We start from the raw sequence: 136,952 nt of genomic DNA, 5'->3' as shown, positions 1-136,952 counted from the left end.
TCTGTCATTTTGAGCTAAATCAACTTGGATTCAGTTAAATTTGTCAGAGCCAACTGTTCTCTTCACAGACGTTTAATGAGGGCTTCTGTTTGTTCTGCTTTTAGTCTGGAAACAAGCCCACAGAGCTCCAGCCCTTCAGAATAAAAGCCTAGCCTTAGAAGACTTCCATCATTCTGCTCTCAAAGGAATATTTAGGATTTTTCAGGAATCCACTTTTCCTCTTTAGTTGGATTAAACCTTAAATCAATACATTTCCTAAACCCTGGTGTCCTCTGGGAGGAAATGATGAGTTTCTCCTGTTGTTTGGGGATCTGATGGTGTTAATCCACCTCAGATTGTAGACTATAATCCACATGGGGCTCACCTGAAACCAGTTCAGGGTTTTCTGGGTTCAGCTGCACATTCCACCCCGATGACCAGCAGGATGTGTTCACAGCGCTGCGAGGGAAATGGCCTCAGCATCGATCGTTTTCGTCTCTCGCTGCCTGTGAGCGCTGAGCGAATCGGGACAGCTGGGATCAGTCACTCTGCTCCAGAGTCTGAACCTCTCAGGATGTTGGAGAGCAGCCGGTAGGACCCGAGTCCGCAGCAACGAGGTTTCATTTCCAAGTGGAGGATGAAAGGTGAGTTGGATATGCTTCACTTATATTCATCTAAGGAGAGAGTCAAAGGTTGTGTTAGGACAGCGGTCCACCTGCCTGCAGGGATGAACGCTGCTTTTGGATGTTTTACATGAATGAGGTTTTAACCAGCAGCTCAAACACATTTATGAACTCGACTGGGAATAAAATATGAAAATAAAACTATTTAACCTCATATGTTAATAATAGAATGACTTAAGTTTCATCATTATTGTGGTTTGGCCCCATCAGAATAAAATCAATCCTTTTTGTTTGAAAACTAAAGAGTTGAAGAAATAAAATTTTTGCTTCAATCGTGCTATGAAGTGAGCATTAACCCTTTACACTGAAATATTAGAAAAACTTACATCAACCCTTTTAACCATATAAGGAGCTTAAACCACGCCCACCTCCTTCCGGACCACGGGTCCCTAACTGCCCAAAAAATGATTAGGAATCTGAGTTTTAACTGTCAAAGCGGATTAGACAATAATAAAAATTATTTATAGCCTCGTTCTGGGACCCATGACCCGACTGGAAAGGGGAGGAGCTTGGGCTCCTGGAACCAAAGTTTAGCCAAAAAGAGAGTTAATAGGAAAACGCAACAAATTTTTATGAATATTTTAGAATAAAAACTGCAGTTTTAATGTGAATAAAATTTTAATCTGGTTTTATTTATAATCTCACCCAATAAAGGTTTCATCTCAGTTAGATGCGACTTGATTCATGTACTTTTTCTGAGTTTGATCTTGTTCAGAGGATTTTAGCGGCTTCTTCATCTTTAATTCTGCTCTGATTTTATATGAAATAAAATCGACACAAACTGTATTGAGTTTGTGCTCCATGTTGTATTATCGAACCAGCGTCTGAACAAACGGGCCTAAAAGTCCCGCTGACTCGCATCAGCATTTGAACAGCAAGGTACATCTAAGGGGCGGGACTTAAAGGTGTGGTTGACTGAAAAAACATTTTCTAATTATGAATGTAGTTGGTCACTGTGAGGTTTTCATGCAGGCTGAACATGACAACAGTCATGCCGTTTCCTACGTTAGATTATGATAGAAAAAAGATAGTGGAATGCTAGGATTTGAAAATAGTCACACTGTGATGTCACACTGATGAATTAGCATTCATAGCCTCGCCCATCTTGGCTCATGCCTGCCCACAGGAAGGCTTTTCTAATTGTTTTTGCAGCGAGGAGAGAGAGCGGAGAATTTCTTGGTGGTAGCGACTTTGCAACATGGCTGAATGCGTTCTGTTAGCCAATCAGAAGTGTGGTGTGTGCATATCATTAATAGTAATGAGCAATCCTGCTGTTTTCAGCCCACCTCTACACCAGCAAACTTCTGCATCTCCAAACAGGAGCATCGTGGCCTTTTTTTATGACTCCCACGGCATTGATTTACAGTAGAATGAGTAAACCACACCTTTAAATATCATGGAGCCGCCGTTAGGAGGACAGTAGAAGGCCCATGGCCTCTCTGACCTCGCACATATCTGTTTTCAGGAGCAGACGGTGATTTGAACTGAACCACATGACTCACCAACAGTAACTGTGCTGATTTATTGGTGTTAACTTTGGGACTTTGTTTCTGATTCTTCGGACTTCAGCACCTTCACAGTGAAAAATGGGAGACTGGAATTTCCTCGGAGGGATCTTGGAGGAGGTGCACATCCACTCCACCATGGTCGGCAAGATCTGGCTGACCATACTGTTCATATTCCGGATGTTGGTGCTGGGCGTCGCTGCGGAGGACGTCTGGAACGATGAGCAGTCCGACTTTGTCTGCAACACCGAGCAACCTGGCTGCCGCAATGTTTGCTACGACCAGGCCTTCCCCATCTCCCTGATCCGCTACTGGGTGCTTCAGGTGATTTTTGTGTCCTCGCCCTCCTTAGTGTACATGGGTCATGCCATCTACCAGCTGCGTGCTTTGGAGAAGGAGCGCCACTGCAAGAAGGTGGCTCTCCGACGGGAGCTGGAGGCAGTGGATGCAGAGATGGTGGAGGTGAAGAGAAGGATCGAGAAGGAGATGAGGCAGCTGGAGCAGGGGAAGCTCAACAAAGCACCGCTTAGGGGCTCGCTGCTGTGCACCTACATGGCTCACATCGTCACTCGCTCCGTGGTGGAGGTTAGCTTCATGATGGGTCAGTACATCCTCTACGGACACCGTCTAAACACTCTGTACAAGTGCGAACGGGAGCCGTGTCCCAATATGGTGGACTGCTTTGTCTCCAGGCCAACAGAGAAAACTGTCTTCATGATGTTCATGCAAGTCATCGCCTGCATCTCCCTGTTCCTCAGCCTGCTGGAGATCATGCACCTGGGCTTCAAGAAGATAAAGAGGGCCATACTGAACTTCTACCCCCACCTCAAGGACGACCTTGATGATTATTACGTCAACAAGTCTAAAAAGAACTCGGTTGTCCATCAGGTGTGTGTGGGGACGTCAGTGGGACGTAAGACCACCATTCCCACAGCTCCCAGTGGATACACACTGCTGCTGGAGAAGCAGGGCAACGGACCAAACTACCCCCTCCTCAGTGCCTCCTCCGCCTTTGTCCCAATACAGGGAGACCCCGGGGCCGTCCCAGACAGCCGCAAAGACGTCAAAGAGGGGGTTCCGAGCCCGACGGAGCAGAACAGCAACTCCAACAACACCAGCAGTGAGACACGTTCACCTCCTGTGGACAAGCAGGACGAGCCTGAGGAGCACTCTTCCTCCCACCACGAAGATCTGGAGTGTGGGAGCTCGGAGTACCCCACCCTCTCTGTGGCAGACACCTCCACCTGCACCACGCTGTCAGCCGTCGCCAGGAAGTCCCGGAAGCCCAGCCCGTCGTGGAACTGCTCCACGGTGATGGAGGGGAACTGCTCAGACAGCGGAGACTCCTACCACGGAAACAGCAGCATGAAGCTCCGCAGCGGCTGCGCCGGGCCAAGAGCCAGGGTGCTCTCCAAGTCGGACTCAAAGAGGCCGAGTGGATCCCAGAGCCCGGACTCCGTGGGGGAGCTGAGCTCCATGTCTCGACACAGCCGGGAGAGCAACAGCCCCACCACCTCCTCCCCAAACCGAAGAGCGTCGGCGGCGAGCAGCGGCAGCAGCAGACGAGCCCCGACGGACTTACAGATCTGAACCCGTTAAGTCCTGATCCGGTTCTGGTGTCGTGTTTCCAAACGCAGCCAGACTTGGATCAGTGGCTCTCCAGACTTCCTGAGGAGTCTCTCTTTGAACTCTGGCTGATTTTTCTCTTAGTGTCAGTTTTTATCGGAGAATCTTTTTAACCTCTGATGAAAAGTGTTCCTGATGAGGTCTGGATCAAGACTTTTGCACAGCTCTGTACATGTAAACACAAAAACCACAGGCTGCAGTAGAAAAGATGCTTTATGTAGTTTTCTGTCATGTTTCAAAAGCTTTGAGAGAAACTGGTCTCTGCGTTTCCAGGTCAGCCTCAGACATCCAGATCGACATTTAACGATTCAGCAGGATGGAGACGCGGAGGGATGGAAAAGCGAATCATCGATCGCTCGTGTTCCAGTCAGCTGTTGTTATGTAAACACTTTTAGTTCAGCAGTGAGTTAATCCACCTAAACAGTTTTAGAGGCTGATGGCCTTTTGTGTTTTGGTGTTTTTATATGGAAACTATTTTTCTACTTGATGCAGAAGATTTCAGTTTGAAAGACTGAAAAATTTAAATGGAATTTTTAAAAAAAGTGAAAAAATATGAATTTCTGATCAAATGTTTTGTTATTTAAAAAACGAACAGTGATTTTGTCTTCGTTGATTATGTGATGATAAAACATTTACATTCTGCACAAAACAAAAGCCAGTGATGAATGATTTTATTTCCCGGGACCCCCAAAAGCAGCACCGCAGCCGTCCTACACTCCAGCTCTCTCCTCAGGCGACGTCTCGTACTGCATCAGCTGTGAGACAAACAAACCGTCAGACGTTCCCGACGGAGAATCCGGGGTGAACTCTGACCTGTGGATGCTTACTCTGTTCTTCAGCTCCTTGTTCTCCTCCATGAGCAGGCTGCACTTCTGCTGCAGATCAGCCAGCTCCATTCGAAGCGCCTCTGAGTCTCTGGGTTCTGGACCCGATGTCCCGAGGTGGAGTTTTATAAAGCTGAGTCTCTGGTTAAGGTCCAGATCCTCGTCAGTCAGAGCTATAAGATGCAGTTTAGTCAGTCTGCTGCTCCGGAGCATACAGGTGTGTGTAAGGAGAAAGAGGAAAACCCTCAGCAGCAACTTTAGAGAAGCAACTGTTGCTGCCAATCAATCTGGGAAGGGTCAAATGTCATTTTAGCTATTTAGAGACAAAAATGGAGAACATACAAGATTTTGTTTAAAATAATTATTTTAGGACAACAACTGAATCAGTTTCAGCTGAAAATGATAACTGGCAATAGCGAGTTAACATGATTAATCTGGAATGTTCAAATCTTCTGAAGTCTGGAATAAAAAGTGCTTCAGATCTTCTATAATTAGAACGAAGGATACTCGAGGGCGTTGTTGGGTTTATCTGGTTCTTCATAAAGAGCCACCAAGACTACAAAACAGAAACACACATGAATCCCCGCCACCTGAACAAATGAGCGCGTGTGTGTGACGGTAACAGGAAGAAGGGGGCGTTAGGATGTCCCACCGCTCGTTAAAGTGTCCAGAACTCCAGATCGTTCGAGGTATCTCCTGAACTGTTCTCGCTTTGACTCGGACGCCTGTAACCCAACAAATAGTCACATTAACAATTTTTAACTAAAATATGAACGTTTATTGTTTGAAAAATCACCATTAAACAGAACACGAGAAGCATCTGAGCCTATGGTGCGTTCACTGTCCGGATGCTAACTAGTTAGCACACGCTACGTGAGTTTAACCTCAAATACGAACAAAATGTAAAACATTTCTGATAAACACGATATTTATCTCTTTATTACTCACTCTATAGTTGGCCATGGAGACGGTTAAAACCTATAATTTGGTGATAGATGAATAGATAGGTTCCAGACCCAAACACACAGCAGCTTGTTTTGTACGCACTTCCGTCCACAAACAGGTGGTCTGTTGCCATGACAGCACGTAAAGCGGAAATGATGCCGCTGGTAGTTCTCTAAACAAATGTTTCTAACTCTTTAAAAAAATAAATGTTTCCTGGTTACGTCATGTGACACAAGGGGAAAAAACAGATTGGCCGAATTTTTATTTCTACATCCAGGTAACAAAAAACTGATATATCGGTAACATTTAAAATAAATTGTTTAAATGGAAGAAATCCAAAAGCGCGATAGTTTGCTAGCGTAGTCCGGACGTGTTTTTTTTTACTTTACAGTAGATTTATCGTACATTTGATTAACGTACAGCCATGAATAACGCGAATTGCACTAAATTAAAAAAATGTTCCTTCAGTCTTCGTGGGTTCAGAGTTCAGGAATGTCCGGCGCTTTAACCCATAGATATCATATATATTAGCTAGATCCCTCACCCGCGCTGTTCGTCAATGGACCCTGACGTCCGTTCGCGGCGGCCATCTTACTTCGGACAGCGGCCCTCCTCTAACAGTGGTGTTTAGTGGTGCGTGCACTATTTAAACAACTCTTAACTTTCTCAGTTTTCAACCGATTTTCATACGGTTTGATTTTTTAGAAACATTAGAGACGTGGCTATGAAATATGTCAGTATTGGCAGGAAACTCCCCTTATTTCACTCCACTTTCCAGCCGTTTTCCCCTATCCTGTAAATTTCCCATACTTACCATTTTATTGTCAACAAGATCTGCTTCTGATGAACTAGCTGTAGTTTGTAAACTCTGCCTGCCACCACTCACATTAAAGGTCACACCCTGGATTTAATCTGCTGCTCCGGCCTGACCCCCTCCAACTGTACAGCTGACCCGCTCCCTTTCACGGACCACTTCCTCATCTCCTTTTCTGTTCCCCTCCGTCTCTCCGTCATCAAGTCACCCCGTATCATTTCATTTCGTAATATTAAGGACATTGATCTAGCCTCCCATTCCTCCAGCTTTGCCACCCTGACCCCAGATTTATCCTCTACTCCCGATGATCTTGTCATTCAGTACAATAACGGTCTGGTTTCAACCCTTAATCCATTTGCTATCATCAAATCCCGCTCTGTATATTTCACTCGGTCTGCTCCATGGTTCACCCCTGCCCCACGCTCATTGAAAGCCAACCGGAGGCTTGAAAGACTCTACAGGAAAACCGGTCTCACCATCCATAAAGACTTATATTCTGCTCAGATTTCTCTCTACAAGGACTCCATCTCCTACGCCAAATCACAGTATTACTCCGGTCTCATCTCGTCCAACTCCAGCAACACTAAGACATTATTTTCCATCATGAACAGCATTTTTCAGCCTCCCGACTCCTTACCCATCCATCTTTACTCTTCAGAAACCTGTAACTCTCTCCTTCAGTTTTTAATGAGAAGGTCAATAGAATCCATCTCTCTTTACCTCATTCCTCCCCTCCCTCTCCTGATTTATTTGAACCCTCCATTCAGTTCTCCTCCTTTGAACTTCCCCATCCCTCAGAACTATTAGATTACACCACCAAGTCCAAACCTTCCACCCGTCAGCTAGACCCTATTCCAACAGAGTTAAATCCTGCCTTTCCTCCCTGCTCCCCTTTATAACAGCTGTTATTCATTCCTCACTATCCTCTGGTATGGTCCCCTCCCTATTCAAATCCGCTTCAGTCAGCCCTATTCTAAAAAAACCTGGTTCAGATCCCAATGATTTCAATAATCTCCGTCCCATTTCCCACCTTCCCTTCATTTCCAAAGTTCTAGAGAAAACCGTTGCATCTCAGTATTTTTCTTTGAGCCGTGCACTCAGCCTCAGCTAGAGAACTGTACGAAGTAAGATGGCCGCCGTGTAAGGACGCTGTCGACTCCCGGTTAGGGGATCTAGTTAGTATGATATCTATGCTTTAGCTCAGCGCCGTCCAGGAGTAGAGGAGGAAGAACCAATCACGTGCCTCGACGTCACAATGTGACCACTGACTTATAAACCATATGCGCTGCATTAACTGGTAGGCGAAGACAGTGGAGTCTTTAGTAGATCTGTTCTTTAGTACTTGCCGCTGCTCATGTGACTTTTCTTTCTCTTGAATTTCGGATCAACAGCAGCAGCCTCGGTGTTCCACCGGTTTCAGGTTCACGTATCCACACAACCGGAGGACGGTTTCAGGTACTTTAATCGTTAAACAGGTGGGTTTTGTTAAACCGGGAAGTGACATGTTGCCTACAATGCAGCTTTTAGGGGTGACAGACTCATTTCTGCCTCAAAAGCGAACATTTTGTTGTTTTTGTCACATGGCAGCCATGCTTTGTGATTTAAGTTTCAATAATCAAAATAATGATTATTTTTCAAATTAAACAAGCTGATAGTTAATTATTTAACGCATAAGCTTGATTACCAAGAAGCTACAGACATCATCATTATTATTATTACGTAATGATATGACAGTGTATTAAATCTGTTTTCTGTCACTAACAAAGAAACGTTGCGTTCTTAATAACTGTATTAACATCTGGCTGTAGGGAGCACTGACAGGACCCTGTTGGACCTTTAAACACTAATCACGTGATCATATTCAGTTCCTCTTACTAAATGTCATTGCAGAAAAAATATTCTTTTATAATCAGCATGTTGAAGACATGGGAACGTTCTTCCTCTTTGTAAGTTTTGTGTTCTCAGGAACAGAAACAAGCAGTTCGATGATCAGTGATTGTCTTCAGATGGTTTCTGGAAATCTCATGAGGCATCGCTCTCATGCTCGCAGAGTGTTGCTTGTGTCACGTGGAGAAGATACGTTAAATATGGTCAACCTTCTCAGATGTACTGTGTGATGTTTATGATGATTTTGGCTGAAATCAGAAGCATCCAGAAGCTCGCGAGGAGTTCAAACATCTGTTTTCTCCTAAATCAGAAAAGCAGCTGTTTGTCAGACAGAAGCCGAGTGACAGGAAGAGTGTGACTGACATGGAAAACCTCATGATCAGGAATCGGAACACGGGCTTTCCCACTGAACCGGTTTAACTCCCTCTAACTGAACACAGGTTTTACTTCTCATCAGTCTGAAAGCTGATGAAGTGGGAATATAAACCTTCACGCTGGTTTGTTTCTGCCTCTGAGCTTCTGTAAACTCGGGTTAGTGAAACAGGAAGTGTCGTCTGACTCGAACGTTTCGGACGAAGCTGCAGGTCGTGTTGATCTCACGCCTTGTTGTGTTATTGTTTTGATGACTCATCAGATTTGCTGAACATCATGACTCGCTGACGCCTGAAGCCGCCTCGGACGACCGTCATGCCGCCGCCCGGTGGCTGCTCCATCAACGCGGACTCGTCAGACGAGAGCGAGGACACCAAGTCGCTCATCCAGAATGACCCGGGTGGGTTCGAGCAGACCAAAGGAACCCATTCAACCCTGATATGACAGGAAATGAGGGTTTATCAGCAATAACCATGTAATAAGTCATGTAATAACAACATCATCGTCTTGTCTCGGAGCAGCTCCTCCTCAGTGCTGCTCGGCGCGGCTCAACCTCGCTGTCCTCATGTTCCTCGGCTTCTCCGTGGTCTACGGTCTGCGTGTCAACCTCAGCGTTGCCATGGTAGCCATGGTGAACGCCACCAACCCGTCTGTAGACAGGAACACGTCGGTGGCCCCCGCCTGCCCGCTGCCACCCGGGACGGAGAACACCAGTGACACCCTGCAGCAGCCAGACGGGGTAAAGGCGTCCCCACTGATGTGAGACGTGGTTTGATGGCGTCAGCATCTTGTTTACGCCTCCTCCTCCCTCTCTCCCTCCCCCTCAGACTCCCGAGTACACCTGGAACCCGGAGACCCAGGGCTGGCTCCTGGGAGCTTTCTTCTTTGGGTACCTGTGCACCCAGATCCCAGGGGGGTACCTGGCCGGTCACTACGGCGGCAGCAAGTTCCTGGGCCTGGGGGTGCTGGGCACGGCTCTCCTCACCCTCCTCACCCCTGTGGCAGCGTCATGGGGGGTGCACTGGCTGTTCGCCCTGCGAGCGCTGGAGGGCTTCGGAGAGGCAGGTTATTCAACAGATTCTGAACTGTGCACCTGTGGATCCAGAACCGTCTGTGTGTTTCCTCTCAGGGCGTGACGTTCCCGGCCATGATGGCGATGTGGGCCCGCTGGGCCCCTCCTCTGGAGCGCTCCCGCCTGATGACCCTGTCGGGCTCCGGCGGTGCCTTCGGGGCCTTCGTGGCCCTCTCGATCACCGGTTTCATCTGTGAAAAGCTGGGCTGGCCCGCTGTTTTCTACCTCTGCGGTGAGGGACAGAAACTCCGGACGAGTCGCTCTGGCACGAGGGAGGTCTAAATGTTGTGTTCGCGATCCTCCTGCAGGGGGCGCCGGCTGCTTCTGGGCTCTCTTCTGGTTTTTCCTCGTGGCTGATGACCCTCGAACTCACCCTCGGATCAGCGAAGAGGAGAGAGAGTACATCGTCAGCTCCGTCGGGGCTCAGGTGACTCGAGTGTCTCAGATCCTCGTGTTTGACCGTTTAAAAACGACTCGTTTTATTACGACCTCTGAAGTCTTTCTGTTATTTAGTCATCAGGTGTTTTTACACCCAAACACAGAAACGTTTGTCTTTATTTACAGTGAAAGCTCCACTTTGTTTCCTTTAACCCTTTTTTTGTAGGAATTGATTAGTTTGACGTTTTTAATGCAGGGGACGGGTCACGGCTGGTCGGTGCCGCTCCTCTCCATGGTTCTGTCCGTCCCGCTGTGGGCCGTCATCATCACACAGATGTGCTTCAACTGGACCTTCTACACGCTGCTCACCTCCCTCCCCACCTACATGAACAGCATCCTGCACTTCGACCTCCAGTCGGTGAGACTTCAGGGTCGCGTCTCTTTAAACTCATTTAGTTGTTTTTTACCTTCTCGGCAACTAAAATGTGTGAATATGACTCGTTCAGACTCGTGTTTATTCAGCGGGATTCAAATCCAGCTGAAGCTAAAAACATGGATTTATAAAACTAAAGCAGGTGCGGCCCACCAGCAGGCTGCTGGAGGGCCCGAAAGGGCCCACGGGCCGCGCTTTGGACAGCCCGAGTGTTTGTTTCCACTGGAGAACCCGCAGCGTTTACCAGCAGTAAGGAAGGTGTCTGTGTGCATCAGAACGGCTTCCTGTCGGCTCTGCCGTACCTCGGGAACCTGCTGGTCTCGCTCCTGTCGGGCGTCGCCGCGGACGCGCTCATCGAGAGGAAAGTCTTCAGCATCACCGTCGTACGGAAAATCTTCACCTTCTTCGGTAAGAGCTTCTCTCGTGGTTTCTGGGTTTTAGAATAAAAACTAGCTCAGATGAGTGTTTGGATGGATTCTGGTGTCGGGAGAGTTCAGGAAAACCGGGAAGAACCTTGAAATCTCCCTGAAGCATCGGGATGAAAGAGCATCAGAGGTAGCAGGAAAAGGAAGAGCTAGCAGCAGGTGAAGCAGAACGGATGAGGAAGTCTTCAGGTCAGATTATTGACAGGACTGGGTTTGTGCTGCACTCTCTCAGGCTTGCTGCTGCCGGCGGTTTTCCTTGTTCCCGTCGGTTACGTCGGATGCAGCCACATCCTCACTGTCACCTTCCTCACGCTCTCCACGAGTTTAGGAGGCACCAGCTCCCCCGGAGTCTTCATCAACCAGATCGACATCGCTCCTCGGTGAGTCTGCGGAGACGCGGTGGATCATCTTGTTTGTTTTTCACATCGTGGCTGATGCACGAGGAGGAGACCCGTTGCCTAGGTTACATCGTTTTCTGTTCAGCCATCCAGCTGAAGTCCCACCCTCTGGGTTTCTGCCCCGGAAACAGAAACTACATCTTATTCTGGCTTTGTTTGGACACTCGGGCTTCCGTAGAGCAGGGGTAACCAATCCTGGTCCTGGAAGGCCGGTATTCACTTCAATTCAGTTCAAAGATACGTTATTAATCCCAGAGGGAAATTAGAGTTTCAGTACACACAATTCTGAGATCAGACATACTTACATAGACACATGACAAGAATTGGTGACTGTGGTCATTCGCAACCCGAGTCGCGCTACCTTAATAGAGATCAGAGGGTTTATATGAGGATTGGTTCAGGTGGAGGGAAAAAGGCACTTTAGAGTTACCCTCCACAGGGAGGGCAGCTTTGCTCTGCAAACAAACACCTCAGACAGAAATGCAACAGACTTCAGACATCACACAACATAAGTGTCCACTAGGTGGGGAGGTAGGTTGGGACTCCACACATCAGTGCATGCAGCCATGATAAGCAGCGCTCGTCACCTCTGTTTGGACAGGGGAAGGAGATAATGGGTTAGAGAGCACAGTGACTCCTGGAAACGATTCAACGGCCTTCACGGGTCACAGTCCCACCCAGGCTGGGATAGGGAGACAGAGTTGTCATGGCGACGGCAGCATTCCACATTTCTTCTGAGGGAAGATTTCACTTCAGCCTCACAGGCTCAAGGGCACCAGATTCAGATAAGAACCTGTTTTGGGGCCAGACAGAGATAATTTCCTCTGTCTTAGTGTTCTGTTGGTCTCCAACCCCTCCAGGTCCAATAATGGCGTAAATTAATCTATCCCAACCGTGCTGTCCCGTCAACTCGCTCCTTGATGGAATCCACCTTCTGTGCCAGAGTCTGAATCTCAGCCAAAGTTACAAGCTTACGACTCATCTCGACAATTATGAGTTTGTGCGTTCACAGCGCGGTATAATCCATCCCTGAGCTCCGGGATTGGGCCAATATTCCTCGACAGCTCATTAATTTTCTGGTAAGCCAGGTAACCGCTCAGGCCAAACAGCAGGAATCCCGACCCCAACACCACGAATATCCAGACGTCTTCAGAATCCTCTACAGACAGTTGAGAGAGGCAGATCAGGTTCCGCTGTTTCCAGGAGTCCATGACATACCCAGCTGGCTCTGTCCCAGAGGGGCATCCGGGAGCCCCTTCTCCCATTCTCATCGTTGAAAAAATTTTGTCAGTCGCGTTGAGAGACCAACTGACCAGATCCATTTTTAATAATTTCCAGTTTCCAGAAAAAATGCTGAAGCGCCGCCCACACAAGGACAGACAAAGAGCCTTGGGATAAGATAGGAAGGAGAGGTGGAAAAAAGCATCTGTACTCTCCAAGAGCCGGAAGAAGAAGAAGAAAAATAAATGCATGTTTTAGTTTTAACTCTGCTTCAACACACCTGATTTCAATCAGCAGGGGATTAGCTGGCTTCTGCAGTGCCTGATGAGCTGCTGAACAGGTGATTCAACTACTGAATCAAGTGTGTTGGAAGAGGAACAACCACAAAACCTGCTGCATACCGGCCCTCCAGGACCAGGATTGGGCACCCCTGTCGTGGAGGCTTTTTTCTTTATTTACATCAGAACAAAAATATTCCACGTTTTGTTTATTTGTGTCTTTTTATTTCTGCTCCAAAGGACCATTTTAAACAATAAGTTGCCTGAAACTAAAAGTATTCATAAATATGAATAATACAAACAAATGGCTAGAGATTTAACTGCTGAGAACAAGAGGTCTAAATAAAAATTTGAACATGAAATTCGTCACAGGGGGTTTTATTTTACGAACTATTTCTATAATAAACTTAAAGGTACAGTGTGTATTTTTCCTGGCGATAGGGGGCAGTAGATACCTAAATCGTTGCAAGCAAGCAGTGTTTTTGTGTTGGAGTAAGACTTTACCAACGGATGCCCATTAGGGTCAAAAAGCCCTGAGGAGTGCAAACTTTAGCAAAATAACGAGCACGTCAGACTCGCTTTCATCACTGGTGACAAGTAAAGAGGTGAATATGTAAAAAAACAACATTTAAGAAAAACGAAAGGTTTTTAACCATTTGGTACAGATCAGTAAATACATTTTGTCCTCATGGGCTCCCGTAGAAGGAAACATGGCATCTAATATGGCGTCGCCCAGAGACTTAGACCCGCTCCCATGTATTTTAGACCTTATTTATATGGTTATATGTTACAAAGCCACCAATATTTTTCAACAGCTGGAAATCATTTCATTCATTTTCAACAACACTTTGATGGATATTTCCATAAGTTAATGGTCAAAAATACACACTATCTCTTTAAACTAAGTGCCGAAACTCTGCCCCCTGCTGGTGCACGACGGTCTAGCGACGATCGGGGTTTTTGTGGTGCTAAACATCTTTATTTATTAATATTCCACTTTGTTAGGTAGCTCCATGTGAAGACCAACTTGGAAAATCATGTGTGTGTTTTCCTGTTTTGACAAATTCCCAAACTAATGAGAAAAATTAAAACATTAAAACCAGAATGAAAGAAATTAAATTCATTTTAGGGGTCTGGTTTAGGTTTTCTTCTTCCTGAACTTCTCCGCTCCTCCATGCAGGTATGCAGGATTCCTGCTGGGAATCACCAACACGTGCGGGACGATCCCGGGAGTCATGGCTCCGATTGTAACCGGATACTTTACCGAAGACGTGAGTCTTCAGTTAAATTCTGTTTTCAGTTAAAAGTGTTGTTTGTGTTTTAGAATCAAACTCGGATTAGAGATTATCAGAAATAAATGTTTAAAATTTAACGTTTTTGAGTTTATTTCTTAAAGCTAGAATCTTATTTTGAAAATCTAAAATGTAAACATAAAAATAGTCTCTTAAACTTTGTTTTCCAGGGTCACACACCACTTACACACCTCACAGATTAATTAAAATCTTGGGTTTTAATCCCGGGAAGCTCTGAGACCAGCTGGTAATCCTCGTTTATGATGTCTGCTTGGTAGCACTCGATGGACGGATGGAGGAAGGTGTTCTGGGTCGCCGCTGGGATCAATGTAGGCGGCGCCATCTTCTTCACAATCTTCGGCAGTGGCAAGATCCAGAAGTGGGCCGAGACGGAGGAGGAGAGGGCAGAACCGGAGAGGACCAGGAACGGGTCCGCCGGACAGTAGAGGGTCAGCCCAGTGACGCTTTAACAGCTCTTCCTCTGATGGGGTTTCTGTTGGTAATCTCACACAGATTATATCGTTAATCCCTCAGGTTTCCTCCTGGTTAGAAGATTCCTTCCATGTTTTACCTCCAGGATCTGAGATGAGAACTCCGACGCCTCATTCACACGATCCGGAAAACGCACGACCTCCGCAAAGCCCAAAAAATCATTGAGTCTGATCAGAGCATTCACACCAGCTGGATCCGGAAGGAGCTCCGTAACGTTTCCGTAACGAGTCTGCTTTTACCGGACGCTGCGCGCGGAAGTGAAAGAAACTACATGAGCCTGACAGGAAGTGAGCTGTAAATTTCCAGAGACGTTCTGCACACAATCCGCACTTGTTAAGTCATTTGCTGCCAGCGTTTCTCACCGTTTTTACTGGTTTTTTAAGTCACAGAACGTTGCGCGCTAGCATGATGTCGACGCCAAAACAACCAAAACAAAGCGGAGACTCACCTCTTACATCAGGAAGAGTCCGCGTGTTTCGAGCGTTATCCGTTCTTTCATAATCCGTTGTTGAATTGTGATCGGCAGAAGCTTTTCCGGTTCGCGTCTCACTTTTTTTTTTACAGCAGCGGCCCAAAACGATCTCCTAACACATGGATGTTCTGCTTCCTGATCACGTGACGTGTGACGTACGCGGATGAAGATCTGAGATGTTTGTTCTCACGGAGCGGGGGCTCGTCCGACGCCCACACAGTAAAAACATGCATTGGCAGTGAACGAGTTAATGGAAGTCCGTCTGGAAGCCGTAGAGAAACCAGACCTTCAGAAGGTCTGATCCAGATTAGGTCCACTTTCACAGATTATAGGAAAGTTCTGGAAGGACTGGGTCGGCAGTTTTAACATTTAAATATATAAATCATTTTACAGGTGAATCCTAGATTCTCCTGCCGCTGTATTTATTCTTACCTCCGAAACATCTGTTGCATCCATTTACTGGGATTCTGTCCCAGATTCCCGTCACCGTTGGAGGTTTATTTGTTTCCTGTTTTCTGCAGCGCCCAACTCCTCCCAGGTCGGGAGTCTTTGCTCTAAAGCACTTAAAACCAAAGATAACAAATACATCACCAGATGTCATTTCTGCTGACTCATCCCTCGCACCAACACACACCGCTCCTTTAAAGTTGTAAAGGTGTTTCTGACTAAGAGAAGAAGGTTTGGATTAGGCAAAAGGCCCACTTTCTCAGTACAGGTCAGGGCCGCGTTCCACTCCTGTGGCTAGCAAGCACAACTTCTTCTAAATGGAAAGGAATGCAGCCCTGACTCGACTGATTCAGACTCATAATAACATGAAAATTATGAATCAGATTTTATATGTTAGTTATTAAAAGTGTTTCCTGTTTAGTTTTGGTTCAAACTTCAGCCTGAGTGCGTTAGAATAACGTCAGGAATACATAATCTTATTTTTATTAGTAATTTAATCCAAATTTCTTCTGACTGCTTGGTGTAACACTTCACAGGTTCGGAGCTTTACATTCGACCTAAACTTCCTGTTTTATTGTTTTTTATACAGAAGAGGTACAAGCGGATCCGTAGCTCCGCCTCCAAACACCAAGAGCCTTAAACTTAACGTGTGCCACTTTAGCTTTTTGTACGGTGATCGTTTTAGGAGATCAGGGCACGTCGGATGGTTTTTGTTGTTTCAGGGGTACGTTTAGTGTCTAAGTCTGATCCTTCCTACAAACTATGCAGTCTATTAAATTGCACTTTGATTGTATAAATATGCCGATGTACAGAACTGAAACATTTGTTTAGAACATTTATAAAATAAAAATTTGTAATTAAAAGATCTGGGAACAAAAAATAAATCAGCCCACTTTTCCTAAACTGTGTTTGTATTTATTATAAAAATGTATCTCCTTATTAGCCTGGCAAGCTGTCCTATAAATGTTGTTTTTGTTTTTTATTGATGAAAGAAGCATTTACAAAACATCAGGAACTTTACCATTTTTTGATAGTTTCAGATGCAAATAGATGTTATATAATTTTGTAAAGAAGGGAAAATTAAAAGAAAGAACAAAAAGAAACAGAAAAAAGGATGATGTGGCGTATAACAGATACATTTAAAACAACAAGGATTTTGTCATTTTTTCGTCCTCTAAATGTGAATAAATAACTTCTGGTCTGGTTCCTAAACCATCAGACTGAAGGTCTTCTCTTCAGCCACTAGATGGCAGAAGAAACTAAATTTAGCATCCAGAAGTTCCTGAAGAGGGAACCAGGACCCGCAGAGCTGAAGCTTTTGCAATGGTTGCTCTAGATTTATAGCCTAGAAATGTCCTACTAATGGGGAAAATGTGTCGTGTCTTTGATTCTGGGTCTGAAACTATATACGATACATATAAAACATTCTTCATTTCAGAAATAAAAACTGTTTATTTCTTGGCTTTTGTGGACTTATTTGTCTAATAATAACAGAAAAGAACTTTTTTTCTCAACTTATCTTTATTGATAAAATTGTAACATCAAAAAAATTGTATAAAACAGTGAGTGATATTTAAGCACAATGCAAAATAAAATGGTCATTGAAACACATCAAGTGAAAAATAAGTGAACAAAAATAAAAGAGAACAGAAGAATAACATGAACATCACACACCAGGGGGAAAGTTAACAGACCAAATAGCTCAAACAGAAAACCCATACCACTGCTTTAGGTAACATTTTACCATGAATGACTCATAAATTAAATGTAGAGCACTCAGCCAACGGTTTTAAGGCTTTTTTATTAGAAGAATCTCTGATGGAGGAAACATTGTCTGAGCTCCTCTTGAAAGTCAATAAAAATGGGCTTTCTACTTGTAACCTTACACTTGTGAATATGGAATTTAGCTAGCAATATTATAAGATTAATAATGCACTTTTTTAGAATTCTCAATATTTTTGTTAGTTTCGAAGAGCCCAAACAATACACCTCTCCAATATAATTTGAATCCAATATAATTAAAATCAGTGATCTTCAGCCCAAATTGTTTGATAGCCTGACAATTCCAAAACAAATGTACAATAGTTTCTGAATAGTTGTTACAAAAACAGCAATTCACTTCGATGTCCTTAGGTCTAACCTTTGTGCGGGGGTGTTTAGTCTGTTTCAGTACACGGCAGGAACTTGCATCAGATGTGTGAGGAAAGACCCGGATGTTGACGTGAAACCCGGATGCACCGTTAAACTGAACGGTTGCTAGCATTAGCTAGTAGCTGTTTTCATATCTACCTAATTAATGTTCAGCCTTTGTAGCTCGTTTTTACATCGTTGCACTTTAGAAAATCTGTGTGATCATTTTAATCTAACCTAAATTATGAAATATGTCATAAAGCAAAGCGTTGTTGTTTTGTAGCCGTTTATTAGCATCTTTATTTAAGTTAATAACCAAGAACAGAAGTTTAACATTTTTATCGTTTATTTTGCCTAAACGGAACAAAATGCTTAACTTTACTTTTGACTGGAGGAGTTACTCATTTTTTAGATTTCTGTTCAATTTCACATTAAAACTTGAACCTTTAATCACTAAATTAAGCCAATTTTAAGTCTCAAATAAGAGTTGCAGCATTTTAAAGTCAAATTACGATTAAAAATAACAGCAACATAAGATCAGTGAGGGTTTTTTTACAACTGAAATATCTGAGACTAAAGTCCTCTGGCCTTTTATTGTCAGCTACCCAGAATCAGCTGGAAACTGATCAGGCCTTCAATCTGAATAAAGCCGCAACAGTGACTCATCTGTCTCAGGTGTTTCATGCATGTGACTGACACCCCACCCTCGCAACATTTAGGATGTGACACAAATGCTGATTTTTATCCCTGACATTAACGCGATTTGTCTGCAGGCAGCCGGAGTTCTGACCCCAACAGTGTGGTGTAAATGTGCTTTATTTGCATTAACGGTTTCCCCTCCAGCTGACAGGATTTTCATGCAGCATGCTGACATTGCACATTCAGATTGTGTTACCTTCGACTCGTTCGTGTGCTCATGAATGCCAATGATGTGGGTTTTTCTGAGAGCTGGCAGTGATTAGTCTGTGTGTCTTCTCCCTGCACCCACTCACACTTGTGTTTCTGAAAACAGGCAGAACAGGATCTCAGTGTACCGACTGCAGCTAAACCTCCAAACTAAATCTGCCCCACTGATCGTGCATAAGAATGTGTTCGACCTCCACTCAGGAGGTAAAGTTACTCAGTTTCCACGTGAAATGAGTTATAGTGAGAATTGTGTCTTTTTTATTGTTAAAACTGAGAAACATGCTTGTCTTTAAAGCTGTTTGATCCAGAACAGAGACAAAACCTACTTACAGTTTACAGGCAGAGAGTTTATGGATATAAGAATTATATTTATTTCTAATCTCATGGTTCATAAATGCATCAGCAGTAAGTTTGGATTCAGAAAGTTGTTTATATCATCAATGATGAGGGAATTTATTAATAACCACTGTGTGTAGTGAGTATCTATCTATCTATCTATCTATCTATCTATCTATCTATCTATCTATCTATCTATCTATCTATCTATCTATCTATCTATCTATCTATCTATCTATCTATCTATCTATCTATCTATCTATCTATCATCTATCTATCTATCTATCTATCTCAGCTGTGCAGCTCCCTGTTGCCATGACTACCGCTTAAACACGATGACTCATTGCTGGCAAACTGAGACCGGCTGCTGGTCAGCCTGTTCAATCACATTCTTCATTTCTCACTCTCACTTCACTGGTGTACCCGCCCCACACACACACACACACACACACACAAAACACACACACGCACGCGAACCTCCAGACACTGGGTTCATCCATAGACCTGCTGACGTCTTTACCTTTAAATGCTCAGACAGGAGGATAACAGGTGATCTTATTTAAGTTAAATTGGTCGGAGATCATTCTCTACTTCAGAACCAAGTAACTCCACATAGAATTATTGTTTTGTTCAAGCATCAGAGAACTCAAAAGCAAGAGCTTTCTGACTTATTATTTGCTTAATTTGTCTAAAAAGACAAAGAACAAGAATCTAAGTTAAAGAAAAGAAAATCATGAAGTCTTTTTACTGTGTGAAAACAGCCTAAAGTCACCTCTAACGTCAGTCCCAGAGTTTTATTCCACCCAAATGCACCACAAGGAGGCATCGCCTGGTTGACAGAGGAGGTGGAGCTGTGGCAGTGAGTGAAAGACAAAGACAGATGTCATAACCTGGGCGTACACTGTGCGACTTTTTCACTTTTTTGAGCCGATTTTCCACTCGTGCGAGAATCCACGAGATCGGGGCGAGTTTAGCGCCGAGCGTCGTGTAGTGTACAGGGGGTTACGAGAGGCGATTAACACCACGTGACCAGCTACCGATCAGCAATCGCGAGCTCGCACAAACTTCTGGCGTGTTTAATATTTTGCTCGTCCCTCGTGAGGCGTGAAGCGGCGCTGCGTGCGGCTGCGACCCAAAAAGTATCAGAACTGCTCACGGCGCATGCGCAATCCTGCATCAACACCGCTCGCTCGCTATTTCCCTAATAACACACGTTGTTCGTTTTTATTTCTACACGTTTTTTTACTCACAAAGATTGTCAACAAAGCGTGTTTGTCGTGTTCATGTCAAATTAAACTGATCACAAAACACAGATTTACTTCCTTTATTTCGTTTTCCTCCTCCAACCCCCATAAATCCCTGTGTGTCCTCCTGCAACTTTCCCGAAGGACAACAGGCAAAACAAGACAAAAAAGTCTGACGTGTTGAGTAAAAACTGCTATTTTTAACATATTTTTAGGTCCGACGTGTTGCTACCACACGTACAGCGTGAGCAGTCAGGTCGCATTCAAGAACTGGGTCGTGCAGTGTGAGCGCATGACTCGTGAGATCTGCCCTGCGAGGAAGTCGTACAGTTTGAGCCGAAACTGAGTGCTACGAGTGAAAAAGTCGCACAGTGTACGCCCGGCTTAAGGCAGCGCTGTCATTGATGTCATTTAGGTTGGGCAGCCATATTGAGCATAAACAACTGAAATCATAGATAGATCATCAGCTGAATATTAGGCATTATTTTTGTTAAAGTTTCCTGTGGAACACGTGAAATTAGAAGTTCATTCATTTTAGCAGATGCTTTTGTTCTAATTAGTTAACAGCAAACCCAGCATGAAGACATTTGGACTGTGTGAGCTCTGTAACTGTGAAGATGACTGAATTGGAGACATTTTTTGTGTTTTCTGAGATCACAGAGCAGTGGCGGCCATCTTGAATTGGGTTGCCTCCAACTCTTAATCATTTGTAGATCTTCATTCAGTGGGATATCCATTAAAATTCATTAAAAGCCAATCATCTCTTGAGATCGATGATGTCACCATAACTCAAACGCAGCACACCAGAGCTCCAGGGTTATCTGAGATGAGGGACAAAGTTCGTTTGACGTTGATATGTGGAGATACATGTTGGCCAAGAAAAATGAACGTTCCTCTGCTGGGAGACTGGATCAGGTGTTTGTGTCACCCTGAGTCCATTCTAACGCCCTGGTCTACTTCCCCACTTCACCTTTCGGAGGCGTTGACATCACTTCCTGTCTGGCCCCTCACCTTTAACACCCAGCAGAACTGATCCATTCCAAAACAGGAAGTGTTTTATCCGTATGTATAATACTGGTTTTATATGAGCGTTTGATAATGGTAGACCCATTAGTGAGTTAAAATAATAATCTACTTATTTAGTTTGATCTTTATGAACATAAATTATGTATAGTACCGAATTCCTGGTTAAATTGATGAAATATGTATAAAAGTCGTGTTTACCTGCTTTCCAGGGTGTTCATTTCCAACATGTCTACTGAAAAACTCCTCCCACCTAAACATGTGTTTTTAGGAGTTTTCAGACACAAACTTTCCACTAATCTGAAGTCAGCCTGAAGGCTGGAATCAAATCTACATTTTTACGTTTACACAAGTTTCTCCCCGACGGTCAAACAGAAAGTCATATGTTGAATAAAAGTTTGAGTTTTAAGTTTGAGACTTGATTTGATTGATTTGTCTCACTTGTTCAAAGCTAATTCTGATGATTCATTAGAAAAAAATACTTTACTTTAAAAAATCTCCAGCTAAAAAAGACGTTTGACCAGTGCACATCATATAATCCTAACCCTGTCATGGAATAAATTAGATTGTGTTTGTCTGGATTAAAATGGAACCTTTTTATTTTCTGTAGAACTTTTAGAAATCCCTGAAAGCAGCTTTTTACAAAAGTACCAGCATCAGATCCGTAGCTTAGCCCCACATATGAAGATGTCAACACAAACAAGACCACCATTCTTTTTTTGTCAGATGGGGACCCATGGTCTCGAATCATATGGGCGTGACCAAGGCTCACCAAATGATACAATGATAAACAATACGATATCAAATACGACACGATACCAAACAGTACAACATGATACCAAACAATACGATATGATGTGATACAATACGATACGGTACCAAACAATATGATATGATACCAAACAATGCAATACAAAATGATACGATATGATACTATACGATAAGATGTGATACGGTACGATACCAAACAATGCAATACAAAATGATACGATGCGATACGTTACGGTACGGTACAATACATTACGGTACGATACAATACCATTTGATACGATGCAATGCACAGATGGGATGTAATTAAATATGTATAATTTCTCAACAATGAATCTATTTGAAACTTTAATAATGCAATGTATAAAATAATGTTAATTTGAACCTAAAGCTGGGACTGGACGGGACCTGAAACACCAAACGGGGTCTAGAGAGGGACTCCAGAACTACTATTTTGGTTTAATGTGTTCTTTAGCTGTGTTTCAGAATCACACCTATGACGGTTTGGGTCACAACACTCCCCAGCTGCTGTTCTGTTCAACAGAACCTGAAAAACATGAGAACGACCGTTATAATCTCTTAGCAATCTGCCAAATTACATTTGAGCCTTGTTTAGCACATAAACTCCAACTACGTTACTTTAAATAAAATCCTAAATGCTAATTTGTTGTGGAAATGATCTCTTTGTTAGAGTGACTCTGGTAACCCCAATCCTATAATGTTGGATGTGAACGGAGCTGAGTCAGTCTGAACCAGAGCCGGAGAAACCTGTTGATGACCTCAGCTCCTAGAGATGTCTCCATGGCGGCGACCTATGAGAAGACCTACGTCCAGCTTTGTGTGTTCATAAAACCACAACACCAGACGAGTCTGACAGGTTTGATGGACTTAAACCAGAACCTGTTCGTTCACCACGTTCAGCTCTTATTTTTACAAAACAACGGCGCCTGCCTGTGTGCTTTTTACTTCCTTGGCTGTTGTAGAGCTACACATGTCCTTTGCCCAGCTCCCTCCCTCTTCACCGTTCTGTCCCGGGTTGACTGCAGCAGCAGCTGCTGGTACCTGAACAACGACAAAGTCCAGCCAGCAGAGGGATGTCAGCTGCTTCGTGTGATGGAGGAAGAGGAAGAGTCTCACCTCCTGACCCTCAGACAGCATCCTGATAACAGACAAGACACATCTCTCAGACTCATCACATGTTTGAATCAACCTAATATAATTAATTATATATACACTTTATTGTATGTGAGCTAAATGAGTCCCAGTCATCACACCCTGCTTGTTCAGCGGAGCCAGAATCGTTCTAAAAATACAGCTTTTTAGCTTTGAAGCCCTTTATACTTGTGTTTGTTCCCCCGTGAACCAGTTGCAGCATAAGAATTGACTTTCATTCAATCAAATATCCAACTATGCATCTGCTGGGCAGCTATGCAAATGCCTGCTGATAAGATGGTGCCTTAAGACCAGCAGGGGCTCTGGGTTTACGTTCAGCTTCTATTTGAATGCAGATCTCTCCTGGACTAAAGTAATCAGACAAACCAGTCGTCCCTCTGATACCAGCAGGTGGGAGGCAGTGCGTCTTGCAGGGGCGGTGGTCAGTTCAGAACCTGTGAAATAGAAAAGATTTTTTTAATCTAAATTTTTATACAAAGGATTTCCTTCTAATGCACTCAAAACCCCTTTTACCACTCAGACTGGTAAAGGACAGCAGGCGGTGTCTGTGTCACAACTGGACATGGAGCAGAAATGAGTAGCTTTGTGGTCATACATCATGATTCTCCGCTGGCTGGCTGGTCTGTGAGGAACCATGATGGTGTGTTTTTGTGTGTTTGGAGGCTGACATGAACCCGTCCAGATCAGACACCACGCATGTTTCACACGCTCCATCCGGCGGCTGCGTGATGACGTTTTTACAGGAATGCGTGTGATTTGCAGGCTTTGCTGACGGGACGTCAGGCTGCCTCCCATCCTCTATAAAACCCCCCAGTCCGACTGCAGGCTTCCTCTTTCTGTTACCTGGCTAGGGGTAGCTGCTTTGGCCGTGAGAACCCTGAAACACCGGTAAGTTCTGCTGTGATTCATCACTTGGATAAGACGGTGGAGCTCGGTACCGGCTACGTTACAAGGAGCGGTTCTTGTGCTCATATTTTAGCTCTGACTAATTTAAGCAGATTTTCGGTTACGTAACCCAACGCGGACCTGTGGAGGTTTCTGTAATAAAGCGTATGCTGTGTTTAGTTGTGACCACACTCGGTCGCTTGGCTAATTTTGGTGCTAGTCGCGGTGTTTTAGTGATGTCTACTTAAGCTTTTTAACAGTAGCGATGACGTGAGGAACGAGAAACCGGGAAAAGGAACAAAGGAAGCTGGAAAAGGGAACACTCGAGGATGCTCTTAATGGCATTTCTTCCCTCTCCTCTTCTGAACAACTGGACATGATTCCCAGTAACAGGTGTTGGTAGTCTGGACGAGTTAGACTCTAGGTATTCGGAGGTCTTTGTAACTTTATCCGACGTGGCCGAGAGAACACGTGTCTCGGCGGGCTGGCCTGTGGCCGAGTGCGGCCTACCAGCCTCCGCCTGCTAGCGGCTAAAGCTCAGAACTAATGAGGCCGAAAAGTGATTAAGACGCACCTTAATACAATCTATACAGGACCTCTTCATTAAATTACCGCTCGTTTGATTATTAAAATGATAATCCTCTCAGGGGCGGTCGGAGTTGATGCTCGCGTCCGCTAGGCTAACGTCATTTAGTGTTAATGTGGCTAACGTCATTTAGTGTTAATGTGATTAATTTAGACGTTTGGTGTTGTTAAATCATAGAACTGAAAAGGTTTTGTTTATATTGCCTGTTTTACAGTAACTAACAAAATGGGAAAGGAAAAGACCCACATCAACATCGTGGTCATTGGCCATGTCGACTCCGGCAAGTCCACCTCCACCGGTCACCTGATCTACAAGTGCGGTGGCATCGACAAGAGAACCATCGAGAAGTTCGAGAAGGAAGCCGCCGAGGTAAGCGGTTAATTGTTATTTCTCAAATGTTTAAAGCCTACTGAAACGTATCCAAGATGGCGGCACCAGCGTGCCCGACTGGCCGGCACGAGGGTGTAGCACGCGCCGTGAGCGCGCACGCGGGGTGGGGCTTCATGGCGGGAGCAGCTAATCGTGATTGTGCACTTCTTACAGTTTAGGCTGAAAGACATTATAAACTTAAGTTTGTTTAAATGTTGTAAATGAATTTCAGTTGACCTAATTGTTTTTAAACGGGGTTACATCAGTTTGACATTTACTAAATTCTGTAATTCAGGTATTAATGGTTTTAAAACGTGGTTTATTCAAGTACTTTTGTGTTTGCAGATGGGCAAGGGCTCCTTCAAGTACGCCTGGGTGTTGGACAAACTGAAGGCCGAGCGTGAGCGTGGTATCACCATCGACATCGCTCTGTGGAAGTTTGAGACCAGCAAGTACTACGTGACCATCATTGATGCTCCTGGACACAGGGATTTCATCAAGAACATGATCACTGGTACCTCCCAGGTAAAGATGGAAGATCTGAGCCACGTCCTGAAGTGGGTTTGGAGGATTTCTCTCCAACATCTTGTGTTTTCCAGGCTGACTGCGCCGTGCTGATTGTTGCTGCTGGTGTTGGTGAGTTCGAGGCTGGTATCTCAAAGAACGGTCAGACCCGCGAGCACGCCCTGCTTGCTTTCACTCTGGGCGTGAAGCAGCTCATCGTCGGTGTGAACAAGATGGACTCTACCGAGCCCCCTTACAGCCAGGCCCGTTTTGAGGAAATCCAAAAGGAAGTGAGCACCTACATCAAGAAGATCGGCTACAACCCTGCTGCTGTTGCCTTCGTCCCCATCTCCGGATGGCACGGAGACAACATGCTGGAGGCCAGCGACAAGGTAAGGATACCAATGTGTGTCCAGGTGTGTAAATGGCAGTACCTCGAAACTAAACTGTTGAAATTTTCCATAGATGAACTGGTTCAAGGGGTGGAAGATTGAACGCAAGGATGGAAACGCCAGTGGAACCACTCTGTTGGAGGCTCTGGATGCCATCCTGCCACCTTCTCGTCCCACCGACAAGCCCCTCCGTCTGCCCCTGCAGGACGTCTACAAGATTGGCGGTACGACGCTAACCGTAACACGTTTTTAAAGAAGGAATTCAATGTGGAGCTCACTGATTCTCTATTTTAGGTATTGGAACTGTACCCGTCGGTCGTGTTGAGACTGGTGTCCTGAAGCCCGGTATGGTCGTCACCTTCGCTCCCCCCAACCTGACCACTGAGGTCAAGTCTGTGGAGATGCACCACGAGTCTCTGCCCGAGGCCGTGCCTGGTGACAATGTTGGCTTCAACGTCAAGAACGTCTCCGTTAAGGAAATTCGTCGTGGGTACGTTGCTGGTGACAGCAAGAACGACCCACCCAAGGCTGCTGACAGCTTCAACGCCCAGGTCAGTAGTGTTTGAGCAGTGTTTCGTCCAAAAGTTGTTTAAATGTTTCTAAACCATGAACATTTGCAGGTCATCATCCTGAACCACCCAGGTCAGATCAATGAGGGTTACGCCCCCGTGCTCGACTGCCACACAGCTCACATTGCTTGCAAGTTCAAGGAGCTGATTGAGAAGATCGACCGTCGTTCTGGCAAGAAGCTGGAGGACAACCCCAAGTTTGTCAAGTCTGGAGATGCTGCCATCGTCAAGTTGATCCCACAGAAGCCCATGGTTGTGGAGCCCTTCTCGAACTACCCTCCCCTTGGTAAGTTTCTGTTCTGGGATCCTGAACCGTGAGCTGTTAGTGTAAGGCTTGTCTAACACCTGCTCACCTGTGTTCTACCTGCAGGTCGTTTCGCTGTTCGTGACATGAGGCAGACTGTGGCTGTTGGTGTCATAAAGGCTGTGGACACCAAGGAGGTCTCCGGAAAGACGACCAAGGCTGCAGAGAAGGCCCAGAAGAAGAAATGAATGGTCGTGCAGGACGTCCAGCAAGGCGTGGTGTGCCGGCAGCTGCGGGCCACCTCCTCCCCCATTTCCTCTCACCACCCTGGGTCATCTCTGAGGCACAGCTCTCTACTCAAGGACTGGCTTATGCTGATTAAAACCCATCGCAAAAGTTTTCGCAGGAAAAAAAACTCTGGCATTGTCGTTTAGATCACGGGATGGTGCCTCTTTAGGTTGACTTGTTTAAAATTGTATCAATCTTTAAAAATGCCACAAATTAATTGGGAAGAAAGCTGCTGGTAACTAATAAAATAAATGTCTCTGAAAAAATCGCAATTGGCTTGTCTGTGTCCTTAAGTGTTGCAGTTGGCGCGAGGTTGTATCTGACTGGCGAGCCTGGCTTGCAGCTGTTGACCAGCTACCCGGGTGCGGTTGGTCATCCAATCCCCTCCACAGGAGTACCCCCCTGGCCAATGGCACCCCTTCACCAGAGCCTGGGCTGCCCTCCCTCTCTAGCTGCAGTATAAAAGCTGTGCTCAGATCCGGTTCTGTCCTTTTGCCCCTTCAAATTTAGGATTTCTTTGTAGCTGCTGGGAACAGGTTGGTGTGTTTCTAATTTTAGAAATCTAAACGTTTAACTTAAAGGTATGAATGAGGACAAAGCTAATTTAATCACCTGATGCCTGAGATTGTACTTTACAGTTAGGGTTTCCTGAAAAGATTGCCATTGAACTGCTGAATCGAGCTGTTGAGTCTTTTATGGGATTTGAAAACGTGGAAAGGCTGCAGATTTCTGATTCTCAGTCATGCTCGTTCATATGGTCGGGGGCGCGCTCAGTGAAACGAAGGATAGGCTGCATGCGCGCTCCCGTCAGAAGACAACATGGCGGCTGTGTGTAACATGGAGGCTGGTTGCCGGTGGTCGAGCGTGACTCAGCGCCGCTTTCGGGTGTCACGAATGAGCGATTACAAAATGTTTAAAATGAACTTTGGGTTGGGCTCTACTGTTGTACGAGCTTGTTCTGCAGGCATGACTCGGCCAAAATCTGGAAGGTTTAAAAATAAATGAAGGGGATAATCAAATTGGATCGTATTTGGTGCATTTTCCCATGTAAAAGTTTTAAAAACAAGTCATTACACCGTGGCGGATTGTTTTAAGGAAAAATTGGAATTTTAAAAAACTTCCCGTTTGTTTGTAGCCGGTGAACCGAAATGGGAAAAGAGAAGACCCACATTAACATCGTGGTCATCGGCCACGTCGACTCCGGCAAGTCCACCACCACCGGTCACCTGATCTACAAGTGCGGTGGCATCGACAAGAGAACCATCGAGAAGTTTGAGAAGGAAGCCGCCGAGGTTTGTATTCTATCACAGGTTCTGGTTCACTGTTATAATCACGATGCATCAGCGCCCTCTGCTGGTGGGATAGTGTTTCACAGGACGAACACAACCCCTCGTTTATGACAGGATAACAGCGCCCCCTGCTGGTGGGTACTGGCTTTTGCTGCAGGAGGTTTTCTGGATTAAAAGAAAAATCTTTACATATTTGGCTTTTAGAAGCTCTTATTGATTTCACCGGATTAAAAAGTCTTATTTTTGTAAATATGCATGTCAATTCATTTAAATGGAAATGGACTGACCACTTTTTGGATTTGTTTTTTTAAACTCCAACAACACCAAATATTTGTTTTTAATATCTGAAGCCAAAAAGTCATAACCAGAAAATATAACCAGTGACAAAAATCATTAATGTATAACATTAAGTAAATTAGTCTGGTAGGAATCAGTGGTAGATGTTCCTATTTAAATTGCTGTCTACATTTATATCTAATGTGTTTGCAGATGGGCAAGGGCTCCTTCAAGTACGCCTGGGTGTTGGACAAACTGAAGGCCGAGCGTGAGCGTGGTATCACCATCGACATCGCTCTGTGGAAGTTTGAGACCAGCAAGTACTACGTGACCATCATTGATGCTCCTGGACACAGGGATTTCATCAAGAACATGATCACTGGTACCTCCCAGGTAAAGATGGAAGATCTGAGCCACGTCCTGAAGTGGGTTTGGAGGATTTCTCTCCAACATCTTGTGTTTTCCAGGCTGACTGCGCCGTGCTGATTGTTGCTGCTGGTGTTGGTGAGTTCGAGGCTGGTATCTCCAAGAACGGCCAGACCCGCGAGCACGCCCTGCTGGCCTACACGCTGGGCGTGAAGCAGCTCATCGTCGGTGTGAACAAGATGGACTCCACCGAACCGCCTTACAGCCAGAAACGCTACGAGGAGATCACCAAGGAGGTGAGCGCCTACATCAAGAAGATCGGCTACAACCCCGCCACCGTGGCCTTCGTCCCCATCTCCGGTTGGCATGGAGACAACATGCTGGAGGCCAGTGACAAGGTGAGAGACCGAACCGCCTCCATGGTGTCTTCTTTTGACCTTCTTCTTGGACTTCACAGCAAACCAACTTTTACTCACATCCTTTACAGATGGGCTGGTTTAAGGGGTGGAAGATTGAGCGCAAGGAGGGCGGAGCTACGGGCGTGACCCTGCTGGAGGCCCTGGACTCCATCATGCCGCCCAGCCGTCCCACTGACAAGCCCCTCCGTCTCCCTCTGCAGGACGTCTACAAGATCGGCGGTAAGAGCAGCAGGCTTGATTTACTAGATCCTGACCCTAAACCCAACCTTCAGCCACAACGACTGGCTTCTCCTCCTCCTCCAGGCATCGGAACCGTTCCCGTCGGCCGCGTGGAGACCGGCATCCTGAAACCCGGTATGGTCGTCACCTTTGCCCCGCCCAACCTGACCACTGAGGTCAAGTCTGTGGAGATGCACCACGAGTCTCTGCCTGAGGCTCTGCCCGGCGACAACGTTGGCTTCAACGTGAAGAACGTCTCCGTGAAGGAGGTCCGGCGTGGGAACGTGGCCGGAGACAGCAAGAACGACCCCCCACTGGCCGCCGAGAACTTCAGCGCCCAGGTGAGCCGCATAGACGCATTCCATTAGATGATCATTGGCTAACTCTTCCTCCTCCTCCTCCTCAGGTCATCATCCTGAACCACCCGGGTCAGATCGCTCAGGGTTACGCCCCCGTGCTCGACTGCCACACCGCTCACATCGCCTGCAAATTCAGTGAGCTCAAGGAGAAGATTGACCGTCGTTCCGGTAAGAAGCTGGAGGATAATCCCAAAGCTCTGAAGTCTGGAGATGCTGCCATCGTCACCATGGTGCCTGGAAAACCCATGTGTGTGGAGAGCTTCTCCCAGTATCCTCCGCTGGGTGAGTCCAGGAATAATCCGCTGAGCAGAAAAGACTCGATCTGAAAACATGACTTCATTCTGACTTGTTCTTAGAGGACCCAGGGTTATTTTCTGGTTTTCTTCCTCCTCTCAGGTCGTTTTGCCGTCCGCGACATGAGGCAGACGGTGGCCGTCGGCGTGATCAAATCCGTGGAGAAGAAGGCGCCTTCCGGAGGGAAAGTCACAAAATCTGCACAGAAGGCCGAGAAGAAGAAATGAAGGATCGTGCGGGAGGTCCCGCAGCAGGTCCCGTCTCCTCCTGTCCACCCAGCGCCGTCTTCCCGGAGACACAGCTCTCCTCTCAAGGACTGGCTCACGCTGATTAAAGCTCATCGCAAAAGCTTCCGCAGGAAAGGAACCTGGTTTTCCTGCTTCAGCGGGAAGCGCTGGTGTTCAGTAATCAAATAAACATCCCAAACACGTTCCTGCTGACTCCGTGTGCTTCCGTCAGACCCAAACACACCCATAATCTCTCAGATTTAATCCTGTGTTTAAGTCTTTTTATTCTGGAGAAGTTCACAGATTTTAGGATTTATTTGAGATCCTGAAGCTGCTTTATTCCTTTTTTATTCTGATTATATTTAAATAATTCTGCCAAACAGAACTGACTCAATCTGGGACCCGTTCAGCTTGGGATTAATCAGATCAGTGGATTATAATGATAAACAAGTCAAATCCTTTTAGGGATGAAATTAATGATTATTTATTTCAGTTTGAACTCAGGAAATTATTTAAAATAAATCCTACATTCTGGATTTTAACCTTCGTGTTTCATCTGGAGACCTCCATCGTCTCCACCGGCTTCTTCACTGGTGGATTTATCTTAATGCAGTAAATTAGAATGAAAAATCACACAAACTTTAATATATAATAATTCATAAGTATGAGAAATATACTTTTATTTTGTTATAAATAAAAGCAAATATAAAATGTCATACATTATAATAAAAATGACTAAAATCACATAAACGTCTTTTAATTGAATGAATTTATTTTTATCTTCATACTTGCTTTCAGACCAAATTCGCTGTTTGTTTGTTTTTTTTGTGCCAAAACTTAAATGTTTTCAGGTAGAAATTTAGCTCTTTTATTCTGAGATGCTGAGTCAAATATATTTTAACCAAAGTCCACCTTAAAGGAAAAGAAAAATCCTAAAGTGGTGGAGGGAAAGTCTGACATAAATATTTATTTATTTATTTATTGGAGGGAAAATCTGACATAAATATTTATTTATTTATTGGAGGGAAAGTCTGACATAAATATTTATTTATTTATTTATTGGAGGGAAAGTCTGACATAAATATTTATTTATTATTTATTTATTGGAGGGAAAATCTGACATAAATATTTATTTATTATTTATTTATTGGAGGAAAAATCTGACATAAATCTTTATTTATTTATTGGAGGGGAAAATCTGACATAAATATTTATTTATTTATTTATTTGTTAATTTATTGGAGGGAAAATCTGACATAAATATTTATTTATTTATTGGAGGAAAAATCTGACATAAATATTTATTTATTATTTATTTATTGGAGGGAAAAGCTGACATAAATATTTATTTATTATTTATCTATTGGAGGGAAAATCTGACATAAATATTTATTTATTATTTATTTATTGGAGGGAAAATCTGACATAAATATTTATTTATTTGTTTATTTATTGGAGGGAAAATCTGACATAAATATTTATTTATTTATTGGAGGAAAAATCTGACATAAATATTTATTTATTATTTATTTATTGGAGGGAAAAGCTGACATAAATATTTATTATTTATTTATTGGAGGGAAAATCTGACATAAATATTTATTATTTATTTATTGGAGGAAAAATCTGACATAAATCTTTATTTATTTATTTATTGGAGGGAAAATCTGACATAAATATTTATTTATTGTGACAAAAGGAAAAAAAAGATTAAATTAATTAAACTTGCGCAGCTTAATTGAAAAGTCAAGGTAATAAATCAGTCATGTGTGAGAATAAAGTAAAATTCATGCTAATATATTTAGGATTAAAACCTTCCTAGACAGGAAGTTGGTTTCACCTGAACTGAAAGTGAAACCCGGAACACCTGGATCCGATCCACCTGCCGCAGGTGAGCGCTGCTCTTTAACGCGTTCATTTACATCAAAACAATAAAAACAGGATTATTTCAGGAGGTAGTTGGAGGTTCTGCATGGGAAAGTCCCGGATGTTTCCTGAAAAAGGTCAAGTGAGAATGGATCCAAGAGCTGTCATCTAAAATCAGCTGATTCATTCATTCATTCATTCATTCACACAGGCCAGCCTGAAGTTCAGCAGCTCACCTGCGCCTCCGTGAAGCTGACCCCCACCTACTTGAAAAGTACGAGCCAATAGGCTTCGTTTGTGCTGCTGCGGTTTATGACGCATGACAAGTTATTAGGGGGCGATGACGTCACCGTCCCCCAGGTAGCTCCCAAATAAACCGGATCGGTCTCATTTATTAGTGCTGCGTTTGTGCTGCTGCGGTTTCTGACGTATTAAAGCTTTATTTACAAGCTACACCATGACAACGACAGCTCCTGCTCCACCAGCTGCTTTACGCTCCGCTGTAGAATCCACTTCCTGTTGCTAGTTTTAGTTTTTATGAACGTTTCGTGTGTTTCAGCACATCAACTGATGCAGTCAACAACAAGGTGGATACTTCTGATCAAACCAGAGCACCAGGCAGGCTAAAGGTGTTTGTTTCAGGTGAAAACTGACGTCACAGGTGAAGGGATACTGTCACAGAGGTCAGTTTGTTTGTCTGATTTACTTTAATTAGACCTGTAACGTGTCTGACCTGGGACTTGGTCATGAGATCATCACGGCCTTCAAGAGGACGCGGGGGAAGCTGAGTGGGTATGGAAAGCAAAAAGACGTGAAAAACTGAACCTACTGATGACACAAGTTAGCCACGGTGAACACATGAAAATGAAATAAACGAAGAACAAAAAAAGAAATGTGGTTAAAAGTTAAAATAGATGATTGTACAAGTTTAAATAACTCTGAACATTTAATAACAAGGAGGCGTTCTTCATTTATTTTATTTTATTCTATTTTTGCAGAACTTTATTGAAGATTTACACACAAAAGGCACGGTCACGTGTTTTCTCCGACACCGCAGCACGTCGTAAAGGATGCGAGTGAAGATCACGCTCAGGAGGTGGAGGAGAGCTCGGGACGCTTCAGCACGACTCAGACTCATCATATTCATGTTTTCACTTCCGGCGGCTTTTATTCTCTTAAAGTTTTCCTGAAAAACAACTTTTTGAGATTTTTGAAAAACTTTATTTCAGTTCCGGTGTCAGAAACACGTAAAATGCGATGATCCTGCATGTTGAAGCTGATTTAAACAGTTTTTTTTAATGTAAAAACAACCAAAAAAATCATTTTTCAGTAAATAAAACAATTAATCAATCTAACTTTATTTATAAAGTGAGTCAAAACAATCAGAACCTCAAATTGTTGCTTCATAGTAAATAAAATCATAAAGTTTTACAAATCATAAAATGGGAGAAAAGGTTATTTCAGGTCACCAGAACCAGAACCCGTCCTTACTGGATCTGCTGATGAGGTTCCTGAAGGCCTGATTCAGCTCTAGAAGCAGCTGGTCCTTCCGTCTGATCTTGCTGATGTAGGAGGAGTTATGGACGGAGAGGACAGCGGGTCTCCGAGACTCCCACCTGTGAGACAAAGACAGGAAGTCCAGCAGCAGCCCTGAGGTGAACCTGCAGGTTCTTCAGAAAGTTCCTCATCTCACCATCTGAGTCTCGTTGCAGTTAGGAGCTCCTCAGTGGTGGAGCAACCCGTCTCTGTCCCCTCGGACCTGGCAGACTGGATCAAACTCAACGCCAGGGACCTGAAGATCTCTCAGAGGGACCGCCGCTGGGCTGCAGAGATGGTCAACGGCTTCCGGGAACACCTGCTGAAGTTCCTGAAGAAGGAGTCGCTGTTCCAGTCTGTTGAGTTCCTCAACACAGGAAGTTACTTTGAGAAGGTCAAGGTGAGGTCACCATAACCACCTTCTCCAGACCTTCACCCCTCCCTTCTGCCTCTGCCGTGTTTCAGATCTACAGCCCTGACGAGTTTGACATGATGCTGAAGTTTCCGGTTCTCACCACCACGGAGCTCGACGGTGGCCTGTTCCACCGGATCGACCTGGTCCACGCCCCTCAGGGACCCATACGGGACTACCTCCTGGAGAACCAGCTCACCTTGTCGTCCACTAAGCTCCTGACTGAGATGTTCCAGCTGGTCCGCAAGTTCCTGAAGACCTACAGAGGTTCTCCTCTTCACCTCCACATGTTCTTTGTGTGTTTTTACTCGGTTCTGGCTGAAAGAACCCTCAGATGATGTCAGTAAGGCATCAAATCCGTCCCCTCCAGCGGAGGAACATCTGGGAACCTGGTTCTGATTGGTTCTGTTTAAGGTGTTTTAACTGAAGCTTTTCTTGAGTCCAGTCCCTGACGACCAGCTCAGCTGTCACTGGGAGGTGAACAGGAAGACGCCCAACTCTCCGGCAGACCTGAGACCAGAGGAGAGGAGCTGATCTCTGTGGACGTGGTCCTGGCTCTCGAGGTAATTCCCTCATCTGGAACGCGTTGATCTTCAGAACCAGCGGCATCACATCGGCTGTAAAGGTCAGGGCTTCTCTTTATTCTCCAACTCAAACAGAGGAAACGTCCGTAAGCTTTAATGTAAAGGTTGAAGACTTCTTATCCTACAAAATAAAGGTCTAAGTAGGTTTCAGAGTCCATGGCCTGTATTTGCAGCGCCTGCTGAGGGTTCTACAGCCCCCCAAGGCGCTTCACAACACACTGATGATGGCCTGGGGCGCACTGACAGGTGAAGCCTGCTGAGCACCGGCGCCAGCCGTCCCTCCGACCACCAGCAGGCCCGGCAGGTTTAGATTCTTGCCAAAGGACACAACAGCAGCATTTTCTGGTTGGAACCGGGATCTAACCTGCAACCTTCTGATTACTGGACAACCCGCCCTTCCTCCTTAGCTACTGCTTTATTTATTTATTTATTTATTTATTTATTTATTTATTTATTTATTTATTTATTTATTTATTTATTTATTTATTTATTCATGTGTCTGAAGAGTCAGAGCTGGCCACCCGCGACCCGTACCGGTCCAGATGTGGACTGGGAAAGAAGAGTCGCCGAGAAATCAGGAATCAGCCGTGTTACTTTGTCCCGAAAAGGCTGAAAGGGGCGACACCAGAGCAAAGACGCAAAAGGTGGGAAGAAGTTCCGTCTAATTTAATTACTATCTGGTTCTAACGGGTCACTCTGAGTGTTTCATGCAGGCTGAACATGAGAATAGTCTCCTACACCGATCTCCCGCATCAGCTTCTGATAGGAAACAGACGGTGAAACTCTAGGATTAGAAAAACCTGACAGATCTACGTCACCCTGTCACTAACAATCATGCACTCACCCATCTCAGCTAGTAGAAGCTAACCGTCAGCATTAGCAACTCCACCACACAGCAGAACTCCTCCAGGCTTGTGTTATTAGTGGAGATAAAACATCAGCGTTGCAGAGCAGACAGAGTCGGTGGTAGAGTCGTGTTGCTGTTAGCCAATCGGAGGAGAGACGTCCACATATCAGGAAGTAAGACTCCAGATCCTGCCGTCTGGAGTTCCTTTCTCCTCTGACTGAATTCTCCATGCTGAAACGGGAGCACCGGAGCTTTTTTTCCCCCCAGAGCAAGACTTAAATGACACTCATTCTTAACAGAGACCACTGCATCGTGGATCAGGAACCAGAGCAAGGTTTAGGACCAGAGGTCAAACATTCAACCAGAAACACAGAAAACTAAAGTCTCACAAACCAGCGTCAGTCAGGAACGACCAAATTAGGTGTTGTAGACTGCTTCCTGAGCAGCCTCTGTTCACAGAAATAGAGTTTTCTTCCTTCAGGACTGACAAGCTAACAGCTAGTCTGAGTGTGTTCTTAAAGTGGCTCAAATCTACAAAATCTGCCCGACGTTATTTAACCAGCTTCCCATTTGTGTGGAAATTTACGCGGAATTCTGTCTGAATTTAACTTGGAATTTTGTGTGTTTTGCACTTTTTGTTCAATTTCGAGTGAAAATGAAACGAACTTCAAAATGAGCCTAAATTAATATTTTTATTTGTTTTATTTCAGCAGTTTCTCAGCTTAATGAAGAGACACAGGCTCTTATTTTGACAGGAAGTAGGAAGTATGTTGTTTGTTACGTGAAGCTGTTGGTCTGCCTGTTTTGTTAGCACGCGGTTTTTGGTTCTTCTGCAGAGAGTTGAAGATCATCACATCTCACGGTAACAAGAAAACCTGCTGTGAGGGTCACGGCACCAAGTGCTGCCGGTGAGTCCGTCAAATCCGTCCCTCGTTATGTTTTTGGTGCGTTAGAGGACAGACAGGACTTCAGAGGATGTGATTATTATTTTTTTTACCATCACAACTCCTAAACGGTTCTTTTTACTCGTGTAAACCTGTAGATTAATGCGAGCCACAGGTTTTTACTGTTTAAACCCAATTTCCTGTTCTTCTCTCAGAAAGCTGTGCTTGATGCTGCTGAAATCTCCGATTGAGGGTCTGAAACAACGGTTTCCCAAAGAGCTGGATGAGCTCTGCTCCTACCACGGACAGACCGTCTTCCTCCACGCTTTGGCCTGCAGGTGTTCCTCAGAAACATACGTTTGAATTGACATAACAGAAAAAATCTGCAGAACGTCTAGAAAACGGGACTACAGTTGTTAGAAAAGATTTCTGTTCCTTGTTTAATTTTTGCATCATCCTGGCCAGATGTGATGACTCCCAGTGGGTCTGTCAGCAGCTTCCTGTACCTGGTCGATGCCCTGCAGGACCACGCTCGCAGAGGGGACCTCCCTCACTTCTTTGTGCCTGAATGCAACCTCTTCTCCCCGACCATCTTCCATCGCAGAGCTCTTGCTTTTCTCGTCAGGGCTCTGGATGAGCAGAAGAGGGAAGGTCTGCCTCTGCTGAAACCCCCAGCTCTGGTTTCTCTTCTGAAACCATCCACCGCTGCAGCTCACATCATCCTGGAGAAACCCACTGAGAAATCCTCCCTGCCCACTGCTTCCTGTCTGAAACTCACCCTGCTGTTTTTTCTGGTTGTTCTATTTGCCTTTTGCTGTTTTTGGGATTAAACGATAAAAACAAGATTAATAGATGTAAAGATTTAAACATAAATAAAAGATAAACTGGGTGACAATTCATCTTCTGTAAATCCAAGAAAAGGGCTGAAGTGAAGCAGGAAGTGCTTATTTAAAAACTTTGATTCACACTGATCGTCACCGACGTCTAATATTCAAACTATGTTTTATTTTATTGTGTCAAACTTTTCTTTAAATGAAAAATCATTTGAAGTCCGTAGTGATGTTTAGCTACGTTTTTTATTTTGAAAGTAGAGGAAAGGAGTTATTTTACTACTTGCATTTATTTGGGTTTGTTTCACTAATTTTCTTTCTTTGAATTAAAAACATTTTGGCATACTGTAGCAAATTTGTTCTTAGCGTAGAAACTATGATTAAATTTACATTTGTACAAGTTTTCTTTGTTGACCAACATTTTAAATGTAAATGTAGAAAAGTGCTGCAGGACTGCGGAAATGTTGGGTAATATTATAGAATTAATAAAATATTGATAAAATATCAGGGTCATTTTTTAAATATATAATTTTAAAAGAAATACGTGTTTTTGCGTTTTTTTTTCTCAATTGTCTGCGGATTGTTCGTCAGTCGGAACCGACGTTGCTGCGTGTTGTTTTCCAGACCACATTTACAACGGACACCCCCTTATAAAAGCGTTCCGCCGGAAATGATGCGCCCTCTTCTAAGCTATCCAATATGGCGGTGAGTATCTGCTCACGTCGAGCGACATGAAGTTACTGATTTAATCCACAATCATCGGGCCTGAACAGTCGCTTCAATCCCAGTTTGGTTTTCAGGCACAAAGAGATTGTGATGAACGATTAATCTAAAGTCATATTTGTTCGATAAACATTACATTGTTATTTTAAAACCGCTAAAGTGGGTGATGCTAACAGGCTAACAACTTTAGCTGACAGTTCCTGTGTTGTTAACACGCAGCTTAGCAGTTTAAGCACGATGACCTGCATATTCATTCTGTGTAGTTCTGACTCGTTACGGGGCTTTTTAGCCTGAGAACAAGAGTGAGATGTGTGCCGATGCTAACGACATTAGCAAAGAGAATATGTCCGGGCATGTTCTCCGTCCGGCGTGTGTCCGTAATCTGCCGAACAACCGGGCAGGCGACTGTCTAAAATCAGATGTGTGAACCATCGATCATATTAATTATGTTTCCGGTTACTAACGTTCTTTATCTCTGCGTAGCAGCGGCTGTCTTCAGGCTTAACGGGCTCTGACTTGTTTATTTGCAGGACCAGGGTGAGAAGAAGGAGAATCCCATGAGAGAGCTCCGCATCCGTAAGCTCTGCCTGAACATCTGTGTGGGTGAGAGCGGAGACAGACTGACCAGAGCTGCCAAAGTGTTGGAGCAGCTCACGGGACAGACACCTGTCTTTTCCAAGGGTTCGTGTCCAGATGATCCCAACCAGGGACGGGAAGAGTTCTCACAAAGCCGGAGCTGGATCCTAACTTCCATCTGTTTGTGTTTCCCCCTCTTTACAGCCCGCTACACTGTCAGATCCTTTGGTATCCGCAGAAATGAAAAGATCGCTGTCCACTGCACCGTCCGCGGAGCTAAAGCTGAGGAGATCCTGGAGAAGGGACTCAAGGTGAGCAAATCTTGGAGGTTTTCTTTGAATCTACTTCACATTTGTCACGGTTTGGATTACCTGGATGGGTAGCTGTGGCTCTTATGAATCAAATTTGATTGAATGGCTTTAGGTTAGAAGGAAGGGCAGATCAGCTGGTTTTTGAAGCAGCTGTTTGGTGCAGTGGGCTCCTGTCCTCTGGTGCTATTTAATGTGTTTTTAGTGCAGCTAAATAAGAGCTTAGAAATCTAATCCAACCGTAGCGGAAACAACTCGATTTTTCTCAGTTCAGTCTGTCGTTGGTGCGAAAAGTTTTGTCTGGCCATTCGCAGCTCTTTACATTTGATGGGCAACGCATAAAAACAACAAAAATGGTGTCTGCTCAGGTACAACAGCTTTGGCTTCAACTTAAGACGGTTTATTTCAACGACAGAATTCATTGGGGGTTGGTGTTGGTCGCCATGACGACCCCGCACTTGTACAGTGTGAACTGTTCCGTTGACTGTTTTCTGTCGTGATGAGTGAGTCGTGCTCCGGTTGGTCCTAGTGCTGTCCGGTTGGTCCTAGTGCTGTCCGGTTGGCCCCAGTGCTGTCCGGTTGGCCCCAGTGCTGTCCGGTTGGCCCTAGTGCTGTCCGGGTGGCCCTAGTGCTGTCCGGGTGGTCCTAGTGCTGTCCGGTTGGTCCTAGTGCTGTCCGGTTGGCCCTAGTGCTGTCCGGTTGGTCCTAGTGCTGTCCGGTTGGTCCTAGTGCTGTCCGGTTGGCCCTAGTGCTGTCCGGTTGGTCCTAGTGCTGTCCGGTTGGTCCTAGTGCTGTCCGGTTGGCCCTAGTGCTGTCCGGTTGGCCCTAGTGCTGTCCGGGTGGCCCTAGTGCTGTCCGGTTGGCCCTAGTGCTGTCCGGTTGGCCCTAGTGCTGTCCGGTTGGTCCTAGTGCTGTCCGGTTGGTCCTAGTGCTGTCCGGTTGGTCCTAGTGCTGTCCGGTTGGCCCTAGTGCTGTCCGGTTGGCCCTAGTGCTGTCCGGTTGGCCCTAGTGCTGTCCGGTTGGCCCTAGTGCTGTCCGGTTGGCCCTAGTGCTGTCCGGTTGGCCCTAGTGCTGTCCGGTTGGTCCTAGTGCTGTCCGGTTGGTCCTAGTGCTGTCCGGTTGGTCCTAGTGCTGTCCGGTTGGCCCTAGTGCTGTCCGGTTGGCCCTAGTGCTGTCCGGTTGGCCCTAGTGCTGTCCGGTTGGCCCTAGTGCTGTCCGGTTGGTCCTAGTGCTGTCCGGTTGGCCCTAGTGCTGTCCGGTTGGTCCTAGTGCTGTCCGGTTGGCGCTAGTGCTGTCCGGTTGTGTGCGGAGACGGTCCCGCTCCTGCGAGTGAGCCGGTCCATGGTTCATAGCTAGACTAAATATTATAGGATGGCATGGCTACCTAACTAAAACAGTGAGTGATCACCTGTGACTGACGTACCGTAATGTGTACGACACCTAAAGTCAGAGCCCTAACGATTCAGAAACGTTCTGCTGCTTCACCTCCAGCTTGCTGCTGTTTCCTTTCACAAATGTTAGACGGTGTTAAATCGGTATCGGGCTCCAACCCCGTCCTGGTATCGGTGCTTTATCTGTGAGATTTTTTTTTTTTTTTTCACTTTTGAATCCGTTATTTGTCTGTCAGAAACTCGTACCACACCTGAAGTGATGTTGGGATAAAATCCTGAAGGGTTTTGGTAAAAAGCTAATCTGGATTAGAGACGGCTGACTCTGGGTTTGTTTATTCTGACGTTGGGAGACTTGTCGGTCCAGTTAGGCCTCAGGTCTGGTTTCTTCTACAATAACAAAGTTCCTCTGTGGCTTCCAGGTGCGCGAGTACGAGTTAAGGAAGAACAACTTCTCCGACACGGGAAACTTCGGCTTCGGTATCCAGGAGCACATCGATCTGGGCATCAAGTACGACCCGAGCATCGGTATCTACGGACTGGACTTCTACGTGGTGAGTGGCTCCAGAACACAAACCCGACGGTTGTTGAAGGACGTCTTCTAAAGCTCTGTGGTGTGAATCCAGTGTTTTATCCTGATCCTGCAGGAATGAGCTGAGACGTCCAATCAGTGAGATCCTTGTTTGGTTCCGATCCAAACGAGTGTTTGTGCTGAGCCAAATCGTTTACGTTGTTTTCATCCCGCTCAGGTTCTGGGTAGACCCGGTTTCAGCATCGCTGACAAGAAGCGGAAAAGAGGCCGTATCGGCGCCAAGCACCGCATCCGCAAAGAGGAGGCCATGCGCTGGTTCCAGCAGAAAGTGAGTACAGAGGTCTGGGTGGTTCTGAGGTGAGGGCAGCAGGTCGGGTCCAAAGGTGGCCGTGAGACCAGAACCGTTGCATTAAAGGCCAAAGAAGATCAAACGTAACCTTTGATGCTGTTTTAAATCAGACGTGTATCGTTGGATTTCAGATGAAGCTTGTTTTGAATGAGCAGTTTGGTCTCTGTGGGCCACCGTACACCTGGGTGTTCACTGGGACCAAACCTTCAGAGTTTATCAGCTGTTTAGTTTTAAATCTCTGATGTTTGACTGAAGCTAGACGAGCTTCTGGCTGGTCTTTATGTACAAATATTTAAATGTGGTTCTCTCTTTTGTGGCGTTTCAGTACGACGGCATCATCCTCCCCGGCAAATAAAGAAGCTCCTCGCCATCTTTGTAACAAAGTAATAAAAGTAAAAACCAAAACGCTCCTTGTTCTGTTTTTAATGAGACGTTTTCTGTGGTTCAACGTTAACTTCAGCTATCAGACGTGGATGTTTGATGTCTGATTAAACTTGGGTGTTCCAGCGAGCTGCTGCTGCATGACCCGAAGACCGTTAGAGGACAAGTCTGAGCTGTAGGAGCAGCGTTTGGTCATCAAACTCAACATCCAGCAACCTGGTGTCAAATATGCAGTCCAGTTGTTGGGATGAAGTGGAGTTGGAGGATTTTTCAGGCTGAAGCAGCAAGTTTAGCTTCACAGCAGCTTGAATGTGTAAATGGTTGCAGAGTGATGTTAGCTTTCAGGGGAGAAATACAATAAAACTCAGATGTGCTGCTGCAGGAAGCCTGGAGGGACTCCAAACCGGAAGTGTGGAAAACCAACCTTCAGTCGAATATGGGTGTGAAGCTTTTCACCACAAGGGTGCAGCACTGAGTCATGCAGATGTGGCGTGGGCTCAGCAGGTACTTTCAGGCAAAACCGGAAGTTCATCCTCATCAGATGGAGAAAAAACGCAGATTCAGCTGGTTTTAGTTTTCTTTTATTCAGTGAAACTCGAGCAAACATCCAGATTTTCACTTTACAGCCTCTATCAGAGAAATTCTGTCGGTGAATAAAAGCCCTCTTGAGTTCCTCCCGCAGGTGTTGGTCTCACCTGGTGGCTTCAGGATAATTAGTGTTTGGATGAGAACATAAACTTTGTCCAGTTTCCTAATTATAGAAGTTTTATTCAAATCTGATTCTAGTTGCTTTTTAAAGTAAAAATTAACATTTAAAACGTTTTTATAAACTTGTATTTTACTGATTAAAACCGTGTTTTTAGTACTCCGCTGCATCCTCAGGTGCATCGGTTTCACCTTCACCTGATGTTCTTCAGACACCTCATCAGCTCTTTCTCTCCACCCTTCACCTCCATCCACCTGCTCCACCCCTCAAATCCACCTTTACCTTCTCAGACCTTGCAGGTTTGTTTCCTTCCAGCCTTCTCCTGGATCTGCGACAGGATTAAAGATCATTTGATGTTTTCATCAGTAGAAATTAAAAAACGTATCAGGATTTTGTAGCTTTATTTTTTTTTTTTACTTTTTGTTTTAAATTAATTTCTTTCTAAAACAAATGAATTCCGTGTTAGATCCCGCAGACCTTTAGAACCGTTCTAGTAACGGTGTCGGTTCCGACCCAGCTCTCCCCCCTATGCCCTGCCGGTGTGTGTTGGGGTCTCGCTGCGGTTCTTCCCGGCCTGCTGCGGGTCTTCGTGACCGGGTGTGTTGCGGTGCTGCTGCCGGCGCGGGGCGTGGCGGGGCGGGAGGCTGAGGGTGCAGCAGGACACCCCCACCGTGGGCTCCGGGAGGTCCTCGGCCCTGGACCAGCTGTCTGTGGCCGGCTCGTACGTCTGCACGGCCGCCTTGTAGCGCTTCTCTGCCTCGTTCCAGCCCCCCAGCAGGTACAGCTTGCCGGCCAGCGGGGAGAGGCCGGCGGTGCTGACCCCCAGGCGCAGCGGGGCAGCCCGGCTCCAGGTTCCGCCCTCCGGGGAGAACACCTCCACCGACAAGACATCCACCCGCTCCCCTCCGGGCCCCAGCTGGCTTCCACCCACCACGTACACCTTCCCTCCGAGGGTGGCGGAGCAGTGCCAGCCGCGGGGGGTGTCCAAGGGGGTCTGCTCGCTCCAGGAGTCGCTCTCCAAGCTGTAGCGCGCCACGGAGCGGGAGTAGGCGCAGCTGATGTAGCCGCCGGTCACCAGGATGTCTCCGCAGGGCAGGGTGGCGCTGGAGTGGCAGCAGCGGGGCGACTCCATGGGTGCACGCATCTGCCAGGTGTTGGAGGAGGGCAGGTAGCTCTCGGTGGTGGCCAGGAGACCCTCCACATTACGGCCGCCGATGGCGAAAAGGCGGCCGCCGCTGGCAGCCAGGGAGAAGTGGGTCCGGCGCTGACGCATGCCGGTCAGGTGGAGCCAGGTGTTGAAGCGGGGGTCGTACCTGCAGACGGGACAGAGTCAGAAACAGGTAGGGCATGTAAACCAGCATGGCCGCATGTACGGGCGCTGATGGGAAAGTAAAACATTCACATGGAGAAAAAAACAACAACGTTGAATTAAGTTTTAAAATAGTTAAAATTTTAAGGCTAATTTTAAATATTTAACATAAAATCTAAGTAAAAAGGCAACTTCTTTTAGACTTTCAGAGTGGTACCCCCAGGTCTCAGGCGCTGGTAGATATTTTGTGGATCTTCTTATTTCTGTGTTTTCAAACCCAGAAACGTAATAAATGATCAATCACCATAAAATGGCTTCTGAAAACATTAGTTTCCTTTTTTTAGTGTTCTAACAATTTAAATCAGTCTGTGTTTGCTCTTTAACTTGAATTTAACTTCATATGTTTAATAAATTAAATATATCTTCATGTTTGTATAAATATTCTGACATAAAATTGTATTTTCATGAATAAAAGTGAGAAATGTATTATTTTTTTAATCGGTGCCCCATACCAACAGGCTGATGAGGCCATGTGTCTACATAAGACATGGACGTAATTTGGGGGGGGGGGGGGGGCATGTCCCCCCCCCCCCCCCACACACTTTTTCCAAAGTCAATTGACCCCTGCACTTTTTACCATCCAAAAACAATATTACACTATATTAAATTGACACTGGTTGAGCTCTAGGACCAAGCGGAAAGCAACCGTTTGTGTTGAAGCCTGTTTCCCATTAGAGCATACTGTAAAGATACCCCCCCTCGTGTCCCCCCACTTCTAAAGTGAAAATCACGTCCATGACATAAGATCACAGCTCTGGCTCACCCCTTGAGTTAGGAGCTATTTTCTTACTGAGGCAGGTGTTTTACCTGCTGAGTGTGCTGACAGCGTGTTTGGCCTGGTTCCGAGCGTCATTCTGGTCCTCTCCTCCTGCCACGTACAGGAAGCCGTCCATCACAGCCACGCACTGGTTGAAGCTCTTTGCTGGCAGCTGGGTCAGGTGGCGCCAGGTGGCTCCTCCTTCACGAGGGTCCCTCCACAACACCTGGACAGCAGGGTCAAAGGCCACTGAAGCGTCTCTGTTTCGTGTGGAGTGAGGTGTGTGTTGTCGTGTTGATACCGACCTCACGGCTCAGAGCTCTCTCAGTCAGAGACGGGCGTCCTCCGATGGTGAGCAGGGTCGGCTGGCTGGCGCGGACCTGAGTGCGTCGGGACTGCAGGGTGTTCTGCTGGTAAGGCAGCAGGTGGTAGTTCATGGCGTCCACCAGCAGGCGGTGACACTGGGGGTCCAGCATCATACGGGGCACCGGCTGGATCTGGCTCACCAGCTCGCTGGCCGGGATCGTCTCAAAGTGGACGTGGGACAGAAGCTCGGCGGCGTGAGGCTGACGAGAGGCGTCAAAGTCCAACCACTTCATGGCGAGCTGAAGGATGAATTAAAAACATCCCAGAAACACACAAAGTTCAAGTAAAAAGAACCCAAAATCTCCTTGTGATAAGCCCCGCCTCTTCAATATCAACCAATGGGAAGTTGCCAAGAGTTATCTTAGTAACCAATTAGTTTTTTGATGCTTTAAAAAACACCTCATCTGTGGTCAGGTGGGCGGGGCTTTCAGTGCCACGTCCTTCATAATTGACTTGAGGCGGGCTAAGTTTTAATGTAGTTTTTTTTTAAGTTGAAATAATTCCTGCTTTGCCTGTCGTAAACGGCTTCCCAAAAAGCCTCGGCTCAGAGGAATAGCGTTTAGTCTTGGTTGTGCTCTGACTAGCTGTTAGCTCACCGGACCTGAAGAACGTACTTATTTCTCTGAACAGAGGCTGTTCAGGAATGCCGGTGTAGCCTATGGCAACACTTCAGAATGGGTGAAATGTTCCTTTAGATTAAGATCAAATCTGTAAAAACCAAACTTTTGTTCCTCATCTGGAACCACAGGATTAACGGAGGTTTAGGCTGATTATTAAATTATTCATCAGATTTTTAGATCGTTTATTTGAGGGTCTGATGAAATAATTAGCAGTAATAACTTTTATCTGTGGAGCAAAAGTTAGAACGATCTGTTGGATGAAGTGATCTGTAGCGGTGGTGGTGCAACTTTTCCACAGCTGTTGTGTTCCTGACTCTCTGCTCAGCTGCTCGTCTATTCCGGTCCTAAAGGTGCTATTAAAGCAGCTTCCTGCTAGCGTACAGTCGGAGCTATACTGGAGGATTTCAGCTCACGGCTGAGCAGCTGGTCTGAGGTCTGTTTATAGGTCTGGTCCTAAATAGAAGATACAGGAAGTATCAGCAGTGTTGGGCCGCGGCTTCATGGAATGACTATTTAGGGTTCTGATTAGGACTGTAGATGGATTTAAACTTTTAAGGAATCGAAAATCTAAGCTCGTGATTTGACCTCTGACCTGGAAGGCTGTGAGCTCTGATGGAAGCAGCAACGAGTCATCCTGAAGGAAGGCGGAGATCTGCTCCAGGGTCAGCTGTGTGAAGAGCGGCGTCGCCGCAAACTGCACAAAATTCTCCAGGACGAAGCGTCGGGCGGCATCGCAGACGGGACGCAGGCCATAGGCGGCGGCGATGTTCCAGACGTAGACGCAGGTCTGCACATTGAGCTCTGCCAGCAGGAAGTCCATGCACATCTTCAGCAGCTGTGGGATCTGAAGGGTGGCGGCGGCGGAGACGGTGCAGCCGATTGTGTAGAGGGACATGTGGACGCGTCCCAGGTAGGCAAAGGTGATGACGTTTGCAAGACCTGCAGATGAGAGAAGAAGAAAAAAACTCGTCCATCATCAGCAAAGAGGTTTACATCCTCAGGTAGAAGGCACTAAGACACACCCAGAGGGGAGAGAGAGGGGAGCTCCAGCCGCTTCATTCCAGGGTCTTTGGCCAGAATCTCTCTGAAGTACTGGCTGATGGAAGAGATGACCAGCTTGTGGACGTCGAAGGCTTTAGTCTTACAGGCCAGCTCCAGGTCCGTCAGGAACCTGAAGATGGGCAGAAGACGACAAGTGCATGGTTATCATCTAGATGCACGAACAAAGAAGAAGAAGACAAGATCTTTTCTATAGCGCCTCAAGATAAAAATCACGAGGCGCTTCACTAAAACAAACAATATAAAAATGTAAAAAATAATTTAGAAAATGGTTAAAAATATATTTAAAATGAGCAAAAATAGACAATTGTGATAAAAAATGTAAAGAAAGAGAGAGAGTGAACGGGAAAGAGGGAAATCAGTGGATCCTGAGGAAGGTGGAATAGGTGGGGAGAGCAGAATAAAGAGAGAGAGGTGAAGAAGGTAATCCAAAAGCCAGCTTGAACAGGTGAGTCTTCAGCTGCTTTTTAAAGGAGACCACTGAGTCCACTGATCTCAGGCTCAGGGGGAGAGAGGTCCAGAGTCTGGGGGCCACAGCAGCAGATGATCTGTCACCTTTGACCTTTAGCCTGGTGCTGCACAACCAGTAGGCTTTGATCACTGGACCTCAGGGACCTGCTGGGGGTGTAGGGACTAAAGGTTGGTTTATGCTTGACGCGTCCGCGAGGTCCGCACGGCTCCGCGCGGAAAAGTTGCGTCATTTTGCGTCATTTTAACAACCACGCCCCTCCACCGCGTCTCCGCACGGCCCAAGATTTCCGCAACGCGCACCTCGGAAAATTTCTAACCACGCGGACGGTCGGACGCGGAAAAATATGGCGGACCGGCACGGCAGAGGTTCGTAACTACAGACATTTGTATGATTCAGCTCTCAGAGATCACCGTGATCAACATGTTGTTAATAATTCTTGGAGAGAAATAGCTCGCACTGTCGGAAAAGACGAGGACGCTGTTAAAAATGCTGAAATGCCATGTTGTAAACAGTAATTTCTACTTCTACTATGGTGTAGTGTTGGATGCATGCAGTAGAGCTCCATGCTGCCCCCTACAGTTTGGGAGAATATTGGCTCACCGCAGAGACAAGCCGCACAAACCATAAACGCTGCGAGTTGTGAAGCGCGTTCCAGCCGCGAGCCGCATCACCGCGCGGAAAGTGAATGCGTCAAGCATAAACCAAGCTTAAGAAGATCACCAGTGTAAGATGGTGCTTGTCCATGTAAGGCCCTATAGACCAGAACCAGGATCTTGAAATGAACCCTGAAGTTGACTGGCAGCCAGTGAAGCTGGAGGAGAAGCGGGGTGATGTGGGTGTGTTTGGAGGACTTGGTCAGAAGCCGAGCACAGGCGTTCTGAACCACCTGTAGACGGTTCAGGGAGGTTCTGCTCAGACACGTGAAAAGAGAGTTACAGTAGTCTAAGCGTGAGGAGATGAAGGTGTGGAGAACTGTCTCAAGTTCAGAGCGGGACAGAATGGGACTCAGCTTAGCAACGTTCCTGAGATGGAAGAAGGAAGAGCGAACAAGAGAACTGACATGAGAATCCAGGGTGAGAGCTGGGTCAAAGGTCACGCCAAGATTCCTGATGGAAGGTTTGGTGTGGGAAGCAAGCTGACCAAGAGAGTCTCTGACTTTGGGAACCAGCTTGTCTGGGGCACAGATGAGGATCTCAGTCTTATCTTCATTCAGCTGTAGAAAGCTCCCACCATCCAGGTTTTGATAGAGTCTAAGCAGGTGTGGAACAGCTGCAGCTTAGACATCTCATGGGGCTTAAAGGAGATGTACTGATGTACATTAGACTTTTGTGATTACTTCACTGTAAAAGTATTACTTACTGTAGCTTCAAAACACACAAAACCTTTTCTGAAGTTATAATTGTGGAGTTAATGATAATAATTATAATCAAGTCTAAAGTCGGGTGTTGATGGTGATAACTGACTTCTCTTGGCGCATCTTGCTGAGCTCCTCCAGAAGAGCGTTCCCGTGGAGGGGTCGTGTGAGTTCACTGCCCAGGCCGAGGCCGCGCTCCCCGGATTTGACAACGGGCGGTGGCAGCGGCAGGTTCAGGCTGTTGAGCTGAGCGATGTCCAGCGCTGCCATCTGCTCGATCTTGTTCACGCCGCTCTCCACCACCACCACGCCATCTCCTCGACTCTCCACCGTCAGTGATGCCGAGCCAGTCTCCATGGCGACCTGACCGACGGAGTCCATGCCAGCTTTCCTCGGACGAGGAGCCCTCTTCTTAGGCGCCATTGCTTTGCTGCAGATCTCTTTACCTCACAGCAGATTAAAATCAGAGCCTTCCCTCAGACACGACACACAGCACCTGGAAGAGTTCAAAACAGGATCCTTTCAGACGCGGTTTAAAAGAGGTTTCATGTGGCGCGGCGTCAGTGGAGGCCCAGACCGAAACATGATCTTATTTTAACAATCTCAGTATTACACACATAAAAACAGGAAATAATGAATGCTTTCGTTGTTGTTAATAAAGTTTGTTCAAACCTCTTCTTGGTCAGAAACAAAACATTCAGGATTTGTGTTCTCACTCTTAGAAGCACGTTGCTGTACAACTCAGAGCAAATTAGCAAAAACAACTCAGGGTGATGAGGCACTGGTGGTTACCATGGAGACTCCAATGAGTCTCCAGCAGCAGCTTTGACATTTCTGTTGAACTTTCACTGTTTTAAACCTTTTTTTCTGACCCTTTGTGGGTGACTATCCTTTACTGACACGAGTCTAAACCAGCTCCAGATTCTCTGAAATCTGAATTTTGGTTTTAGGTTCCGACTTGTGGAGAAAGTAAGTCACCACCTCAGCTGCCGAGTGCCATCATGGCCAGAGGTGAACACAAGAAGAACACATGATTCACCCTTTTCTACGTTCCTCCTTAAATAGCCTGTCTTGGCTCGGACACCGGCAGGATCCACAAATGGACCGAAGTGTGATGGAGAGGGCTGCAGCTGTTGTTGGTGTCACACGAGGAGGACGGGTTCGTCGTTACAGACGCTGCTGCTGCCCAGCAGCTCAGATTCCTCCAGTTTGTGACGCTTTCTGATGTTAAATTCGAGGAAGAGGAGGAGAAAACTATCAGAAGAAATGTTTTTATTCAGATGTTCCTCCTCTTTCTGCACAAAAACACAACTTTGACAAGATTATTAAAGAAAATAATACAAATTTTCGTAGTTAAAAAAGCAAATTATTCAGAAATGATCAGTAATTTAAATTAAATATTTTTCTGTTCATTATTGTTAATATTATTATTATTATTATCATTATTTAATCTGTGATTTTACCTGCAGACTCTGGCCTTTTAATCCACATAAAGTAAAAATAATAGTTTAATTTTTTCCTTGTTTTAATCTTTATCCTCTTTAAAACAAATCTGGGTATACCAGCCCGATACCAACTTCATGTGGCAAGGTGGAGAAGCTAGGGCCCGGGCGGGATTTGATCCCCAGACTACCACGTGAGAGTCATATGCACTAACCAGTCAGCCAAAGGGACATCCCCTTGGCCAAGCAGCCAGGGCGCATCATCAATCGGGACACTGTGACAGGACGCTCACACTGCCACATTTAGTTAAACACCAGCCTGGTACCAACTTTAGTTAAACATCAGCCTGGTACCAACTTTAGTTAAAAACCAGCCTGGTACCAACTTTAGTTAAACACCAGCCTGGTACCAACTTTAGTTAAACACCAGCCTGGTACAAACTTGAGTTAAGCACCAGCCAGGTACAAACTTGAGTTAAACACCAGCCTGGTACAAACTTTAGTTAAACACCAGCCTGGTACAAACTTTAGTTAAACACCAGCCTGGTACCAAATTTAGTTAAAAACCAGCCTTGTACAAACTTGAGTTAAACACCAGCCTGGTACCAACTTTAGTTAAACACCAGCCTGGTACAAACTTGAGTTAAACACCAGCCTGGTACCAACTTTAGTTAAACACCAGCCTGGTACAAACTTGAGTTAAACACCAGCCTGGTACAAACTTGAGTTAAGCACCAGCCAGGTACAAACTTGAGTTAAACACCAGCCTGGTACAAACTTGAGTTAAACACCAGCCTGGTACCAACTTTAGTTAAAAACCAGCCTTGTACAAACTTGAGTTAAACACCAGCCTGGTACCAACTTTAGTTAAACACCAGCCTGGTACAAACTTGAGTTAAACACCAGTCTGGTACCAACTTTAGTTAAAAACCAGCCTTGTACAAACTTGAGTTAAACACCAGCCTGGTACCAACTTTAGTTAAAAACCAGCCTTGTACAAACTTGAGTTAAACACCAGCCTGGTACCAACTTTAGTTAAACACCAGCCTGGTACAAACTTGAGTTAAACACCAGCCTGGTACCAACTTTAGTTAAACACCAGCCTGGTACAAACTTGAGTTAAACACCAGCCTGGTACAAACTTGAGTTAAACACCAGCCAGGTACAAACTTGAGTTAAACACCAGCCTGGTACCAACTTAAGTTAAACACCAGCCTGGTACAAACTTTAGTTAAACACCAGCCTGGAACCAACTTTAGTTAAAAACCAGCCTGGAACCAAATTTAGTTAAACACCAGCCTGGAACCAACTTTAGTTAAACACCAGCCTGGAACCAACTTTAGTTAAACACCAGCCTGGTACCAACTTTAGTTAAACACCAGCCTCTTACAAATTTGAGTTAAACACCAGCCTGGTACAAACTTGAGTTAAACACCAGCCAGGTACAAACTTGAGTTAAACACCAGCCTGGTACCAACTTAAGTTAAACACCAGCCTGGTACCAACTTTAGTTAAACACCAGCCTGGTACAAACTTAAGTTAAACACCAGCCTGGTACAAACTTTAGTTAAACACCAGCCTGGAACCAACTTTAGTTAAAAACCAGCCTGGAACCAAATTTAGTTAAACACCAGCCTGGAACCAACTTTAGTTAAACACCAGCCTGGAACCAACTTTAGTTAAACACCAGCCTGGTACCAACTTTAGTTAAACACCAGCCTCTTACAAACTTGAGTTAAACACCAGCCTGGTACAAACTTGAGTTAAACACCAGCCTGGTACCAACTTTAGTTAAACACCAGCCTGGAACCAACTTTAGTTATACACCAGCCTGGTACCAACTTTAGTTAAACACCAGCCTCTTACAAACTTGAGTTAAACACCAGCCTGGTACAAACCTTAGTTAAACACCAGCCTGGTACAAACTTTAGTTAAACACCAGCCTGGTACCAACTTTAGTTAAACACCAGCCAGGTACCAACTTTAGTTAAACACCAGCCTGGTACCAACTTTAGTTAAACACCAGTCTGGTACCAACTTTAGTTAAACACCAGCCTGGTACAAACGTTAGTTAAACACCAGTCTGGTACCAACTTTAGTTAAACATCAGCCTGGTACCAACTTTAGTTAAACACCAGTCTGGTACCAACTTTAGTTAAACACCAGCCTGGTACCCACTTGAGTTAAACACCAGCCTGGTACAAACTTTAGTTAAACACCAGCCTCTTACAAACTTGAGTTAAACACCAGCCTGGTACCAACTTTAGTTAAACACCAGCCTGGTACAAACCTTAGATAAACACCAGCCTGGTACAAACTTTAGTTAAACACCAGCCTGGTACCAACTTTAGTTAAACACCAGCCTGGTACCAACTTTAGTTAAACACCAGCCTGGAACCAACTTTAGTTAAACACCAGCCTGGTACAAACTTAAGTTAAACACCAGCCTGGTACAAACTTGAGTTAAACACCAGCCTGGTACCAACTTTAGTTAAACACCAGCCTGGTACAAACCTTAGTTAAACACCAGCCTGGTACCAACTTTAGTTAAACACCAGCCTGGTACCAACTTTAGTTAAACACCAGCCAGGTACCAACTTTAGTTAAACACCAGCCTGGAACCAACTTTAGTTAAACACCAGCCTGGTACAAACTTAAGTTAAACACCAGCCTGGTACAAACTTAAGTTAAACACCAGCCTGGTACAAACCTTAGTTAAACACCAGCCTGGTACCAACTTTAGTTAAACACCAGCCTGGTACCAACTTTAGTTAAACACCAGCCTGGTACCAACTTTAGTTAAACACCAGCCTGGAACCAACTTTAGTTAAACACCAGCCTGGTACAAACTTAAGTTAAACACCAGCCTGGAACAAACTTGAGTTTAACACCAGCCTGGTACAAACCTTAGTTAAACACCAGCCTGGTACCAACTTTAGTTAAACACCCGCCTGGTACAAAGTTTAGTTAAACACCAGCCTGGTACCAACTTTAGTTAAACACCAGCCTGGTACAAAGTTTAGTTAAACACCAGCCTGGTACCAACTTTAGTTAAACACCAGCCTGGAACCAACTTTAGTTAAACACCAGCCTGGTACAAACTTAAGTTAAACACCAGCCTGGAACAAACTTGAGTTAAACACCAGCCTGGTACAAACTTAAGTTAAACACCAGCCTGGAACAAACTTTAGTTAAACACCAGCCTGGTACAAACCTTAGTTAAACACCAGCCTGGTACCAACTTTAGTTAAACACCAGCCTGGTACAAAGTTTAGTTAAACACCAGCCTGGTACCAACTTTAGTTAAACACCAGCCTGGTACAAAGTTTAGTTAAACACCAGCCTGGTACAAACTTTAGTTAAACACCAGCCTGGTACCAACTTTAGTTAAACACCAGCCTGGTACCAACTTTAGTTAAACACCAGCCTGGTACAAAGTTTAGTTAAACACCAGCCTGGTACCAACTTTAGTTAAACACCAGCCTGGTACAAAGTTTAGTTAAACACCAGCCTGGTACAAACTTTAGTTAAACACCAGCCTGGTACAAAGTTTAGTTAAACACCAGCCTGGTACCAACTTTAGTTAAACACCAGCCTGGTACAAAGTTTAGTTAAACACCAGCCTGGTACCAACTTTAGTTAAACACCAGCCTGGTACCAACTTTAGTTAAACACCAGCCATGCTTTGCAGGAGAGCTGAGAACCCGACCTCTCCTCTTTCCTGCTGAACATTGTTTCTTATCTCATCAGTATTTATAGCAGCTGAGCTCCATAGCGACTCCAATCCTGACTCCAGACAACCAGACTTTCATTTAATTTGTCAACATGGTTCTGGATCAGTGGTTTTCCAAAACCTTTGGGGTCAAAAGGAGGTGACATTTCAGGCCTAAATCTCTCCAGCAGATGAACAGAATCAGAAAGTCTGTGAGAAGCAAACAAGCATCAAAAACCTGAGAGACGTTTGGTCCTTCAGCCTGTTGGTAAATGTTTGGAGGCGGGAAGCAGACTATGGCGTGGAGGACTTAATGAATATCTAAACCTCAACAAGCTGTAATAAAAACCTGTTTACCTGTTTCCTGGTAGTTTCCTGCGCCTCTCTGCTTTCTTCCTTTTTGTTTCCTGTTTTAGTTTCTGTTGTTTAATCCTGTTTCCTCTTTGCGTCGTCCTTCTGTCCGTCTGCAGGGTTGCTGTGTGTGTGTGTTTGTATGTGTGTGAGTGTGTGCGTGCTTGAGCGTGCATGTGTGTCAGAATCAGAGTCAAAGCTCTGACGTAGACCCCCCCCCCCCCCCCCTCCACACACACACACACACACACACACTTTCCTCCTCCATCTCCAAATGGAGACTCCTCATCGCCCTCCCCTCCAAAAATATCCCACAGCACCTCAAACACCCCCCACCCCCCAGAGCCGGTCTGGTTTCAGGTTGGAGGCTCTGTTTCCATCCGCTTTCTGAGCTAAAAGTTCTTCCTTTCAAAATAAAACATAAACCGGTTGATTAAGAGGCGAGAGCCAGATGCAGTTTTCTTTGTTACAATGAAGGATCACATTCATTTGACAGAATCCAGATTGTTGGATGTCCTGTGGGTCTTTATGATGAGACAGTTAGCTGGTTTCCATGGGAACCTCATCAGCAGGTTACCTGTTGCAGAGAGAAATGCACAACCTCATTTTGGAGGTTGATTCTGATCAATAAGCTAACAGCTGGTTTAGAGATTTTAGAGAAGCAATTTCTTTGTCCAAAGTCCTAAAGTATAATTGGTATAAAGTATAAATAAAAGTATATATATATAAAGTAATATATATATATATATATATATATATATATATATATATAGATATATATACACACACACACACACTTATTCCACCTTTCCCCGTTCCCCCCTCCCTTTCCTTACATTTTAATCACTATTTCTTAGTTTGTGTCATTTCAAATATCATTTAAAAATGTTTTAAAATCTTTTTTATATTTTAAACATTTTCTTTTTGTGAAGCACCTCGTGATTTTTATCTTGAGAGGCGCTATTTATACTCTCTCTCTCTCTCTCTCTCTCTCTCTCTCTCTATCTATCTATCTATCTATCTATCTATCTATCTATCTATCTATCTATCAATCATCTATCTATCAACTTTTAAAATTTCAAATATTTTTTTCAGTTTTTTTCCATTTTAAGTGGTTCATTTGATAGCGCAGAAATACCTAAATATGCAAATTTTTTATGCTAATTCGACTAGTTTTTACCAAAAATTCAGATTTTTGAAAGAAAAAATAAAATCAATAAATATAAACACGTAGACCATTAAACAATAATGTTTTCATTTAATTAAATTGAAGGGTTATTTTGACCGGAAGCCTTTGCTGTAGCCCCGCCCCCACCCCTAACCATTTCCGGGGGACAGGGTACCAGCAGTAAACATGGCGGAGCAGCTGCTGGAAACAGTGGAGAGACTTCAGTCCCGGATCCAGGACAACCCGGATCCCCGAAAGGTGAGCACTGCCCCGGTCACTACGGACCCGGTTTACGGTTAGTATAAAACTACTGAAGAGAAACGGTCAAAGCCGAGAAACGTAAGAAATCCGCGGATTCGGAGCTCGCCTAGAGTCGCAATGGTTTTTAAATGCCGCGTTCAAAGCCCACCGTCTGGCTCGGTCCTTTGGAATTCACTTAAGTAACTTCTTTTACGATTATCATCAATTGTATTTAATGTTTTGTTCATCAATGATCATATGTTTTATTTTTATGCCATAAAATCCATTTAAGGAGTAATAAAAATAAGATACTGTTATTTTGTGTGATTGTACTGAAGACAGCTCGGCAAGATAGTTTTAGAACTGAGAAAAAATACATTTCTGTTGAGTAGCAGTAGTTTGTCTGGAGTATCACCTGTCCAGCCTTACCTGAAGGGTTCAGGTGAGACATGTGACCAAAACAGACCTGTGAACAAGTCACAGGTGGAGGGAGAAGCCATAGATAAACATATGTTTATATACATATCTATGGGAGAACCAATCAGATGGGTGGGACAGAGACTCTAAAGAAGGCAAACTCACCAGGAGTTGATCAGAGCATCTCAAAGAAAATAAAGGCCAGTTTTCATTTATTAAAGCGTTGAGAAATTAAATATTTAACTAATAATATCAAACTATCAACTGATCATATTTAAAGATTTTCTGTGTTAAGATCAGTCAGATGTGCCAAATGTAATCAGTTGATAATAGCAGGACAATTTAAAGTTGTGGCAAAATAATTTAACTGAATAAAAATAGAAAATAAAATCTGGGAGTTTTACTGAAAAACAGCAATGAATTTAAAATGTATGATTATCATACAAAATTGTTTACGGTTATATATAAACAGTCATTATTGTTTCATATAGTATAATTAACCTTTAGTTAATTAATTTAGTTAGTTTTTATTTTAAAAAGTCGTTGCTATTGTTATATATTTACACTGATTGGACAGAAAATCCAGATTTTTCCCTTTATATATTAAAATGTTTCGTAACCACACTTTATTTGGACAGAATTTTATTTAAAAAAAATCACTGTGGCAAAAATTACAAAATGTATACAACTCTTATCAAGAAAACACAACAGAACGCTATTTCTAACCATTATATTTATGTTAAACGTTTAGCTCAATTCAAAACAGCACAGCAGCATCAATAAAATGTTTGTGTTAGAAATAGAAAATTTTAAAGTCTTCTAGTAAAGAAAGCAGGTATCAAGAAATAATTTTAAATGAAGTGGTTAATTAATTTCCGACAGTCCGTAAAGGCAACGTGGAAACGTCACACATTCAGTAGCTTTAACTTGTTAAAATCGACTTGTTTAACTCTCGCTAGTTGCTCAAACCAACCCATGTCAGCTTGTTAATCGGAGTGACTTTCTAACGAGCGTCACTGATCAATAACTAGGTTAACTAACGCATCTTAACCAGTTTGACCGGGTCTGAGTAGCTGTTAGCCGTCCTGCTAACTACCGTCAGCGCGGACTGAAGAGTCCGAGCGGCGGCTAAAGGCCTGAAATCTCCCCCTGCTCTGCTTCAGCGAGGCTGGAGAACAGCTGTGGAGTTAGACACTTCAGTCCGTTGTTGAAATCATGAGAGATTAAAGAGTAAACGAAGCTAAACCAGGTGTGGAGGCGCCTTTGTTTACTGCTGTTGTGTAACAAAGCGGTCCTGATGGAAGAGGGTACGGTTAGATTTAAAACACCTGATTGGTTTTACTCCTCAGCGTGACCTCATGTCTCCTCCACGTTATTAAACATGTATGCTTTATGTAAGCTGGTAACATGGAGTCTGCTGTCATTATGGAAAAAACCGTTTATAATCACCTGATTTTTCACTGAACTGAAGATGAAGTTTGACACAAATGAGTCCTGCGTTCTCTCTTCTGTTCATTTCTGCTACAAATCTGGCTCAGATGTACTAAAAAATGTTAAATAGTGTTTAAAATTGACTTTATTCATAACTTTAAATGAGATTAAAACTAAATGTTCATGTTTGGTCTCAGCGGCTTCGGTTTATTTGTTATTATTCATCATTTCCTAAAATGTAGGCAGCAAAACAAACAAACAAAAACAATAACACACCTGATTCTTTAGTAAAAGAAAATCGTTTCCACTTGTACTGGTGTTAACATCAGGGTTCTGCTCAGTCAAGTCTGAATGTGTCTGAAGGTTTTGTCAGAGTAAAAGCTGGTCCAGCTGGTTCTGTCAGCTCGAGCTGATTAATGGTTCTGGTTCCGGTGCTGCCTGAGGGGTCGGACCTGCTCCCTGAAGTTCTGCTCTGTAGGAGGAACCTGTTGACCCCCCGTTGAACGTCTCTGCTTGTCTGTTCCAGCTGCTGAAGTCTCTGAAGCGCCTGGGAGAGCTGCCCATGACCGTGGACATCCTGGTGGTAAGAGCGGCGCAGAAACCATTCAGATCAGAACAGTCAGAGCTCGGTGCGGCTATGATGTCAGATGCTTTAGACCAGGTGTGTTCAGGGAGCCAAAAAACAACAATCAGTAATGATTTAGTTCATTTAAAAGCACAACGTTCTCGTTTCCTGTGAGGACTTGTCCCACGTCTCTGAGTTTGGACACTTGTCCGTCAAACCGAGACTCCTGAGCAGAGCAGCTTGTTTTTACCCACCTGTGCAGGATGAACAGCTGATCCTGACCAACTAAATCACTGAAAGAGTCACACCTGTTGTCACGTGACCCTGGACTCTGGCTTTTGTCTGACAGGAAACGGGAGTGGGGAAAACTGTGAACTCTTTCAGGAAACACGAAGCAGCCGGAGACCTGGCCAAAAGCCTCGTAGCCAAATGGAAGAAGCTTGTTCCCCAGGCTGCAGACAGGTGAGTTCTGCTCAGCTGGACCATCTGCTCTCTGTTTCATGGTGGTGGGACCATCAGAACCGGCCTGAGGAGGTTCTGCTGGGCTTGGTTCTGACCCGGTGTGCTGTGTTGATGTTGTGTTGCTGTCATTCGGGGAGACGTCTCCATGGAGACGGAGGATGCTGCTGTTTGAGATTAACTCTCCTCCTCTCTCGTCCTCAGACCCAACAGTCACACCAAAGACTCCCGATCACACCAACTCCCTGGAGGTCACAGAGGTCACCAGGAGCCCTCCCCTGAGGAAGAACACTCTTACATGGAGGAGGAGGAGGAGGAGGAGAGAGGCTACCGCACCAACTACTCACCTTCACCTCCTCATCAGGAGCGGTACGGATCCCCACAGCCAGGAGGGTATCAGTCAGATGATTACGAGCAGGAGCCTGAGCCCAGTCCGCCTCCTCCCCCTCCTCCTGCTTTTTCTCCTCCTCGCAAGGAGATCCGCCACACGAAACCCAGCAGAGAAGTCACTAAGAACCATCGCCACGGAGACGAACACCGGGACAGAGAGGAAGAGCGGCAGCAGCGTAACGTTCAGGCGAGCGGTGAAGGGAAGAAACACAGAGACCGGGCGAGGCTGAAGAGCCCTGATCAGAAGAAGCACAGCAGGAAGTCCTCCAGCCACGACAGCAAAAAGGAGGAGAAGAAGAGCGATGGTGAGTTTGATCTCTGATGTCATCACCATCGAGTCTTTATGTTTGTGTTTAGCAGACGCTTCTGTCCAAAGCGCCTTACAGGTGATTATCAAGCCGGCAGGTTGCCCTTGAAGCTAACAACAAACACTATTCAGTCAATCCTAGGTGGCAGTGAGACAGCAGAATCAATCATCAATCAATCAATCGTTTTTAAACAAACTTCACAGATTAAACTTCAACAAATCATCAGATTATTAAGACAATCAGAGTTCATGGATCAACTCAGACCGGCTTTTCTCTCTCTGGACTTCCTGTTCCAGAAAATCAAACTGACTTCCTCTGATAGGAAGTAAAAACAGAAGCATTTCCTGATGTTTGCTGACTCATCGCTCTTGTTTCCTTCAGCGTTTCACTACAGAACATACCTGCTGAGTTTTAATGAAACAGAACCGATGGGTTCAGATTCAGGAGGAACGCGAGGATCTAAATTATAATAAAGAAGGAGTCCACTGATCTCAGGCTCAGGGGGAGAGAGGTCCAGAGTCTGGGGGTCACAGCAGCAGATGATCTGTCACCTTTGACCTTTAGCCTGGTGCTGCACAACCAGTAGGCTTTGGTCACTGGACCTCAGGGACCTGCTGGGGGTGTAGGGACTAAGAAGATCACCAATGTAAGATGGTGCTTGTCCATGTAAGGCCCTATAGACCAGAACCAGGATCTTGAAATGAACCCTGAAGTTGACTGGCAGCCAGTGAAGCTGGAGGAGAAGCGGGGTGATGTGGGTGTGTTTGGAGGACTTGGTCAGAAGCCGAGCACAGGCGTTCTGAACCACCTGTAGACGGTTCAGGGAGGTTCTGCTCAGACACGTGAAAAGAGAGTTACAGTAGTCTAAGCGTGAGGAGATGAAGGTGTGGAGAACTGTCTCAAGTTCAGAGCGGGACAGAATGGGACTCAGCTTAGCAACGTTCCTGAGATGGAAGAAAGAAGAGCGAACAAGAGAACTGACATGAGAATCCAGGGTGAGAGCTGGGTCAAAGGTCACGCCAAGATTCCTGACGGAAGGTTTGGTGTGGGAAGCAAGCTGACCAAGAGAGTCTCTGACTTTGGGAACCAGCTTGTCTGGGGCACAGATGAGGATCTCAGTCTGATCTTCATTCAGCTGAAGAAAGCTCCCACCATCCAGGTTTTGATAGAGTCTAAGCAGGTGTGTAACAGCTGCAGCTTAGACATCTCATGGGGCTTAAAGGAGATGTGGTGGAGGACCTAAACTTGGAGACGGCCACAGAAAAGGAGCGCTCAGAGAGATAAGAGGAGAACCACTCCAGAGCAGATCCTGATAGGCCTACCCAGTCTCTCAGCCTCTCCAGTAGCAGGTGATGGTCAACAGTGTCAAAGGCTGCAGTCAGGTCCAGCAGGACCAGAACAGAACAGTCCCCTGCATCACTGTGAGTCAGAAGGTCATTAGAGACCCTAAGAAGAGCTGTTTCAGTAGAATGAGCCCTACGAAAACCTGACTGGAAGCTATCATAGATGTTATGTTCATCAAGAGCAGCTGTGAGTTGTTTAGCCACAACCTTTTCCAAGATCTTGGAGATGAACGGAAGTTTAGAGATGGGTCTGAAGCTGCTATGGAGAGAGGGGTCGAGACTCGGTTTTATAAGAAGCGGGTGGATTACAGCGTTCTTAAAGTAAGCAGGGACCTGACCAGAGACCAGAGAAGCATTAATTATAGAGAGCACGCTGGGACCGATGGACTGAAAAGCACTTTTAAACAAAGATGAGGGTAAGATGTGGAGGGGGCATGCAGAGGTCTTCATAGAGTTAACTAGTTTGGTTAACTCAGGCAAAGAAACCGGAGCAAAGCTATCTAGGATGATGGGCCTGGTTGGAGTCGGGAGAGGCGGCGATAAGGCTGAAGGAGAGATGCTGGATCTGACCTTATTGACTTTGTCCACAAAGAAAGACAGAAAGTTCTCACAGTCTGTAACAGAGTGGATGGAGGCTGTAGGAGAGGCAGGAGAGACAATGCTGCTGATTGTGTTAAACAGCACCTTGGGGTTCCCTTTGCTCTGGGACACCAGGTTGGAGAAATAGAAAACCCTGGCGTCTCTGACTGCAGAGTTAAAGGATGTCAGAAGATCCTTTAGGTGCAGCAGATGGACGTGGAGACGGGTTTTCTTCCACAAACGCTCAATTTTTCTGCATTGGCGCTTCAGGCTGCGAAGGCTGTCATTAAACCAGGGAGTAGGGTTCACTGCAGGAACAGGGGTCTCATTTATCAAACATGGCGTAGAATCCTTACTAAAACCGTACTTAAGCTCAGCAGCAAAAAAAAAGTACTTACGCCAAGTAGGTTTATGATCTATCAAACATGGAGTACGCACAGCTGCACGCAATCTCCGCTTCATAAATCAGAAACTATCTAGAAACGTTCTCAGCTGCATTTTAGTCGCATCCCGCCCTCGCCACGCCCACTTACTGCCATAAATAGTCAATGCAAAGTGCCTTGTGGACCTCATGCATATACATAAGCCGGCTGTTGCAGCGCTCCGCCAACGACATGACGACCGTAGATCAAGGCAGATTAAGGAAGCGCTATTTCACAAGCAGAAGTTGAGGCACCTGTGGGTGAGGTGGAGAAATGAAAGGAAATGCTTTTGCAAAACAAATAAGAGAAAATCCACGGAGTGGCACAGCGTTGCTGAAGCCGTCAATGTTGACTTCTTCAGAGAGATCTGTGGTGGATATAAAAAAAATGGTCCAATCAGGATTTCGAACCCCAGACTCCCGGGTGAAAGTCACACACGCTAACAAGTCACCCAAACAGAGATCTTCCTTGTCCAAGTAGCCAGGGAGCATGATCAATCGGGTCACAGTGACAGAACACACACACTGTCACAGATGTTCTGTCTCAATCTGTCCCCCTACTGATGTTCTGCATTCTGTATTCTTCGCCTCAGGCTGTGTGTGTGTGTGTGTGTGTACAAGTGATAATGCTGCAGGATTTCATAATTGTATCTTCTCAGCAGCAGCACTGCAGGTGCTCTCCATTTCCAGCATGTGTGTAAGCCAGGTCCTTAGTCAGCTTAAAATTGCGCACATTTTTCCGCTAAGTTTTCTTTCATAAATCGCAAAGTTTGCGTGGAAAGTTGCTTACGCAGTTTTCTGACCCTGTTTTGTGCGTAAGCTAGCTTGATAAATGAGGTCCCAGATCTGGTTCTGACAGGACAGATGTTGTCCAGAATGGAGAGGCAGTGCTTGTTGAACTGAGAAGTTAAGGAATCTGGGTCGTTATCAGAAGAACAGGGAGGACCAAAAGCAGCAGAAAAATTGCTAGCTGTGCTCTTATTAAGAAAACGAGAACTAACCATACGGCGAGCAGGAGGTGGGGACGCAGAAACTGACAAGTTAAAGAAAATGCAATGGTGATGTGAAATATAAACGTCCTCAGGACAAACACTGTCAGCATTTAGACTCAGGGTAAAAACAAGGTCTAGAGTGTGCCCCCTGGTGTGTGTGGGGCCAGAAACATGCTGGGTAAGGCTGAAGGAGTCCATAAGGCTGGAGAAATTCATGGCAAAGAGATCGGAGGGATCATCAACGTGGATGTTAAAGTCACCAACAATCACCAGTCTGGACAGCTTCACAGTGGAGGACAGAAAGTCACTAAACTCCTGAAGGAAAGAACTGTTTGGACCAGGTGGATGATAGACCACAGCACAGTAGAACGGGTTCTTACGCCCGACTTTAATCAGCTGCAGTTCAAAGGAGGCAAAGTGACCAGAGGTTGTAGAGCTACATGGAAGATGGTCTCTGAAAACAACAGCTAGGCCTCCACCACGACCTGAACCCCGGGGCTGGCTAAGAAAAGAATAACCACTCGGGCAGAGTTCAATCAGAGCAGAATAATCAGATGTTTGCTGCCAAACTTCAGTCAGAAACAGAAAATCCAGGTTTTTAGAGAGAATTAGATCATTGAGCAGGAAGGACTTATTGTTAACAGAGCGGGTGTTTAATAGAGCCGTGCTGAGTGAGGAGGAGGAATCAGAAACTACAGAAACAGCTGGAGTTAGTGGACGTAAATTAGCAGGGTTAGATCCACGGTGTTTATAAAAAAAATTTATGGAGGGAACCGGAGGAGAAACCACTGAGGAATGAGGATAAACCGACCTTAAAAAACTTGGACGGAGAAACCGCATCCCAATGCGGCCTGGCGGGAATGCGGAAGTGGAGCTCAGGTCGCCAAACAAAGGACAAGATAATAATAATAAAACGCTGAAACTTGAATCTAAAAACATGTAAATCCCATTTTATTTATTCCAAAATTAAAACCTTATTAAAACCCTATAAAAACCTCAAAAAATATGAATTATATATATTTATGACCATATATTTCTACGGATGTTAGTAAACCTGAGCTCCAAAGGGGGCGGGGCTTTCTCGCCTGGTTCTTGTTGTTTCGGGCCACTCCTGATATCGTCTAGGATCTACCGCTTGTGTTGAACTGATCGCTTCATTTCTGATTTCTCAGGACGACCTCGAGTTCCGAAGGACTCTCCGTCCAAGGAAGAAGAGGAAGACTTCGAGAGGCCGACCATGTCCTTCGAGTCCTTCCTCACGTACGACGCTCCCACGCCCGTCAAGAAGAAGAAGAAGACGACACCGTCTTCGTCGTCTCACAGCCGGGTTTCTCAGTCCTTGTCATCCTCGTCATCGTCCCGTCAGACGTCCACAGCTCCGCCCGTCTCTTCGTCTTCGTCCAAATCAAGCAAGAAGAACAACGTTCAGAGCAGCAAACGCCCTCGCTCAGACTCGTCTTCGTCAGAGTCCAAACCGGAGAAACGCAGGAGGGTGAGATCCGAGGACAGGCTGTGAAACCATCCTGAGCTCACCTAAGGAGGTTCTGGTGTTGACCGGAGGTGTTTTTGTTTTTACTTCCTGCAGGTAGTTGAAGCCCTGCCGACTCTCCCCGACATCCCTCTACCCGCCATTCAACCCAACTACAGACCGCTGCCCTCCATCGAAACGCCGCTCTCCCCTCAGAGACGCAAAGGTACCAACACCTGATTGATTTCTTTACCTTTCTGCTCCTCCTCCAGAGGGAGAGGGGCGGAGCTACCCCTGCACAGGTTGCTAGTCCTTCCCAAAAGTCAGGAGATGGTCAGAACCCAAGCGGGAATGTTGGTTTTAACCACTTCAGGGATTTTCATCTCATTTGAGCTGCAGCTCACTTGTTGGGAATCCTGGCAGCAGGATTGGACGTTTATTAACAAACTAGAGAGGAGCAGATGCGATGAAACCAGGATTATCTTGAGTGGTTTAGCAGCAGCTGTTGGTTGTTACACAGCTGTGATTCAGGTCTGTAAACCCTCGTCTTTTCCAGTTCCTGTGTGCAACGACGAGGAGGATGCCGGCTTCACGGGGAAACGCTTCAACTCAAAGATGATGGTTTACTCCGGCTCTAAGACGTCCTACCTGCCCAAGATGATGAGTCTGTACGATCAGTGCATCCGCGTTCTGCAGAACAACATCGACTGTGAGTCGCTGCGAGGCAGCAGAGCCGCCACGGTTTACTTTCCTCTCAGACGAGAGGCTGTTGGGGGTCTGATTACCTGTTTTAAGGTGGTATTGTTTACTTGAGTCGTCTCAGGTGTAACATGAAGTCCAGCTGTTTTCTCCTCCTGGTTAAAACAAACCGTTTCACCGTCTGCTGTCTTTCTGCTCCGTCAGCCATTGCAGAGGTGGGCGGGGTCCCGTTTGAGATCCTGGAACCAGTTCTGGAGAGATGCACCCCGGAGCAGCTGTACCGGATCGAGCAGAGCAACCAGGTTTGTTCGCCACTGAACCCGGAGATGTGGAAAGTTTTATCCAGGGATTATCGATCATCAATCAAATCAATCAAAGCTTTATTTATAAAGCGCCTTCCGCGAGCGACCCTGTCGGGAAGCCCAAGGCGCTGAACACGGTACGTGAGAGAAACAGGTAAAAACATTAAAGTAGAAAGCAAACGGGTAAAACGAGATAAAGAGACCGATGACAGCTGGGAATTAAAATCAACATAAAAGAGGGCCGAACTCAAAACACGTTCAGGAAACGCCAAGCGGAGGAGGTGCATTTTTAGGTGATTCTTAAAGACTGGCAGAGATGGGGACAGCCTGACTGAGGGTGGCAGCTGGTTCCAGAGTGTTGGTGCTAGGACTGAGAAAGCCCGGTCCCCACGAGTACGACACCTAGACCGAGGGACAGCGAGCAGGCCTTGGTCAGAGGAGCGCAGAGCGCGTGATGGGGAGTGTCTGTTCAGGAGCGTGGCCAGATAGGGGGACCACCACCCTGGAAGAAATGATAAACAAAGACGAGGAGTCTGAGTTGTGAACGATAGCAAACCGGAAGCCAGTGCAGAGAGGCCAGAACCGGACTGATGTGGTCCCGTTTCCTGGTCCCAGTCAGGAACCTGGCTGCGCTGTTCTGCACCACCTGTAGGCGACGCAGTGATGACTGACACAACCCTGCATAGAGAGAGCTGCAGTAATCAAGCCTAGAAATTACAAAGGCATGCAGTACCCGCTCCAGGTGGGCTCTCGACAGCATAGGTTTGATTTTTGCAAGGCGTCTCCGATGAAAGAAACTGGACCGGATCATAGAATTGATGTGAGCATCAAATTTAAATCCAGCATCCATTTTCACCCCCAGACTGGTGACAACTGAGAGGGCCAAGATCAACATAACGATCCACATTCCTGCTGTTGGGGTGAAAAACAATGAGCTCTGTCCAGGGGTGGACTGGCCTATCTGGCGTTCTGGCACTGTCCCGGTGGGCTGCTTGCCCAGCTTGGGCCGACACTACTCCACAGCTGGTGATCTGCAGAACATTAGCTACATGGTAACCCCAAGCTAACAGAGTTTTTCCAGGCGTTTTTAGCGAGAAAAACGCGGTAGAGCGATGACGTAGGAGTAGTTTTACCGTGTTAGCGTGTAGCTAATGTCCCGCTGATCTCTGCCTATGGAGAATGAGCTGATCTTGAAGGTCAGGGCTCCCTGTCGCAGCGGTCTGGCACTGCTTGTAATTTGCTTGGAGCACACGGGCAGTCCAAACAACAACGCCATCCGTGAGGTTCCCAGCTGGATCATAATATCTCTCATCCTCTCAGCCGGGTCTAAGAACAACCGGGTTCCTCTGGGTGTTGTGGGAAAAGCCCACTTCTCGGGGGTTCTGATGCGACCTGTTTGTCCTTTTCCTCCAGTGTTTTACGGAGGACTCCGATGAGCTCTGGATGCGTCACTGTCGGCGCGACTTCAAGCGCGAGTCTCCTCAGGAGTTCGAGTCGTGGCGTGAGATGTACCTGAGGCTGCACGAGGCGCGTGAAGAGCGACTCCGGATGCTCACCCAGAACATCTCCACGGCTCACGCCAACAAACCCAAAGGTAGGAGGAGCTTCTCTGCGGGAGCGTTGTGAGGTGATCGGGGTCACTGAGTCATGTGTCCTTCAGGGCGGCAGGTTAAGATGGCGTACGTCAACTCTGTGGTCAAACCTCCCCGAGACGTTCGCCGCCGACAGGAGAAGTTCGGAACCTCCAGCGGTTCATCTTCCGCCTCCACTGCAGCTGCTTCTCCCATCAAGTGAGTCAGCATCATTTAAACATCAGTCCTGACCTCCTCCTCCTTAATTATGTTGGAGGAAGGCTGCAGCCTGAAGCATCTTTGTCTGTTTTTCTGTTTCCATCGTGGTCCACCTCCTGCAGCTTTGGGAAAAAAGAAAATGGAATTTTTCAGGAATGGTGTGCTGTAGCTTTAGCACTGGTGCTTCATACAGATTAGGTGAAATCAGTCAGAATAATCGTTTCTGTTCAGAGTGAGTGAGAAAGCCCCGCCCCCATCCTCATTCAAAGTTCATGTTGGTCACAGGAAGTTAGAAGTTGGACGTCCTTTCCAGCGAGGCGACGCCGTTTTCGTCGTCGGCCCGTTTTCAGAACCCTTACTATGCAGCTGTTTCATCTTTTAAATCATTTTCTTGAGCCAGAATGTGCTAAAATTACCCTTTACAGGGATAATGAACTATCACTCAGACCCCACTGCCCTCGTGGCTAGAATACTGCACTTGCAACTTCAGAGTTGCCAGACCTGCTGGTGGAGTGGAGCTGTCTGCTTCCAGCACGTTTCCTGCATGTTTTAGATCGTGAACACAGCTGATTTAGTGACGTCACTCCTGTAGACACTATCGAAGGCTGAGGAGACATTTCAGATTAAGGTGTTAAAACGACCGACGCACAGCGAGGAGATGAGTTTCACTTTTGCTTTGACCAGAGAATAAATAACTGACACTAGGGGGTGCTAAAAGCAAGCAAAACTGCCAAGTGTGCCTTGCCTCATTCACTGCCAAATTTGCATGCTTTTACTGCGTGGGCGTCGGACGAGCCCCCACACCGAGAGAACAAACATCCCAGCTCTAAAGCCGATCTTCATCCGCATACGTCACACGTCACGTGATCAGGAAGCAGAACATCCACGTGTTAGGAGATCGTTTTGGGCCGCTGCTGTAAAAAAAAGTGAGGCGCGAACCGGAAAAGCTTCTGCCGATCACAATTCAACAACGGATTATGAAAGAACGGATAACGCTCGAAACGCGCGGATTCTTCCTGATGTAAGAGGTGAGTCTCCGCTGTGTTTTGTTGTTTTGGCGTCGACATCATGCTAGCGTGCAACGTCCTGTGAGTCTTAAAAAAACAGTAAAAAATGCTGGCAGCGAATGAGTTAAGTGGCTTTCGTCTGGTATTACCGACTAATGTTTGAAATGAAAATATAAAATCTGAACTTTTGTGAGTCAGTATTCACTTTTTTATTGACACAACTTTTATTTACCCCACACACTTTAGACAGCCACGTCGCGTCTCACTCAACACACGAGAAAAACGACTGATTGATTTATCGTTTGCACCACTGGCCCAATGTTTTTGGAGTAATTCTTGTATTACCGCCTGTCTCTTTCAGAATAAAAGCTTCCACGGATTTTTCTGGTGAGTCAAGTCGCTCCGCCTCCTCCCTCTTGAGCCCTCCTGCAGGTTTGTCTCGCACAGCGCCGGGCGGAGGAGGAGGAGCATTAGCAGCAGGAGGAGGAGGAGTGGGGCAGCACGCCGGCCGGGAAAAGCCACAAGTCAAAAGTATGTTTGTCCTCCATCTTTAATCAGATAATTCACACACACCTGTTTGTTCCGACCTAACTCTCCGCCCTTCCTCCTGCAGAAATCGCCCCGATGATGGCCAAAACCATCAAAGCGTTTAAGAACCGATTCTCCCGACGGTAATCTGAAAGAGACTCTGAAATCCTGATGGTTTTAATTTCGTTTTACTGGAGACCTCGTTGCTCAGCAAACACGACGAGCGCCGCTTTCATTCTGACCCCACGGACAAATCGCATGAACGCTGTTCTTCTTCTCCTGGTTTCATTCCACAAGAAAATAGTGTTGAAGTCCCTGACAAACACACTCGGTCTGTTACCGTGTCCTGCTCTTCAGCAGATGCTTCTAAAGGATCGTTGAATCTTTTTAAGACTCGGGACACGATGAGATTCCTCAGTCGGCCGGATCAGAGCGGAGCACAAACACTGGAAACGGCCGTATCAGCAGAAAGTGGCTCTAGAGGCGTTCTAGTCCAGTTCAGGCATCAGATCACGTCGTTTCAGAAATCTTTTTCTGTGGAAACGTTTTTATTCAGTCCTGATTTTTTTAAATGCTTTTTTCCAGTCAGCCAAACATTCTTGTTTAAATATTTTCAGCTGAAGACGAGGACTGGAAAACGGCCACAGACTGGATCGGGACTTGTGCTGCACCCATCTGTTGGTATATATTTATGTATGTGTACACGTATGTACATATACACACGTCAGTAGGAAGTGGCGCGTGGTTTGTTGGGATTGTTCACTTTCCAAATCTCCTCAGTCGTAGTTTTCACACAACTGTGTGTGTGTGTGTGTGTGTGGGTGGGGGTGGGGGGGGGGCAATAGGGTGTTTGTTTACTGTTCGACTCACCTGAGCTGATGCTTATCAGGAAAACGACACATCACCTGTGTTACTGCGCCCCCTTCTGGTCACATGACTCTGCCTGCTGCCTATTTTACTCCTCTGTTGTTCAGGAATCCATCCTAGCAGAGTTGAGTCAGGCTAACAGTTTCCCTCTGTTTCCAGTCTTTGTGCTAAGCTAACAAGCCTTGAATTCTCAAACTTAAATAAGTTTCATCTTATTCAAGTGTCAACAACAACAAGAAACAGTCAAAAAGTCTAAATTTTCCTTTAAAAAAACAGAAAAGTACTTTTTAATTTAATGAAAGTTTATTTATTTTCCACTGAGACCAAAAGACACAAAGATATTCGAGTTTTACACCTTATTTAACTGCTGAAAGTCTCCGATTTTAAACAAAACCTGCTTATTTAATCCTGTTTTAACTGGCGACGTTTCGTTGTGTGTGTGTGGGAAATCAGAAACACACCTTGTTGGCTTGTTTTAACTCTTCCTGTGGCTTCAGACGTTTGTTTTCTGCTGTTGAATGAATCTGTTTCTGCTTGACTGTGACAAACTGATGAAACGAGGGATGAAGTCTGTAGGAAGGAAGGTCACAGTTCCTCAAACACCATGAGATGTATTTATTTTAAACAATGGAACCTGGTACCCCCCAACATGGGCCCGAGTAGATGAAAAGCTGTAATTTTATTAGATTTTAATAAATGTTATATGGTCATTTTAATTATTAAAATTGACTTATGCCCTTAATGAGTCTGTGTTTGTTCTGTTTGAATGAATATATGTTTTAAAGTGAATGCAGGAAGTGGTTACTGTAGCCCTTTTTTATTACGGCTCATTTATTCTAATGTTTTATAATTGTGTATAGTCGCAGAGATGTTTTCATTATTGGAATTAAAATTGGAACATAATCAAAGCCATCTGCCCTCTGATTGGACAATTTAATGTATACCTTTAAAGGTACGGAACACCATTTTTAAATGATTTCTGATTGTAATCGGTCACTCTGACCCCCACTGAGCACTGGAAGCATCAGCGGCGCGCAACGGCACTGCTTCTAGTAGAGTCCATTGTAGTCTGGAGGGTTTCAAACCAGCTGCGATGCGGCGATTTTCAGACGCGCTGCACCGCTAACGATGGGATTGGGTTCTACATTTCTGAGTTGCATCAATTACCGCAGTTAACATAGGGTTAGACAACAAATCATACACGGTTTCAGTGTAAAATCCCCAGTAATTTTCAAAATAAAAGTATTGCAGCGGTGTGTTTCCATGGCTTTATTCCTGGCAGTGGAGAGGAACATCATCATATGTGACGTCAAACAGCGATAATGTGATTTCCTTCTTTTTGGTTTATTGGCGGATTGCATAAACAAACTGTAACTTATGAAGTCTGGAGGGATCTTGAACGAGGAGCACGGCAGAGAAGCCACTTCGCCTCTGAGACTCTCCCGGAGCGCACTGATTGTTTCGAGTAAGCCGTTCCACGCAACTGATGCCTTCAGTGTGCAGCCGGGGTAAGTGTTTCATGCAGGTTGAACATGAAAACAGTCTTCTACACCTCTCCTGCATTAGCTTCTGATGTCACACCATGAATTTGCATTCATGGCCCCGCCCATCTTGGCTCACGCCCGCCCACAGGAAGGCATTTTAAATTATTTTTTGCGAGGATAGAGAGCAGTGTCTTGGTACTGATTTTACTACATGGCTGGGCTGAACGCATTCTTTTAACCAATGGGAAGTGAGGTGTGTGCATGTCATTAATAATGAGTAATCCTGCTGTTTTCAATCTACCTGTGCACCAGCAAACTTCTGCAACTAAGAACAGGAGCTTCATAGTTTTTTAATGAGTCTTATGGCATTGATTTACACAAGAAAACACTGCAAATGTGTTGGATAAATGAGTAAACCACACCTTTAAAGCTTCTGAGATCTTCCCTCAAACAGGATATTTTTATCATTAAATTTAGAGTTTCTTGTGTTTCTTTTGTCACGTTTGTAAACAGTTGTCATAGTAATTGGATAATGAGCCAATAAGAAGCCAGAGCTCTTTGGCTCCTCCTTCAGTGCAGCACCCGATGTTTTCATATGACGCACAAAAAGTCTTCAAAATAAAACGCAAGCTTACTGCATATATGTATTATAACCAGAAAACAAAGCAAAAGTTATATAAGGTATGAAAAAAATTAATGATTAAAAAAAGAATTAATTTTATGTGAAGATTAACACCGTTCATCCTTAGATTTTAAAGCAGCTTAAAACTATTTTGAAAATCTCGAACCGGAAGTGAAGTCTTGGCCTCGCTACGCTTGACTCCGTTTTGTGAAGCGAAATTTGCTGATTGCGGCGCACTTAATAAAAGCAGGGTTAGTTTGTTTGGTTACTGGTGAGTGCATTGGTTTGAGTCCATTATGGCCGGGCACGGGCACAGCTGCGGGTCCGAGGGGGAGCACGAACCCGCCGAGAGGGGTCTGGAGTTCGGACTGTACCGTCGCATCGACCTGGAGAAGTTGCAGTGTCTGAACGAGAGCAGAGATGGAGACGGGAAGCTGGTGTTCAAACCGTGGGACAGGCGGAAGGAACGAGACCAGGTAAACGCCACGAGGAGCTTCCCCCCGCATTCATGCTGCTGGCGTCCCCCTACACCTGCGCGGTTAGACAAGCTAAAGGTTTACAAACAGGGTTAAACCGGGTCCACGGTACATCTGTTAACATTAAACCATTGAAAAAGACACGTGCTTTGCTTTTCTGTGTGAGATATTTGATTCATTAGTTTATGCATGTTTTGAACAGGCGTTGATGTGGGAGGCTCACAGGGGACCTTCAAAGGCGTAAACAAGACAAGGTTCACCCTTTGCACGTGACGTCACGCCACACACGTGACCGCCCCCTTCGCCATGATGGACGGCAAAAAGACCGTTTACAACCGTAGAAACTCCAGTGAAGCTAGTCAAAACAAGCTAGTTTTTAGCCTTTTATCGCTTTTATAGAGTTGATTTGACAGTAAAATGGTTTTAGCTTGCTGCGTGGTCGGCTGCACTAAGAGACAATGACGTAAACTCAACTCGTTTTTTTAAATAACGGATGGATCTCAAAAACAATTAATTTTCCCTTTGTTTAGTACTGGTGTGTTTACATGCTTTTGCCGTCCACCATGATGAACCCACGTGATTAGGTGACGTCGGTGCAAAGACACAACTAAAAACAAACACTATTCATAAAATCCAGATTAGTCATTATCCTTGTAAAGATGTAAACTTGATTAAATAAACGGATATAAAATGGATACGCCATGTTGTTGTTTACTGATTTTATGTAGGATTCAGAAACTGATGCACAAAACTCACATCAAGCTGCTAACCTAGATTATTTATCCTCTAAATGAAAAAGTTAATATAACTCTGAGTAAAAAAAAAAAAAACAGCCCTAAATGTAAATCAGAAAAATACACAACAGCTGATTTCGTTCTGCTTATTTTTAGTATGTTGAGAGCGACTCCGATGAAGAGCTGCTGTTCAACATCCCGTAAGTCAACCTGAACTTTGACCTCCTGCTGTCTGTCTGCACACAGAGGCAACGTGTTGTTGTTTTTTGTGTTAAGCTTATAGATGTAAGTAAAGATATAACGGATTAATTTCCTATTTTATTTCCACCTGAAGCTGTAGCTTTATCTTCTCCCTCCTGCAGCGTTCTCTCTGAGTGAGTTAAGCTAACCGTATCTCTTCTGTTTCAGTTTCACGGGCAGCGTGAAGCTGAAGGGAATCATCATCTCCGGAGAGAACGACGACTCCCATCCCGCTGAGATACGACTGTGAGCTTCTCATTCTCGTTTGCAGGTTTTATGAACACATTTTTAATGATATGTGGGAATTGGAAAACAAAATCCCCACGGTGTGGCTGTTAGCTTTCTGCAGGTATTTCCATCTCCAGGTGACAAAACCTTAGGCTCACGATGTTCTGTTGGACCTCGCCCTTTTCTTCAGATACAAAAACATCCCCCAGATGTCGTTTGACGACACCGGCAGAGAACCTGAACAAGCCTTCAGACTCAACAGAGACCCTCTCGCTGAGCTGGAGTATCCAACCAAGTGAGAGCACACGAACGGCACGAACGGATCAGAGCTGACCCGGCTCATCGGAAACGATGAAGCCGCTTGAAATTTGATATCTTGTTTGAAACACACGATCCTCCTTTTTTTCTGTGTTTGATGCTTGTGATCAAGCAGCAACGCCTCCTCATATGACCTGTTTCACTCTGAAGGTGCTCATCCAACCAGACCGGGCCAGTTCACACGCCCCACAGAAACCAATATATTAGCTGCATATGTGGGCTGCATGGTGACGCAGTGGCTAGCACTGTTGCCTCGCAGTAAGAAGGTCGCAGGTTTGAAACTCGGCTGTGGCCTTTCTGCGTGGAGTTGCGTGTTCTCCCCATGCATGCGTGGGTTTCCTCCGGGTACTCCGGTTTCCCCCACAGATCACAACACGCCCTATAGGTTATAAACTGTAAGTAGCTTTGGATAAAAGCATCTGCCAAATAAATAAACATAAACATCTGTTTAGAAACACAATATCTGGATAAAGGTTGTTTTTGTGAACCTCTGTTAGATGCATTTTTGTGTCATCTAAACATTTCCACCAAGAAGATGAAACGTTGATGTAACATTTACACCTGAAGCTGATTTTATGATGAGATGTCCATCACAGGTTTTAGAATTGAAGGAAGCAACAGAAGCTCTGGTGCTTCTCAGTCTGATCAGATCGGTCCAACGCCAAGCTTTGTGTTAACGGACCGAAGACTAAAAGCCTCTTTTTGTGAAGAAATGTAAAAATCACCCAACTCATGTTGTTGCTGCTTTTTGAGCGTCTTCCTCTTTGTGTCATGGTGTGCAGGATTGCTCGTTTTACCAACGTTCATCACCTCTCCATCCACGTCTCCAAGAACTTTGGAGCCGAGAACACCCGGATCTACTTCATTGGACTTAGAGGAGAGTACACGGAGGTTGGTTTCAGGCTGCGCTCATCACCTTACACACATCCCATCAGTTTATTTTCATCCTGTTGACAAACATTTCTTTTCTTGGTGCTTTTTAAGGCTCACAGGCATGAAGTGACCATCTGTAACTACGAGGCGACAGCGAACCCTGCAGATCATAAAGTGGACAGCATCTTCCCACAAACCAACTTCATTTCTTGAGTGCTTTAGGGAGGAGGACGAGAGTTTTCGGAGGCTTTGGCTGACTGTCAGAAAGCCAGATGATTTCATGGCTGCGTTCAGGCAGCGAAGTCGAGCTCAGATGGAAACGAGCTCCGAGGCCGCTGGTTTTTGGTCGTCTCTTAGAGCAAAGCTGCCTCTCTGTTTCTATGGCAACACGGTGTGAGGCTTATTGTGGGCTAAGGAACAAATGCGTGACACGTTTGACAGAGATGAATTCTGCTGATAAATAAAGATGCACCGAATGCTGGAATTGTGTTCCTTTTATTAATAAAGATTATTGGTTGCCATGGCAACACTTACATTCCCAATCATCTAGACACAAAACTGAGTCAGTGGATCCAGATATGAAGTAGATGCAGAGTTTTATAGTTTTTATTATCATTGGTTTTAAATCCTTGAGAAAACAAGTTTCTGAGAAGTAACACGACCCGACCTCTGCTGGATGATGTTCTCGTCAGCGTTCGTCTTATTTTTTTGGTCTTTTTGATACAAACGAGCCTAAAACACAAAACCATCAACACTTTCATTTGAAAACTATCGCTGCAATTTCTTTTTTCTAAAGTGTTGATTTATGCATCTTCTGTCCCTGCATATCGGCTTTGGATCAAAGATGATTTATCTGCAATATTAAAAAAAAAAGACAAACTCAGTTTCAGCCCAAATAAAAATAACGACATTTATACAGTTTCCTTTTTTTTACATATATATATCTGAGAATCAAATTTCAGGACATTTAAATCAATAAATTGGTGCTAAACGTTGATCTTCAGGTCATTCGTTGATCAACAGCCATGGTTTGGAAAGTGTTGATGACATTTTAAGAAATATTGATCAAATCTGGGAAAAAAAAATCTTATGTGTTGTAAATATGGTAATGTGGTAGATTGCACACAATTTCTAAAACTAACAAACAGTATGCCTCAAATATTTACATGGACACATCAAATAAATTATAAAAAGCTTTTGACTGAAGTTAAAACAATATTTGAAATTTAGTGTGAATTAATTGTTATAAAGTTAATGAAGGGAAAATAATTTAATAACGAAAAAATAATTTAATACATATTTGTACAGTTATGTTTTTTTTTCTCGTTTTACAAAATGACCGAACAAACAAGCAGGAATAAAAAAACTAAAGTAAGCGTAACAGTGACGTATCGCGACGCGCAGTGGCTCCTCCCCCTGCTGGTGTGCGGTGAGTACGGGAAGTTCCGCCCTGTTGTGAACTGGGACAGCAAGCGGTGAGTGGAGGATTTTCTGTTAGCTAGTGGGCCGCGGATGCGGGTTTTAAACACTTTAACCGCGTTCTGAATGAGCGGTAATGCGACATTTAGGTGATTAGAGGTTTGTCTCAAAAGCGGTTCGTGTTTGAGTTTACCGTTCGAACCGTAACGGAGTCCGGGGAGGCTCAAGTCGGACACCGGCAGAAGACAAGGCTTTGACGTGTGTGGACGTCGTTAGCTCACAGCGCCTCTCTCTGCCTCCTACCCGGTGTGGGTGTGTGCGCGCGCGGAGCCGGATTAAACCCCGGTCGGGTCGGTGTTTTCGTGGAGAGGCTTTGTGTCGGTGAATGCTAGCAGCGGCGCCGCGGCTAAACTCAAACCATTCATTGTTCTTCGCTCGTCGACAGCCGCTTCCTCCGCCTCCTCCTGACGCCAGCGCAACCAAATCAGATTAAAATCCGGCTTTGAGTCGATCTTTTGACCTCAGCGGAGCAGCAGCGGGCGGCCGCTGCCGCATACGAATTGTCCCGCTGATTCCCACATCTGGGATGTTTCTGCTGAGCGGAATTACAGAGACTCGTGATTCTGTTGGTTTTCTGGCACTTCAAGTGACTGAACATTAAACCAGTCACGTGATCCATCTCTACTTTCATACAGATCTCACTTTCATTTACTAAACCTCATATTCTGAGGAGCTGGTGTCATCGTTGGACACCTGGACAGGTGTCCGGTCCATCACCAGGGACATTTAGGGACTTCACCTAACACGCATGGTTTTGGTCCGTGGTAGGCACTGGAGGCCACAGGCGTGCATGAGGAGACCATTCAGAAAGGCTGCAGCCAGGATTTAAACCTGCAACCTTCTAACAGTGGTGCTAGAGCGCCTCCACCTGCAGCCTTTCACACAGATCTGCAGGATTAGACGAGTTGAAAAAGAAAAGAACCGCTGAGTGAGACCAACAGAGTGGTTCTCGTTCCCAACAGGCAGGCATCCGTAAAGTTGTCCCAGTCGGGAGGTTCTCTCTGACTGGAGTCTGGAGGAAAACCGAAAGGCTGCTGCTGGTTTGGGTTCGGAGTTGGGCTCATTATTCTGTGAAAAATCACTCCGATAATCTGAAATAACCCGGGGAAGTACTCCCAGAGAAAAAGCGTGAGCAGGGAAAACCCTTTTCACTTCCTAAACTTATTATTAATCAGTAATGATATTAATTACTGACTCATCAAACCCTGAATTAAGTGAGCCGAGGATGCTTTTATTTTATAAACTATATAAATCTGAACGCAGCACAGAGCTGTAAACATCCAACACTTCACTTCTAAATCTAATCTTTCTGATGAATTACAGACGGATCCCGCAGATAATCCACAGAATTCGTTTTTCTCCACCACCTCCATCCTGAGCTGCAGCTATTTTTAACCGGCATCCTCCTCCAGACACACAGCGAGCGACTCCGCGTTCTCAGAGCCAGCGTTTAGCCCACACAGCGATGCTAACTGGTTTTACTGGGAGTTATGGATCTGACAGCTGGTCTCAGAGAAACCGGCGGGTGTGAAGATGAGCGGCGATTAGCGGGAAGCTCGTTCTGATTTCCTGAACTCCTTCCTCTTGTCGTTCCCGTCTTTCACATCTTCATCTGTGTGACTGACGTTCGCTCTCAGCGGTTCCGACTCTTGTTGCTTTCCAGAGTGGATCCCAGGTTGGAATTACGACCCGGATGCTTTTCGGAGCTAAACGCGTGTGAGAAAACATTCTCACAAACGCACCGGTGAAGGTCATTCATCGCCTGTTCTGTAGGAGAAACATTATGAGTCACTTCATCCTGAAGTCAAAGTTATAAATAATGACTGTTTTGCCTGCCGTAGCTCGCTCCTTTTCAGAGAAACAGAGTTTCTGCCCTTCAGGTCAGAGGAAAGTGGGATTTATTTATAACTTTTATACAGAAACACACAAAGAAACGTTTTAAATAAAGAAGAGGTGGAGTTGAGCCGCCTTTACACACAGATTCTCTTCCTGGAAGTTCTTGTTTTTTTTAGCAAAGTGAGGCGTTCAGCGTTGGCTAATTCAAGCCGCTCCTAATGCTCTGCTTGTTCCTGAGAAGGACGGAAACCTCAGAGGTTCAGACACCATTTCCTAAAGTGGGAAAGCCATAAAATCAGTCGAACCGTCTCCTCCTCAGGAGTAAGATCCGGTTCTAAGTGAAGGCAACATGCCGGAGGAGGAGTTCAGGTGTTCTAGTTCCTCTCTGCCTCTGGCTGGAGGAGCTTCTCCTTCTGGTTGTAACACCTCTGAGCTGAAAGCTGCTTCCTGTTCAGCGTTTACTCACCAGCGTCGCTAACAACCGCCTTTCCTCCACACACTCAAGTCACTCATTTACTGCCCATTTGCAGACGTTTGTGCAGTGGATGTGACCTTACACACACACACACACACACACACACACACACACACACACACACACACACACACACACACACACACACACGGCGGGTTAAACGATCAGAGTCTAGCTGCTCTGTCGTAACGACGGTGGAATTTTAACACTCAGGAAGTGATGTTTACACATTAACCTTCAGGTTTCAGTCCTTCGTCTCCTCATCCGCGTTCACCTATTGGGCCGTGCGCCGTCCCCGCCTGTCCTCTTTGTCCTGTCCCACATCATCTGCAGCTTTTACAGCTGGACTTGACTGTAAAACAACATCCTGGTATATCAGCGGCTGAGTGGCGGCGGGCTGCGCTCCATTTACGGACTGCAGTAGAGGAGGGGAGCGTTCCATTTAGATGACAACTTCTGTCTGTCTTACCTTTAGAAATGCGTTTTTGTCATGCTCTGTGCTCTTTGGATAAATAAGTGAATTAATGTGGATTACAGCGTATCCGCGGGTCCTTAAAAAGTCTTAAATGTCTTCGTCTTCGTCTTCCTCCGCTTATCCGGGTCCGGGTCGCGGGGGCAGCATCCCAATTAGGGAGCTCCAGGCCGTCCTCTCCCCGGCCTTGTCCACCAGCTCCTCCGGCAGGACCCCAAGGCGTTCCTGGACCAGATTGGAGATGTAACCTCTCCAACGTGTCCTGGGTCGACCCGGGGGCCTTCTGCCGGCAGGACATACCCGAAACACCTCCCCGGGGAGGCGTCCAGGAGGCATCCTGACCAGATGCCCAAACCACCTCAACTGGCTCCTTTCGATCAGGAGGAGCAGCGGTTCTACTCCGAGTCCCTCCCGAATGTCCGAGCTCCTCACCCTATCTCTAAGGCTGAGCCCGGCCACCCTACGAAGGAAACTCATTTCGGCCGCTTGTATCCGCGATCTCGTTCTTTCGGTCATTACCCAAAGCTCATGACCATAGGTGAGGATTGGGACGTAGATCGACCGGTAAATCGAGAGCCTGGCTTTCTGGCTCAGCTCCCTCTTCCCCACGACAGATCGGCTCAGCGTCCGCATCACTGCAGACGCCGAACCAATCCGCCTGTCGATCTCCCGATCCCTCCTACCCTCACTCGTGAACAAGACCCCGAGATACTTAAACTCCTCCACTTGAGGTAGGACCTCTCCCCCGACCCGGAGGTGGCAAGCCACCCTTTTCCGGTCGAGAACCATGGTCTCAGATTTGGAGGTGCTGATCCTCATCCCAGCCGCTTCACATTCGGCCGCGAACCTACCCAGCAAGAGCTGAAGGTCAGAGCTGGATGAAGCTAGGAGGACCACATCATCCGCAAAAAGCAGAGACGAGATTCTCCTGCCACCAAACTCGACACACTCCACACCACGGCTGCGTCTAGAAATTCTGTCCATAAAAGTGATGAACAGAACCGGTGACAAAGGGCAGCCCTGGCGGAGTCCAACCCTCACTGGGAACAGGTCCGACTTACTACCGGCTATGCGGACCAAACTCACGCTCCTCTGGTAAAGGGACTGAATGGCCCTCAACAGAAAGCCACCCACCCCATACTCCTGGAGCGTCCCCCACAGGGTGCCCCTGGGGACACGGTCATAAGCCTTCTCCAAATCCACAAAGCACATGTGGATTGGTTGGGCAAACTCCCATGCCCCCTCCATCACCCTTGCAAGGGTATAGAGCTGGTCCACAGTTCCACGGCCAGGACAAAAACCACATTGCTCCTCCTCTATCTGAGATTCAACTATCGATCGGACCCTCCTCTCCAGTACCTTGGCGTAGACCTTTCCCGGGAGGCTGAGGAGTGTGATCCCCCTATAGTTGGAACACACCCTCAGGTCACCCTTCTTAAAGATGGGGACCACCACCCCGGTCTGCCACTCCCTAGGAACTGCCCCCGATGACCACGCAATGTTGTAGAGACGTGTCAACCATGACAGCCCTACAGCATCCATAGCCTTGAGATACCCAGGACGAACCTCATCCGCCCCCGGGGCTCCGCCGCTGTGTAGTTGTTTGACTACCTCAGCAACTTCTGCCCCCGAGATCGGACAGTCCATCCCCAGGCCTCCCAGCTCTGGTTCCTCCTCGGAATGCGCATTGGTGGGATTGAGGAGCTCCTCAAAGTATTCCTTCCACCGTCCGACTATAGCCTCAGTTGACGTCAGCAGCTCCCCATCCCCACTATAAACAGTGTGAGCGAGTTGCTACCTTCCTCTCCTGAGGCGCCGGACAGTTTGCCAGAACCTCTTTGGAGCAGATCGATAGTCTTTCTCCATGGCCTCACCAAACTCCTCCCACGCCCGAGATTTTGCCTCGGCAACTGCCACTGCTGCACCCCGCTTGGCTATCCGGTACCTGTCTGCTGCCTCCGGAGACCCACAGACCAGCCACGCCCTGTAGGCCTCCTTCTTCAGCCTGACGGCTCCCCGAACCTCTGGTGTCCACCAGCGGGTACGGGGGTTGCCACCACGACTGGCACCGGCCACCTTACGACCACAGCTAGCAACAGCCGCCTCGACAATCGCAGAGTGGAACAAGGCCCACTCGGACTCAATGTCCCCCACTGCTCTCGGGACGTGGTCAAAGCTCTGCCGGAGGTGGGAGTTGAAGACCGTCTTGACAGGTTCTTCTGCCAGGCGTTCCCAGCAGACCCTCACTATGCGTTTGGGTCTGCCAGGTCTACGCGGCATGTTCCCTTGCCATCTGATCCAACTCACCACCAGGTGGTGATCAGTTGACAGCTCCGCCCCTCTCTTCACTCGGGTGTCCAAAACATACGGCCGCAGGTCAGATGATACGACTACAAAATCTATCATCGACCTGTGACCTTAAATGTTAAGTCTTAAATGTGCTTTTCCAAATTTAAGGCCTTAAAAATCCATAAAAATTACAAATAATCCTCAAATACAGTTTCCAAAGGTCTTAAATTACCAAAGACCCAAGATTCTTTTATTTCTATAAAAATTTCATGAATTTCTAGTGTTCAGCATTTTTTGTGTACGATGTTGGCGTAAGCGGAACCGTACACATTCAGTTGGTTGTGAAAGGGGACTATTTTTAGATGAGCACATTAGCTGGTTAAGCTAGCGGGAGCGTGCGCCATGGGGAAGTGCAAGTGTAATGGTAACTAAATTGAAAAAATAAGAAGTGATTATATCACCTTCCCTATCGCTCCTAAAGGGAAAGAAGTCCAATTTAAAATTTTGAATAAAATTTACCCAACCAATAGACTCCTTGGGGATAGATTCAATATAGAAGCTGGTAATTGTGTATTTTGTGAAACAGAAGAGGAGGACTTAGACCATCTATTTGTTCTGTGCAATTTTATACAAATATTTTGGTTAGATTTTCATGCCTGGCTTTGTTCTAGTGGGATTCAAATTTCCCCATTTACCTTAAATATGATAATGTTTGGAGTGTTTTTGAAAGAAAAGAAAGTTAGTTATGGTGTTAATGTGTTATTAATTTTGTGTAAACAGTTTATACATAAATGTCGATTTTTTAAGACCAAACCAACACTAGCCTATTGGAAAAATGACTTAAAATTATTAGTTAAATCTTTGAATTTAGTTAAAAAGAAAAAGGCTGGTTTGTTTATTTCCTTTGTAGAAGATTTTGAGTTAGTAAGTCAATAATCTGTTAATTAGATGACCCCAGCTTTAGATTTTCTTTTTTTATTGTTTTCTTTTTCATATACGTGAAAATGTTGAATATGCATGTATTGACTATCTTTTGAATATATAATGTTAGGTGCATTTTGTTTGTATGTTATCTTCTTTAATAAAAAAAAAGTGTAATGGTAACTGGATGGCTAATCCCACGTTCGCTACGCGGTTAGCACCGGTTTCAGGCAATAGCTGGAAATTATAGCTTAAATTTAATTTAAAAAAATGCTTAAATTTGGTCAAAGTGGCCTTATAAAAGGTCTTAAAAAGTCTTAAATTTGTCTCCCTTAAACCTGCAGATACTCTGGATTAAAAGACTTTTATTTTGTTAAGCACATCCACAGGAAGGGGAAATTATTTTTAGCTTTAGCTCTCTAATTACCCAAGAGGCCAAACTCGGGTTTTAATGTTATATTTTATTATATTATAAAGTCAGATTTAATCTGATGTAATTAAACCAAAAATAATCTAATTAATTAGAATAACGTCTGTAATATTTACAGGAAATCTGTCACCGAAAGTCGTTTATCTCCTCTAAACTCCCGCCACATGAATTCCTGATGTAAGGAGCCATTTGTGTAGCTTTACTCTAAAACTGACCTGTTTTCTGGTTCCAGCACCTCTATCAGTGTATGTGTGGCAACAACATGTCTGTACCGCTGCTCGCCGAGGCTGTGACGGTGTCTGGAACCGAGAGGGAGACCGCGGCGGTGAGTAGGTCTCCAGTGGAGCAGAAGTCCACGTCGGCTTCTAGCTCTGATTTATCCACTAGATCGAATTTCTGTTTTTAATGTAGACTAAAAGTTAAGATGCTAAATTTAATCTTTTAAAATAATGAATTTCTCTGTTTTTATCATCTTCTGGAAAAACTAACAGCTTAAAAGTTCCTATATTAGAGATCAGCGTTCATCGCTTATCCTGTTTATTCATCAACAATCAATGAAAAACTGTTCAATGAAATTTTATTTATAAAGCGCCAAATCACGACAAATGTCGTCTCAAGACACTTCACATAATAAACATTCCAATACAGGTCAGTTCATTAAGCCAATCAGAAAAAAGTTTCCTATATGAGGATCCCAGCAGGTTGCATTGAGTCACTGACTATTGTCAGTCTTACCATCAATCCTCATACTAAGCAAGCATATAAGCAGCCATCCACCACGACTCACTGGGGATCGAGAAGACAGAGCAGACACACACACACACACACACACTATGGTTACATTGTGATTTCTTAGTAAATATTCTATTTGGTGAGAGATAAACTTAATTGTATTTATCCTAGTGGATCTATAATTAAACGGGTAAACTAGTAGTAGCACATCCAACGTCAAAGAGAGTAGGATGTCATTATCAGGAGAGGGAGAATGTTTAAGTGGTTAGCAGCAGTGTGCTAGACGATGGCCCCCTCCATGAGGCCACCACAGCTCAGCAGAACATCGTTGTAGCTTCTTCTGGGGAGAAAAACACTTAGAGAGAAAATAAAGTTAACAGCTGAAATAGCAGGAAATAATACAGTTAAAGAGCAGACTGTAGAAGAAAGCAGTAGAGTGTGAGAAGTGGTCAGTGTATCCTCCAGCAGTCTAAGCCTATAGCAGCATAACTACAGAGATAACTGGATAACCTATCCTATTTAGATGTAGGCATGTTGGAGGCAGGGCAAGGGAGAGCCGTCTTTACCGACTGTACACTCCACCTCCCTGTACTCCCCCACTTGTCCAGATTTAGGCTAACATCAGATTTTAACCATAGGCCCTATCAAATAAAAATGTTTTAAGCCTATTCTTAAAAGTAGACAAGGTGTCTGCCTCACGGACTAAGGCTGGGAGCTGGTTCCACAGGAGAGGAGCCTGATAACTAAAAGATCTGCCTCCCATCCTAAGTTTAGATATTCTGGGAACCACCAGTAGACCTGCAGTCTGAGAGCGAAGTGCTCGGTTAGGATCGTATGGAACAATCAGATCACTGATGTATGATGGAGCTTGATTGTTAAGAGCTTTATATGTGCTTTATAGGGCTGCATGGTGGCACCGATGTTAGCACTGTTGCCTTGCAGTAAGAAGGTTGCAGGTTCGAAACTCGGCTGTGGCCTTTCTGCGTGGAGTTGCATGTGCTCCCCATGCATGCGTGGGTTTCCTCCGGGTGCTTTGGTTTCCCCTACAGATCCCAACATGCCCTATAGGTTATAAATTGTACATCGCTTTGGATAAAAGCGTCTGCCAACTAAATAAAAACAAACAAATGTGAGAAGAAGGATCTTAAAATCTATTCTGAATTTAACAGGTAGCCAGTGTAGGGAAGCTAAGACAGGAGAGATATGATCTCTCTTTTTAATTCTCATCAGAACTCTAGCTGCAGCATTTTGGACAAGCTGAAGACTTTTAACTACATTCTGTGGACTTCCTGAGAGTAATGAATTACAGTAATTCAGTCTTGATGTAATAAATGCATGAACTAGTTTTTCAGCATCACTCCTGGAAAGGATGCTTCTAATCTTAGCAATATTCCAAAGGTGGAAAAAGGAAATCCTACAAACCTGTTTAACCTGGGATTTGAATGACATGTCCTGGTCAAAGATAACACCAAGGTTCCTTACTTTGTTCTCGGAGACTAATGCAATGCCATTCAGGTCAGGCGATTGGCTAAGCAATTTCCTTTTCTGGATTTCTGGTCCAAAGATGAGAACTTCCGTCTTGTCTTGATTTAAAAGCAAGAAGTTAAGAGTCATCCAATTTTTTATGTCCTCAAGACAAGCCTGTAATCTACCCAACCGATTAGGTTCATCAGGGTTAATGGATAAATATAACTGAGTATCGTCAGCATAACAGTGGAAGTTTATCCCATGCTGTCTAATGATTTTACCAATTGGGAGCATATATATAGTAAAAAGAATTGGTCCAAGCACTGAACCCTGTGGTACTCCACAAGTAACCCTGGAGTATGAAGACGGTTTGTCATGTACATTTACAAAAGGAAATCTGTCAGACAGGTAGGATTTAAACCAGCCTAGCGCTGTTCCTTCAACCACAATCCTACAATCTGTTCAGTCAACCAATAAATCAGTCAAACTATAATAAATCACATTTCTCGGTGTAACAATAAATACAAATAAATATAACAATAAAAGAACAGAAACATTTGCTCCATCCTTAATTTCTACATCTAGATTCAAAAATATATTTCTGCAATTTTAAAAATTAATTTGGTATCAGTATCATCTATGATGTAAGGTATTGTTATTTTATGCCTTGTGTATGTGTGTATATATATATATATAGGCAGAAGCCTAAAGTAGCCTCTAGTGCTGCATTAAGGACTCTGCTCAGGAAGCCCAGGTCCAGTAGTGCCAGCCCTTTGTTCTGTAATGCTCGTGTCAGGACCGTCCCAGCCCGAAGGAGGGGGCTGATGCACGGTTTTATCCTGCGTTAGAAAAGCTCGGATAGCAGAGATGCTGGTTGGTCCCAGTTTTAGTGCAGTGCCATACCCGTCATCCATGTGGAGACACTGGTGTCTTCTATCATTTTTATAGAGCTTTTTATGTTTTTTATTTATTTAATAATAATAATAAAGCTGATGAAGAGTCGGGATGAGTGTTTAACCTGCAGCTCTTTGCCTGTTGCAGGTCATCTTCCTTCATGGGTTAGGAGACACGGGGTGAGTACGCCTCATTCATCACTTGTGAGGTTTTATTTTAGTTTGAACATCAGATGAAAGGAGATGATGAATCTTGACTTTCCTTTTCTATGAAATTGGATCAAATGTCTAAATATAATAATTTTCTGGGTCTTTTTTCTGTTTTTCATAAAACATTTTTATAAATTATTAAGTGTAAAACATTATTCGTGCTCGCTGCACCAGTAGATGCTGAATGCAGAAATAAATAAATAAAGAGGTGAAATTTGTGGTTTACGATAGTAATCCCTGTCTGTTTCCGGTGTTTGACTGCTGAATTGACGCTAACATCATTAATAAGTGATCTTAAAAGAACCATAAGCAGATGTTTTTACTGTTTGGCGTCAGACACGGGTGGGCCGACACGCTGATGGGGATCCAGCTGCCTCATGTCAAGTTTATCTGTCCTCATGCGTAAGTCCTCCTCTTCCTCTCAAAGCCCGGAGTTTGTTCCATGAATAACAACTCTCTCTCTTCCTCGCCTCTGCAGGCCTAAAATCCCCGTCACTCTCAACATGAGGGCCACGATGCCCGCGTGGTGAGTCGCTGCGACGGGGGGGCGCCGCCTTTCAGCTCAACACCGGGTGTCATTGTTTCCCTGGGAACCACAAAAGGCTCCCATATTTCCTTTGACAGTGGTGTGATTGTGCCATCTGGGTGTGTGTGTGTGTGTGTGTGTGCAGGTTTGATCTCATGGGTCTCAGCCCGGACTCTCCAGAGGACGAATCTGGAATAAAGAAGGCAGCAGAAAACAGTGAGTTTAACGCTGAGCCTGTGAGCTTCAGTCAGGTTTGTTTAAGAGGACGTCTAAGAGCAGAAATCCGGCCCAGAAATGTGGACGGAGCAGTAAAAACAGGCTAAATTGCAGAACATGACAGTAAAATACAACAAACACGTTAAATGGAGATCAGATGCGCGTCATTAAAGCATCTGGAGCAAGACTGGTGCTGCTGCGTCAGCAGTAACGTACAGAGTGTGGTGGGTATTTACCAGTGTTGGGAGTAATGCGGTACAAAAGTAATTAATTACTGTAATGCATTGCTTTTTGCTGTACTGTGGTAATGTAAGGCATTACAGGGAAAGAAAATGGTAATATTTACTCGGTACAATTGTCAGTAACGCGGTAATTACAATGCATTTTTAAACCCAGAATCAAGATGCGTTCCTTAAAAATTCAAATTGCGGGAAACCCGAAGAAAGATCCAGTATCTGCATATATTACGTCATTTATGGACTCAGCTTTGCGGGCAGAGAGGACGCCGCGGTAACGGCTCAGCTGCGTCCTGCACGCGGCCGCTGTAACATTCACAAAATCGCTCCACTAAAACAAAATAATTCACTTGCGATCGTTCATATCAGCGCATATTCTCTGGTATTTTGTGCTTTTCTGACGTGCTTTGCCTCAGCTGAGTTCATAATCTGGGCCCCGGTGATTTCAACTCATTACTGCTGGAGCGCCGCGCATGTGTAGATCCCTTTGGCTGATCGTTAGAAAGTAGGAAATCTAGGAAACAGTTTTTCTGGAAGACGGAGAAAACTTGCAGCATGCAGGAAGGTTAGAGAGAGAAAGGGCCGGAAATTATTCAAATAAAATCAAGAAAAAAAGAAAAAAGTAGGTAGATTTATCCCCAATACACATTTTTACCAGTGAAAAGCAATAATATATAAGCATTTAATATTTATACATGTGATAGAATCAGATCACCCCACAAGTCAGTCCCACATCCAGGGCCGTATCAAGACATTTGGGGACCAAGGCAAATATAGGCTTGGAGCCCCCACCACCTCACTCCCTGCTCAGTTAATATAAGATGGCAGCGTGCTGAGAGTACAGATTGTTGTTGTTTTTATTTAGTAAACAATCATTTTAAAGCACTGTTATTATATCTGACTGTTTTTAACAGCAATCCTAGCTCAGACACCACATCACCTTCCACATATATGTCATGAGCTCACTGAGCGTCACATGACCAGATTCATACTGAAGTTGTTTTGGTGAAAGTAACTTAAAGTAATGCAAAAGTAGTGTAATGCCTTACATTTTAAAATCAGTAATATTGTAACGTAATGAATTACTTTAAAATGAGGGTAACAAGTAATAAATAATGCATTACAGTTTTGAAGTAACTTGCCCAACACTGGTATTTACTAGCATAAACATCACCTGCAGCAGCTAAATGTTTCTGTTGAAAGAGTCGTGAGATTAAGCCTAAAGTTGAGATTAAACGAGCTTGAAATCGTTTGTAAACGTGACCAAATCCGTCTGTCGCTGAAACAAACGGATGTTTAAAAGCAACGCTTGGTGTTGGAAAGGAAGACAGGATGTGATCTCATGTGTTTCGGTTTCAGTCAGAGCCATCATCGAACACGAGGTCAGAAACGGGATTCCCCCAGAGCGTATAATCCTCGGTGGATTCTCTCAGGTGGGATTAGAGTCGTGTTTTCTTCGCCTTTCCCACGACGGCGGGGTGTTTGATGAGGTGTGGTGTCTCTGCCTGCAGGGTGGAGCCTTGTCCTTGTACACCGCCCTGACCTGCCAGCACCAGCTGGCTGGTGTCGTCGCCCTCAGCTGTTGGCTTCCTCTTCACAGGAGCTTCCCCTCGGTACCGACCCACTTCAGTGGCTCACGGGCTGGTCCCGCTCTGCGGACTGTGATGACGGACGATAACTCGGGTGTTGCTTTTGCCCTGCAGGCGTCGAGCGGCAACAAGAACCTCCCCATCCTGCAGTGCCACGGGGAGGTGGACGTCATGATCCCGGTGCAGTTTGGCGCTTTGACGGCAGAAAAACTCAAATACATCGTAAACCCTCAGATGATCACCTTCAGAACCTACCCAGGGCTCTCGCACAGCTCCTGCCCTCAGGTACAGCCACCAAGTGTTGGTGATGACTCACCTGCACATCACTCAGCTGTGTAGTTCTTGTAGACTGACGTGCTAACGGCTAGGGCAGGAACAGAGTAGATCCCAGCTGTATTAAACAGGTCTGATGTGGGACGCTGTAGCAGCAAGACTCCGCCTCCCTGAGTTTCGGTTTCAGTTCAGCTTTAAAAAGGAGATTATAAACTACACCCCAGAGGGAACGTGCTTGTGAACATAAAAAACCCACATACACGTGAGATCCTTTTGCTGCTGGTGGAAGTCTCACATATTCAGCTGATAAAAAGCATCATCATGTAGCTGAGAGAGAGAGGAAGGCTGCACGAGTAACGAGATGTGCACAAAAAGGAGTCGCTTGGCGGGGAAAGGAGTGGCGCGAACGGAGCAACAACAAACAATTAGACAGATGTTGACGGTAAACTTCATATTTTGGAGCGATCCGGACAGATTTATGGTCTCTGCAGTTTAGTAGGCGTTTAGTAGGCTTTAATAAAGGATGATGAGAAGGATAAATGTCCACCAGGCGGTTCAGATAGTATGGCTGTTTTTTGAACTGGAAGCAGAGGAAGTGGGCGGAGACTCACAGCCGGAGTCTGAGGCAAATAGTGAGGATGTTGATGAGGATGTGGCAGATCCATCCTTCCTCATAGAAGAGTTGGGTCATGATGAGGTAGAGGATGAAGGTAGAGGTCCAGCTCCTCGGAGATCCAACCAGAGGAGTGGGCGGTGCCGCGCAGCTGTCAGATCTCGAGCTCCGCGGCGTGAGACAGAGCCACTCCCCACTCCAAAATGCATGCACATTATTGCCAAATTAATAAAATAAGTATAAATTCAGATAGTCCAGGTTGTCCTGAAAATAATGATACCCCATAAGGCAAAATTTATTGTTTTTATTAGAAAATACAAAAGAAAAACCAAAATGGGTCAGAAACAGTGATTTACACCCTGGACCCCAGAGGGCTAATTTATTTTATTTTATTTGTTATTTGCTATATTTATTCATATTTTTTATAAATATACAGTCTAGATTACCATTCTAAATTATAAAAAAAAACATTCGTCATAAATGTTTGTTGGTTTCACAGTAAAATAAACAACTTTTTTCCAATTTGGAATTTATGTTTTTGAGTGATTTAAGGTCTAATATGCAAGCCCTTTATGTCCAAATATAAAAAATAAGTATAAATTCATAAAGTCCAGGTTGTGCTGAAAAGATTGAGACCACATAAGGCAGTGGTTATGGTTTTTATTTTGGAAATACAAAGGAAAACTCTAAATTAGTCAAAAACAGCAAATTACACCCTGGACCCCAGAGGGTTAAAAGCACTCACTTCAAACACGATGGAGTCACGCTGGCGCTGTTATGTTGGTGAAGATCCAGCCACAGGTTCTACACGTTGCTAGCTAGGATGCTGTTTCTGCTCTAGGGGCCGGGAGTCTAAGTGCATCAGAAGTTTGAGACAGGATCCAGGATGTTTAGTGTTTGTTGATCACTTTTGTGCAGCGAGGTCCGATCCGATCGTCTGATCTCGTCTCTTACAGGAGATGGCGGCCGTAAAGGAATTTATCGAGAAGCATTTGCCCCGGATCTGACCCCACCTCATTCCCTCTCCGAGACACTGACCTCTGACCCCCGATCTGCTATTGTCCTGCAAGAAATGGCCTTGAGCATCCCCCTCCTCCACACACACACACACACACACACACATACCGCTCAGCAGAACCTCTCGATCGGCCCAATCTGGTCCTCTGAGGGAGAAACGGTGATTCCCACCACACATTCCCCGTTTAAAGCTGAATCCTCTGTTGGTTCGTCTGTTTTTACCTCGTCGTGTTTCTGCTGCTGATCGCCGCCCCGCCGCCGCGCCTCCCTCTCATCTGTTTAAGTTACTGGAGAGCCGGCAGAGAGCCGGAGTCAGAACCCCATCCCAGCTGCAGTCAGAGCCGCCTCCTTCACCAAAAGCACCAGAACCAGCGCCATCTCTGGTTACTCTGGAAGCGAGTGGATGTAGTGTGGCGTTGCTCTCGTTTGTCACGGCTGCAGGATAACGAGGACTTCCAGATGCTTCACCCACGATCACGCCACGTTCTTATCTCACCTGTTAGCCTCGCGCAGCCGCAGATCGTAGCGCTGATCTCCTCCTCGGGTCGTTTATTCAGACTTTCCTTCTAGATTTCAGACGTTTAAAGAGCTAGACTTGGGTCTGACTGCAGCTGACCTGCGGTGCTGGAGTCCGGTCTGACTCGGTAAACTGGGAGAGCTGGTTTTCCATTCCTCTCCCTGCAGCCCGTCTGGCTCTAACAGAGGCCCTTTAACTGAAACACAAGCCCACTGCTTCATTTTAAATTTATTTTCATCATTTCTATGAACAAAATCGAATAACTGATTCATATTTTTGCTTGTATTTGGTTTTTAGCGCTGTATTTTGGGTGTTGAAGTTGTGTGCAGACCCTGCTTGTTCCCTCTTCCCCCCATCAGCTCCCCACCACCGCCGCGCAGTTTGAGGTTCAGGATTTTAATTCCAGATAAAATCCAGACCGCTTTCAGCTTCTGTAATGAGCTACCGGACCCCACAGGTCAGATTTACAGTTAAACTTCATGAAAATTAGACGAGACGCGTCCAGCCGGAAGGTGAAACAGATTAAAGCGTTCATCTTGAACAACTTGTGGCTCCTGCAGAGTGAAACTCTGGTCTTTAATATTTAAACTGTAGGTTTTCCTTAGAATCTTTCCCTCTCGTGGTTCTTCTGCTTCTGCCAGCTGATTTCAAGGCTAAAATGTTTTGGAAGAGGAGGAAAGACGTCTGTTTGACTGTTCACTAACTGATGAATGTTCCCCTCGTCTCCTTTTATCTTTTCCTGTTTCTGATCATTTTTAAGTTGTTTTTGTACGTTTCGTGTTTTCATCTCACCCTGTTTTTGTCCATTTATCATGAGCGTTAGGAAGATGTGTTGAGGTGAGGCTGACGGTCTCTCCACTTACACCTGTCTGCTAATAAAGGACCAAAAAAGAGAAAAATGTCTGAGTTGTGCTTTTTAAAACTCCTTTTACATCCGAATGCACATGAAAGATAAATTACTTCTTCAAACCGGCGCCGTTTCAGTGTTAAACCATCTGATGGCTGTGGTAAATGGCCTGTATTTGATATAGCGCCTTCTAGAGTCCTGAAACCCCCCAAGGCGCTTTACAACACAACCAGTCATTCACCCATTCACACACACATTCATACACTGGTGGGGATGAGCTACGATGTAGCCACAGCTGCCCTGGGACGCACTGACAGAGGCGAGGCTGCCGAGCACTGGCGCCACCGGTCCCTCCGACCACCACCAGCAGGCAACGTGGGTTAAGTGTCTTGCCCAAGGACACAGCGACAGACTGAGCGGGGCTCGAACCTGCAACCTTCCGATTACGGGGCGAGCGCTTAACTCCTGTGCCACCGTCGCCCACATCTGGGCTAGGCCAGAGCGGTGAGTGCAGCCAAGATCTGGGCATCCCCGTGTAAAACTTATCATAACTACTTTTTATTTTACAGAAGTTGTACAGTTACAAAACTCGTAAATGTCGGGGACAACAGAGAGCCCAAGCCACGCCCACCTACGTGCTACATGATGGTCGGAGGGAGGGTGGCGCCTGTGCTCGGTAACCTCGCCTCAGGGCAGCTGTGGCTTCGTAGCTCATCCCCACCAGTGTGTGAATGGGTGAATGACTGTGTTGTAAAGCAACTTGGGGGGGGGGGGGGGGGGTTCCAGGACTCTAGAAGACGCTTTATCAAATACCGGATATGTACCATTACTCCAGGTACGTGGGTCTCCCACTGCCCAAAGTGATGAATGGGAGTATATCCGCAAATACAAATAATTTCATGTGCCATGACTCTTAAAGACAGCTGCACAGTGGTCAGCGCCGTTGCCTTGTAGCAGGAGGTCTTGGGTTCACATCCCGACCTCGGATCTCTGCAAGGAGTTTGCTTGTTCTCCCTGTGCATGCGTGGGTTCCCTCTGGGTACTCCGGCTTCCTTCCACAGTCCAAAAACAGGACTGTCAGGATCACAGGTATTCAATTCTGGTCCTGGAGGTCCGGTATCCAGCACATTTTAGTGGTTTCTCTGATTCAACACACTTGATTCAGCAGTGCAGCAGCTCATCAGGCTCTGCAGAAGCCTGTTAATCACCTGCAGATTGAAGTCAGGTGTGTTGAAGCAGAGTTAAAACTAAAACGTGCTGGATACCGGACCTCCAGGCCCGGAATTGAACACCCTGCTCTAAATCGTCCTGATGTGTTATCTGTCTTGTGTCTTTGAGTTGCCCTGCGACGGACTGCTAATCTGTCATGGGTGTCCCCCGCCTGTTTGCCCAAAGACAGCTGGAGATGTGCACCAGCCCCCTGCGACCCTGCGTGGAAAAGCGGGCATAGAAAATGGGAAGATGGAGTATTAAAGGCACGTTTAGATGCTTGTTTTTGACAGGCAGCAAAGGTTTGTGTGAAAAATGCACAGAGGACTCCGACTGCTGGTCTCGCCAAACTTTCGTCATCAAACCAGACACGAGGAAGAGGACAAGAGAAATGATTGGGTGTTAAGCGAGCTTCACATCTGTCTTCCAGGACAGAAGACAAAGCATTAAATGTGAAGAAAACTACTATAAACTATGCTGCCAGCAGCAGCTACGCTGGTGTGGAGGTTTCTTCCTGTTAAAGGGGAGTTTTCCTCTCCACTGTCGCTACGTGCTTGTTTAGGGTTAAGGTTTGCTGCAATCTGCTGAATTTTCTGAGGTAGGAAACTTTTAACTAAGTGGCATAATGAGGAGGAGACTCCACATCCCCTCACCAGAGCAGAGCTGTCTGTGATCCACTGGATGAAGAAAAGTAGAAGTGTTCTGCACCATGGCCATGAGAAAACATTCAACCAATATCTGACCAAACTAACTAGAAATGACCTGTTATTAACCCAAAGTGAACAGGTTACCTGAAGCACCAGCTAGCAGTTCAGCATGCTGATGCAACAAACCCTTTCAGAAATGGTGAAATTTAAACTAAAATTAATTACGGTTTTATTTTTTTATTCATATTTCAATGATGATTAATGAAATGAAATATGTATGAATTAAAGAAAAGTTTGGTCTGGTTTTTAAGTCGGCAGTGAGCTAGGAAGAAACACCACGACAGAAACGGGTAGCGGTAAAGATGAGGGTCAGGGTCAGGTAGACATCGATCAGCTCCACTAGGCTAGCCCAAAAGTGCCAAAACAAGTTTTCAAACGACAAAACATCTGTGGGAACCAATCCGACAATTCTAAATATTTGTGGGGACAAAATGATGTGAGGGGTTGACGATGGGTCAGGGCTCAGGAGCTCTCTGTAAATGGTGGTTGCTGCTTCGTATTCGTGCTTTTCGATGTTTATTCAAATTCAAAAATACTTTATTAATCCCAGAGGAAAATTACTGGTTTAATGAACATGTTAGGCATAGTTCCAGTTGATGGGAAGATTACATGTTTGAAGCTGTAAAGGTCAGCCTCCCACAGTAAATGTTAGGCTTTTTTTATTATTTCTACGTGAAGGAATCATTTCGACTTGATTCTGTCATTCCGTTGGGACTTCTCATTCGGAAGAAGCTCCTCCCTCCGAGCTAAACCAATCAGAGGCTCCTAGTAAATGTGGGCGGAGTTCGTTTCTTCTGGAAAGAAAGACCGACATCCTTCGACCGTTAGTCGCCATTTTGAGGATCTTTTAAAAGGCAACAAAAGACGTTTTACTCCGCTAACCTAAGAGGTTTTTCGTGTTTTGTCGATATTTTCCCACGTATTTAGGTTAAATGTCTCGATTTAACAACAACCGTGGAGCTTTTGGGATGAATCAATTTCAGCCACACCGAGGAGGCCCCGGCGGCCCGATGCGTGGTAGCATAATGGGAAATCCGTTTAGGAACCATCCTTTCCAGCATCCCAATCAAAACCGCAGAGGTGGTAATAACTTCAACAGACAGCCAAATCAAGGTTCCCATGCGGTGCCGCAGAAACCGGCAAATCAGTCGGAACCCATCATACCTCCACCGAGTCCCGGCCCGGCCCTCACGATGAAAGGCCCAATGGAGCAAAAGCAACCAACCCAGGAGCAGAAGAAACCAGAATCTCCAGCGACCCAGCCGAAGGTACAATCCCCACCACCGGTGAAATCTGAAGTAACCACCCCCCAGCCTAACCAGAACCAGCAGGTCAAGTCTTCGGCTGGAGATTCAACCGAGCAGCAGCAGCAAAAAGCAACACCCCAACAAAGCCCGAAACCTGTTCCCCAACAGAAGCCTCAGCCCAGTCCTCAGCAGCCTGGAAACCAACAGACTCAAAAGCCCGGTCCCCAGCAGCAGAACCAGAGGCCCGGTCCCCAGCAGCAGAACCAGAGGCCCGGTCCCCAGCAGCAGAACCAGAGGCCCGGACCCCCGCAGCAGCAGAACCAGAGGCCCGGGCAGCAGCAGAACCAGAGGCCCGGACCCCCGCAGCAGCAGAACCAGAGGCCCGGACCCCCGCAGCAGCAGAACCAGAGGCCCGGACCCCAGCAGCAGAACCAGAGGCCCGGATCCCAACAGAACCAGAGGCCCGGTCCCCAGCAGAACCAGAGGCCTGGTCCTCAGCAAGGCCAGAGACCCACCCAGTCGGAACCTGGGGCTAAACCAGAGGCGAAACAAACTCCCTCTAAAAGTGGGTCCGCCGAGTCAGACGGCGGCCAAGAACAGGTCAGTTTGGACTTTTTACTAATTTTCATGAGTAAGTTTAATGTTGAACCACTGCTGTTTTCGGACGGGCGGGGTAGTCGTGTTGTGCTGCAGTACCGTGCCATTCTACGTCTCCGGCAGACACGGTAGATAAAAACACGCGCACCTAATTTCGCTAGCTTTAGCGCGACGCCATTTTGTGTTCGGATGCTACATGCTAGGTTTGTTTGGTAAGGACAAAGGAAATTATGAAAACGATCTTTTATAAAACGCCTCACAAGATAAAAAAATCACGAGGCACTAAATAAAAATTTATAATATAAACAAATGTATGTGATTAAAATGTAAGGAAAGAAAGGGAAAACTTTATAAGAAAGAGTGAAATTAGTGTTTCCCGGGTAAGGCTGAATAAGTAAGAAGAGCAAAATAAGGTGATGTGGTGACGAAGGTCACGCAATGGTCGGCATGAACAGGTTGCGTTTTCAGCGGCTTTTTAAAAGAGTCCACTGATCTCAGGCTCAGGAGGAGAGGTCCAGAGTCTGGAGGCCTCAGCAGCAGATGATCTGCCACCTTTGGTCTTTAGCCTGGTGCTGCACAACCAGTAGATGGAATAAAGTAGACACTGTGGTGATGGATAAATGTCGATACACAATGTAAGAAAATCAGCAGAATGACATTTTTTCGGTGATAAAACAGTTTTTTGTTCTATTGAAAATGTCTGAGGTACATCAAAAAATAAATACTACTTAAACATTCATGACAGGGGTTCAAGGGGACGCTGTCCATGCTGTTGAAGCCGGGGGAGAAGTCCTACACACAGAGGTGCCGTTTGTTTGTTGGTAACCTTCCCAATGACATCACAGAGGAGGATTTCAGGAAGATGTTTGCAAAATACGGAGAGCCATCTGAAGTGTTCATCAACAAAGCAAAGGGCTTTGGATTCATCCGACTGGTGAGTGGATACGTAACACCTTTAATATAATAAACCCTCACACTTCCTTTTTCCATCATCTATCAGGTGTAAAGATTCAAAATCTCACTCTGGTGGCATTTGTTTGTGTTTCAGGAGTCCCGGGCACTGGCAGAAATCGCCAAGGCAGAGATGGACGACACTCCAATGAAAAACAGACCTCTGCGAGTTAGATTTGCTACACATTCTGCAGCTCTGTCAGTGAAGAATATTTCTCCATTTGTTTCCAATGAGCTCCTGGAGGAAGCCTTTTCCCAGTTTGGAATGGTTGAGAGGGCCGTTGTTGTTGTCGATGACCGTGGGCGCTCCACGAGTCGAGGCATTGTTGAGTTTGCTTCCAGGGCAGCTGCCAAAAAGGCCCTGGATCGATGCAATGAAGGCGTTTTCCTCCTCACCACGTAAGCTCATAATTTGCACTAATTCAGTACGTGATAATAAAACATTAAAATCATGGCATTGTGTTTTATTACCTTCCATTTTAGCTCACCTCGCCCCGTGATTGTAGAGCCTCTGGAACAGTTTGATTGTGATGATGGCCTTCCAGAGAAGCTGACCCATAAGAACCCTCAGTACCAGGCGTAAGCATGTCACCTTTGCACCATACCCTTTTCTCTAAGTTAGTTAAAATAAGCGTAGAAGCACGGTAGAATATTGACGCAGGAGGGTTTGGGGAGTATTTCATGCTTGATTTTCTTTAGTTGCAAAAGGCTGCTTGACCTTTTTGGGGGTGGAGGGGGGAAGAAGCTTAATCTAGCTGTAGATGCTTTTACTGTTGAACACGATTCCAGTTAAGCACCAGTGATTTTAGCGTTTGAGGTTCTGGGATTTCCAGCACTGAATGTTACGTTGACATTAATGTCATTCTAACATATCTTATGCCATGCTTATTGTGTCTTTAGAGAGCGCGAACACCCTCCTCGCTTTGCTCGTCCCGGAACATTTGAATTTGAATACTCTAAACGCTGGAAGTCTTTGGATGAAATGGAGAAGCAGCAGCGAGAGCAGGTGGAGAAGAACATGCGTGAGGCCCGTGAGAAGCTGGAGAGTGAGATGGACGATGCTTACCATGAGCACCAGGCTAATATGCTCCGCCAGGGTGAGTTTCATCAGTGTGGAGCTTTCTAAGCCAGAGCCTGTGGTTATTTGATGTAAAAATCAACACACATGCTCAGTATATTTGTGTTGTATTGGATAGTAGTATACCTTAAATGTTAAATGAGCCGCACTTGTATAGCGCCTCTCAGAGTAAGGACTCCAAAGCGCTTTACACTACAGTGTATCATTCATCCATTCACACACACATTCACCCACCGATAGTGATGAGCTACGATGTAGCCACAGCTGCCCTGGGGCGCTCTGACAGGCTTATCAAATGTGTTGTCTTTCAGAACTTCTGAGGCGACAGGAGGATCTGAGACGTATGGAGGAGATGCACAATCAGGAGATGCAAAAGAGGAAAGAAATGCAGCTCAGGTAGTTTCTCTTTCCTTTAACATCTAGATGCAGCTTTTTAAGAGTAGTTTTTTATTGATCATTAAACTTGGATCATTAAAAACCAGACAAGAAGAAGAACGTCGCAGACGTGAAGAAGAATTGCTTCGGAAGAGAGAAGTGGAGGAGCAGATGCGCCGCAAGCGTGAAGAGAACTACAGGATGGGCAACTTCGTCGATGTAGATATCTGACGACGCAGTTGATGGGAGGGTGTTGCTGTCCTGATCTAACGCCTTGATGTCTTTGTTTTACAGATGGAAAGAGAGATGAGAATGCACACCAGTGGAAATATGAACGGTGAGTTACGGTTTACTCTGTAAATTAGATCTGATTAATAAATATTTAAAGCTTAACAATAACTTCATTGGCTCAGCCATGTGCTGAAGTTGAAGTTTAGGTGAAATAAAGCAGAAGCTGCATTGTTCAAACATCAGCTGTGCTGACGACCTCATCATCCTGTGTGTGCGTGTTTGTGGCGTAGCGGAGTAAGACGTGCCGTGGAATGGACACAAATTATTAGACAGTATTTACTTCTCAACTTTTCCGTGTGTAATCATTTTCTTGAGCCAGAATGTGCTAGAATGAGCCTTTCCTGGGTTGATGAAGTGTCACTCTGACCCCACCGCCCTCTGAAGTTGCAAGTGCGGCGCAATCATTCTGCTACCTTTCGGTGCCCGTGTCAGAAGGGAAGGGGTGTGCGGCTCGTTCTGCTACTGTGCGTCATCCGTGACTGCGGGGGTGGGGGGTGGATGCTTGGGCTGGCGGGGGACCAAGCACCCGCCAGGCTTATGGGGACTTATAATGCTGGGGGGAACCCTGCATTAATCGGCAACATTGAACGTGACTGGAATGCTATGTGATCCAACTTCTGTTAGCATTATGAACTCTCATCCTCCTTACGTGTGATGTTTGTCACTGATTTACTGTTTTTATTCACTTATTTAGACATGTCCTTTAGTGCATCCAGTCAGAAGTTCCAGATGGGTGGACTCAACTTTGAAAGCCAGGCAGGAATGGCATCTTCTCCAGGAGGCCTGATCAACAATGAAATGGTAACGTATCCCACTTTGGGAAGACCAGTAGTAGATTAGTTGTCTTTCCTTTTGGTTGGAGAGACTCCCAGCTGATGGTAAAGATGGAGGTCAGCTGATCCAGAAGGGTTGCTGGTTCAAATCCACAGCTGTCTTTGGAAAGTTGGCTGCTTTTTGAGTCTTTCGGATCTGCTGCCTGGCTGGTAACACACTGCCCCCCCAAGTTCCGTTGAACCAGGCATTTAGTGAAAGATGGCACCATCAGTCTGCACTAAGCCATCAGACACTGCTCTCCAGTGTGTTTGTGCAAACGTCATGTGGCTCTGCTCACCTTTACAACATTTGTACCACAGATCTTTTGCAAGTCCTGTCTTTTGTGAGCTGGACAGGCGCTCATTCAAGTATTTTCACTGAAGTTTCAGTTGAGCTTCTAGAGACTTCATACACTGATGTGTTATTTATTCGTGAAACGGGAGTTTTTAAATCACAAACCGGTTTTGTGTACTTTTGGGTGGGATTGTGGAATCTGGTGGAGTACCTCTTGAGACCTGGAGTAGGGCTGTACTTTAATCTGCTCTGGATACTTTACCATGCCTTTTATCCGTATTGTAACTGAACTCTTGTGATGTTTTAGTGCAGATTGATGGTACAATTTCCTAAATCATGAATAAGTATTGGTAATAAACGATGGGGGCAGGTGCAGCTTTGTGATGTAGAAGTTTTCTGGGCTGAGTTGATCTTATTCTCTTGGACTAGATGGTTGCATAAAGGCTTTTGGATTACAGTCAACAGCTGAAGGGCTCCTCATTATGTTTTTAGCGTTGAAAGTTTGTCAGCTTATCGAACAAAGCTTTAAAAATTCAGTAGTTGATTTTCAACATTTTCTCGACCATCACTGATGACCCTTTAGATGAAAAACTGCCTGACACTTACACTTGCAAGGGTAGTAATGATTTTTGGCAGTCTGCATTTTTCTCATTAATATAGAGCTGCATGACATTGAAAGAAAAATCACATAATTTATTCTAATTTTAATTAAAAAGATACAGGAATTTTCAACAAATGCCCTCGGGAGAACTACACTGGAAGCATCAGCGGAACAGAAGCAGCAAAGTTTACTCATGATAATCGCTGCACTGGGGTTAGGGTTTCACACCGGGAGACTGAGTATGTCGTCCGCCGTTAAACTCGAAAGAAGGGAATCTTGTTTGAGATCGCTGTTTGAAGTCCTATATGATGTTGTTTCCCTCTACTGCCAGGATTGAAGTCATGAAAAACACACACTGATATAAATTAACCCTGAGAGCAGGTTGGGGGCTGGGGGGTGCAGCTGTGGTTGGGACAATTATTACATTAACTGATGGACTTGTAAATAAATAGTTTATAAATAAGGTAGAAATAAGTTCCTCACGCTGATAACTAATAACTAATCTCTCTGAGGACACGGTGCTAGTGCACTCTCCTACAGCACCTTGACACGACTTCAATAAATGTTATGCAACATTTTGTGATCATCAATTTATTTGCGTTTATTTGTTATAAATGCCACTGTATAATTCTTGTTGTCAGTATTTGCAAGATATTGGTATTTGGGTCTGTACTGGTTAGACTTAAATGAGTTAAACCAAGGTCTATAGCCCTTGGGTCATAAACTATGAGCTATGAGTATATTGGTCTTTTTATACTGGGAATCAGGAGTTATTTTACTGATCATCTTGTTTCTTATTTATTTTTATCCTGATTGTGCCCTGAGCAAATTTATGACTGAATAAAAACAAGTAAAATCGACAAATAGAAAAATAATCCTAAATAATCGTGATCTCAATTTCAGTCACCATAATCGTGATTATTGGTTTTGCCATAATCGAGCAGCTCTAGCTACAACCCTTTTAAATGGTCATGTAAAAAAACTCTGGCGCCCAAAGTGTTAACACCGCTGCAATAGACTTTTATTTTGAAAATTACCAGGGGTTAACACAAACAGTGTGTGATTTCCTGTCTAGGTCTGTTATAACTGCAGAAATTGTCTCGTCCCAGAAAGAGAGCCGTATCTTTAGTGGCGCGGCGTGCCGCCTCTTGGACACACTGCGTTGTGTCTGGTTTGAACTGCTCCCATAGACGTTCGGCGCCGCTGATGCTTCCAGTGTGCAGTAGGCGTTAGTAACAACCTGTCAGTGTTTTATGTACCAAGGATGGTAAACGGCCTTCTTCCAGGGGTTATTTTCTTGCTGTCATAATTGTAGATGTAGTAAACACTTTTGTCAAGCCGCTTGGATAAGCTAAATAACAGTTAGAAGCCTTGTCATTCAAAATAGAAAATCGTGACTTTTTTTCAGCAACAAGGGTCCAATTAAATATATAATGGCAAAAATACAAAACAAGCTATCTTAAAACATTTTTTCATGCTTCCTAAAGTTCTAAAATGATTATAAATATATTGTGAAGGTTAAAAGAAAATAATCAAGTGGTTCTCTTGCATTTTTATACAAACCTCAGTCACATGGTTAGGTCCAAAACTAACCATTGGACCAGGTTTCGTTCACATTGTTGGAAACCAACCAATAGACTACATCTCCTTGTACCAGGACGATGTTTCAGTGACGAACCAAAGCAACTGTTGGACCATCCGGTTGTCAGCTGTCAAGCCACCCTGGGTCCTCCATTTATTATGCACTCCCACATTCAGCACTAGAACACCACTGGTGTGAGAGGTTCTCCGCTCAGTAATATCAGAGGAGAAACAGCCGGCTGCTACCACTTCAGCTTCAGGAAAAGCAGCCTTTTAGAATTTCCAACTGTTTAGCACTAGCGATGGGTACCGAATTCGGTACTTTTTAAGGTACCGACCAAATTCCATAGTACCGACTGAGCACCGATTCACGTCATTTGAAACGGTGCCTCGTTTTGGTACCCGTCCTTCATAACGAGAACTTGCCTAGACAGCTGCGCAAGAGCGTTATGTCACTGCGAGCCAGTTGTAAACAGAGCAGCATGGTGGAAAGAACGCACGCTAACGCTTGGGTCCACTTCACTAAATGTGATGGGTAACTGGGTGATGATGAAACCAGCGACAACGATCTAAGTGAGACATCCTCATCTTAATCTGCTCCGGTAGGTAGATAAAATGTTTAAAATAACGTTAGCTTGATATGTTAGCTTCCGTTCCGCTAATGGTGCGTTCGCTTTCTCCTCGGAACTCGCATTTTTTTTCGGATAGAAGAAAATGAATGTGCTCTAAAGTTTGGCTTCACTTTACTAAATGCGACGGGTGATTGGGACAACGATCTAAGTGTGAGGCATCATCGTTTAAATCTGCTCCAGCAGCTAAATAAACTGTTTAAGATAACGTTAGCTTGATAAATTAGCTTCCATTGCCACCATTTTTATCAGCTAATGGTGCATTTGCTTTCTCCTCGGAAATTCTAACTTCCCAGTAGGAAAAATCAAAGAAAAAGGACGGCAAAAGGAATGAAGATACACAGTAAATTTAGTTCACAGTAAAGACGTTTGCTTCAGTTTAATTATCAGCTTATAAAACTACAAGGGCGATGTTACAATACAAACTGTTGTATGTTATTTATTGTGATATTTATCAAATATGGTTATATATTGAGAAAAAAAATTTTAATTATAAAAGAGAAGTAAAATATTAAACACTCAAAAGTATCTAAAATTGGTACCGTTAAGTACCGGTATCGATTCCTAGGTACCGGGAATTAGTACCGAATCGATTCAAATGTCAAAGCTCTGTTGTTTACTCTAGCAATGTGGATTCCAGTATCAGGCAGACGTGGCCCAGGGATGATGGTTGACATCAGGGTTGAGGTTCCATGATCGTGCTCATGTTTAAAAGCTAGCTTGTTTTCCAGCTTAAATGTCCTTCTAATAAAATAAGTTTTTCCACTACAAGTCTTCCATTGACAATCCAACATAACGAAAAGCTTACACACTCAAATCAACTTCAGACATCCTTCATTCAAGTTATCGTCACAACCACCATTAGTGTACTTACATTAGCTTCAAACTTTTGATTTACACCTTTCCTGATGCTCCAGCAGAAACCCCCTCCAACAACACACGCACGCGCACACACACACACTCACTCACTGCTGGGGCAAAACCTTCAACTATTGCCAATGGGTAAAAAGTGCCCCCCTTCTATTGTATGTTGATTGTCGATGATATTTGGAAACCAAAAACTCAGATTCCACAAACTGATTAAAAATGATTTTTGTTATGGAGGGTCGCTGCATGTCAGGTACCTGTAACATTAAGTCATTGAGTCCAGCGTTGATCGAGCATACGCATGTTGTCGATGCTCAAATGTAACATCGTGCAGCTCTACATTAATGGGAAACGTAAGAAAATTTAACTTTGTTGTTTTAACACTTTAGAGATGCACCGATTCTGCTAGTTAAAAATGTGTTCATTGTGCAATAGTCACTGTGTTTTTTTTTATTATGAAATGGGATTTACTGGGAACTCCCCCAGCTGCAGTGCTTGGTTCATTTAGATATTACAATATAAAACATCACTATGTGCCGGGGCGTCAACGCTCTCTGGTACTTTAATGTGGTTGTGTATTTGTAAGTGATCCGTCACACACTATCGGTATCATTAGCAGCGCAGCTGCGGCGTTACCTAGCTAAAATACATCCACACACCTGAACTGTTGGGTCACTACAACAACGTCATTAGCTGTCCTGTTTTTCCGTTCTGGGTGCTTTTGTTTATTTTTACCAGCTGTGTCTTACCCGTCACCTGCAGCAAGAGGTTCCCGCTACATAAACATTAGCCGTTAGCAACACATTGATTGGTCCAGTGTGGAGCGACACATGATATGATTGGCCGTTAATCTGTTGATGCCATTAGTTAGAAATAAAATCTGAGTCATAACTTTCTCATAATTTAACTACAAAGTCAGTCGGTGCATCTCTAGAGTTATGCTCAGTCACATGGTGTACTTTTTAATTACTTATTTTCTTAGTTTTGGTTGTAATTGTGGTGTCTTGGTAAAAAATGTATCAGTTTTAGTGTACAGTTTTAGTCCTGTTTACACATACATGGGCGTTAAATTAGCTGGACTTGCTGCGTCATTTGTTTTTACCAGATGCTGACATCAATCCTACACAGAAATAATCATTGTTTTTGGCTCTCTCCACCATGTGACACTATTGGCTTACTGCATTTGTACATCATCCTACTTTTTATATTGGCTGCTCAACTAAAATTTTCACAATAATTTCTTGTTTGACAGATTTCAGTACAAGTTTCTTTGCTCTTCATAACGTAATTTTTATACATACAAAATCGGATATCTTTCACACAGACTTTCCCTTATTGTAAGAAGTTGGGCTGCGTGTGTTCATGCTGACCCGCTGAGCAGTAAGCGCTGTAAGCTAGCCTTGGCATGCACTGGAGAGCAGAACAGAGCAGAACTGATGAGCACAGACTAACGAAAACATTACCCTCTCTTCCTTTTCCGTATGTAACCTGTGGCGCCTGTGGATCTTCTATTGGAACGAACTCTTTCATCGGATGTGTCTCCTGCTGGTTGTTGTATAAACCACCTCACAATATAACAAACCACATGTTTACACACCTCCACATGGACATGAACTGGTGCTTTCTGTGCACTGACCCCTCCTCGTCCTGTACTTTATTCCTCACCCCCTCCGCTCCATTCAAACAGCGCAATGAGCGCTTCTCCCAGGGCGGTGCTAGAGGAATGGGTGCAGGTGCCGCTGGGTTTGGCAGGGTCCGTGAGGAGTTTGACGGTCCTGTTAAGAAACCCCGTTTTTAAAGGCTGCTTTTTGAAGCTTCCAGCAGCACCACTTGTATAGAAACACCAAGACAAACATAAGTCGTACTTCCTGTATTTAAGTTTGAACTGTTGCATCGTTTTAGTCATTTAGTTGACTGTTTTTTTAAGTCAATATTTTCCTCCTTTTTAAAAAAAATGAGTTAGAATTGTTATTGGTGTGGAAACTGGTCACCCTGGTGTGATCCAGTTGTTCGTTCTGATCATGTATCCTGTTCCTTTCTAGATGTACATTGCTATGTGAATCGCCGTGAAGTGATAACTGTAACTTTCCTGAACCTCCCATGGCTGTGTTTTGTGCCATAGATTTGGAGTTGAAGCATGATTAAAATAAAGACACACTGGTTCTATCAGGAAACGGTTAAATTTTATTTCTAAAACTCATTTAAACACAAATTCACTGTCTCAATAGTAAACATGGACACATTGTGAGTAAGTTTAGCATGTTGAGTCTTTATAGGATTCTTATTTCCTCCATCAGTACTGAACTGTACACTTTACGGCTATCATCATCAGCTGGGCTTATTATACTTAGAATAAAGTAATAGTCAGGAATAAACCAAGTTACCCACACCCTGATGTAGATGTTGGATATTTTTCAGCAATATCAGACTCAAAATACAGAGGTCTTATGTTTTTAGGGTTGATCCCGACACGTTTAAATGAAAGTTACCGTTTTGCATCAGCGGGGAAATAAGCTGCTAAAACACACAGCTTAAAGGACCAGCAGCAAGCTTCCTAGTCTGGAGGATTTCTCTCCACCTCCTTCACCCGAGTAAAGAGAGAAAAGGTTTTAATGGACGAGCCGTAGAGGCCGACCGATATGGGTTTCTTGAGGCTGATGCCGAATAATTTGTCGATGGCCGAGATTTAAGGCAGACATATACGTTTTTGCAACACATTGGTTGCGAAAGACAACTGAACACTCACTGTGTGCAATATAAATTAAATGGGTAAAAAATCTCTTAATATTTTTTGAACTTCTAATAGAAAACAAACTCAAACCATTGAACTGTGTTGGGGTCTTTCGGGTCCTTTCTTCAGTCTAGAGGTGGCGGCAGTTGGCAAAACAGGTGCCTGATTTCTTTATTTTCGTCAGCCCTTAAAAATAATTTTGGTCGATACAGAAAAGATTGAATAGATCTGCTCGATTTATTGATCGGCCGATATATCGGTTGGCCTCTACTTGTGAGTGGTCAAGGCAGCTGAGGGCGAAGCCGAGACTGAAGTGCATTACAGCCGCATCAGAAATGCTGGCTAGTGTCAGAAGTCACTGCTTAGCCAATAGCAATGGCTGATTCAAATTTCCATGTAGAGCAGACTTTTAACCTGAAGAGGGCGCTACACTTATGGCAGATTATATTTTAAATACGATGCACTAAAAATTCGAAACAACTACGCACCTCTACTGAACTATTAGACACTCGTTTATACAGTTAAACAGAAAAAAGTAGATTTGGGGGCGACTTCCTCTGTAAAGATGTGCTTTGAGACGACTGACAAACTCGCATAGCACATTGGTCTGCTCACACTCACTAGGCTTGGGCGGTATCCAAATTTCATTACCGTCTAGTTTTCTCCACATTTTACCACTCAGTACGGTATTACCGGGGCTAGTTTTAAAAATGATGACTTAAGCCTTAAATGGCTGTATACGCTTACCAAACAACTGATTTGGTTCTTCACTGTTCAGAAACCGAATAACGAACTATTACGAAAACCCGCTTTGGTGAGCTTGTGGCGCCGACACACGGGGGGCTGTTCCCATCATCTGGGGAAGGCTGGCAACATGTTTTCCACCAGAAAAGCACATGGTTGTCTCTTAATTAATTTATTGCCATGGACGGCAAAAGTCGTTAATTGCTTTTTTATACTAGGCAGACACCAGAACAAGCCCCCACACTGTGAGAACAAACTGATCTTCATCCGCTACTGTCACACGTCACGTGATCAGGAAGCAGAACATCCAAAAAAATAGGCGTGAACCAGAAAAATTTCCGCAGCTCACAATTCGACAACAGATTATGAAAGACTGGATAACGCTAGAAACATGCTCGCAAAGCAGTGAGTCTGCACTTTCTTTTGGTATTTTAGTTGCTGACATCATCATAGAGCACAATGTTCTGTGACTCTTCAAAAAATAAAAAACAGTAAAAACGCTCAAACGCTGGCGGCCAGGGGCATTTTCCCAGGAAACGGCTGGCAGTTGATGAGCCAATAACAGGCCTAAGACAGAAGTCTATTTCACCTGCAGCTCGCTCCTCGGCCATTGCAACGGGGCGTGCATCTTTCGCGGTCATCTTTTGTTTGCAAAAATAACCTCATCAGTGTAAGTTTCTTCCAACCAGAAATACTCCCCCAAAGTTATTTTTTAGAAACCGTCTGGCACGCGAGCTGCCACCTCTTCTCGGCTCAGTTGTCACGTGATGACGTTCATCAACTTCATGGAACGTCTAGAAGTTGGACAAAATTGTTAAACTTTTTGTAAATCTAAACAACGCATCAGTTTTATACATTAAATGATTTATTTATCTCATTTATTTTTACTTGTCTTTTTTTTTTTTTTTTTTTTTTTCCCATGACTGTATTGGGACTTACGTGGGTATTTTGTAACACCTGCTGTATACGGTAATGCTGCTCAAGCCTAACACACACACACACACTAGAAGCTCTTATAAGACTTTCCTGACCTGAATCCATGTTTGCCTGTAGTTCTACTAGTAAGAAATAACACTGAGGAGTGTCTTCACATACAGTCATAAGTTTTTATTCACTCCTTTTTGATTATCTACTGCTACACCGTCCTCCAACCTCCTCAAAGACTCCTACTTTTTGCTGCTTTTTCCTTTTTCATCTTATACCAGTGAGTTTTTGTCCAGTGGGAAGGAATTTGTGCTGATTTTTTTACATCACAGGGGTTTTATTTGTATCCAGAAAAACCGTAGTCAAAAGTCACAAGTCTTGTTATTTTACCAGAGTAGTTTGAGGCACTTAACGTCACCAAGTCGGTGGTCTCATGCTTGAGTTTAGAAGTGACTGATCTCACATTTCACTTGATCATAATGTTGAGACTATTAGGAAAATTCAAAGTGAACTCAGTCACGAGTGGGAGGGGGCCAAGTTGGATTTAACATAACGCTGATGAAAGCACGGAGAAATGTCTGCCTGACGTTTGTCATATTACACCTGATTGTGCTTTTCCCACGCTGCTCTTGGTTTACTCCATGTAGCAGTTGGTGGCTGAAGAAATCAGCAGAGAATCCTGCTTCTTCACTAAAGCGGCCATTTTCTTGACCTGTCAAATCGAGACACTCTTATTGCATCACAAATCTTCTGACAAGCCGTAAAGTTATAGATGAAAACACACAAATCAAAACTATGCCTCCAACTGCAGTTGGAGGAGCAGTTGTTTTGCACTAGTGTTTTATTTTTATATTGTACTTGTACATTCATGTGCTTGCTTAAAGCAGCCCAGTGACGCAAGGTTCCCTCAGCTGTCCTTTTGTTGGTGTCATCATCCGCTGGTTGGAGCTGGGACCCAATCCTCTGTTCAACAGTCTTCCTGCCTAAACCAGGGTTGTTGGTAGAGTTGGTCAGACCACACAGTCTTGATCAAGAACTTGTGGAGAATATGTTCACACAAACTGGGATAAGACCAAAGCTGGAAGCTTCAGGAGAAAAAAAAAGAGATAATTTTTGTGTTTTCCACCATGGACCTTTTTGAGAAACTTCAGTTCCAGTGCAGTTTCCCCATCATCAATCTGAGCATTCGTCCTAATACTACCTGCTGGTGTGTGCAGTTTTATTTTTATTTTTTTTACTGCTGTACTGGTAACTTCCCCCATGATGCAACATTCTCCCACCTGCTCTGGCTCGACAAAAAGTCATGCTATCGCTTCAGTAGAAGTATCTAGAAGCCTTCCGACACACAAACCGTCTGTCAGAGTTGTATGGTAAGAGGACATAGCCTGAACGAGACAGTAAGTAATCTTGAATAAAGTGTTTTGAGTGCATCATTAAGTCACTTTGCTGTAGTTTTGCATTTTAGTGATTACTGATGGTTTGAGAATGTTTTTAATGAGACATGTTTTACCCAACAGATCCTGGCACCTTATTTTCAGACACTATTGTTCAAATCTCAGTATTTATTAAAACCTTTCAGAAGGATTAAGTAGATTTACACTTCTGGTATTGGTTGTTTGGTGCTTTGATATTATCTGGAAACAACCAATTATTTTGTTTGCAGTTGACCGTAGATTATACTTCTACTGTAATAAAATAAAACGTAAAGAAGTCAAACTCTGAAAAGTTTTATATGCTAAATGACATTAAACCAACACAAAACCACGAACAGTAAAAGCAGAAATAAATGGAAAAGGGATGCCCTGGTACCAACATCTGGTTCGATGTTACGGTCCATACTTGTAAAAGTATTCTTATATCCCTCATCATTGGTTCTGATCGGCAAAATAAATATTGGATCTGGAACGTGAATGTTCAGCTCCGTCCTTTATGGAAGGCTGTTGGATCATATAACCAAATTTAGCCTGAAAAGCCCAGTGGCAAGTAATTTATATATTTAATGATTTAGTCAAGAGTCATTTCCCTTCTCTGACGTTTCCGAATTAGCTGATTTTACTCCCTCCTGTTTTACTTTCCATTTTACATAAGACCAGTAGAGGCTGACTGACATGGGTTTTAAAGGCCGATGCTGATTTTTAAAGAATTTTGTTGCCGATATCTAGAGCCGGTTATTAGACCGATATTCTTACGTTTTAGCAGCGCAGTGATGGTGAAAGACTACTGAACACTCACTGTGTGCAAATAAAATCTCTTAATATTTATTAAACTTCAAATATTAAGGCTGCATGGTGGCACAGTTGTTAGCACTGTTGCCTCGCAGCAAGAAGGTTGCAGGTTCGAAACCCGGTTGCAGCCTTTCTGCGTGGAGTTGCATGTTTTCCTCCGGATACTCCAGTTTCCCCCACAGATCACATCATGCCCTATAGGTTAAAAATTGTACGTCCCTTTGAATAAAAGCATCTGCCAAATAATTAAATATAAACATAGAACAAACGCTAAACATAAAATGTGCGTTGGGGTCCTTTGTGTCCTTTCTTCAGTCTAGTAGTGGCAGCAGTTGGCCACACAGGTGCCTGAGTTTTTGTATTTATTTTTATCGGCTTTTAAAAATGATTTTGGCCGATACAAAAACAATTAAATATTGGCCGGCCTCTAAAGACGATCAGATTAAATGAAACCAACTTCCGTTAAATGTAATGTACTAACCAGACAGCCATTTCTGGTGTTGGATCAAACTTCCTGTAAGATCACATCAGTAGAAAAACACTGAATTCATGTGACTTTTATGAAACATGGAGGAATTCCAGGAAGCGAGTTTAGAACATCGGGTGCCTCCTGATAAATCCCTGCTCGACAAAGCGCTCCCCTTCCCTCCAGGTTTCGCCGGCTCGAGGTCGCTGAGTTAGCCTCAACTAAACTTATCATGTCCGACACCATAAAGTGATCATTGGATAATCAAATAATCCACTGTAGCACTTTAAAAAATTCCCTTTGTTAACCGAAGGTTCTCCAAGTCTGATCGCCTTAAATAATGGATTATTTGACTTCCTGAACCATATATATGAACCTAGTGCTGTTTTTATATAGTAGATCATCACAATGATGCAGAACAATAAACCTGATAATTATATTACCTTCAGTTATTTGATGTCTTAATTTAACCCAACAAGCTTTAATATACCCAGTATGACCCAGTATATCCAGTATAAATAAGTCATTTACTGATTTTTGTCACGAAAATTCATTCATAAAAACTGAGATGAACTCTTGACATAAATATAAAAATATATAAAGTATTATTAAAAATGGGAAGAATCCATATGGCATCCAAGTATGTCTAAAAGCATTGTTTCTTTTTTGGATAACATGTATTTTTTAATTGGATTACACATGCATTTATTTGCTTTTTTGGTCATTTCCAGGCACCTAATCCAGAACCGCTCTGGTTATGTTTGAACTGAGTGTAAATAACTCTATGATGACTGTTTGTTGGTGTTTTTGTACAATTTGTTTGTTTCTTAACAGGTTTGACCACCTTTTTATGATTCTGGACTAAGAAAGGATCTTTCCTGACCACGAGATTCTGAGATTGTAGCGTCGGTTTGAGCAGATCCCTGATTGTTGTGGCTTCAGTTTGACTTTTGTCAAACATCTGAAGACTAGTTGTAACATTTTATTATAACTACTTTTCTACATTCTAACAGCTTATAACTTAGTTTATGATCAAAATCAGAAGTATACACTTGTTACTGATTTGGTTGGACGAGACCCAACCCAACATTAAAAGTTTTTTTTTTTGTTTTTTTTTTTTTTTTTGCCTTCAGGCACCAAGTTAATTTACCGTATTTTCACGACCATAGGACGCACCGTGTTATATGGCACAGCTTCAGTTACAGGTGTCTTTTTGGTATTTAACACGTACAAAAGGCGCACCGGGTTATAGGGCGCGGGCGCTGGCACGGTAAAACGTACCGGATAAACATCTGTGCGGGCTCGGGACTCGGAACATATCAGTGCAAACCAGACATTGTGAAAATTATAAACAGCCAAAAGTATGCTTCACTTTACTGTTCTAGTCCTGGTTCAGACCTGGTTTAGAGCGCACGTGCACTTCCTCATTGCGTGCGCTGACGGCTCGTGCTCTTCTAATGGGCTCGACACACGGGAGGAAACTTCGCCTCCCCTCCATTCATTTTCAATGAGACACGCGTGACAAAGCGATAATCGCGGGTCTCCCTCCTACTAGAGCCGGGCGTACACCGGGAGTGCTGCAGGAGGACACACAGGGATTTATGGGGTTGGATGAGGAAAACGAAATAAAGTAAATCTGTGTTTTGTGATCAGTTTAATTTGACATGAACACGACAAACGCTTTCTTGACAATCTTTGTGTAAAAGTTTAGAAATAAAAACGAACAGCGTGTGTTATTAGGGAAATGGGGGGCGAGCGGTGTTGATGCAGGATTGCGCCGTGAGCAGTTCTGGTACTTTTTGGGTCGCAGCTGCTCGCAGCGCCGCTACAAGCGCTGATGCACTGTGTTAAAGTTCAGAATGTGTTTACCGGTAGTTGTTGGATTTAACCAAATAAACTTTCCACGTGAACAAAATCATATGTGTGTTATTAATAGGCCTAAGAAAATGGTGTGATTTAAATTGTGTTTTATTAACCCTCTGGTGTCCATGGACGCGTATCCGCATCTTGAACAGGTCTGATTTGGGACGCTGTAGCAGCAAGACTCCACCTCCCTGAGTTTCGGTTTCAATTCAGCTTTAAAAAGATTATAAACTACACCCCAGTTTTTAAATGTTGTTAATAGGCAACGTAAAAGCGGAGTTATACTAAACTAAAAAACAACCTATTTTTAGACAATCTGATAACTTGTCAAAACAGCAGTTTAGTAATCCGTGAGGGGGAATGTGCTTGTGAACATAAAGACCCACAAAAACATGAGATCCTTTTGCTGTTGGTGGAAGTCTCACGTATTCAATTGATAAAAAGTATCATTATGTAGCTGAGAGAGAGAGGAAGGCCGCACGAGTAATGAGATGTGCGCAAAAGGAGCCGCTTGGCGGGGAAAGGAGTGGCGCGAACGGACTAACAACAAACAATTAGACAGATGTTGACGGTAAACTTCATATTTTGGATCGATCCGGATAGATATATTTAAGGTGCGTCTTATGGTCGTGAAAATACGGTAAACCATATTCTGTAGGTAATGTCATTTTAGTAACACTTTTTTTTTTTTACTCCTGATCACAGTGAGATAAAGAAAATGGCTACTTTGGCTTGGTTGGTAAACTGAGCCCTAGTTTTTATTACATGTATTTAATGTAGTTAAACGTTTAGTTATAACCGATCTGAAACCTGCTGTTTTTGGCTCTTGTCTCTGATTGCCAGAGTCTTTGTAAAGAGATCAGAGGACTCCAAAGTGCTTTACACTAAAGCCACTCATTCATCCTTTCACACGCTGGTGGTGGTGAGCTACAGCACACAGAACTGAGGCTGCCACACAATTGGCACCTCCATTTCTTCTGACCACCATCACCCAACAGCAGCAGACAAGGCAAGTGACCCGTCTTGCCCAAGGGCACAACAACTGACCTGGATGAAGCCTGGGTTTGAGATGGCAACCTGCTGGTTATGGGGCAGAGTCCTAACCCCTGATCCAATGTTGGACACATTTATTGATTAAGAACGGCAACCACCACCATCAACTATTTCTGAGCTTGTACAAACTATTTGTCATCAATGACCTAATGGTAGAGTGTCTGCCCTGGGACTCTGAGATCGGAGTTCAAATCCCGGTCGAGTCAAACCAAAGACTTTATTTTATTTTAAAAAGGGAACCCAACACCTCCCTGCTTGACACTCGGCTTTAAGGTGTTGGATTGGGGGTTAAACCACCAAACAGTTCCTGAGCATGGCCGTGTCCGCAGCTCACCGCTCCCCACAGGGATGGGTCAAATGCGGAGGACAATTCACCACACCACACCTGTGTGTGTCGACTATGGGACTTTAATTCTTAAATCAATGAACAAGAAGACTCTTGTACCTAAAATTTTTATAAAGTTTCAGATTTTCCTAAGCAGCTTTCTCTTGGTGGAAAGAGCTTCAAGTTCTACAAAAATGTTTAGACATTCACTGTACCCAGATTTAGAAAACTATTTATCTTTCAGTTCCTGGATGCTTACACGCAAGGTGTAAAACATCCTGGGTTACTTGCAGCATGCCTTTGTTCTTCAAATACCAAACAGATTTGTTTGTACCAACATGACCGTTCAAAAATCCAGTAAGGGGATATAAATGGTTAACCAATAGATTGCAGAAGTTTTTGGTGAGATTGATTATTAACAATTTTTATAGCACTTTCCTTTATCCAAGAGAAGAACCAAAGTGCTATACACGCATAGAAATAAAGAAATTCAAATTGACAAAGAACCCTGAAAAGGCCAACAAAGATCTACATAAAAAGAAATAAAAGCCAGATAGAAGATGGATAAAACGGGATGAGGGACAGCTCCTATACATCTAAAAACATAACTAAAGCGTGTGGTGAGTCTTTGTCTGTCTCTAAAAACCGGCAGCGAAGGCGCTTGCCTTGCCTCGAGTGGAAGGCGATTCCACAGCTTAGGAGCCAAGACTGAGAAACCCCGACCTCTCTCGTCTACCTTCGTACCTGCACTAGTATGTGGACAGAAATTATGGGAAACATGGGATTAGTAGTAGTTGCGATGGACTACTGTCTTTAAGTGTGCACGTGAGTCTAGCGGCTTAACCCTAGGCAAAAAAGATGGATGAAGCAAGAGTGCACCCCATTTGTATGCATCTCTAACTTAAGCGAGTCATCCAACTTCATGCCCAGATAAGTGACCAGATCATTCTAAAAGGGGGTCAGTGAAGAGAGGTCAGTTTCCTGCTTTGAGACTAGATTAACACTCGGGCTAATATCAATGACCTTTTTTCCTTTGTTGAAGCTTCAAAAGCTAGAAGCCATCCAGACTTTCACCTTAATAGAGGCTGCAATACCCTGTTGGAAGGAAAATAGATCTAGCAAACGTCAGCACATAGATGAAAATTGACCTTGTGCTTCTGATGAAGGGAACCAAGGTGCAACAGATAGAGGGAAAATAATAATGGACCTATAACGACCCCTGTGGTACCCCCCAAGAGGCTGGCATGGGAGGAAAAGAAGTCATCCAGCTTCACACAGAAGCTTCTTCCATAGAGGTAGGACCTAACCCACTCCAGGGGATATCCAGTGATTCCCCCCCCCCCATGACTCAAGCCAGGATAACACGATATTGTGGTTCAGAGTTGAAAGCTGCTGAGAGATCTAGTAATGGCAGAGTCAGTGTGCCTGCATCATTGGCTAAAAAGACATTTATTCAGCCTTATTTGTGGGATTCAGAAGATTTGACTCTACAGATATCTATAAAGCACTTAAATTCAAGCCCAAGACCAACGTGCTTAGGTCCAGTATGACTGATCTGATTTTATTCTGACATTGATCAGGTTTATAGTGCTGTTGTGTCAAAGTACAATAAACGACCCAAAGCCTAACGCAAGAAGAGCTGGCAGAGAATCTTTTATTTTTCTTGCAGTATGTGTTGATTTAACTTTACATGCTGCGTTGATACATTTGAGGTAAATTTTTTGTTAAGTTTTGACAAAGAAGTGATAAACCATGACTTTAGTTTGAATGATCGACTGTTGGAGGCCAGGCTTTTCACTAAAGTAAAAGAAAAAATGTGACTGGTTTCAAAACTAAAGTATCGAAGTGTCGTAACTTAATAAAATGGCGTTAAGGGCAAAAGCTTAGACCAACAGCACTGCCACACCTCTCCCAGAAACCGTTTTACTGAAGGGTATGATGATTGTAATCTTACATGAAGTACTAATGTGGGATAAACTAGGTTACTTGCTTCTTCTGCATATATGCCCAATGAAACTTGATGCATTTTATTGCAATGCAAAAACACTAATGAACCATTTGAATGGTACAAGCAGTCAGATGTTGGAAGTTATTGGTATTCAGTTCTGTTAATTATATAGCGCCAAATATCAAGAGGAGTCACCTCATGGCGCTTGAACATTCCAATACATTTAGTTCATTTTGCCAATTTTATCCACCTTGGTGGTTTACTTGAATGCATTATTTATTTTTTTATGTTTTTGTGACGAGACTAACTTAAGAAGAGAAATTAAACAATTTTTTAAGTGGAACTAAAAAGTCGGCAAATTGATAATTACACTAGTAGACTTAGATGTCCACATATTCCACTTAAAGTAATGTGAGGTATTTGTACTTGATTACTTTGCTAGGGATCCACAATATTCCAATTTTTCAGAACCAAAAACATAAACGGCTGTTTGTTTGGCCCGACATCCTCAGTTACAGGTTCTGTTATTTTACCTGATTCGACTCTGAATAGTTTGTTTAAAATATCCTCAACAAACTTAAGGTTACAACTTAAATCCCAGGGCTAGTAGATCCGAAAATCAGAGGCTCGTTTCTGATTGGATGTAATCACTCAGCCCCGCCCACTAAGAGAATTTACTTCTGTTATTGGTAGCAGAACTTTAAAAGTTCTGATTGGCTACTTTAGAACTGAGGTTTAGGCCCAATCCCAATCCCCACACTTCCACCCTTGTGCCCTTCAATTGCACGATCTCAACCAGGGATGCGAGTGCGTAGGGTGAATCAACTCTCAAATGCAGAAGTTGATCACTCCCCTTTTGCACCCTTGATCCGACCTTCACCCTAGTCTGCATCGCAGCGGACTCAGGTGAAGGTTATTACTCACAATCCATTGCTGCGGGAGAAAAGACTCAACAAGGGCCTTTTTATATAACAATTAGTTGATGCCCTGAAACTCTTAGACAAAGCAGCAATAAATGTAATTTTATTTATTTATTTTTTCAAATTTGTTGTTTAGTTGAAAGTTAATAAAGGTTTTTAAAGAAGAATCACAGCGACCAGAATCCCAGCATGTGTTGCACTTGATGAGGCAATGCTTCCTGTCTAAATTCTGCTATTATCTGCACACTTGTGTACTACGTACAGCGCACTTTCTCCAAGTGCACTTTCCTGAAGACGGCAGTGCGAGTATTGAGATTGGGTCTTAGTTTATACTTACACTTAAACACCTAAGTAAGTAAACTGGTGTCAACCAAAGATGTACCTGCAATGATCAGCTGACCTGCCAGGCAGTGTCTACGCCTCCTGCTGTCTTGGCAGGGTATTGCTTCACAACGCTGACACGCCAATGGAGAAGTAAAAACGCCTCCATCAAAAGGTGTGAGCGCAGACTTGCTGACTGAGATGTATAAACTAGGGTTGACACCGTAGAACTGCCTTTTATTACCTCACAAACCCTTTCTGTAAAGTATCAGAATGTTAATACCAGAGTAACGGTAGTTCCTTTCTGAGATGGTCACCTGAATCAGGAACTTGAGGACCCCTCTAACAGATAAACTCCAGTGTTTCAGTTGTTTGTAACACTCCCTGAGGCAGGAGCTACCTGTAACTTAACGTCTGAAGGACAGATGCTGTGTTGTCTGTGTGGTTGAGTGTTTCTGAGGTTCAGTAGCTGCTGTCAGCCAGCTTGTCACAGACAGGCTGCCCCGGTCCACCGTACATGCTCTTCTCTACAGTTGGGTTACTTTGACGATGAGTAGTTCTGCAGAAGTCAGTGGACAGTAAAGCCTGCAGCCAGAGGTATGCTTACACAGATCAGCTGAACAAGTAAGGTAAGTGTCCCATCCATGTTTCTGATACAAGATGCTCAGTTGTGCCTTTACACAGGACTTCTCTGTCTTCTCTGTGTCACTGATCAGGACTTCTGGCATCACACTTGACCAAAAAAAATGGATTCACAGTGCAGAAATGTCCTCTTCAACCTTATTGTGAGAATGGAGGTGCGGCCGACTCCTTGCAGAGAGAGTGTGTGTGTAGTACCATATGTGAATGAAATGAAATACTTTCGAACGGCTTGAACTTCGACCTTTGGAGTATATGACTGAACCATCATATTGGATGAAGGGAACTTGGTGCTTTTTGATGTTATATTTTTGAAATACAACACAGAGGCAGGCTCTGTGCTGCAGGGAATATAAAATCTAAAGTCTTTCATCTTTTTGTTGTGATAAAACTCAGATTTGTGTTGATCTACATTGTTGGTCCACAACACTGTATGGATAAAACAATTAGTAAACTTGTATTCTTAAGGACTACCTGCTTTGGTAAGAGGATTAAAATGAAACCTGTCAGGCCATCCTGAACATGTGATTCTGTATATAGTCAGGCCACAGTCCATTGATGGCTCTTGATAGTGGGGTGGGGTCTATAATTGTCTTGCAAACTGTCTCTGCATGCTACTGGATAACAAACAACGTGACATACTCACCGCTATGGCTATTCATCAGCGAGGCAGTCCACCATACTCCGTCAAAGAAGATGCAAAAGCATCTTTTTTCTAAATAAACTTGAGTACCTCAATCTACTTGACTCAAAGAAAAGCCCAAGTCTAAATAGTCTAAAGTTGATGCTTAGGCCGTTGCAAACGAGAAGTCGCCATCTTTGTTTTTTCAGCAACATCCTGCCCACAAACCAATAGAATGCAGTGATTGGACCGCTATGCAGCCATCGCCTTCTTAGTTTTGCTCAGTCACCTGCATCCAACCCACCTGGCTGATAGAGAACTGTGATAGGCCAGCCAGTATTGTGGCTGGGACTGCGAAGGTTCTGATGAAGCGTTGCTAGACACAACATGCAGAGCAAAATAATTTTGCTTTAGCAAATGACGGTCTAGATTCTAGATTAGCTATTGTCAAAAATCAGTGTGAACAGGAGGTAAAGAAGTTTCTGCAAACCTCAAACCGACTTATTGCTGTTTTGGACAAGCCTTTGCAGCTTAATGTTGACAATGGGAGCATGTCAGTAACGAAACATTTCTCATGAGGCTCTAGACCTCGTTTGGAGACCGCGGAAAGGCCGGCATTCTGTCACTATAGGCTATTTACAGAAATCTGAGGCATAAAATCTTGATCACAAAGCAAGAAGAAACCTCATTTCATGACTATCGTCTGATGTGAGAAACATTATCGAAGACCGTGTCTGATGTACAGTAAGGTTGAGCAATGGCACAAATTAAATGATCATTGGTGATGGTACAACCAGTGAGTAAAAACTAAACAGTCTTACACTCACAATCCAACATAATAAACTGCTGAAAATTTCCCCCAGATGCGCTGCTCATAATCCGTGTTGCCTTTGGTGGTGCGTCAGTCACCCTCATTGGGGTTTTTTAAGACTCTTAAGACCCATTTTTTTGTCAAGGCATTTCAGGATTAGCAAATTTTACCCGGTTTCGATGCCCCGGCCTCTTATTTAAGGATTTTATTTTTTGCTTTGACTCTCCTCTTTTAATTGATTTTATGTTGGTTTTACGATTGTTATTTTTTATTCTGATGGTTTTATGTTTTTATTGTGTTGTGTTCTGCACCTTGGGCGTCTGCATTGGTCGCAGAAGGGGCTTTATAAATAAATGAAATGAAATGTCGGCATCCAAATGTCGTCACTCAATAGTTTGGAGACATTTTTTTAACCTCAGTGACCAAGTGGTACCCCTCCTTTCCACCGGAGCCGTGATGGAGCCGTCAGCAGCACGTTACTGCAGCAGCACGTCATAGCTGCTGATAGGAACCGCTCTAGTCAACAGAACCTTTTCCACCGGAGCCGTCAGCAGCACGTCATAGCTGCTGATAGGAACCGCTCTAGTCAACAGAACCTTTTCCACCGGAGCCGTCAGCAGCGCGAGTCAGCTGCGTCTCAGGAGCAGCATGTCGCGGTCCTTACGCGCCGGTTCTTTTTTCTACGCGCGACGCCTCTGAAACGGGTCAAGTTCGACATTTTGGGGGAAGGAAAGACAGGAAATCGGACGCGGAAACGGAGAGAAGCTCCCGAGATTTTCAGAATAAAGAAACGTACTGCCTTCCGGTTGCTTTACTTTTAAAAACAGTTACTAACTGGGGGGTCCCGTGAGAAGTTATCACCTAGCTAGCGGTCTCCTTTGTTTTTCAGGTCCGTATTGGCGATTATAACACGGACAGAACATAAAACATAAACCTTTTGGAGCCATGTTGTAATTTTCTCCTGCTTGTTGTTGTTTACTGATGAAGTCACTCATGTGACTTCGTGCTCTGTCGGTGACAGCTGCTCCCCTGCTGCTTCGCGTCTTGTGGGAAGGGCCAATCAGCAGCTTACGCGAGTAAGACGTGCTGCTGACGGCTCCGGTAGAAAGGGGGGGCGGGTGGCGTGTCCGGCCTGAGAGTGGGAGATTAGTATACCAACCGGGATTTGAACCCTAAAGTCTTTAAATATGGGACCCAGTGCCTCCCTGCTTGACACTCTGCTTAAAGTGGTTAAATTGGGGTGGGTGGTTTCCGAGCGCAGCCACTGCTGCAGCTGGGGGATGGGTCAAATGAGAAATTTCACCAGTGTGTGATGACTTGTAGGAGTTTACCCTTCTGCTGGGTCAAACTCATCAGCTATTGGCTGACAGGTCAGGCGTACCGTCCTTAATTATCACGTGTGCAGCGCCATCCAACTGTGTAGAGTTCAGTCGGCTTATGTTTCAAATAGACAACAAAATGACACATGGAAGCATTCTGCCGGTGTGTCATGCTATTGTATTTAAATTCAGGGGTGGAGCTGAGCCTGACGCATTGAATTACTGGTTACAGTCTGAGGTGATTGGAGCTTTTATGTTTGTAGATTTTTTTGAGAACAGTGGTGAAACTCTAGATTTATGGCAGGTTGTGGGAACGTCGTCGTTACGTTCGTTCTGTTATCTCATTCCTTTTTTTAATTCTTCACTAAACAGAGTGAATAAAGCTTGTTTTGACCGTCTTTGCTGACCAGTTTCGGCCTTCGTCAGAGCTTCGCTGATGTCAGTGGTGTCACTTCGCTGCCCGGACATGAGCAGAGACCGAAATGACGGCCTCGGCGAAGCTCTGATGAAGGCTACAGTTGGCGACACGGGTCAACAAAAAAGGTCAAAAGAAGCTTTATTTACTGTCTGTAGTGAAGAACCAAGACGATGGATCTGGAGCTGGCTGTGTCCGTCTGACCGTTCTTCGGTCTTCAGATTAGAGCTGCAGTAAGTCATCGGCTCAGTTCCTCTGTGGTCGGCCATTAAAGACTCCTTTTACCACTGGTTTGTGATGGTTTCGTACTTAACAGGAAAGTTGGATATTGTAACGTGATGAAGGAGCTATTCCATCAAGGTTATTTAACCTCTCCCACAGATGCCTCTGACACAGTGCTCGAGTGCATGAGACCGCCTCAAGGTCATGCATTTGCTTCTAAAACTGTTTACTTTCCAGCAAGAGAAGAAAAGACTCTTTTCTTTTATTAAATCAAAGAACTCTTATTTTAATAAAGCTAATCAAAACAAGTGTTAGTCAGTAATACCATGCTGACCGATCTGTGAAATAACAATGTTATGATTAATATGCTTTAATAAGTAAATGACTTTAACACATTAGACACGCTGATACACTAATGAAAACGCATGACGCATTGCTGTTGCTGATCCAATCAGAACCTTCCTAGTCTGAAGCGTGGCAGAGTCTCTGTGGTGTTAATAAATCTGCCAACGTTGATTCGACCAGAATTCAAAACATCCAGATTAATAAAACCAGTTCCAGCGTCATCTTAGTTCAGTTGTCAAGATCTCACTGGAGTTCACCGCATGCTAAGCGAAGTATCGGACCGGCCATCCGGACTTCCCTTTTTAAGCTGAGAACCACCAAGCTGGAAAAATCTGTTGCATTTTACCAACCAAGCAATGGTTCCTTTCAGAATAAAAGCTGAACTCACTGACCCAGGGAGGGTCCCTTTTGATGCTAAAGACTAGTTTGTCGTGCTGTTGACGCTGTACCACTGGCTCCAGTACCGAAAGGAGGGTCCGAGGACCTGGCATTCTGGATCTGTACAGGAGGTCTCATTGAGGGTATGTGTGGATGCGCCAAATATGGCGTCTCGTGTTTATGAAACTCCGGTCACACTCTGATCGTAATTAGAAGCAAAACATCATTCCTCACTCAGACTTGCTTCTCCGGATACGAGAGTTCTGATAACACGCATTCACACACACACACACCATCCACCTCACGTCTCATTCAAACAGATCCATCCATCATTAGTTAGGGTTAGTTGTTTAAAATTATTTAGTAATAAATCATCTTAAACGTTTAAAGGACTCTCTCTCTTCTCTTGTCTCTCAGTTAATACAAAGTGTTACAAATCCCTACAATAAAAACTTCCAATCTTCTGGTGGTCCATAAGATTGATCCCATACTCTATATGGAATCTTACCGTCTCACGGTCCTTAATTAGATGTAAGTTAACTTCATTACAATATTCATCTTTTTAGAGGAAGGAAAAAAGATCTTTCTATCTGGGAAGTACAAATTTACAAATGAGTGACTGATGTGTGTGTTTGGATTGACTTGGGAAAAGAAACGTACACTGTAAAAAACGAGTACATTTTAACATTTGGAGTTGTGTAAAAGCAGCGGTGGGATTAAAGTGAATTTGGGGTGAGATCATATCAACTTGGTTTATGAACAGAAACAAGTTCCTCACATTTCTGTTTCATAAACAAACCAGAAAAAAAGTAATTTTATAGTTTTTGGCTCTAGTTTTTGTTTATTCCTCTAGAACATAGGTACGTGTGTTTTCAAACAAACCAACTGTGTGGACGCTTCGTTGACTTTGCAGACGTTTGTTGTGGATCGGGGGTGGGGGACTAAACGAATGAATCTGGATCTTTGCTCTGTGAGTTGGATTCCTGTTCAGATGTCCGGCTCGACTTTTTGGTGTTTCGTGTTTTCAGACTGGAGTACAGATGCTTTTATTAGCTGTGATTCAGCTTTTTACCTCTAAACTCATCCAAGGTCATCCAGCTGACTCAAACTGACTTCACAACTGTTGTTGAAGTTTCTTCCTTCTGTTTATTCTGATACTTGAATCTTTTCTGTGGTGCACCAACTTTTTTAAAACACCTGAAAGTTGCTCAGTAGTTCTGGAATCAGCCCCTGTTCCTCTGCACTGTGATCCATTACTCATGCCTGATTGGACACTTTAAAAATCCACTTCCTGTCTTGAGTGTGACGCCAGAACAACCCTGTTGGACCGTAATGCCCCTCCCCCATCATCTGAAGGGAACCAAGTTTTGTTCTGAGCAAGGTTCTGGTGCCGCTCGGTGCCGGGTTTTACCCGGAGCTGTTTGAAACGCAAAACTAGGATCAGCTTCCTGTCTGAGGACCTCAGCAGCTGCTGTCACATCTGTTTCACGAATTTACACAAACACACAATAACACACACTTTACACAAACACACAACACACACTTCACATAACCTCTCCTCATACCACACACACACCCCAACTGTAATGCATGCCCATTTAACATCATGACCTACTTGTAAACACAAACAGCTGACGTTTTGGAGACAAATGACAGCTGACCAATCACAGCCAGACTCTGACTGTGCTCTCTCTCGCTGCAGGCACCTCGGCCGATCGAGGGAGGCTGAGGGTCCGGTCCGAACGGCCACGGTAAGACCAGCAGCTGTGCGTCTGTTAAGTAAATGGAAATCTTTTTAGGCAGAGTCACTTTAAAGTTTAGTTTTTTCGTTGATTCAGGTGAAACTAAAGACTTGATGTCTGATGGAACAAACAGGAAAACCTGGACAGGATTTCTGGATCGTCTTCGTGCTTCTGTCAGCAGCTCATCACAGATGTATGTTTAAAGTCTGAATAAACTAACTTCTGATCATCAGTTCAGTTGCAGCTAGCAAAACCACCTGTTTTCCTCCCGCTCAGAGCTGCAGCACCCCGATGTGACCAGCAGGGGGCAGTCGGCCCACGCTCCAGAAGATGGACGCCCTTTTTGGTTCCGTTTGATAATAAATGAAGCAAAAAGAAAAACTGATTTGTGTTCAGTTTGTTGTTCTTCACCACTTTGTCAAGTTCAGAGTTTTCAAACCAACTCATCTTCATAAAGTAGACGAGATGTTTAGAGGAAGTGAGTTTAGAACCGGTGCTGATGTGACCCAGATGGTCAAACAGAACTTCTCTGTGGCCCTCTGAGCGGTTCATCCTCCACCTTTTCTGCTGCCTTGCTTCGCCGCCTCCAGCTGAGTTTCAGTTAAGGCTAAAGGTGCAAAGTTTCCGCTGCAGGAACAAACGGCGGTCCCGAGTGTTGGCTGTCAACGCTGGAGGAGGTCCAGTCCAGACGAGGCAAGACAATCCGGTCTGGATGTGGGTCAGGTTCATGCTGTTGTACCCGGGCTGCTCCCAGGAACCCAGTCACCTCATTAACCCATTAACTTGTGACGGTTGAATATTTCTGGTTTAATCTATGCAAGATAAGTTAGAGAAGTAAGGTTAGTTATGAGTCAGAATTACCACCCTACTTCTGGATGATCCGAGGTTTAGTCCAACAACCTCACAGCTGTGTGAGCGTCAGACGTCTTTTACTTTGAAGGAGTTTGGTATAAAAAGTACAGTAAAGGCTTTTTATTGGCTTAAATACACATTTTTAATAGAAAGAATAGAATGTATATAGCAAGTAAAAGTCCAGATTTAGTTTGACTTGATGACCTTCAAGAGCATCAGGTTGCTCCATCTGGTGTTCTGGGAACAAAAGGGCCTAGTCCTGATCCCTGAGGAACACCTTTGTAAACAGGAATCTGGATGCTGCTTTCGTCCTCACCACATTAAAGAGAGACTTTCTTTCCCAGAATCCTGAATTATTCTTGATGACCTTTTATTTCATTAGGTTTTAGCCCGGAGGGGGTATTTTTAGTTTCCTGCAGCTGTTCCCTGATCTGTAAACCGATCCGGAGGAGGAGGGAAAAGTTAACGGCGTCCAGCTGATCGGCTCCAGCTCTGCATCTTTAATGATCATGAATCATTGATGGTGTCCTCCAGCAGAACAACTCCCCCCTCCTCCAGAGTTCAGGTCCATGTGCTGATGGTCAGGACTGCTTCCAGGTGAGACATGAGCGGAACCACTCCACCGACCGCCGTTCTCGGACTGGACGTTACCCGACCGTGGCTCCGTGGAGCTGTCCGGAAGAACCTGCTGACTGGTACTGATCCTGGAAGCAGAACCAGATCCGGAGCTCCGCTGAGGCTTCCAGCTCTTGTGGCTGCAGCCAAAGGCCCCCGCAGGCGGAGCAGCATGGCCCGACTCAGGTAAACCTCACCTGCAGGAGCGCGCGGCAGCTCAACCCAGGTCTTCAGTGTGACGTTTTCGTCTTTTATAAAAGTTTTAATCTTTAAGGGGAAAGTGTTAAAAGCTAAACATTTCTAAATGTGACCGATTTGATTTAAATGTTAAACTAAATGAAAGAAGATGGCGAGCAGCAACTACACTGAACAATAAACCATCCAACACCTGCAGATCCTTACCTTTATGCAGTATCACGTTTACCTGTACAAGTTCTGGTCTGGGACCCGTCCCTCATCACCCTGCACACCTGATGTCTTTCTGAACGTTGACCGGATCCCCAAACACGTGTTTATATATAAAAAATATCTAACCCTTTCAAAACAAAGGGTTTTCAGACATTTTAAAGACTTTAAGTCGCATTTAAAGTCATTTCATGTAAATAGTGTTGTTTATTAAAAATTATATTTAACAGTAGAGACTTGGTTTTGATTATAAAGCTACTGAACGGCTGTTTGAGTTTCGTTAGCTGTAATGAATCTAAATTCATGTTAAATGTGAATATAGTTAGGGATCTTCTGGCTGTGCTTTTATTTTGGTAGGGTGCTTTTACTACAATCTGAATGAGGTCCTTAATTCCATATTTAGTTATAAATCAATACATTAATGTTTAGATTCATGAGATTTTATTCTGTTTGTAGGTTTTGACTTTTAGACATGTGCCCCATAAAGTCCAATAGGTTCTGATCCCATGGACATCGGGACATCCGGGACACTCGGGTCTCTCTGAAGTTGATTCATCCCTAATCCTAACCTGGATGTCATCTCGACCCCCACCTGTCTCCACTTTTCATTTCAGCAGAAAGTTGCTGTCAAATCACAGCCTGACTGTTCCTGCCATGTCCCACTCGTCTACGTAAGTCAGTATGCCCCGCCCCCAGGACAGCCGGGCACGCTGGGTCGTAAATCTCAGGTGTGAAAAGTGAGCCGCCACCTGATAGAGCCAGGTGGTGCAGCTTTGGCTTCGCACACAAGAGGAAACCCGAGTGGCACACAAAGGCGGCTCTGTCGCCACCCAGCAGGTATTTGATGGCCTCTTTCAGAGGAGAGCAGGTTTTGAATAACCATCAAATTTAACCGGATGGAGTTCTGACGGGTGGATCGGATCACTGACGGGATCCAGACTGGAGCAGGATCTAGATGTTCTGCTGCTCAGTCAGCCTCACCTGGTGAGAACAAACACGCTCCTGCAGAACTTCAGTGTGCTGAGCCTGAGCAGGTAATAGTTCAGATAAGCGACTAAAACCAGCAGGAATGTTGGTGGACCGAGATGCATCTGCAAGGGTCTGGTGGTCCTGGTTTAGACGAAGAATGTAAACACAGTAGAGCCTTTAATTCTTTACGGTTCTGATTTACTTTAAAGGACAATAATTAAATTAGAAGAAGAAGAAAGTATCATTTCTATAGCGCCTCTCGAGATGAAAATCACGAGGCGCTTCACAAAATCAAAAATATAAAAAATAGTTTAGAAAATGGTTAAAATATATTTTAAATGAGCAAAAATTAGACAATTGTGATTATAAAACAAAATGTTGAGAGAGAGTGAACAGGAAAGAGGGAAATCCACTTATATCTGCTGTGGCTTAGTGGTGGTGCGTTCAGTAACTAGGAACACTGGTTGATAAGTGGTGGGGCGTTCACTGACTAGGAACACTGGTTGATAAGTGGTGGGGCGTTCACTGACTAGGAAAACTGGTTGATGTTAAGTGGTGGTGCGTTCACTGACTAGGGACACTGGTTGATTTTGGTGGTGGTGCGTTCACTGACTAGGAACACTGGTTTAGGTTGGTGGTGGTGAATTCACTGACTAGGAACAGTGGTTTATGATGGTGGTGGTGCGTTCACTGACTAGGAACACTGGTTTAGGTTGGTGGTGGTGCGTTCACTGACTAGGAACACTGGTTTAGGTTGGTGGTGGTGGTGCGTTCACTGACTAGGAACACTGGTTTAGGTTGGTGGTGGTGGTGCGTTCACTGACTAGGAACAGTGGTCTAGGTTGGTGGTGGTGTGTTCACTGACTAGTAACAGTGGTTTATGTTGGTGGTGGTGCGTTCACTGACTAGGAACACTGGTTTAGGTTGGTGGTGGTGGTGCGTTCACTGACTAGGAACAGTGGTCTAGGTTGGTGGTGGTGTGTTCACTGACTAGTAACAGTGGTTTATGTTGGTGGTGGTGCGTTCACTGACTAGGAAGTGGTTTATGTTGGTGGTGGTGGTGCGTTTACTGACTAGGAACAGTGGTTTGGTTGGTGGTGGTGTGTTCACTGACTAGGAACACTGGTTTATGATGGTGGTGGTGCGTTCACTGACTAGGAACACTGGTTTATAATGGTGGTGGTGTGTTCACTGACTAGGAACAGTGGTTTATGATGGTGGTGGTGCATTCACTGACTAGGAACACTGGTTTAGGTTGGTGGTGGTGCGTTCACTGACTAGTAACAGTGGTTTAGGTTGGTGGTGGTGCGTTCACTGACTAGTAACAGTGGTTTAGGTTGGTGGTGGTGCATTCACTGACTAGTAACAGTGGTTTAGGTTGGTGGTGGTGCGTTCACTGACTAGGAACATGTTTTATGTTGGTGGTGGTGCGTTCACTGACTAGGAACAGTGGTTTATGATGGTGGTGGTGCGTTCACTGACTAGGAACAGTGGTCTAGGTTGGTGGTGGTGCATTCACTGACTAGTAACAGTGGTTTAGGTTGGTGGTGGTGCGTTCACTGACTAGTAACAGTGGTTTAGGTTGGTGGTGGTGCGTTCACCGACTAGGAACACTGGTTTAGGTTGGTGGTGGTGCTGCGTTCACTGACTAGGAACACTGGTTTAGGTTGGTGGTGGTGCTGCGTTCACTGACTAGGAACACTGGTTTAGGTCGGTGGTGGTGCGTTCACTGACTAGGAACACTGGCTTAGGTCGGTGGTGGTGCGTTCAATGACTAGGAACACTGGTTTAGGTTGGTGGTGGTGCGTTCACTGACTAGGAACACTGGTTTAGGTCGGTGGTGGTGCGTTCACTGACTAGGAACACTGGCTTAGGTCGGTGGTGGTGCGTTCACTGACTAGGAACACTGGTTTAGGTTGGTGGTGGTGCGTTCAATGACTAGGAACACTGGTTTAGGTTGGTGGTGGTGCGTTCACTGACTAGGAACACTGGTTTAGGTTGGTGGTGCGTTCACTGACTAGTAACAGTGGTTTAGGTTGGTGGTGGTGCATTCACTGACTAATAACAGGGGTTTAGGTTGGTGGTGGTGCGTTCACTGACTAGGAACATGGTTTATGTTGGTGGTGGTGCGTTTACTGACTAGGAACACTGGTTTAGGTTGGTGGTGGTGCGTTCACTGACTAGGAACATGGTTTATGTTGGTGGTGGTGCGTTCACTGACTAATAACAGTGGTTTAGGTTGGTGGTGGTGCGTTCACTGACTAGGAACTCAGTATATGTTTGTGGTGGTGCGTTCACTAACTAATAACAGTGGTTTACGTTGGTGGTGGAGCGTTCAGTGACTAATAACAGTGGTTTAGGTTGGTGGTGGTGCGTTCACTGACTAGGAACATGGTTTATGTTGGTGGTGGTGCGTTCACTGACTAATAACAGTGGTTTAGGTTGGTGGTGGTGCGTTCACTGACTAGGAACATGGTTTATGTTGGTGGTGGTGCGTTCACTGACTAATAACAGTGGTTTAGGTTGGTGGTGGTGCGTTCACCGACTAGGAACATGGTTTATGTTGGTGGTGGTGCGTTCACTGACTAATAACAGTGGTTTAGGTTGGTGGTGGTGCGTTCACTGACTAGGAACATGGTTTATGTTGGTGGTGGTGCGTTTACTGACTAGGAACACTGGTTTAGGTTGGTGGTGGTGCGTTCACTGACTAGGAACACTGGTTTAGGTTGGTGGTGGTGCGTTCACTGACTAATAACAGTGGTTTAGGTTGGTGGTGGTGCGTTCACTGACTAGGAACATGGTTTATGTTGGTGGTGGTGCGTTCACTGACTAATAACAGTGGTTTAGGTTGGTGGTGGTGCGTTCACTGACTAGGAACATGGTTTATGTTGGTGGTGGTGCGTTCACTGACTAGGAACAGGTGTTTAGGTTGGTGGTGGTGCGTTCACTGACTAGGAACACTGGTTTAGGTTGGTGGTGGTGCGTTTACTGACTAGGAACACTGGTTTAGGTTGGTGGTGGTGCGTTCACTGACTAGGAACACTGGTTGATGTTGATTTATTTTTTGAGAGATTATTTTCCATAGAGAAGCAGGTGATGTAGCCCCGCCCCCCTCTGGAGCTCCATGGCTCGGGTAGAAACATCATTCAGTGTTTAAACGGGCCACATGAAGTTCTCATGACTGAACTGATGTTCTGGTTTGATGGGTTTTGGAGGTTTTCCCTCAGAAGGATCCAAAGTCCCTCATCCAGCACTTGAGTCGTCATGCTCCTCATTTCCTGGCTTCTTGTTGACTTTTTGTTTTTGTCCCTGGTGTCTCCTCAGCCTCAGTGAACCTTCCCTCTTCGCTCCAAGCGAGGACGTCGTCTTTGACAGATTCTCCCACCGTCATCACTCCAGTGTTTTACACAAACGACATCCACCTCCTGCATCTCTGAGCAAATCCTCCACCTGGAACTGCCAGCCACTCGGAGGTCGGGAGTTTCAGAGCTCCAGACCCGTCTTTATTCACTTCTCCCAGGGGATCCGGCCTGCCACCCGGCCTCGACCAGCGAGACGACATTCCCACAACCCGGCCCTGAGCTCAGAGAGGTTTCCAGCTGCTCAGCGTCAGAACTCCTCGTCCTCTCAGGGGGAACCTCTGTTTGTGGTGGGGAGAACGTGTGTTCTGAGCTGCAGTCGGCAACCTCCTCCTCCTGTTGCTGCTCCTCCAGCTCGCTCACAGCTTCATGTTTTCCTGCCCAGTGAGGTGGAGGGAGAGGAGGCGGATAGTGAGTCTGTAGATGAAGGCTTCATGGACGAACTGCACAGCAAGATGAGCTCCCTGAAGCTCCTGAGGAGTTCAACACAGACGGTCACAGAGAGCTCATAGGAGCAGTTGGCCTCACACACACACACACACACACACACACACCTGGAGGTGACTCTCGAGGATGTAAATATCGTACAGAAAGCACAGATCAGATTCTCCTGATGATTATCAGTCTGAGAGAAAAGATGAAATGTGGTTTTATGCTAAAGTCGTAACATTTAGCCTGTTGTGGAGTGTGATCCTGCCTTCCCCGTCGTAGAGAAACAGGACGGCTGGAGTGCTTCTCGTTTGGTGTGGGATTATTTAGTCTGGGTTTGAAGTTTTTCAGCTGAACCGAATGAATTAAAGGTTTTACAAAATATTCTGCTTCCTGATTAGAATCATTGAGTTCAGGTCTGAACAAGCTGAGTGTTTTTACGCTAAAGTTGGTCAAATATGGTAAAGTTGAGAAGAATCTACTTTTGACTAAATAACAGATGTTCCTACAAGTTAGAGCTTAAAAAACTCTTATATTTATGTCTTGTTTTTCATAATCCTAGTTAATTCAACCTATACATTAAATTAAGAAAGTGTAAATAAGTATTCACCTAATCTGACAGTATTCTATTAGCTTTAGCTTAGCATAAACAATGTAAATGAATGGTAACAGCTAGCATTTCGTGTGAAAAAGTCTCGACTCAATAATGCTTGTATATTTTCTCGGTGACCCCAGTAATCGTATACAAACATAACGGTAAATGATAAATGGCCTGTACTCACAACACCATCAGTCATTCACACACTGGTGTTGATGAGCTACGATGTAGCCACAGCTGCCCTGGGGCTCACTGAGAGGCGAGGCCTGCTTAACGCTGGCACCTCTCCGACCACCACCCGCAGGTAAGGTGGGTTAAGTGAAAATTAGTCTATCTCCAGAGTTTAGTGAGAAAAAAATGTCTGCAACTGTCTTGCATAAACAACGTAAGTGAATGGGAACTAGTAGCATTTGGACTGCAAATGACTCCATGACACCAATTATTCTCGTTGAGCTCAATAATCATGTCGACTGAAGTAAGAAGTAACACGAAGTACTTGCAGGAGCCAGTTTAATCTTGGAACTATATTAGGACAAAGCACCGCTGTAAGCCGCCGCTGCAGCCAGCGCGCATGGATCTAACAAGAGCCGCCCGGCTTCTGTAAACAAAGGTACACGTGCGATCTGCGCGTGATTAATTTCCCTGGTTAGTAACGGGCTTAATAGAAGGAATGCCTGTTACCTGTGCAGCACAAGGGTGTGGAAACAAGCCGAAGACGTACAGCACCCGGATATTTCACGTTATTCCCACCGACGCGGACCGGAGAAAAGCGTGGTTTGATGCTCTGGGACTTCCAGAAAAACCCGTTTTGGAAAATAAAAGATGTATGGTTTGTGAGGAACATTTCACCAAGGAGGACTACTTTGAAAAAATGCAGCATTCGACCCAGACAATGGTGCGGCGGCTGAAAAAGACGGCAGTCCCGTCCTTGTTTTGTAAACAACCAAAAGTAAGTAGATAATACTAAGTGGTCTTTTGTTTAATCTCATTTCTTGAGTGTTGCTGGGCTATTAAAATGTTCCATAAGCGTGACGTGACCGCCCGATTATTACACAACATTTACAACCTTTCTGTGAATAAAACCACCTAGCACTGCGGTAAAGCCAGCCTCCACAGTGAGCCCTCACTCGATTTTGCTAGGCGCACGTGTTCAAAGCGTTACGGTAGAAGGTCGGGCTACTTTTTTTCAAAATAAAAGCCCATCAGAAAAGTATTTTCTGACTGATTATTTGAAAAACTGAATGCAAAAGTTACCAAATTATAGTTATGTCGCCATTTAACAGATATTTAAAATACATTACAAATGGTGGAAATGCCTAAAAACAAGTTTTGACAATCCTTTTTAAATAGAGAGAGACAACAGTTTGCCTGAAGATGGATGTTTAAGATGTCCCCGCCCAGAGTGCATGACCTCACCCAAGATGTCGACGAAGACATTTACAGCTTTCATATTACATAAGGTGAAGGGGATCACCCTTAGCTTTTCATCCTTTGACAAAATTCCTAATAAAAAAAAAAAAGGTTGGATCTTGTGAAATGTTATGAAAACTGCTGTGTCTCATTAGTCTCCATTAGGGACATCATTGAGAAATGGTTTTGAGTATTAAAATCAATTAACCTAGGAGCTATTGCAATAAATCACTTAATTTTTTATAAAAATCCTAATAAAAATGATCAGCTCTTGTGAAATGTGATAAAAACTGCTGTGTCTCAGTGGTCTTCATTAGTGACATCATTGAGAAATTGTTTCGAGTTTTTTGACTGATTTACCTAGGAGCTATTGACAAAAATTACTTAATTTTTGATCAAAATCCTAAGAACAAAGGTTGGATCTTGTGAAATGTTATAAAATCTGCTGTGTCTCATTGGTCTGGTGTACTAGCATCATTGAAAAATGGTTTTGGGTATTAAAATCAATTAACCTAAGCGGTATTGAACGAAATCACAGAATTTTCCATGAAAATCCTAATAAAAAAGATCAGATCTTTTGAAACGTGATAAAAATGGCTGTGTCTCATCGGTCTAGTTTAGTAACATCGTTGAGAAATGGTTTTGGGTATTTAGAGCAATTAACATAGATCCTTTTGAAAAAATATATCTTAATTTTTGATAAAAATTGTAAGAAAAAGATCGGATTGTATGAAATGTGATAAAAACTGCTGTGTCTCATTGGTCTGGCTTAGTAATACAACTGAGAAATGGTTTTGTGTATTTAGATTGATCTACCTATGATCTATTGAAAAAAATCCCTTAATTTTGGAATAAAATCCTGATAAAAAAGATCAGATTGTATGAAATGTGTTAAAACTGTTTTGTCTTGTAAATGTAGTTTAGTAACACAAGTCAGAAGTAATTTTGAGTCATTTAGGAAATTATTGTGGAAGTTTTTTATTTTTTTGGACTCGTTTACCAAGGACTACAAATTTGTTGATAGTCCCTAAGCGAACCACCGTTCCCATTAGCGAGTCCTCGGAATTCAGCTAACCGCTGTCTGTGCCGCAGTGCACGGCATGAAGACTTATCGGAATTACCGCTGACCGTGTAAACCAGTGTCTGTCGAATATCCAACGTCCAACTTCAAGCTAACTTCACCGCATTAAATAGATAAAAAGACCTGGGGACTCTATTCGTTTTTATACAATTTACTTTCCCTGCCAGTGATAGATGAAGTGGCTTCCATTTCTTTAAGTCCCATTTGACTTTTTCGAATAGCGAACTAAAATTTTTGCCATATAGATTGTGGAGATCTCTAATTATATTTATGCCAAGATATTTAAAGCCGTTCTTGGTTATTTTGAAAGGTATAGCACTGACAGGATAGCATTCACTTTTACTGAAGTCCAGGTTGTACCCAGAGAAGGAGCCAAAGCTGCTTAGCGTGTGGATTATATGAGGGACACATGAAACAGGCTCAGATACGTACATTAACAGATCGTCTGCATAAAGGGACACTCTCTGCTCTCTATCCATCCTGAGGATCCCTGCAACTGATGGCAAAGTTTTGAGTGTAATGGAAAGGGGCTCTATGGCCAGGGCGAATAACAGTGGACTGATCGGGCATCCCTGACGGGTACCCCTAGACAATTTAAAATGACCTGAACGTTTACCATTTATTATACAGGCTTTGGTTGATGTGTATAGAAGTCTTATCCATGAGATAAAATTAGGTCCATATCCAAATTTCCTCAAGCAAGCAAGCAAATAAATAATCCCATTTCACCCAATCAAATGCTTTCTCCGCATCCAGCGTGATGACCGCCTCTGGCACCATGCCGGACGCAGGATAATGGATAACATATAGGAGCCGACGGACATTTGTGAATGAATGGCGGCCATAATTGTGTGTTTTCAGCAGCATTTCTGTTGCTGGTAATCTAGAAACGGTTAAATAAATAAATAAAATCCTTTAAAATGACACTAGAAGAGGCACAAGCCTGATGGAGGACTTACATTTACTAACGTGGGTCAGACCCAACCACAGAAGAGCTGAAGCTGGGTGGTAAACACACACAGGTAGCTCTAATAACACCTGAGCTCCATGACGTGTGAGACTGATGCATCAGTGTTACAGCGGGACTAAAGACATGATCAGAAACAGGTTACAGCTGGATGATCTAGGAAGGCAGAAGATCAGGACGTCTGAGCGGTGAACAGGTGAGCGGACCTTCAGGACGTCCCGCTGTCACGCTAAGAAGGTCATGGCTGCAGATCCACACCTGCAGCTGTAGATATTCATCACGCCTTCCTTGTTCTTAATGCTCTTGGATGAAAACTTCTGCCTCTTTAGCTCCTGATCAGCTGATGACAGCTTCAACACACCGCGCTGCTTAACGCACGCATTTCCTTATCGGTAACAGAAACAACGTTTTGATAAAAGAAGACGGTAATTAGATTACTTTATTTCAAACGGCGTTATTCCCATCACTGCTCTGTTGGGTCTACAGCAGCAGCACTTGAGACGGTGAGAACACTGAGGGTCTCCGCCCACCCGGCCAATCATCATCGTGTTTGTAAGTGCGTTACCGACACCTCTCTCTCCTTGGCTGCAGCTGAAGTGTGGCGGTCAGAAAGCCTCACGCTGCTGCTCAACGTTCCCTCCATCCCCAGTAACGGCGTTGTAACAGTGGGAAAAGTAATCAGATTATTCTGTTACCTAACAAAAGAACGCCGTTAGTAACGCCGTTATACTTAAACGTCGTTCCTCCCAACACTGCCTGTAACCGTCATCCCACAGAGGAAGTGTAGCAGGAGAAGTTGTGTGTGACCCAACCGAGCCGACGGCACTTCGTTATGTGGGATACTTTACTCTCCAAGTAGGAAAACGTTGACGTTAGCTCTGGCGATCACGCGGCGCACCCCACAGCACAGCAACGACTCGCCAAAGTTGCGTAATAAAACCGATCAAATAAACAACAGGTTACATTAAGCCGCAAGAACGAGACTAAGGATGACGTTGTCAGGCCGGTAAACGGGGCGGTCGCGTCGGTGATGGCGTCACGAGTAACATGAATGAATTCAACTTTATGGGAGCCGATTTAGGACATAGATATGTACATAAACACATACATGTTTATATGCACGTGATTTAGGATGGGGACTACATTATGACAAAGCACTGCTGCAAGGCGCAAGGATATGACGCAGCGAGCGGCTCCAAATGACATCTACTTCCGTAAACAAACGCGTGCGCTGCAGTTTTACCTCCCGTAAACGGTAAATGGTCTGTGTTTGATATAGCGCCTTCTAGAGTCCTGGAACCCCAAAACAAAAACATTCACCAGTGCAGTAAATTCACCATCGCCTCATAACGTCACAGCTGCATCATTAAAGTTTTTTTGCACATCTTTTTTTATTTTATATGTACTTGCAGCGATGCAATGGACAGGACACTTTTACACGTTTGTTTTCACTGTTGGCCGAGCGTGTTGCCAAAGCTGCTGACTAGGGTCATGTCACGGAAAGCTGATTGTTTCAAGGTTGATAAAATGTCTCAAGAAAGTACCTTATTTCAACCAAATGATGTCTTCACTGTGCCAAGAGTAATGTTTTAATCATCTATGGACCCATCTCTGCTCTGAAACGTTAAATCACATTATACAGTTCCTTTTAAGTGAATTACCTACATGTCTTGTACTGAGATGTTTGCAGATTAAATGTTACAGATGATCAGTTTAACTGGCTCAGAAGCCTTAAAAGACATCAAGAAACTGTTTTCTCTTTGGGACATTCTCATTTCAGCTTCCGTGTGACCTGTGCGGTTGTTGGAACGTCACAGGATTAACCCGTATTTGTATAATTTACAATAAAAACTTGTTTCCCCTGTCTAATACTGTTTCATTCTTACGATGTCCTCAAGTTTAGAAATTCAGGTCAAACAATATAAAGTGGTACAATTCTAGTTATTTAAGGTTGGGCTATGTTTGAATGATGGAATTGAGTGCATCATATAGATTGGTGCTACCTATTGAATGGGTAGAATACAGAATAGAATATTAGAAAATTCTCTATTCTTTCTTATCGGGAGACAAAGAAGCATGTTGGAGAACACGTGTAAAGTTCCTGGATGTCCTGGGATATCCAAACTTTGCCCAAGCTTCTGCAAGAACTAGATTGTTGGGGGAAATACAGCAGGGCAAAGAGCATTTAGCCACCATGCAGTGACTCAAACTCTGTGCAAAATCTGCTTTTGACCATTATAGTCTGTGTTTTAGTTAAAAAAAATCAGCTCAGGCAGGTTATTAAAACAAGCAGTGTTTTCATCTGAAAGTTTGAACGGGAATGTGATTTTCTTTTTGTAAAAATGAGCAGAAGACATAAGAATTTTTTATTTTTCTGCAACTTTTCAGTCAAATTATTAGAAATGTGTACATTCTGCTTTTCCCCCTTTTGAATGAGTTAATAAAACCGACGACAGGGGGCAGTAGTGATCCCCTCCAAACCGCCAATGAATGCCTCGAAGGAGAAAAGCGCAACCTGCAAATGCTGCACAGTTGGATAAATGAAAAGTAATTGTTCCGTTTTAGGGTTTCTGCTGAGAAGTAGCTCATCGTTGCCTTTTTAAGTTTTTAATATCGATGTGAGCATGTCGGAAGCTGGAGACGAAGCCGAACATCAGGTCGCCAGCCAGTCACCGCCTGAAGCCGCGGTAATCTGCACGCTTTTATTGTTGCTCTATTTGTCATTGAAGCGGCTCCAGATCCACCCAGTTAACTTAGAACAAAGTTAGGTAGTGTTTAAAATACACATGCACACACTCAAGCTTGTGTTTTCAATTAGAAACGATACATTTTTGACCCAAGAGCAAAGCTAACTGGGTGCTAACGGAGAAGCTAGTGTTAGCCTAGCAAACGGTGAACTGCGTTTCTGAGATTTTCATGTAATAAAATCAAACATTAACACGTCTGAGTGGAACGAAATTGTCGTAGAAAGCGATGAACAGCAGAAACGAGCAAAAAGACGAAACCCCATTTTTAAGCAATCGGCTGCAGCTGCAAGCTAACTGGTCTCGCGAGACTTCAAGTCACGCACATACATTCTAAAGTGTGTAAGGTGTAGTTTCTAGTTTAAATAGTTTATTACTCATGTTGTATTATAAAGTTTTACAGTTTATACGCGTACGTTGGCGTACTTTTAACTCTAGTAATCATAAGGGGAAACGACCCTTATAACAACAAGAAATAAGGTCTTTTGTTTACTGGCTAATGTGTGCTCCAGGGCGGCTGTGGCTACAATGTAGCGCATCACCACCCGCGTGTGAATGGGTAAATTATTGTGTTTTAAAGCGCTTTTGGGGGGGGGGGGGGGGGGGGTGTAATATGGTGATGCTGCTAGAGAAACCTGGAGCCTCCGGGGCAGAAAATCCTTTTCTCGTCCCTCAGTGGGGAAATTTTGGTGTCAAAACAGCAATTTCTATTTACACCAAGAGCAAAAAAAATGGAGCATATAGAATGAGGAGTAAACAAGATTAGAGTAAAAAACAGAAAACGTAAAGCAGAAATACAGATTTAAATTCCAAACACATTTTTAGGAATAAAATATAAAAATATGAGATGGTGAGGTAAGCTACCGTAATTTCCGGCCTACAAGCCGATATTATTCCTTGTGCTTTGAAGCCTGCGGCCAATATCATGGTGCGACTCGTGCAGATTTGTTTTGGCCAACAACCAATAGAGGCACGGCAAAACGTTAAGCGCGGAAGAAGACGCTCTTTGATTTAAAGCGGCACGTTTACACATCAGACACACCCTCGTCATGGAAACCACGCGGAGGAATGCATACGCTGCAGCTTTCAAGTTAAAAGCGATCGATCTGGCCATCAGGCAAGGAAACAGGGCCACCGCGTGGGAGCTTGGCATAAATGAGTCAATGGTGCGACGTTGGAGGCGGCAGCGGGAAGAACGCAGTCAGTGTAAAATAACAAGCGGATCGCCGGAATTGGAAAACATTCTTGAAGACTGGGTGAACACACAAAGAGCAGACGGCCGGGGTGTTTCCACTGTGCAGATCATTACTAACCAGGCATGTTTTGTGTGCAGTTTTTATTTTCTAATCCTCCAGGGCTTATTAGTGCTGTGTCAGCGCTGTTCTTTTCAACTAAACATGCAAATTACCGGTAATAACGTGTCAGTGCTGTTTTTACTTCATAACATCCA

The 136,952-nt window shown here is 44.5% G+C and overlaps 13 protein-coding genes across 20 annotated transcripts in view; 11 read left to right on the top strand and 2 right to left on the bottom strand.

The window, feature by feature from the left end:
• LOC107394936 (gap junction alpha-9 protein) overlaps nt 1–4,238 on the top strand; it is a 4,435-nt gene extending 197 nt beyond the window's left edge. Inside the window, exons 1-2 of the mRNA XM_015974156.3 lie at nt 1–623; nt 2,232–4,238. The exon at nt 1–623 is cut by the window's left edge and continues 197 nt beyond it. Of these exons, the coding sequence (XP_015829642.1) occupies nt 2,249–3,757 (1,509 nt within the window). The 5' untranslated portion in view covers nt 1–623; nt 2,232–2,248 and the 3' untranslated portion in view covers nt 3,758–4,238. The remainder of the gene's footprint in view (nt 624–2,231) is intronic.
• Nucleotides 4,239–4,447: 209 nt separating this feature from the next.
• Nucleotides 4,448–5,716, bottom strand: mycbp (MYC binding protein). The gene is made up of 5 exons (XM_015974158.3): nt 5,566–5,716; nt 5,270–5,342; nt 5,125–5,173; nt 4,621–4,750; nt 4,448–4,548 (listed from the first exon to the last, which is right to left on the bottom strand). The coding sequence occupies exons 1-5, from the start codon at nt 5,578–5,580 to the stop codon at nt 4,504–4,506; spliced, it is 312 nt and encodes a 103-aa protein (XP_015829644.1). The 5' UTR covers nt 5,581–5,716; the 3' UTR covers nt 4,448–4,503.
• Nucleotides 5,717–7,401: 1,685 nt separating this feature from the next.
• Nucleotides 7,402–16,446, top strand: si:ch1073-513e17.1 (sialin). 2 transcript variants are annotated; one of them, XM_015974154.3, is made up of 12 exons: nt 7,402–7,851; nt 8,898–9,035; nt 9,157–9,374; nt 9,463–9,696; nt 9,765–9,939; nt 10,016–10,134; nt 10,342–10,503; nt 10,794–10,926; nt 11,176–11,323; nt 14,021–14,111; nt 14,411–14,581; nt 14,667–16,446. In XM_015974154.3, the coding sequence occupies exons 2-11, from the start codon at nt 8,951–8,953 to the stop codon at nt 14,576–14,578; spliced, it is 1,533 nt and encodes a 510-aa protein (XP_015829640.1). In that variant the 5' UTR covers nt 7,402–7,851; nt 8,898–8,950; the 3' UTR covers nt 14,579–14,581; nt 14,667–16,446. The 2 variants fall into 2 exon arrangements, with proteins under 2 accessions (XP_015829640.1, XP_015829641.1); XM_015974155.3 differs by having other exon boundaries at nt 7,700–7,831.
• A 7,219-nt stretch (nt 16,447–23,665) lies between these two features.
• LOC107394933 (elongation factor 1-alpha) lies at nt 23,666–27,232 on the top strand. Its single transcript, XM_015974153.3, has 8 exons — nt 23,666–24,011; nt 24,809–24,963; nt 25,309–25,488; nt 25,563–25,859; nt 25,933–26,083; nt 26,154–26,410; nt 26,480–26,714; nt 26,799–27,232. Exons 2-8 carry the CDS (start codon nt 24,820–24,822, stop codon nt 26,918–26,920), a joined length of 1,386 nt encoding a protein of 461 aa, XP_015829639.1. The 5' UTR covers nt 23,666–24,011; nt 24,809–24,819; the 3' UTR covers nt 26,921–27,232.
• A 130-nt stretch (nt 27,233–27,362) lies between these two features.
• On the top strand, nt 27,363–30,615 carry eef1a1l2 (eukaryotic translation elongation factor 1 alpha 1, like 2). The gene is made up of 8 exons (XM_015974152.2): nt 27,363–27,496; nt 28,096–28,252; nt 28,739–28,918; nt 28,993–29,289; nt 29,379–29,529; nt 29,614–29,870; nt 29,936–30,170; nt 30,285–30,615. Exons 2-8 carry the CDS (start codon nt 28,109–28,111, stop codon nt 30,407–30,409), a joined length of 1,389 nt encoding a protein of 462 aa, XP_015829638.1. The 5' UTR covers nt 27,363–27,496; nt 28,096–28,108; the 3' UTR covers nt 30,410–30,615.
• Nucleotides 30,616–33,717: 3,102 nt separating this feature from the next.
• Nucleotides 33,718–37,370, top strand: LOC129164542 (cyclic GMP-AMP synthase). The gene is given in 12 exon segments (XM_054744958.2): nt 33,718–33,792; nt 33,847–33,874; nt 33,931–34,211; nt 34,277–34,490; nt 34,669–34,725; nt 34,728–34,786; nt 35,313–35,355; nt 35,358–35,451; nt 36,491–36,562; nt 36,754–36,876; nt 37,004–37,039; nt 37,041–37,370. Coding segments are annotated over 12 exon segments (1,410 nt in total). The 3' UTR covers nt 37,369–37,370.
• Nucleotides 37,371–37,955: 585 nt separating this feature from the next.
• Nucleotides 37,956–41,649, top strand: rpl11 (ribosomal protein L11). Its single transcript, XM_015974151.3, has 6 exons — nt 37,956–38,073; nt 38,622–38,772; nt 38,872–38,978; nt 40,786–40,917; nt 41,113–41,223; nt 41,570–41,649. The coding sequence occupies exons 1-6, from the start codon at nt 38,068–38,070 to the stop codon at nt 41,597–41,599; spliced, it is 537 nt and encodes a 178-aa protein (XP_015829637.1). The 5' UTR covers nt 37,956–38,067; the 3' UTR covers nt 41,600–41,649.
• A 541-nt stretch (nt 41,650–42,190) lies between these two features.
• Nucleotides 42,191–54,031, bottom strand: klhl43 (kelch-like family member 43). 4 transcript variants are annotated; one of them, XM_015974150.3, is made up of 8 exons: nt 53,840–54,031; nt 49,368–49,549; nt 48,438–48,824; nt 46,466–46,614; nt 46,036–46,382; nt 44,763–45,062; nt 44,508–44,683; nt 42,191–43,644 (listed from the first exon to the last, which is right to left on the bottom strand). In XM_015974150.3, exons 3-8 carry the CDS (start codon nt 48,749–48,751, stop codon nt 42,858–42,860), a joined length of 2,073 nt encoding a protein of 690 aa, XP_015829636.1. In that variant the 5' UTR covers nt 48,752–48,824; nt 49,368–49,549; nt 53,840–54,031; the 3' UTR covers nt 42,191–42,857. The 4 variants fall into 4 exon arrangements, with proteins under 4 accessions (XP_015829636.1, XP_054601468.1, XP_070403391.1 ...); XM_054745493.2 differs by lacking the exon at nt 49,368–49,549 and having other exon boundaries at nt 42,191–42,659; nt 42,809–43,644; XM_070547290.1 differs by lacking the exon at nt 53,840–54,031 and adding an exon at nt 49,792–50,302.
• Nucleotides 54,032–55,140: 1,109 nt separating this feature from the next.
• Nucleotides 55,141–68,276, top strand: eloa (elongin A). The gene is made up of 12 exons (XM_015974147.3): nt 55,141–55,259; nt 57,616–57,672; nt 58,004–58,116; nt 58,318–58,808; nt 63,319–63,638; nt 63,732–63,840; nt 64,171–64,323; nt 64,518–64,615; nt 66,029–66,209; nt 66,276–66,405; nt 67,774–67,943; nt 68,026–68,276. The coding sequence occupies exons 1-12, from the start codon at nt 55,188–55,190 to the stop codon at nt 68,085–68,087; spliced, it is 1,956 nt and encodes a 651-aa protein (XP_015829633.1). The 5' UTR covers nt 55,141–55,187; the 3' UTR covers nt 68,088–68,276.
• Nucleotides 68,277–71,078: 2,802 nt separating this feature from the next.
• pithd1 (PITH (C-terminal proteasome-interacting domain of thioredoxin-like) domain containing 1) lies at nt 71,079–74,266 on the top strand. The gene is made up of 6 exons (XM_015974146.3): nt 71,079–71,389; nt 72,280–72,323; nt 72,532–72,609; nt 72,782–72,886; nt 73,692–73,800; nt 73,894–74,266. The coding sequence occupies exons 1-6, from the start codon at nt 71,210–71,212 to the stop codon at nt 73,993–73,995; spliced, it is 618 nt and encodes a 205-aa protein (XP_015829632.1). The 5' UTR covers nt 71,079–71,209; the 3' UTR covers nt 73,996–74,266.
• Nucleotides 74,267–75,174: 908 nt separating this feature from the next.
• Nucleotides 75,175–90,872, top strand: lypla2 (lysophospholipase 2). Its single transcript, XM_015974145.3, has 10 exons — nt 75,175–75,257; nt 81,917–82,009; nt 84,925–84,956; nt 85,323–85,388; nt 85,465–85,512; nt 85,658–85,728; nt 87,324–87,397; nt 87,476–87,577; nt 87,668–87,838; nt 89,396–90,872. The coding sequence occupies exons 2-10, from the start codon at nt 81,932–81,934 to the stop codon at nt 89,444–89,446; spliced, it is 693 nt and encodes a 230-aa protein (XP_015829631.1). The 5' UTR covers nt 75,175–75,257; nt 81,917–81,931; the 3' UTR covers nt 89,447–90,872.
• A 2,655-nt stretch (nt 90,873–93,527) lies between these two features.
• Nucleotides 93,528–122,458, top strand: sfpq (splicing factor proline/glutamine-rich). 2 transcript variants are annotated; one of them, XR_011517308.1, is made up of 12 exons: nt 93,528–94,583; nt 95,326–95,514; nt 95,629–95,930; nt 96,015–96,110; nt 96,432–96,628; nt 96,921–97,005; nt 97,092–97,203; nt 97,279–97,321; nt 97,970–98,076; nt 122,034–122,082; nt 122,170–122,266; nt 122,350–122,458. XR_011517308.1 is itself a non-coding variant. In XM_015974144.3 (10 exons), the coding sequence occupies exons 1-10, from the start codon at nt 93,669–93,671 to the stop codon at nt 103,856–103,858; spliced, it is 2,157 nt and encodes a 718-aa protein (XP_015829630.2). In that variant the 5' UTR covers nt 93,528–93,668; the 3' UTR covers nt 103,859–104,234. The 2 variants fall into 2 exon arrangements, 1 of the variants encoding a protein (XP_015829630.2); XM_015974144.3 differs by lacking the exons at nt 122,034–122,082; nt 122,170–122,266; nt 122,350–122,458 and adding an exon at nt 103,748–104,234.
• Nucleotides 122,459–129,887: 7,429 nt separating this feature from the next.
• LOC107394924 (zinc finger MYM-type protein 4) overlaps nt 129,888–136,952 on the top strand; it is an 18,739-nt gene continuing 11,674 nt past the window's right edge. For 2 of the 3 annotated variants that reach the window (XM_015974141.3, XM_015974140.3), the window contains exon 1: nt 129,888–130,249. In XM_015974141.3, the coding sequence (XP_015829627.1) occupies nt 129,971–130,249 (279 nt within the window). In that variant the 5' untranslated portion in view covers nt 129,888–129,970. Of the gene's footprint in view, nt 130,250–135,244; nt 135,446–136,952 lie in introns of those variants that run through there. The other variant, XM_015974142.3, reaches the window with a different exon arrangement.

Source organism: Nothobranchius furzeri, chromosome 19 (assembly GCF_043380555.1).
Source record: "Nothobranchius furzeri strain GRZ-AD chromosome 19, NfurGRZ-RIMD1, whole genome shotgun sequence".
In the NCBI taxonomy this organism is placed as follows: Eukaryota; Metazoa; Chordata; class Actinopteri; order Cyprinodontiformes; family Nothobranchiidae; genus Nothobranchius; species Nothobranchius furzeri.
This window is presented reverse-complemented; position numbering and strand designations above follow the sequence as displayed.

Excerpts from the sequence above, each read along its gene's own strand:
- mycbp (XM_015974158.3), bottom strand. Across the intron at positions 4,751-5,124 it reads AAACCCAACAACGCCCTCGA|CTTTATAAAACTCCACCTCG; the intron begins GTATCCTTCGTT and ends CCAGAGACTCAG. Across the intron at positions 4,549-4,620 it reads ACAAGGAGCTGAAGAACAGA|CTGATGCAGTACGAGACGTC; the intron begins GTAAGCATCCAC and ends TTTGTCTCACAG.
- si:ch1073-513e17.1 (XM_015974154.3), top strand. The coding sequence starts at position 8,951 with ATGCCGCCGCCCGGTGGCTGCTCCATCAACGCGGACTCGTCAGACGAG. Across the intron at positions 9,940-10,015 it reads CGCTGTTTTCTACCTCTGCG|GGGGCGCCGGCTGCTTCTGG; the intron begins GTGAGGGACAGA and ends ATCCTCCTGCAG. Across the intron at positions 10,135-10,341 it reads TCAGCTCCGTCGGGGCTCAG|GGGACGGGTCACGGCTGGTC; the intron begins GTGACTCGAGTG and ends TTTTTAATGCAG.
- LOC107394933 (XM_015974153.3), top strand. The coding sequence starts at position 24,820 with ATGGGAAAGGAAAAGACCCACATCAACATCGTGGTCATTGGCCATGTC. Across the intron at positions 24,964-25,308 it reads TCGAGAAGGAAGCCGCCGAG|ATGGGCAAGGGCTCCTTCAA; the intron begins GTAAGCGGTTAA and ends TTGTGTTTGCAG. Across the intron at positions 26,715-26,798 it reads CTCGAACTACCCTCCCCTTG|GTCGTTTCGCTGTTCGTGAC; the intron begins GTAAGTTTCTGT and ends TTCTACCTGCAG.
- eef1a1l2 (XM_015974152.2), top strand. The coding sequence starts at position 28,109 with ATGGGAAAAGAGAAGACCCACATTAACATCGTGGTCATCGGCCACGTC. Across the intron at positions 29,530-29,613 it reads GGACGTCTACAAGATCGGCG|GCATCGGAACCGTTCCCGTC; the intron begins GTAAGAGCAGCA and ends CTCCTCCTCCAG. Across the intron at positions 29,871-29,935 it reads CCGAGAACTTCAGCGCCCAG|GTCATCATCCTGAACCACCC; the intron begins GTGAGCCGCATA and ends CCTCCTCCTCAG.
- rpl11 (XM_015974151.3), top strand. Across the intron at positions 38,773-38,871 it reads GACACCTGTCTTTTCCAAGG|CCCGCTACACTGTCAGATCC; the intron begins GTTCGTGTCCAG and ends CCCTCTTTACAG. Across the intron at positions 38,979-40,785 it reads TCCTGGAGAAGGGACTCAAG|GTGCGCGAGTACGAGTTAAG; the intron begins GTGAGCAAATCT and ends TGTGGCTTCCAG.
- klhl43 (XM_015974150.3), bottom strand. The coding sequence starts at position 48,751 with ATGGCGCCTAAGAAGAGGGCTCCTCGTCCGAGGAAAGCTGGCATGGAC. Across the intron at positions 46,383-46,465 it reads CCCCTCTCTCTCCCCTCTGG|GTCTTGCAAACGTCATCACC; the intron begins GTGTGTCTTAGT and ends TCTCATCTGCAG. Across the intron at positions 45,063-46,035 it reads CAGAGCTCACAGCCTTCCAG|CTCGCCATGAAGTGGTTGGA; the intron begins GTCAGAGGTCAA and ends TTCATCCTTCAG.
- eloa (XM_015974147.3), top strand. The coding sequence starts at position 55,188 with ATGGCGGAGCAGCTGCTGGAAACAGTGGAGAGACTTCAGTCCCGGATC. Across the intron at positions 58,117-58,317 it reads GTTCCCCAGGCTGCAGACAG|ACCCAACAGTCACACCAAAG; the intron begins GTGAGTTCTGCT and ends TCTCGTCCTCAG. Across the intron at positions 66,210-66,275 it reads TCACGCCAACAAACCCAAAG|GGCGGCAGGTTAAGATGGCG; the intron begins GTAGGAGGAGCT and ends TGTGTCCTTCAG.
- pithd1 (XM_015974146.3), top strand. The coding sequence starts at position 71,210 with ATGGCCGGGCACGGGCACAGCTGCGGGTCCGAGGGGGAGCACGAACCC. Across the intron at positions 71,390-72,279 it reads GGCGGAAGGAACGAGACCAG|TATGTTGAGAGCGACTCCGA; the intron begins GTAAACGCCACG and ends GCTTATTTTTAG. Across the intron at positions 72,610-72,781 it reads CATCCCGCTGAGATACGACT|ATACAAAAACATCCCCCAGA; the intron begins GTGAGCTTCTCA and ends CCTTTTCTTCAG.
- lypla2 (XM_015974145.3), top strand. The coding sequence starts at position 81,932 with ATGTGTGGCAACAACATGTCTGTACCGCTGCTCGCCGAGGCTGTGACG. Across the intron at positions 87,398-87,475 it reads TCCTCGGTGGATTCTCTCAG|GGTGGAGCCTTGTCCTTGTA; the intron begins GTGGGATTAGAG and ends CTCTGCCTGCAG. Across the intron at positions 87,578-87,667 it reads TTCACAGGAGCTTCCCCTCG|GCGTCGAGCGGCAACAAGAA; the intron begins GTACCGACCCAC and ends TTTGCCCTGCAG.
- sfpq (XM_015974144.3), top strand. The coding sequence starts at position 93,669 with ATGTCTCGATTTAACAACAACCGTGGAGCTTTTGGGATGAATCAATTT. Across the intron at positions 97,204-97,278 it reads GGATGGGCAACTTCGTCGAT|ATGGAAAGAGAGATGAGAAT; the intron begins GTAGATATCTGA and ends TTTGTTTTACAG. Across the intron at positions 97,322-97,969 it reads CACCAGTGGAAATATGAACG|ACATGTCCTTTAGTGCATCC; the intron begins GTGAGTTACGGT and ends TCACTTATTTAG.